General features: G+C 24.2%; 14 protein-coding genes, 3 non-coding genes and 1 further gene across 21 annotated transcripts; 10 read left to right on the forward strand and 8 right to left on the reverse strand.

The window, feature by feature from the left end:
• Positions 1 to 2814: 2814 nt before the first annotated feature.
• Bm9016 (Serine/threonine protein phosphatase PP2A-1 catalytic subunit, putative) lies at positions 2815 to 6626 on the forward strand (the record flags this gene model as incomplete). The annotated part of the gene is made up of 10 exons (XM_043080010.1): positions 2815 to 2931; positions 3193 to 3361; positions 3587 to 3732; positions 3835 to 3922; positions 4328 to 4487; positions 4629 to 4828; positions 5036 to 5365; positions 5660 to 5787; positions 6090 to 6224; positions 6327 to 6626. 10 exons carry the CDS (start codon positions 2815 to 2817, stop codon positions 6624 to 6626), a joined length of 1773 nt encoding a protein of 590 aa, XP_042935944.1.
• Positions 6627 to 7763: 1137 nt separating this feature from the next.
• Positions 7764 to 12591, reverse strand: Bm9015 (Uncharacterized protein; the record flags this gene model as incomplete). The annotated part of the gene is made up of 11 exons (XM_043080011.1): positions 7764 to 7826; positions 8201 to 8350; positions 8689 to 8847; positions 9243 to 9470; positions 9683 to 9747; positions 10035 to 10231; positions 10330 to 10489; positions 10688 to 10772; positions 11100 to 11242; positions 11580 to 11748; positions 12454 to 12591. The coding sequence occupies 11 exons, from the start codon at positions 12589 to 12591 to the stop codon at positions 7764 to 7766; spliced, it is 1557 nt and encodes a 518-aa protein (XP_042935945.1).
• A 2268-nt stretch (positions 12592 to 14859) lies between these two features.
• On the reverse strand, positions 14860 to 15775 carry Bm1193 (Uncharacterized protein; the record flags this gene model as incomplete). The annotated part of the gene is made up of 3 exons (XM_043080012.1): positions 14860 to 14967; positions 15260 to 15335; positions 15759 to 15775. 3 exons carry the CDS (start codon positions 15773 to 15775, stop codon positions 14860 to 14862), a joined length of 201 nt encoding a protein of 66 aa, XP_042935946.1.
• Positions 15776 to 17543: 1768 nt separating this feature from the next.
• Positions 17544 to 18621, reverse strand: Bm9014 (Uncharacterized protein; the record flags this gene model as incomplete). Its single annotated transcript, XM_043080013.1, has 3 exons — positions 17544 to 17735; positions 18070 to 18171; positions 18538 to 18621. 3 exons carry the CDS (start codon positions 18619 to 18621, stop codon positions 17544 to 17546), a joined length of 378 nt encoding a protein of 125 aa, XP_042935947.1.
• Positions 18622 to 20962: 2341 nt separating this feature from the next.
• Positions 20963 to 22404, reverse strand: Bm17634 (Uncharacterized protein; the record flags this gene model as incomplete). The annotated part of the gene is made up of 3 exons (XM_043080014.1): positions 20963 to 21037; positions 21740 to 21895; positions 22390 to 22404. The coding sequence occupies 3 exons, from the start codon at positions 22402 to 22404 to the stop codon at positions 20963 to 20965; spliced, it is 246 nt and encodes an 81-aa protein (XP_042935948.1).
• A 12846-nt stretch (positions 22405 to 35250) lies between these two features.
• Positions 35251 to 35474, forward strand: Bm358 (Uncharacterized protein; the record flags this gene model as incomplete). The annotated part of the gene is made up of 1 exon (XM_043080015.1): positions 35251 to 35474. A coding segment is annotated over one exon (224 nt), but the record flags the coding sequence as incomplete, so codon positions are not given.
• A 3920-nt stretch (positions 35475 to 39394) lies between these two features.
• Positions 39395 to 42506, forward strand: Bm4526 (Uncharacterized protein; the record flags this gene model as incomplete). Its single annotated transcript, XM_043080016.1, has 7 exons — positions 39395 to 39432; positions 39984 to 40174; positions 40432 to 40630; positions 41027 to 41181; positions 41707 to 41820; positions 42083 to 42237; positions 42456 to 42506. The coding sequence occupies 7 exons, from the start codon at positions 39395 to 39397 to the stop codon at positions 42504 to 42506; spliced, it is 903 nt and encodes a 300-aa protein (XP_042935950.1).
• A 2943-nt stretch (positions 42507 to 45449) lies between these two features.
• Bma-mib-1 (Uncharacterized protein) lies at positions 45450 to 51123 on the reverse strand (the record flags this gene model as incomplete). The annotated part of the gene is made up of 13 exons (XM_043080017.1): positions 45450 to 45655; positions 46037 to 46189; positions 46714 to 46877; positions 47345 to 47523; positions 47767 to 47913; positions 48130 to 48255; positions 48452 to 48575; positions 48776 to 48945; positions 49342 to 49504; positions 49787 to 49938; positions 50064 to 50263; positions 50558 to 50693; positions 50857 to 51123. The coding sequence occupies 13 exons, from the start codon at positions 51121 to 51123 to the stop codon at positions 45450 to 45452; spliced, it is 2187 nt and encodes a 728-aa protein (XP_042935951.1).
• A 1281-nt stretch (positions 51124 to 52404) lies between these two features.
• On the forward strand, positions 52405 to 56891 carry Bm9333 (Uncharacterized protein; the record flags this gene model as incomplete). The annotated part of the gene is made up of 11 exons (XM_043080018.1): positions 52405 to 52515; positions 53086 to 53175; positions 53363 to 53552; positions 53733 to 53918; positions 54288 to 54460; positions 55046 to 55112; positions 55342 to 55490; positions 55657 to 55752; positions 55903 to 56055; positions 56180 to 56425; positions 56688 to 56891. 11 exons carry the CDS (start codon positions 52405 to 52407, stop codon positions 56889 to 56891), a joined length of 1665 nt encoding a protein of 554 aa, XP_042935952.1.
• A 5902-nt stretch (positions 56892 to 62793) lies between these two features.
• On the forward strand, positions 62794 to 62931 carry Bm15547. The gene has a single exon (XR_006227936.1). The product of XR_006227936.1 is annotated as a pre-microRNA Bm15547 (primary transcript).
• A 5720-nt stretch (positions 62932 to 68651) lies between these two features.
• On the forward strand, positions 68652 to 70727 carry Bm7434 (Uncharacterized protein; the record flags this gene model as incomplete). Of its 2 annotated transcripts, XM_043080019.1 has the most annotated exons (5): positions 68652 to 68851; positions 69369 to 69506; positions 69730 to 69883; positions 69991 to 70221; positions 70560 to 70727. In XM_043080019.1, the coding sequence occupies 5 exons, from the start codon at positions 68652 to 68654 to the stop codon at positions 70725 to 70727; spliced, it is 891 nt and encodes a 296-aa protein (XP_042935953.1). The 2 variants fall into 2 exon arrangements, with proteins under 2 accessions (XP_042935953.1, XP_001895898.2); XM_001895863.2 differs by lacking the exon at positions 68652 to 68851 and having other exon boundaries at positions 69394 to 69506.
• A 962-nt stretch (positions 70728 to 71689) lies between these two features.
• On the reverse strand, positions 71690 to 74139 carry Bm9332 (LD29807p, putative; the record flags this gene model as incomplete). The annotated part of the gene is made up of 7 exons (XM_043080020.1): positions 71690 to 71717; positions 71924 to 72024; positions 72237 to 72456; positions 72705 to 72892; positions 73019 to 73159; positions 73607 to 73713; positions 73998 to 74139. The coding sequence occupies 7 exons, from the start codon at positions 74137 to 74139 to the stop codon at positions 71690 to 71692; spliced, it is 927 nt and encodes a 308-aa protein (XP_042935954.1).
• Positions 74140 to 77528: 3389 nt separating this feature from the next.
• On the forward strand, positions 77529 to 77647 carry Bm15545. Its single transcript, XR_006227934.1, has one exon. It is a non-coding gene; the product is annotated as a 5S ribosomal RNA (ribosomal RNA).
• Positions 77648 to 77787: 140 nt separating this feature from the next.
• On the forward strand, positions 77788 to 77857 carry Bm16914. The gene has a single exon (XR_006228134.1). It is a non-coding gene; the product is annotated as a small nuclear RNA Bm16914 (small nuclear RNA).
• Positions 77858 to 77901: 44 nt separating this feature from the next.
• On the forward strand, positions 77902 to 77992 carry Bm15546. The gene has a single exon (XR_006227935.1). It is a non-coding gene; the product is annotated as a small nuclear RNA Bm15546 (small nuclear RNA).
• Positions 77993 to 86447: 8455 nt separating this feature from the next.
• Positions 86448 to 94401, reverse strand: Bma-tiam-1.2 (the record flags this gene model as incomplete). 2 transcript variants are annotated; one of them, XM_001895859.2, is made up of 11 exons in its annotated part: positions 86448 to 86523; positions 88297 to 88493; positions 88778 to 88927; positions 89114 to 89247; positions 89632 to 89778; positions 90012 to 90117; positions 90288 to 90437; positions 90813 to 91073; positions 91276 to 91644; positions 93721 to 93879; positions 94255 to 94401. In XM_001895859.2, 11 exons carry the CDS (start codon positions 94399 to 94401, stop codon positions 86448 to 86450), a joined length of 1896 nt encoding a protein of 631 aa, XP_001895894.2. The 2 variants fall into 2 exon arrangements, with proteins under 2 accessions (XP_001895894.2, XP_042935955.1); XM_043080021.1 differs by lacking the exons at positions 93721 to 93879; positions 94255 to 94401 and having other exon boundaries at positions 91276 to 91323.
• A 338-nt stretch (positions 94402 to 94739) lies between these two features.
• Bma-tiam-1.1 (Uncharacterized protein) lies at positions 94740 to 102640 on the reverse strand (the record flags this gene model as incomplete). The annotated part of the gene is made up of 5 exons (XM_043080022.1): positions 94740 to 94850; positions 95100 to 95243; positions 97276 to 97497; positions 100100 to 100434; positions 102445 to 102640. Coding segments are annotated over 5 exons (1008 nt in total), but the record flags the coding sequence as incomplete, so codon positions are not given.
• Positions 102641 to 114411: 11771 nt separating this feature from the next.
• On the forward strand, positions 114412 to 121191 carry Bma-mod-5 (Uncharacterized protein; the record flags this gene model as incomplete). 2 transcript variants are annotated; one of them, XM_043080023.1, is made up of 13 exons in its annotated part: positions 114412 to 114607; positions 114878 to 114991; positions 115271 to 115474; positions 116092 to 116226; positions 116608 to 116705; positions 117169 to 117314; positions 117794 to 117932; positions 118455 to 118693; positions 118971 to 119223; positions 119523 to 119654; positions 119973 to 120170; positions 120422 to 120595; positions 121027 to 121191. In XM_043080023.1, the coding sequence occupies 13 exons, from the start codon at positions 114412 to 114414 to the stop codon at positions 121189 to 121191; spliced, it is 2193 nt and encodes a 730-aa protein (XP_042935957.1). The 2 variants fall into 2 exon arrangements, with proteins under 2 accessions (XP_042935957.1, XP_042935958.1); XM_043080024.1 differs by having other exon boundaries at positions 118971 to 119211.
• Positions 121192 to 121896: the final 705 nt, after the last annotated feature.

Below are 121896 nucleotides of genomic sequence, written 5' to 3' on the forward strand. Positions count from 1 at the left end.
ATTTCAATAAAACCGTCAAACTATCTGTAAATTTATTAAATTTTAATGAGAAAATGATTAATTAGTGGGATGTACCAGTGCATTTAGATTTGTAATGTTCGATTTCTTTTTTTTTGCTTAATAGTTTAATGAATTATTCATTCATGCCTTCCATTATTTTTCTTCAAATTTCAACATTTCCAAAAATTGCTAATGGAATTATTAATAGAAATACTCGCTAATTTATTTAATAATATGATCTTAAAATTTTAGCATTTAAAAAATTTTTAAAACCGTAATAATAATAGCACTCCAATGATTTTATAAATATTTTTTTAATAAAATTTAATAAGCGAACTGACTAAAACATTATTATAAACACATTTAAATGTGCCTAATAAAATAAGCTTTAATTTTTGTATTGAACCAAATTTGTAGTTTTATTGGATTATTCAATAAATACTAAATAATTTCCTAGAAAAAAAATATTTGATCATTAAATTTATATATTATATCCATTTCACCATTTTATATAAATTCATAGATAATATTCTATAATAAATGAGATTAAGAATAGGAGAAAAAGAAAGAAAGAAAAAAATAACATTGCCAATTGTAAATTTATTTCCAATATATTCCAATATATTAGTATTACTATTATATGTTTTGATTAATACTAAAAAACGAGAAGGAATACTATTTGCATCATTTCAATCGATGAAAATTTTGAATCTTTGCAACTTTTATACTTAAAAGCAATATTAGAATAATTATGTTTTAGCATAAATTGAGTGACAAATATTTGAAGTGATGCTTTTGCTCTTGCCATCACCTCTGCTATCTTTTCTGTGACAAAGTTACTTCGACGGAATTTATCAGCTTCTCTTATTTTATCTATCACTCAATTTTAACCACTGGTTTAAAGGAAATAAACATTGCAAAATTTCGATTTATTTGGTATAAATTGCTAAATTATGCAAAACGAATAAAATTAAAAATTGAAATTGATGAAATAAACAAATTGCTAAAAACGCTAAGAAATATTATAAATTAAAAAGAAAATGTTTTTTTTTTTTTCTCATCAATTCTTGCTATTTTACCTTTCATTCAAATTCAATCATTAATTGAAAAAAATGAAAACTAAAAAATTTTAATTTGTTTGCTACAAATTGCTAAAATTGTTAAGACAAATAAAATCAAAAATGAAAATATTTGATGTTTTTTATATTCATTTAAATGAATATAATATAATGCTTAAATGCAAATTAAAAAGATGCACTTATTAATAAATAATTTTGTTTTTGAGTTTTATCAATTTGAGTTTTTTGTATGAGTAAAGTTTATTATTTACATCAAACTTTTTTCAGCAAGCATATTTGCATAAACAATGGCAAATAATAAACAAGATGTTGTTATATTTGTGAAAAATTTAAAAAAAAAAAATTATTTAAACAGTTAAAATGAAATGAACTGAAAGGTAAATAGCTTTCACTTTTAGTAATGATAAAAGTTGAGAAAAGAAGAAAAATATTTTAATGAAAAAACAATTATAATATTTAGAATTTAAAACTAAACAAGCAGTTGCATTATTAAATTAATTACAATTAAAAATTAAAGCAACTAAAAATATTAAATAATGATATTAATACTGTAAAATTTTGTGATATTATATTAGTATATATGAAATAACTAAATAAGTAAACATACTTGTACTGAAATTTTATACAGATGTAACTCATTAATATCTATTACACATTCAAAGTAATAATGTATGATGATATTATGATTAATCAGTAATTAATTACTGAATTGGTCCTTATAATATACATACGTTGACAACTTTAATTATTTCATGAGCAGTTGTTTCTGCATTCCGCGATGCCGCAGCTGCCGAAATGCGGAAAATTTTATAAATGCAAATTTTTGTAATTGTATAAAAGTTGCTATAAAATTACAAATTTTTTATTGCTTTAACAAATTTACTAAATCTTTTTTTAGTCTTGAGCGGTCTGCACCTTCACAAACTTATTTACTGAATGAGGTATGTTTGATAAGATTAATATTGCTAAGTAAGTAATACCATTATACATTAATTAAAATTTAAATTATTTCTTGATCAAATTTGTGAAGAAAAATTCACTGTGAACAGTAATGAATTAAATAAGATTTTTAAAATTTCAATTACTACATTTTGTTAATTTTATAGTTATTCAGTTTTAGATTTGGTATGAAAGTTTATAATTTAGCTAATTAAAAGTTCAATTTTTCATAAAAAAAAAACATCATTTATTAGAGGATATGCATTTATTATCTTCCATAAAAATAGTAACAACTAAACATCGATTAGCTAATGAAATGTTAACTTGTGGATAAATGCAGTTGCTGCAAGAATGCAATCTGCAGTCCATTCAGAATTCCACATCAAATAAAAGTGCAAATTTGCATAATGCATGTTTACAATATGTTTGCTCAAAAGCACACCTTTTTCATCTTCAATTTCATCACAGAAGTTAAAATTATTAGAAAAAATCAAAAATTTAACATGCAATATTCAAAATAACATTTGCTAATAAGTTTCTTTGATTAGAAATTTTCAAGAGAAAATTTAATAAATTATTTATAATAAGAAACTTTTAACTTTGATTAATGTAATAATTTCGAATTCATTTGCCTAAATGAACAGTTTTAAAATTGTTTAATAATTTTTTTTCATTTTTTTAGAAAATATTTCTTTTTTTTTTTTTTGCATGCAATTTCAATTTATCATTTTTAAAAAGTAATTTTTGTTTTCTTTAAAATTCAAAAAAGTGGCAAATAATTTATAGCAAAAAGAAAATGGTATGCTATCATTTAACACAAGAAATTCTTGAAAAATACATGTGCAATTTAATGAAAGTAGTGGAAACTAATAGCGCATTATTTCCAACATTCAGTGATGATGATCTGATAACGGTATGTTAAGACTCTCTGATATAAATTATAGCCAGCAAAAATTTTAGAATTTTTAATAATCATTATTAAATGAACAAAAATTAATTGATTAATTAGTTTGATTAATATGTTAGTCTCAGATTTTTGAATTTAAAAGTAATCATTATGAGATGAATAAATTAATTGATTAATTAATTCTTCAAATATATTATCACGCGTTTTTCTCACTTTTTTTTTTTAATTTGCTGCATTTTTTTTTAAATATTTTTAAAATATTTGTAGATTTTGCACAATGTACAAGATATATATGCTGATGAACCAATAATGCTGCAATTTGATTTGCCTAAAAATGGATTAATTGTTGTTGGTGATTTGCATGGTGATTTATATTGCTTATTAAATATATTACTCAAAAATGGCTTTCCACCAAATACAAAATATTTATTTTTAGGTTTGTTATATTTTCCAATTATTTTTCTTTTTTCTTTTTAAAAGAGAATTTAAATTTTCTTTTTAAAATTTAAATTTTAAAGAGAATTTAAATTTACCAATTTTAATGCAACAAATTTGCTATAAAATATTCTTTAGCATTAACATTTTTTAAATCTTTTACTGGATGTGAAATGAAATCGAATTGAACAATTTTCATTGAACTTTTTACACGTATAAATTTCAGGTGATTATGTTGATCGTGGATTATATCAGGTACAATTAATATTATTTATATTTTTGATGAAATTGCGATGGCCAAATTACATTACAACACTGAAAGGCAATCATGAAGATTATCAGTGTGGTAAAGAATGTGATTTCTATAACGAGGTGAGTGGAATTTTAGCTCAAAATTTTTTTGCTAATTTTTGATATGATCATTTGATTTGATCAGTAAATGATATTTTTGATAATCACTGATGTAATTTACAGTGCTTAAGTATGTTTAAACGAGGCTCTCGATGGTTCACACAAATTAATCATGTTTTCGATCATATGCCTGTTTGTGCAATTATTTCAAGTTAGTATGAATTAGCGATTTTTCAATTAATTTTTTATTAAATCAAAATTCACAAATAGCTTGTCACATTTCTATTTGAATAAGTTTCAAATCTGAAATAATTTAATAAATAATGTAATAGAATTAAGATTTTTTTTTTAAAAAAAAATGAGCTTTAAGCTTTCAATTAAAGTTTTTTGATAACTTATGAATATTGTTATCTGATCGATCAATAATTTGCTTCTATCATTATTGATGCAATTTTTTGTCCACTTAGAAGAATATGAAAAGTTCTCCAATATTTGTTTTATTTTTATTGAAAGTATTCCTAGATTTAAATTTTGTTCACATTCACTTCTATTAGTGATAGAAAACGATCAAAATTTAATAGATCAATCAATAATGCTAATAATACCTCTCACTCAGATCATTTCTTCGTTTGCCATGGTGGAATATCTCAGTGGATGACATGTCGAAGTAATGTGGGAAATATCCCGAAACCAACTTATACCAGTAATATGCATTTTGTTGAAGGTGTCATTCTTGCTGATCTTCTCTGGGCTGATCCTAAACTTGAACAACAAAAGTATGCAATGTGCTAAAACTTTAATACTCTTTCCTTTTTTTTTTTTTTTTTCAAAAACTTACTTTTAATTAATTCTGTTAATGACTAACAAATTGATAGCATTGAATACATATTTAAAAACAATAATAATTAAATTGTCAGATGGTTCGATTTAAGTCGACGAAATTGTGGTTATTCATTTAATCGTGATGCTTTAAATATTGTTCTTCGTGCGCTAAAAGTTAAAACTTTAATTCGTGGTCATGAATATTATCCTGGTGGTACTACTCGAAATTTTGGCGATGATACGTGTTATACAGTGCATAGCACTACTGATCATCAAGAATTGTACGATCCATTTTGTAAGTTTTTAATTGCTAGCCAATAATTAATCACGTGAGCTTTCATTCAAAAAAAAAAATTTAAATAATGCATGAATGAATTGATATATTATTGAAATTTATGTGTTCATTACAATATTATTTTTGAAAAATATCTTACAAAATTTTGAAAGCAATTAGTATATTTTAGCATTACAATGGTTCTTAACGGATAAATTTTCCTTTAAGGTGGAACATTGAAATTGGAAAAAAAAGCCAATAAATTTGAAATAATTGAAAAGAATGAATTAATACCTCGCAATGCAGAAGCGAATCAATTAGCTCATAAAATGCAAATCGAACTGCAGCATTCATTCTTTCCAACAGTTATTACATATGATCGTAGACGTTGTCATTGGTGTGAGCGACCGTATCCACTTTACGTGACACGTCGTAAACGTTGCTTTGCATACGGTGATATATTGGATTATATGATGAAAAATGGAAAACTAGTATTGTTCACTGATAAATTAATCATGAAATTATCTTGGAGAGGAACATTCTGGCGGAGTATTTCAGGTTTGTTTCAGGTTAATAGTTATTTTTTTAGCAGTTATTTATCCTAAAATACTATCAGTTCCATTGCCATCAAAGTACTAATTACGAGTGTCAATAAATTATTAATTACAATGTATCATCATAATATTAATTTTAGTACTGTAACCATTTACGTTGTAAATATTGCAGAATGAATTTCAAATAATTTTTTCATTTCTAATTTTATGCTTTTTTTTAATTAAATATTTAATTATTTTATTAAAGAATACCTTATGTTCAGAAATTTTTTTTTCAAATATAAATTTTAATTTATAGCAATGAAACGAGCAATCGATTTATTCCCTTTAACACATGATATCATCTTTGGACGACCTTCAGATGATGATATTCCAAGAAGTTTCCGTGTTTGTTTACTAGAGGAAGAATTTGAACTAATGAAAAAGGTTAGGTAGTTTTCTTCAAAAATTAATAACAGAATTGCTAATTAATATTCAAATCGTTCATAATATTACTTGAAAAAAGATTGTATTTACAATACAAAAATAAATTTAAAATTATTTAATATTTGGATCAAATTTATACAGACATCGTAAACAACATTTAATCCATAAATATCATTTTATTTAGCATATCATTTTAGCTACATATGTGATAAGTATTTTTCAAATTTCAAGTCAAAAATTAAACTTAAGCAAATTTTAATTAAATCAATGCATGCATATAAATAGATTTTTTTATATTGCAGATATATAAAGTAAGTGGAAAAGACATTGACACTCTAACAAAGCCAAATTTTCGGAATATTTCTGACGTTGAGAAAGAGCTTCAAATGCCTGTGTCACGATTTCAAAAACTCAAAAAGCGATTCAAACTTGCAATGGTATGTAAATATATCTCAGAATGACAATCCATATAAATGACAGAATAATTTCATTGTTTTTTTTTTTTTTTTCTTTCTCTATAATGTCAAAAATAATTTGAGGGATTAGAGCCACACGATTTGGACCTAGAAGATATGATGACAAAGCCTACTGCTTTACCGTCACTTTCATTTGACACGGTTGGCAATGCTGATCAAACGGCGAGGCGTATGCTTAATACTGCAACAGATGAAGGAAGTAATGAAGACGATGAGGTTCAGGAGGAACCGGATGAATTTGCCGGATCAACGCCATCCAATCATTCCAGCCTCTTTTATCAACGTACACGACGATCACCACTTGCTGACACTTCGAAAAGTTTAAATTCCATTCGTACTCATAACCGCTCCAAAAATCAATGATAGCAACAAGAAAAGAAAAATGCTAGAGGATGATGATAATAATGATTTAATTGAAAGAAACTAAAGAATTATACTATTATAAAATTTGAAACGAGGAAATTAAATTTGAATTGGAATTTTAATATTAGTGCAATAAATACTGGAAATTTTCGTTTTTCATCAATTAATGAAATCAGTAGTAATCGTTGCACAAATTTTAATTCATTTTATATCTGCTAGTCTCTAACTGTCAATTTTAAAAGCAATTTTATAAAAGAAATCACTTGCTCACTATCAATAAACATTACATCTCAACTCATTTTCGATATATTAAAACAACTTCAGCTACCTCTTAATTAACCTATATTATAGCTACCATTAATTACTTCAGATTTTTACCTTTGACTTAAAGATAAACTTTAAATTTCATAGTAGAATTGTAATAAAATGTTATAAAATATAATGAAAATGCAATACTACAGCGTAATTATTATTTTTCATTGCGCTATTACTTTTTGCAAAATGATCAAACATACGTTGCACAGTGAATAAGAAAAGTTATTTATCCTTATCATATCATTATCATTGGCTTTGTCAATATATTTAAATGAAATGTTAACTGCATATTCGGTGGAAATTTATGGCATAATATAATACTAAAGTCAATAAATATGAATAATAATAGTAAGAATAGAAATTGTCATCAATTATTACAATTGTTTTCGCAAATTCTAAAAAATAAAAATGGAAAATATTTAGTTATTTAAAGGAATGAAATATTAATTTCTAGAAATTAGAAAGCTTTACTCATTCAACTATTATTATTTCTTTTTTTTTTTTTGTTTTTTGTACTTGATTAAATAAAAATATTCTCTTCATTTCTAATTTATTCTTGAGCTATTAAAAAAATTTGAAATGTTTAACTATTTCAAAACAAATTTTGTTTTTAACTTTGCATAAATGATTTATGGTATAAAATAAATACGATAAGTTTTTTATGAGAAATTAAAAAAGCTAAAAATGAAAAGAATTTATCAAATAATGTTTGAATATGCATACTCAATGGTTTTTTTTTTTTTTGGATTTAATAATTAAATTTTTGGCAACTTTTTTCTAAGACCAATTTTGTAAAAATTATGAATGAACCCAATCAATCAATTACGGTCTTCTTGATATCTCTGACACATCTGTGTCATCCAATGAAGGTAAATCACGAAGACCCTGTAAAAAATTTGCAAAAATCCACGTAATTTTTCGGAAGGTAAATAACTTACAATTATAATTAATAGAAAATTGCTTAGTAAGCAATCTTAATTAAGTAAGTAATCGTTGGTTATATGAAGGTTGCATAACAATTAATAATTAATAATTTTTTCATTTTTAAATTATGAAAAAAAATTACTAAATTACTGGAATTTTTCCTATCTGCTTAATGATGGATATCATTTTGATATTAAATCGATTTCATTGCATCGGTATTTTAATTTAATTAATTAAGTTATCAACTATTATAATTCTTTGTTAATTGAAAGATAACAAAAGACTATCTTTTAGTACTGAAAGAAAGTATTATTTAATTCTAATTTCATACGTACAATAGCGTGTCTCAGCATATTTCTAACATGCCATGACGTACGCCTTAATAAATTAGGCTTTGATCGACGTTGCTGAATTTCCAATAGGCCTGGATCTACGTCATTTGCTAACGTTTCAACCAGTTCAAAATCGGAAGATGTCACAAACAACTGCAGTGACAGTAAAAAATAAGAAGGAACTAAATAATATTTTCAAAATTTTGATTGAGAAAGTAAAACAATACAAAAACGAAGAATTAATTTTCTTATTTTGTAAATTTGATTATAATTCTTTATTGATGAATTGATACAATGTACAAATTAATTAATAATTAAACATAATTTGCTATATTATTAAATGTGTGACGGAAAACTGACGTAACGTAGAAATTAATACGTACATTCTTGCGTGAATTATAACGTAATTTACCAAAGAATATTTCTTAAAGATGAAATTATCAAATAAGTAAAAGAAAAAAAAAGAAATGAACGAAAAGAAATCGGAAAACTTTGCGCAGAAATGCTTTCTCCCATGGAGCTAAGATGACACGAAATGTGGCCGGGGTTGTTGATGAGCCACCTTCAAAGGTAACTGCATCGTACAGCACAGGAAATAACTGATAAGCTCGTGTGTTCATCATCCGATCATTTCGATTTCTCCATGCTTCCTTGATTAGATTGTCAGTTAATTCGTATGATACTTTCAAATTGGTATCACATTATCATATAACACATTTTGATGATAGATTTCATAGACAGATAGATCAGGTAGATAAATTGATTAGTTAGGTATAAAAGATAGATCAGATAAGCAGACTAGGTAGATTAAGTGTTAAATAACAGTTTGTAATAAAATATACAAATATCTGATATTGAAAAAATTGAAAAAAAAAATCTAATCAAAAATATGACCTAAATAACGTGAAATTTTACAAATCAAAATTTTTAATAAATAAAAAAATCCAAAATGCATGTTATTGGTGTAACTTAGATTTCAGATAATTTTTCCTCTAATTTTGCTAAACTTTTTAAATTGCTTTAACTCAAGTAACAGAATTTTTACATGAAATATTTCATCGTATTGTGCATAACGAAAAGCATATCGTGAAATCCACAATGTTATTTCAGCTATACCGGAATTACGTATTCGGCGAGTTATATTTCTGGGATAAGCTTTCCGGCACCATTGACATTTTAATACAATACGATTCAGTCTGCTACGTTGTAGACTTTCACATAGTAATGCGTAAACTGTATCACATAAATTATTCATAGTTTTCTTGGAATTTATCTATAATAAATTTACGTGTAATTACGTGGACTGATACCTTCCGCTTGAATATAAACGCTTATATGATATATGTTATTTAGATTATTTTTATCAACAATACAGCTAAATAATAAGAAGATAAGTGATCTTTTGCGATAAGTTTTGTTCTTATTAACTTATAACTTCGCACTCTTTAATTATATCTACGTGATGTCGTCACGTGTAGGCAATACCTTAGCCATACGTTTTTCCATGACAAATTTTCCATCATCTTTGCGAACAATTTTAATCGTACCAGCTAGAATAAACAACAATGATTGATGCGTTAAAAAAGTAGGGTAAATTTCAAAAGGACTATTTGATCTCTTAATAATAAGTATAAATAAGAAAAGCACAATTATATTTTCTTTGATTTTTACAATTTTCTATTTTTAATTTAATTTAATTTTTTTTTTTTTAAATTAACAAGTCAATCAATAATGCAATCAATTCATTCAGTGCTTTAAAATGTTCCATTTTTAAAAATTTTTTTACTTCAATAATTTTACGTTTAGTTTTGAAACTATTCCGGAATAAAATACTTACATGAATTACAACCAGCACTTTCACGAGTAGCTGTATGAACAGTAATACAACTTCCGTCACCGAAATTATCTAAAATACCTTCCGGAATTATTTGATGTCCACGAATCAATGTGCGAACATTCAATGCTCGAAGTACTGCATGTAATGCTTCTCGATTAAAACTATAGCAACAACCACGTTCACTTAAATCAAATGGTCTGAAATATTATCTATTAATATTATTTATTTAAAATTACTAATTCATATTTTTTCTAAATAATGATAAAGAAGAAAATTTGATAATAAAATTACTAACGATCTTTGATTTGGTTTTGGATCTGACCAAAGTATATCAGTGATAATACATCCCTCCAAAATTTTCATATTATTCAAATCTGTTGGTCGTGGAATATTTGCTATATTAGCTCGACAAGTCATCCATTGTGACACACCCGCATGACAAAAGAAAAAATAATCTAAAATGAAATTCTGAATTCTTATGATATGATGCAAATTAAAGAAATTAATATTTTATTGAAAGCTATTCAAATGGTCAATTCTATAAATTTAGAATTAATTAAAATTGGACAGCATGTAGTGATCAATTAATTATTGAATTTCTTTTGTTGATAAGTTGCTTAGTAGCAGTAAGCATTAAAACAGTAAGCAACTACCCGAAACAATTGCTGCTAGCGGGAGATAATCGAATAATTGATTAATATAGATAAATGTGAACGGATTATTGTAATCTGTTAAACACTAAAAATCATTCCTGTGTCAGTTTTTTTCTGCTTTCCATTTCTCGGGTAGCAATTTGCGAAATTCTGTGATATTTACCCATCTCCCAAGTATAATTAAAATATGAAATATTTAAACGGAAACAGTTCAAAAAAAGAAAATTGTATAAATTACGTAACTTCACAAAAGATAGTAAATTGATGAGAATGAATGGTTAGGTTAGAAAGAAGAAATTATACAAATTATGATTGTAATCAAATATCGGAAAAATGAATAAATAGAAAGTTAACATTTAAATTACGTGACGTAAATTACGTGAATTACACGAAATGGTAATTTGATAAAAACCTGATTTTTGAAATATTGTTCTGTAAGATGATATAATTCATGATTTCCTCGTAATAAATAAACATATTCTGGCCAACGTAATTTCATCAAAAAAACAAATAGCAATATTTCATTTTGCATTGGACCACGATCGAGGATATCACCTGAAAATATATATTTGGAAAATTTTGAAAATATATTCTAGAAATCTTTGAATTTCGATAAATTTCCATGAAATATTTTCCTTTTAATCATTTTATCACTTTCCATTAATGCGATCAATTTATTTGTATAATTTTAAAAATTTTAGGAATTAATGAATTTAAAGATTTTATCAAAATTTAAAATCAATTATTAGTAAAATTTGATTCAATAGATTTTTTTTATTTTTTTTTTTTTTTTTTAGTGAGAGGAAGATAATTAGGTAAAACTTTTAAAGTTTCTTAGTTCAGATTAATGGGAAATATTTTTGATTATTAATGAAAGGGACAGATTGAATACCAAGGAAGAGGTATGTGATATTTGGTGGAAAGCCGTAAAATTCAAATGCTTTCAGTAAGCAGAATGCGTCGCCATGTAAGTCACCAATTATAACGAGACCATTCTCGGGTAGAGGAAATTGTAATAATGTTGGTTCATCAGCAAAAATAGTCAAACATCCATGAATTATCTAAAAAAGATTTTGCTTCCAGAATCAAATTCTAAAAAATAACTAATTAATGTATAGATTTTTTAACCTTTTATTGATTTTATTTATAAACAAAACTATTATTTTGTTATTTGAATTTAACATTGCTTATTTAATTTAATATTAACTACTTTTTTGCTTTCAAAAACATAACGATATTAAGCATTTACGAGAAATGATTTATTAATTAGATAAGTAATATTAGCTGTATGATCATATGTATGTTTTTTTTTTTTTTTTTAACAGAGTCTTATATTATTTGTAAATATTTCATTTGGCCATTTTCTAACAGAAAAATTTGTCAGAAAGATGAAAAATGCAAGTGAAAAACAATTGCAAATAGATATCACTAAAAGTTGTAGAAATTTCGAGTATTATATTTAAAAAAAAAAAAAAAAAAAACGAAAACTATTTCCAATCAATCAAAAAATATATCTGAATGCATCAAATTTAGAAAGCTAAAATTTTTAAATAATTGAATTGTTTGAATTTTGCTGAATTATCTTTCATATTTATTTAGACTTTTTGAAAAATCAAATGATATCATGATGATAACAGTTGAAGCAGTAGACGAATTAAATTAAATTTACTTGATAAAAATTTATAATTCAAGCTAATCAGTTTAAGTGATATCACTTTGATTTGATAAATTTAAGTTATAAATATAAACATAAGCGTAAGAAAGACCTCAATAATTTCATGGTGTTCAAAAGTGGTATGAATTCGATTCGTTCCAGACATTAATTGCATGACACGTGACATATAATGCTCCAACGCTTGCTGCGTACACGGACGTAATGGACAACGCAATGGAGCCATACGCATAGTATTTACGTAATTTTCAGATGATAACGAAAAATCTGTTTGTTGTGACATATTTCTTTTTTTTTTTTGCTTAGCTTATAATGCTTTTTCTTTTATATATCTAAAAAAAAATAAAAAAAAATATTTTGAAAACTTGCATATTTCAATCGGTTTTTCAATGTTTGTTTATAATAAATGTATTTAAAAAAAGAAAAAAAATTAAGGAAGAAATTAATTCATTCTTTTATGCTTAAAGATTTGAAATTTTTTCATAATATTAAGAAGAAAAAAATTTCAATCCACAAAAAATTCAGTATTTTCAGACTTAACAACGTATACTTTCATTTCATTCCCAAATAATAATTTAAATAATTCCTTAATTCGGTGTAATGTAAGATTTAAAATTTTCATATATTTTAAATTTAGTGCTTGGACTGTTTATTATTTCAAAAAAAAAATTCATTTATTTAAAAAATTATTTCTCTTGTTCCTTAATACATTTTATGTTATTTATTTATTTTTTTGTAGAATTATATTTTGCAAAATGTGTACAAAAAGGCTACTTGGTGACTGTTAGATCTAAACATTCAATGCTTTCAAAAGGTAGCAAAACTTATTTTTATTTTTATTTTTTTAATTAATAATAAAATTAATTTCCTAATTTTTGTGTAATATAAGATATAAAATCTTCATAAGTTTTAAATTTGATAATAATTTCTCTAATTACTCATTCTTAATTGCACCACGTGTATGTTACTGAGTGGTGTAAAATTAAATTTTAAAGTTTAATTTATTTATTTTTTTTAAAATATTTGAAATGTTATTAAATGAAAAAAGAATGCAAAGACAAACGTTGCAATATCGGTCAATAAACAAATGTTAATAAGGAAACAATGAACCATTCAGCAAGGTAAAAGTATATCAAAATGATTAAAAATGCTTCAGACTTTTCCATATTTTCATTAAAATGTAAATTTTTTCCTTTTAATATATGAAATTTTATTAGGAAAAATGAAAAATTTTTTTTTTTTTTTGAAGTTTATGTCTTTAAATATAATTTGAATGTAAAAAACAAAAAATTTAGAAATAAAAAAATTTGATGAAATATCATTAAAATTTTCCAATTGAGATTTTTTATCAAATAAAATACAATTTGTTATAAATATTGGAATGAATTTACTTAAATGTAAAAAAGTGTGTTAAACAATAGTTTAATCGATATTTTAATTCACTCATAAACTTTCCATTTTTATACCATTTATCCACTTCAAAAAATTATTGATTAAATTTTTAATCCTTTTACAAGTACTACCAAAAATTTTCATTACATTCTGTAATATGTCACAAAGAATTCACTGTCGTATGATTAGCTCCTTTCTTTTTCTTTCTTTTTTGATTTCTTAATTTTATAGTATTTTAGTTCTTTTTCCTTATAAAATGATTGTTAAAAATTGTGAAAATATTTTAACAAATTTAAGAATTATAAATGAATAGTCATTCCCATTAAAATGTTTCGCGTTTATTTAATTATTAATTAATTTTATCTTTATTAAACTAATTATCCCACAGATTGATTAATTTATTAAGAAAAGTATTTAGCTTTACAGTTTGTTATTATCTAACAAATTATTTCATTGTTTTTTTTTCTTCAGTGTACACAATTTTTTTTAGTATATAATAAAATGATAGCTTTAATTAAAGTTTTCATTTTGGTTTTTGCTAATTTCATTACATTTTTCAAAGTTAACTTTTCCATTCATTGTTTGCATTTTAAGCATTATTCATTTATTAATTTTATCTTTTTATTTAAGAGTAAATTATACATAGATTAATTTGAACTATTTCAAAGTTTTAAAGAAATCAATCTAATCAATTTGATATTTGTTAGAAGTAATTCATATGATCAATATTGTGATGTGATTTTATATTAGGTCAAATTAATTTGATATTAAATTAATGAAACGCTACGTCATTTATCCTTACGTCGATAAAATAACTTTGCGTAGCAAATAATTATTTATGATTGAAATGTTCACAAATTACGCTCGCATTAATTTCTTTCATTTACTATAAATATCATTCATTGCTCAATTCAGATTGTATAATTTTCATATAACTGATAATTAAAGTTCTACGTGAACATATAATCCTACGTTACCATATTACTACACGTGTAATACAACGTTACGTCTATCACGTCTTATTACAAAACTGTTATAATTTTAGAAAGTTTTTTATACAGTTTACAACATTACTTTTCTGTCTTCGATTTTATTCCTGTTGAAAGATTTATTTAATCATTGTTGGACTCAGACGACGGTGCACTACAATGTTACCTCGACCGTCCGTCGGATCTAACCGACCGTTTGCATTTTGCATTAATGACATCGGATGATACTGAAAGTAACAAGAAGGAGCAAAAGTGACAAATGAAAAATGAGAAAGAATTCAAAGACAAATATTTTTTTTGTTTACATAAATTAAAGTGATTTCATTTATGGTACAAAATTAATGATCACAAGATAACACTTAAAAATTAGAAATTTACATTTAATCAAAGTTTCACTATAGGAAATTTAATTCATAAAAGTTTAAACTAACAATAACAAAATGAATCATATGAATCAATAATCAAAAATTTTCGGGAAAATTTCGCCGAGAATAACAAAAAGTGGGTAAACAAACTTACTGGGCCATCGACTATTATAATATTACCATTGAATGAATTTATTGCAAAGATAACAATAGCATTAGTAAATTGTAGACTGAAAATGAATTATAAAACATCATTAAATCGAGTTTGATAGATTGTAAAAATTAAGCAAATCAAAATTAATTCCTAATAAAATATGATTTTTAATTAATGTCATACTTTTTTATAATTTTTAATTTCACAAAATAAACTATAGCAAAAAAAGAAATGGAACATTTGTTTTTTCTTTTTGTGTTAAAAATTATGTTCTGTGATAAATGTATGAAAGATAAGAATAACAAAAAAAAAAGAATACAAAGTTTTATATTCTTGAAAGAAGAAAGATAAAAAAAGAATTTAAAAGGATTTTTCTACTCATTTTTAATTTTTGAAATCCAAAAATTAAAAACGAAGGATTAAAATTTAATTTTTAAATAATATCATTTTTTTTTTTAAAAAAAAAATAAAAAACAAGAATTAAAAGGAATAAACACACAGAAAAAATAATCGCATCTTGGTGTTTCCCAGTTGCTTTCTGAAAGTTTCTGCAAAACCTATAAAATTATTAGAAAATATCAAACTTTTATCAATATTGATTGATCAGTTGATTGATAAATTAACTGATCGATCCGATACAGAAAGATTTTTTGCTATATGGAAAATTAATTTTGATAATAAATTTATGAATTTAATTTGTATATATCATATAAATATTGAAACGATAAAGGAGTAAATAATGGAAAATAACTTTTTATTTATTAAATTGATAATAAAAAGACGAAAAAATAGAGCAAAATGGTTTATTATTTATTATTAAATAGAAGAAAAAAAAGTGAAGTGATTCGTATTTCTTTTTTGTTTATCTTTATTTTGAAGGAAAAATGCGGAAAAATTTCAATTTATCAAATGATATTTAAAATTATTTGAAAATCTTTTTCGAAATTTTACAAAATCAACAAACAATGAAAATTGGACAAAATTCACCTCATGCGGGGTATTTAAATGTTATTGAAAAAAATTATTCTTTCATCGTTATGATTTTAAATTTAAACAAATTTCTCGATGTGTTTCTTTCATTCTTTTGTATTTCTTTCGTTAAGTAATGAATAATGTGACCAATAAAAATTCCGGTTTTAAAATTTGTTAATCATTCCACTTTAAAAAAAAAGAAGAACGAAAACAGAAAAAATGAAAAACCGTTAACAGTGTACTTTTATGTTGGACTATTTTTGTCATTTTTTACTGTAAATTATTTATTGATTGCTCACCGTTTATTAATTTATAAAAAATTTCAATCACACAAATTTTTTAATAAAAATTATATCAGTGATATGTTAATAAAAACAATGAATACATAATGGTATGTTTACGATAATGTGTGAATGTATCATTGTGATACATGTTGAATAATATAATGAAAGTATCGAAAGTACAGATATGATATGAGAAATAAAATGAAAAAAAAATTCCAATGATATGATATGATAATTTTAAGACATGATATGATAACTGAAGCATCAAATCAAGTCTTGTCATAATAACTTATGAAAATGCAGTGAGATATGTCTGTGACATATTAAGTAGTATTAAGGAACTGATAAAAATATTTGATCAAATTATCACTTTAACATCAATCATTGACAGTGATATAATGAAACGATAAAAAAAGTAAAGAAAATGTTGCAATGAACTTTGTATCAAATGTAAAAAATTACAAAGATATACGGAAAGCGCTAATAGTTAATTTGAAGCCTATTTCCTTTCTTTAATTATATTATAATTGATTTCAAATTTAACATTTCATAGAACATGAAAGGACTGAAATAAAATACAAAATGAAATATGAAAAAGAAACAAAGAAGACAATTGCAAACAATTTGTATTAGAAAATAGACAAAATCCTTTACTTCTACTGCTTTTTTTTCTTTTTTTTTAATATAACTTTTGATAACAAAGAATATTTGTAAAATTTTTGTAGAAAATTTGTTCTTCAAAAATTCGTAATAATTTTATTATCGAATGGCTAAATCGTTCGCTGAATTCAACTGTGAAATTTCAAGAAATCAATTAAACTTCATGATTTTTTTCTAATCGACATTAATTTCAATCACTGATGAAATTAATGTCGATTAGAAAAAGAGAAAAATCATCAAAATCAAATTGAATTTTTAAAGAACTTCCACATACTGATAAAAATTATTAAATTTTCCTTTTTTTTTTTTAAACTGACATTTTACTGAAAATTAAAATAGAATTTTGACAGAAATATTTTTACCAAATTTTATTCACAAATTAGTTTTTGTGCATGTACCTTTGATCCTCGTACTCTGATATAATGATGATAAACAACTCTATGAATACATTTAGTAAGCAAAAAAAGCAATGATATAATTACAACAATTCCTGCAGCAATCAAAAAGACGATTATCGTTATCAGTGAGGGTAGACTTTCACATTTTTGATAAGCTGTAGCCTAAATGAAATTATTTCCATCTTTGGCAGAGCAAAACTTTTCTAAAGAATTAAGCATAATATGAATTGAAAATTTGAAAAATCAACAAGTTGTTTTAAAAAAAAGTGTAATATCATTGATTTTACAATTTTTTTTCTCGTTTAACCTTCGACCTCAAAAATTAGTGTGTTCCTCATAATGGAACAAGTTTAATCAGAAACATTAAGTAATTATGAATCTTACTTTTAATTTGTTTCTTCACCATCAGTGCTCGTCACGAATAGCAGAAAAGATTTATCGGTAATTGCTTTCGAAATTTTTCGTTAATGAATTTTAATTTAATAATAAAACTTACTGCTGCTGCATTCAAATTTTCACTTCCTTTTGAAAAACGATCTTCGAATGATCCAAAAGTTTTTTCACCTTGCACAGCAAGTTTACTTACATGATCTTTTACCTAAAGCATAAAAAGTTACTTATTTTACTGCGATAATTATTTCCACTTATTACCATAATTAAATGATCAGAAAATACCGGAATTTTCATGTAATTTAGAGAAGAGAAAAGAAATTTCATGTTTAATGATGACTGAAATTAAAAATAAGATAGCGAAATAAATTTGCAAGCAAAATTTTTCCGTCCTACTAGTCTTTATGAAAATGTAGAATTTTCATCACATCATTAATAACAATTAAAAATGGTCGATTTTTTTTTTTTTGGAGAATTAAAATTTTGAATTTAACATTTATCCATTTAAAATAATTAATTAAAATATGTGCAAAGTATACTTATTGATAAATATGATAATATCAAATACACTTACAGAAACGATAAAATCACCAATTATACGTTCGATCCATTCCACCTGATCGATAACTGTATTGAGCGTAGCATTATTTGAAGACATTGAATAGATAATTTAGCTTATGATGACGGCAGCTATTACAAGAACACTTGAAGATTAAATTAAGTAAATAATAATAACCTAAAATATACAGAAATTACTATACATCACAAAGTAGATAATTATTAGCAAATTAACAAGCTGAATAAAATTATTAACATTTAGTATGTTTGGTAGTAGAATGAAGAAATTAACTGCTAACATTGTCTTCAAATTAAATATTAAAAAAAGCTTTAAATGCATCGGTATAAAAGCTAATTTAAATTAATAATTTCAGCTAAACCATCTAAATAATCGAATTATAGGAAAATAATAAATAAAAGGGAAATGAAAAATCAAAAAAAATTACATAAATATTTAAAATATCAAATAAAATTTGAAATTTTAAGTGGAAAACAATATCTAACTTCTCTAAACATTCTTGTCATCAAATCTAAGCAATTATTGTCATCAAATCTAAGCAATTATTGTCATCAAATCTAAAACACACACGTACACATACATATGCAATGGATTACAGTGATATTTCAGGAGTGAACAATACTGATTTCCGGAAAAAGTATAACCAAATTGATAAATGCACAAATGCAGCTGGGCAGCAATTAATCAGAAAATAACGTTTGAAACATAATTTTGTATAATTAATTACATTTTTCAATTGAAAAAAAGAAGATTGGAAGAGATTGGAAAGGAAGGAATAATTTGAAATGTGGAAAATGAATAATATTATGCTGACAAACAATTAATATGCTACTTTTTTTCTCTTTTTTTGTTGAACAAAGAAGAAAGGGGAGAGAGAGAGAAAAAGAAATAAGAAAAGAAAGAAAGAAAAAGAGAGTGAAGTAAGAGAAGTATTATTTAAATTAATTTAAAATTAAATTTTGAAAAATACCGTTTGTTAGCAAAAATTTTTAACAATAATTTATGATGATTTCTTAAGCAATTCAAAAGTGGCAATATATTACAATTGCATTGAAGTAAAACACGGATGCTAATACTAACGCTAAAGGCTAACAAATTGATGACAGTAATGGTGATGATGATGATGATGACAAATCAATGATCGAAGATCGATGATGATAGATGGCAATGATGATGAAAATAATAACATTGATGATAATCGTGATGATGATGATGACTAAGTAATGCATTTTTGCCGTGCACCAATCAATTTTGTAGAATTGACAAGCACGAATTGTATCGTATATATGTGTGTATATGTGTATGTATGTATGTACATATGTATGTGTATATGTATGTAAACATTTAAATTTGTAATGAGAGAATCAAAAATTAAAATCGATCAATAAATCATTCATCAGAAGTGATAAAAACAAGAAGTATTTTACATCAAATTTAACTTACCTTATTGTGATTTAAAATAAGAAAAAAGCAAAAATAAAAATAATTATGTAACAATCTATAATTTATGCAAAAAAAGAAGAAAAATCATTTGTCAGAAGTGATAGAAATAAAAAAATTTACGCTAAATTTCACGTCACTTAATTTAATTTAGAATAAGAAAATACAAAGTTAAAAATTAAAATAATTACGTAACGATTATATTTATTAAATTAATGATCGGATGAATTTTGTGTTTTGTTTTTTACTTTTTTGCGTGTTTTTTTATTTTATTTAAAAAAAAAAAAATCAGATTTTCAAAAGTAAGAGAAAAGATTAATTTTATGAAAAAGTTTGATTTTAAAAGAAATAAATTTAGTTATTCAAAATGATAAATGAATAAAAACTTATTCGATATTTAACAAAATGATTTTTAATGTCATTTTTTAAAAGAAAATTTTTGAATTTTATGTTTCATAAATCTTTGAAAGTACAACAGACTACTCAAATGATTGTATCATTTTACTACATTGATATGAAACATTTTCTTATCAGTACAATAAACAAAAGAAAAAATTAAACATATTATCAAGATTTTAGGTAAACAATAATTTATAATAATGCAAAAAACCAAAATTAGCAAAGAAAAAAAAAGGAAAAAAATAATATAAGCAACAAAATAACTATGAAAATTTTTTCTATAGCAATGAACAAGTACTAATATAGTTAAACAATAATAAATTAATAAAATAATTTTTTAATTTTAAAAAAAATTTAAAATTTTTGGGCAAAATTTTTTGACATTGCTATTGTTTGTTAGTGTTGAGTTGTCTTTCGCAATGATTTAAAAAGTTACAAAATATTTAAATGATAGAATTAATTTAGGTTACGAAAAGAAAAGAAAAAAAAAATTCTCACTCAACATTGATAAATATTTGTATGAATGATTGCAGTTGAGAAATTGTGGCGCTTTTTTTTCACTTTTGCGCATTTTTTTTTTCTGTCAAACAGCAAGATAAATCTTTTCATCGTTTCTACTCGATTCTTCTGCTTCTCTCAGTTTATTAACATTTTTAATCTGAAAAATTTTGTTAAAATTGAACAATTTTAACAAAAAAATTACATTTGGTAAATTATTTCATTTGTTGCTTTTCTTTTGTCTTTAAAAAAATGTTTTTATCAAAGTAGCATTTTATTTTTTCGATGTTTAAAATTATTTATCAAATTAAATGAAATCATAAATCATTATTATCAAGAAAAAATAATCTTCTCTTGTGTCATTGTTGAATTAGTAAGCACTTAAATGATCTTTCAATAACTCTTTAATTATAGTAATTAATTTAATATTAATTATACTAATTAATTCAGTATGCTATTATTTGTGAATTTATTTTATGCGAAGAAATAATTTTCTAGTAGCTATTTAATATACTTTTTGACGAATAGCATTTTATCAATGATAAAATTTCTGTTGCTTCTATGGCCTTTTTTTTATTTTGATTTTTTCATCTTTTTTTTTTTTTTTTTCATTTTTGTAATCATTAAAATAAACAGAAAAAGGTGTCAATTTAAACTGTACTTCTAATTTGAAAGTGATCAAGCTTTTTAGACTTCTTTTTTTAAATGATAAGATTAATTTTCCACTGATAATTTTCATTTTTTTTTTTCGCAATGTTTACACAACAATTAGAGAATAAATTTCAAAAAGAGCAATATTAATTGTGTAATTTTATTAAATTATAAATTAATTTAAAATATTTATGAAAGATTAAATGCTTACCTCATAACATTTAACATAAAAACAAAGTATTGTTAAAGCAATAACCATCAGACAGAATGTGATAATAAAGAGAAGAATTGCCCAACGAAACAATGTTAACAGTTCATTAACATTGCTACTTACACTGTTTAACATCAAATTCACATTTTCAACTGTCTAAAAAAGAAAAAAAAAAGTTTATTTAAATAAATTAAATAAAAAAAATTCTTTTGAATATGGAATTAAATTTATTTTTATTTATATATTATTATTATTATTATTATTTATATTCTTCTTTTATTGTGTCGTATAGATATTTTCGTTTTTTTTTTTTTTTTTGAAATGCTTAATTTTCTTGAACTCTTCATTTAGTTGGTAAGCTTATCACAAATTATAATTTTTTTTTTTGATTTTATATATTTTGTATAGGACAAAGACATAATCGGAGAGAGTAGAAGATAAGAAAGAAAAGGGTTTAGAGAGAGGGCAAAAGAAAAAAGGGATAGTAACATTAAAATATTCTAAACAAATTTATAAATATAAATAATAAATATTATTGTATAAATTTTACAACTCTTATACATTACTATTTTTTCTCTCCGATTTAGTTTCATTTAAATTTGACTATTACATTTTGTGAAAGAAATTAAAATTATTCAGTTTTGACTTACCTTATCCAAAGACATAACTGAGATTTTCCCTTTTCTTCAGGAAATTTTCATTAATTAAATTGATGCAAATTTCAATCTAAAATGATTTCTTTATTTATGACTCTTCGAAAATTTTTTTGCACCTTTTTTAACATTCTTTTTTTACAAAAAAATTTATAATAATTTTATAATTAGGCAAAAATAATGGATGTTATAGAAATATAATAAAAAATTCGTTTGTAATGATAAATACATCTGCTAATATGAATATACGTTACAAATTTTAAAAAGATTTAATATTTCAAGACTTAGAAAAATTTTCGTACAAAAATTTAGCAGTCAAATCATTTTCCTTTTTTTATAAAAATCTTAATGAATTTAAAATTTACAAATTTTTCTACAAGATAAAAAGCTTAAAAAAGTGAGCAAACAAATATTTTACAATATTATTAAAAAAAAAGTTATTCATTTTTATAAAATAAATAGTCCCAAATATTATCATATTATTATTATTATCATATTATATCAACAAATCTTTTATCAGAAAAAATATTACTGAAAAAAGAAGAAAACATTTGAAAATGAAAACAAAATTTTAGAGATTTAAAATTTAAAAAAATGAGAAGAGTTAATAATAAATAAACTGTTATCAGTATCGAATCGTTGATTGATAGAATTTGTGAATCATTTCATTTACTTTCCTTCAATTTCTTCTTCTTCCTTTTTCTTTTCATCACCAGTTTTATAGCAACGGATATGAAACGTGTTGTTCATTTTATCGTTTTACAAAAACAAAAACTATCATTTGCAGTTTTTTTTTTTTTTTTTTAAAAACATTTTTCTTCTTTCTTTTTTTGTCATCACAGAACGATTTGTTGCATTGATAACATCAAATATCATTTTGCAGATACCATTGTGAAAATTATTGTTGTGATAAGAAAAAAAAAAAAAAAAACGAGATTGAATTTTAAAGTTACTTAAATTATATATTTTACATGTTATTTGGTATTGTTTAATTTTATTTTATATATCTATGATAATAATTAGTGTAACAAAAAATATTAATATTTATTCAATTATATATCTTCGTACTACACTTTTTCCCATTATTATACTACATTTTTTCGTACTACACTTTTTCCCACTGATATATTATTATTATTATTATTTAATTCAGAAAAATAATTGGCATTTTTAAAAATTTTTTAAATATCTGTTTTAGATTTTTACATTTTTATATTTTCTTAGATTAGTCAAAGCAAAAGATTAATTTTTAAAATGCATTTTAACAGCATCTAAATTATATCAATGTTTATCATTTAATTTAATATTATTTGCAAGTGTAATGTAAAAAAAATCACTATAAATTCTTCAATTATTTATTTAAATTAATTATATAGTATGAACCTAAGAAAGTAAGTAGCATAATAAAAAGTATTGAATAAAGCATCACCTAAATTATATGTCAAGCACATTAATACTTATTAATTACTTAAATAATTATATATTATATGTAATAATAAGTATAATAAAAGAGATTGAGTAGTAGTATATTCAAACCTAGTTTATTTCATTTTCTATAAGACAACTGATAAGATCAGTGTAATTAATAAATTTCAAACGTCGCTTCGTTTTAATTCATTATCAAAATCTAACTTATACTAACTAAAATAGAAACGGAGTTTTTTCAAATAAAATTGCGGTAAATAATTTGATGCATTTATTTCGATTTAAATTTGTGACTTAAATTTATTAAATTTTTCAATGGTTTATTTCAAATTTTTAAATTAGCAAATATTTACAACAAATCATTTCCAAATATTTGGTTATTAATTGATAAAAAAGCATAAAAGATATAAAAATTTATCAATTGATTGATTTAAAGGACTATTTAATGGTATTATTACCTTTCAATTTTCCTTAATCTTTTTACTTTGACAACGAATCTTCGAACTTTTCATTATTTACATAATGATCTTTAAATTGGTTTTAATGATATTTTAGATAAATTCATTTATTATCTTTATATTTTAACACAGACACACACACACACACACACACACACACACACACACACACACATACACACATACATACATACATGCATGTAAGATCTTAGCAAAATTTTTCTCATTTCTAATTTTCAAATTCTGAAATTTCTTGTTGTTATTCTTAATTATATTTATAATACTATGAGCATATTTATTACAACAGAAGAAAAATGAAGCATTTATGAAAAAGAAAGTTGAATGAAAAATTTTTTATTTTATTTATTTGTAATAAATTCATTTACAAATGAAAATATTCATTTTAGCTTCCTAAAATAACAGATATCAATTTTAGCTCTTCTAAAAATAAATCATATATAAATTTAAATAATTATATTAATAATATTTTTGAAAAGCAAAGATAAAAACGATTATTTTCACCGTTTACTTACATTTTTTTCTTTTTTGTTATATGTTAATAAAATTAATCAAATTTAAAACTTATTGTATTTGAAAAAAATAGGAAATAATATTTGTGATATTATTCAAAAAAATTTACAGAAATAATTTCCGGATGTTAAATTATGATAGTACAATTTATAATTGTAACAATATTAAATATGGTAAAATAGTTATATAGAATAATTATAATTTAATAATTGTTGTATTTTAGAATAAGAAGTTGCATATGAATAATCGAAATATATGAATAAATAGTAATTAAGATAAATAAGTATAGTGATTTTACGAATTAATCATCTATCTTGCAATTATGATTTAAACTTTTTTTTTCCTTTTTAAGCAATATGAGTAGCCGAATAGTTACATTTTTATATTTCTGAATGATTATAAAATCATACCGATTTGATCAATCAAATTGATTGATAGAATTTTGAAAATGAGGTGATTGCATTTTGTTTACTTCATTCGTACTAATTACTAACTTTTTTTTTTTTTAAAGCTAGGTCTTATCAGTCAATAAAAATGTAACAGTGCCTGTTTCAACTGTGATTTTAAAATAATTTCAGCAATTCAAACGCATATGCGCCTGCAAATAAATATGAAATAAATTGAATTAATTCTCAAATAAACAAACAAAAAAAAAAATAAATAAAAAAAATAAAACACACCAACATGTAAATAAAGAAATTCATTTTATCGAAAGATCAAAAAGAAGATCGAAAACACATTAATATTTTATTTGTTATCATTTTTAATACATACGTTTTTTCATTTTAATTAGAAAAAAGATTTCAATCATTTTGAATTTGTTTTATATAAAATGAAAAGAACTACATTGCATGAGGAGATTTTATCAATTGTACTGAACAGCAAAATGTTAAGAGTTGCGCAATTGTCCAAATAGAGCCATTATTCATTTCATTCTATTATTATAACATTTTTTCAATATCAGAGGAGTTAAAATATTTGTGCTAAATAAAGCTGTGAATTTTAAAAGTTTATAAATTGATTATTTTATTTCATTTATTTCAACATTTAAATCTTTTTTTTTCAATTTTTCAATAATTGATAACTCTTATTTATATAATGTAGAAAAAATTATAAGTTTTTCGTTCTTTTTTATTATTTTTTCAATTGATTGTTTTGTTTTTTTCCTTAATGTGAACACTTATTCTTTCTTTTTATGCTGTAAAGTATTTACTATTTCAAAATCAAATTAATTGATATATTATTCAATAAAATATTTACCTAACAATAACATTGTTTGTCTATATTTTTATTTTGACCAAGCAAACTGAATATGTGGAAGTCAATTAACCAATCAATCGATCAATCAATCAATCAATTATCAATTGATCGCTATTATGTTGATAAATCAATTCTAGTAGACAAATTAATCAATTAATGCTGATAATTTTTGGTTTTATAATAAATATTCTTTGTTTTGTAAAAATTATTTCTTGTTACTGTTTTTGATCAATTAATTTGTTTATAGAAAAAAGAAATATTCTTTTCTTGTTTGTTTCCAATTTGCTTTGTTTTTTTTTTTTTTTTTTTTTTTTTTAAAGAAAAAGAAAACTTTTGTTTCATTTATTTCTAACTTATTCGTTTTTTTTCCACTTCATTAAAATTCAAAATTTATTCTTTACTTACGAAAAAAAAGAAAGGAAAAAATGGCAAAAAAGAAGAGAGAATAATTTTTCGTTTCTAATAACAGAATGAAATTTTCACTATTCAATGAAATGATTCTAAAAAATTTCATGAAGAAAAGAATATTTCTTTTTTCCCATAATTCTTTGTAATAATTCATATTGATGATTTCTATATATGTTTCTTCGTTTGTTATTTTTTCTTATTTTAAGCAAACTTTTAAAAATTTTAACCCTGTACAATTCTTTAGTAGTTAATGATAATGGCAGATAAAACAATGAAATAATACGATAAGTACAATTTAAATTTATTTGGAATTATTCCTTAACAACTTCACTTATTTGTCTTTTTTCTGTTTTAAATTTACTTCCATAAATGCTTCAAATAAAAATTCATTGTGAAAGTTATCAGTTACAAACAGTTATGAATTTAAAATGATATGAAGCAAAACCGACTTCCAATTAAAAAATTGCACCAAATGCTGAAAGAAAGGTATGTTTGACAATGTAGTTGCTATTTGATTTAATAAAAGCAAAAAATAAAACTTTTTAAGAAAAACAAAACTTAAATAAAATTTTATCTCATGTTTTTGAATCATTAAATTGAAAAACTGAAATATTTTTTTTTAAAAAAATTAAGAAATCAAGTAATGATCTTTTAAATTTTCAAGTCAATAACTTTTAAAATCAATTATGAAATTTAATTTTAACTTCGAAAAGTTTTTAAACCATTCAAAGTCTGCAATATTAGAAGAAATACAGGAACAAATTTCGATTTACTGTTGAAATTACAATTAAAGCAGGATAATATTTGAAATATAATCGTCCTTTCCATTCAAATATCTTTAAAATTTGAATAAATTGGATAAATATCATCCAGTAAAATATACTTTTGCCGGAATAATTAGTACATGCAAATCTGATTTTAAAATTTTAACAATGTTAAAATATTTTTGCGCTTTCACGTCAAACTCAACAAAATTATTCACAAGAATATATTAACACAGACCGAGTCACATAAACCAAAAATAACTTAATCACATCATTAATTAATTATCAAAAATATCGAAATAATTTTGTAGCATAAGAACTACTGAAAGCACTTAAACGAATTTAAGTGAAATCCGTTATGAAATTTAAAAAAACTTTTAAAATTTTGTTTTAAAATTCGCCTTTTTTTTTAAAAATTGTTTTCATAGCAAATGATTCGATAGATTAATGAAAAATTCCCTTCCTTCAATTTCAACAGAAAATACTACGAGTTGATAACGAAGTGATATACGGGAATGCAATCAATACTTTATTTTGGTCTAATTTTATCGATCTTTTTATGATTGCTCTTTTCATTCTCTCATACAACGTAAGCAAATGATCAGAAAATGATAAGATATTATCAATCATAATAACATATAGCTATTGCTAATGATATTATCAGTTACTTATTTATAACTCTTTTATCTCTAAAGTATTATTTTTCATTAAAAAAAAAAATTATTCAAACATTTGTATGAACTTAGATGAATATTTGCTCTAAAATTGATTTTTAAAAGAAATTATATTCTGTTGTATATTTTCCAAAAAATATATTTAATAGTATGTAACGGTGTAATAATCGGAATGCTTTTCTCAATACTTTAATTTGATCTTTTATAGCATTTTGTAATTATGCAAAAATTATTTGACCAATTACAAAATCAATTCAAATAATTTCTTCTATTAAACTTGTTCACATCTTACCTTAAATTACTTTGTTATTCATTTTATGGCTAAAATCCTAACAAATACACTTATTTTTCCGATTTACTTATTTGGAAACGATAGAGACACTTTGGTGAAATTATTATCATCTATAATTCAAAACATGAATAAATATAACTGTAACTTGAGTTCAAATTTTCAATTTAATGTATTAAATTTGTTCGTAAAACAATGATGGATAATCATCATCATCATCGTTATCTTTACTATTAAAGTATTTTGTCAACGCTTTAAGAATACGGTAAAAGTTTAAAAAATAATTTAAAAAATGCTCTGATTATTTTATTTTTATGAATTTGTCATTTCTTTCAATTAGTGTTCATCTTTTTTTTTTTTAATACGTTATCAATAAAGATTATTTTTCAGTTAAATTTAAGCAAAACTGAATATCTCTTTTTTAATATTAATATTTTTGGTGTAAAATTAGAAAGAAACATATTAATCACTAAAATGTCTTTGTAAGCAAAAGTTTAGATTAATGGGAGAAAAATATTAGATCTTAAATCTGAATTCTTTTTTTTTTTTTAGACAAATAAAAGAAATAGAAATATCAGAATTCTGTTAATAAATTTTTTGTTTATAATGAGATGCTCAAATTCTTTTTCCTGCAATAAATAAATTTGAAATTTCAAAATTTATTATAGTATTCAAATATTTTGGGTTTCAAGTAATCATGTGAAAAACAAAATTAACTTAAATTTAATAGACATAATTATATTTGAGTGTAGAGAAACACTCAATTGACAAGTTGGAAAACAATTTTTCAGGTTGAATGCACATTATATATTCATTGTTATATATAACTTTCATGAAGTATAAATCAGTAATTTGAATTTCTAAAAAAGCATTAATCACCATGGATTCATGATTCTGAATCTCTGTATATTATTCGCCATGGATTCATGATTCTGAATCTTTGTATATTATTCACTATGGATCCATGATTCTGAATCTTTGTATATTATTCACTATGGATTCATGATTCTGAATCTTTGTATATTATTCGCCATGGATTCATGATTCTGAATCTTTGTATATTATTCGCTATGGATTCATGATTCTGAATCTTTGTATATTATTCACTATGGATCCATGATTCTGAATCTTTGTATATTATTCGCCATGGACTCATGATTCTGAATCTCTGTATATTATTCGCCATGGATTCATGATTCTGAATCTTTGTATATTATTCGCCATGGACTCATGATTCTGAATCTCTGTATATTATTCGCCATGGATTCATGATTCTGAATCTTTGTATATTATTCACTATGGATTCATGATTCTGAATCTTTGTATATTATTCACTATGGATTCATGATTCTGAATCTTTGTATATTATTCGCCATGGATTCATGATTCTGAATCTTTGTATATTATTCGCTATACATTCATGGTTCAGAATCTTTACATATTTTATTTACATTTAATATTTCAATTCTATAAGCTTTAAGAAAGAAAAAGCACTTTGTTTACTGTATTATGATAATACAATGATTATAATAGTGATATGATACTGATGATTGGAACTAATCATTCGAGATCAACTAGTTTCATTTTCTTATCAATTTGCTTATAATGATATAAATAATATTATGAGACTTTAGATTATCGTAGTAACCTAATATTTTTTCATTTTTTTCAAATTTGCGATACTTTCAAAATTAATAAATAATATAATTAAACTATAAATATATATGGTTAAAAAACGAAAAAAAAAAACAAAAAATATATAAGCAAAATTGCAAATAAAAATTATTTTTAAATTTACATTCTACTCTTTCTTAAAATTAATCAAATTCAGTGTGACAATTCATTTATTTTTTTTGGTGAGAATTTCTAAATATGCTGCATTCACTAATTGCATTATTTTATTAGCCTTTTTATTACCGAAATAAATTAATTCTTTCTTCTATTCTTCAACTTTATTATTACCTTATCATAATATTACATTATTTACTATTGTTAAAAGGAAATTTTATAACAAATATTATAGCAAATAATAACAAATGATAATAACACTATGAGTAATAGTCGTATGATCAATTAATTACTATTAACATTGACTTATATAAGTTTTTAATAAACAATAATGTCATTGATAATTAAAAACTAATGTGATGTGTGTTGTCTGCTAAAGTTTTATTATCATACTTTAAAATGATGCAATATGCATTTTATTTCATTTAGAGTAATGCATGCTTCAAAGCGTATATAATAGCATTCAAATAAGCTTAATAAGCTTTATAACAGCTATTCCGCCTTTTACTTTCTTCTCTTTCTCTCATTTCTCTCTCCCTCTCTCTCTCTCTATTTTTTCTCTTTATATAAAAATTATTTTATTTTTATTCTACAAATTATTTACATTTTGTTCTTCTATATTTCATTATTTCAAACAGTGATCAATGCATTCTGTATGGTGATAATTGAATTTTAATATTGATTTAATCAAGCGTACAAATTATATAAATGATATCACTGCAATAATTTAATCTAATTTTTATATACCAATTTATTTATGTAATTTAATTGCTATATTCAGTTTGAATTGAAACCTTTAATAAGTTTATTTTAAAGCTAAAATATTTATTATTTGTAATTTTATTTTATGTGCAAAAATGCAAATTATATTGAAATAAATGAATGCAATAAATGAAAATTTTTACATTTAATATACGAATATATTTTCCTCTAAATGTTTTCTTTTAATTAGTACTTTTGATTTATTTCTTTTGAGTGTTAAAATTTTTTATTTTACAAAAGTTTTTTTTTTTTTTTTTTTTTTTTTTTTTTTATGCAAAAATGGATTTTACAATTAAATTGTAGTGTTGCACAATCAAATTTTATTTAAACAGATACTTCATTTTAATTGATATTTTCGATTATTTATTATTTCTATTTTTTCTAAGTAAAAGTTTATTATTACGAAAATTTTTTTTTCTCAAAAAATATAGTTTATAAAAAAGTAGTCGCAATAAAATAAAAAGAAATGCGATTAAAATATACTTTAATTATCATTTTTAAATGCAAAAAAATCATTCGTAATATAATTCAAATTTTACAATAATTTTATAAAATTTCCCACTCATTAGTAGTAACAATTTGCTTCCTTTTAATAATTTTAATAATCATAATAAATTGATGATATCACTTTTTTAATGACAAATATTTTTTGATTTAATGACAATAATCTTTCTCATCTTCTTCATTTTTTTTTTTTTTTTTTTAAGAAGCTTTAACAACGAATGAATATATTTTGCTATTTGTCATTTTTTAAAATGTTTGAATTTTGTTGTTCCTTAATAATTCATTTATCGCTTTTATTTTATCTCCAAACATCTTTTCAACTTTATTTTGTCATATAATTTCAAATGCAAATTTTAAATTAAATAAATTTAAAAACTTTTTTTCTAAATATTATAATTATAACACTTTCAATGTGTTTAAAAATAACACAATGCTTCATTATTATATCATTCTTATAATTCCATTTTTTTTTTGTGTTTTATTTCTTTTCAATTTGTTCGCCAATTTTTTCTTTTTTTTAATATTTAATTTTAGTTTTTATTTTTTTTTAACACAGAAATATACAAATTTTTCTATAATTGAATATATAATATATCGATGAAATTTTTGAATTTAATTAATTGCATTACATTGAAGTAAAGAAGTTTGCCACTTTTATAGACTATTAATTTTTTTTTTCTTCCTTCGATACTTTTATTAAATTACCAATTGAAGTTTTCCTTTATTGATCATTTAAAATAGATTTTACATATTTGAGCAATGCTTCCAAAAAAATTTTGCAAGAAATTGTTAATGTAGCAGAATAATGAGAAAATATTACTTTAGTGCTGATTTAAAATAAAAAGTAAATTTGACCAAAATTTTTGACCATACACTTGCAAATAGGATTAGAATAAAAATTTCATCAGAAACCTGTTCGTTCATTTATATATTTTTCTAAAATTTATTAACGATTTTAAAAAGAAAAAAATATAAATTAACAGGTTTCTTAAATTTGCTAATTTATACATTAAAAAAAATTATTTTTTCTCATTTCCCTGCTTATTCCATTCTTTTCATTTCGTTTATTCATCGAATGCTAAATTTCCTTATTAGTTCATTTTCTTTTTTCTTTTTTCAAAATATGGAGTAACATTTTTTTTTTTTTAAATTGCTGCGTGGTAATTATAGAATTACTTTTAATTAAAAGCATATCAGTGCTAATTTAATTAATAAATTATCACAAGAAAAAAAAGCTTTTGTTTTCTTTTTTTTTTTGATATGAATAAAGAAAATGAACTGTGTAAAATTAATGCAAAAACGAATGAAATAGAAAAAGCATGCAAGAAAGGAAATGGAAAAAGAGTAGTAAATTGAATTTTGACTTCTTCAAAGTTTTTCATGTTACTTAAATTCATTCCCTCACTAATTTTTCATTCTATTCAAATATTTGCCTTTGTAAACATTATGGCTTTGAAATTTAATGAATTTTGTTTCACAAATTTATTTTCAAAAAAAAAGCAAAAATTTCTTTCTTTATAGAGTTTTATTTAATAATAAGGCAAAAAAGAGATAAATGATAAAAAAATAGAAAAAAAAAATGATTTAAATATAATTATTAGCAACAGATATGAGAAATAATTGCAAAATTTGCAATAAAAAAATTTTTTTAAATTTAAAAATTTTGAAAATTTATAAAATTTGTGGTAAAACTGTGGTTGTTAAAACTAGAGAATAAATTTATAATAACTTGAATTTATGATGAAACAATTTTTTTACAACAACAAATTAAAGATTAGGAAAGGAAAGTGGATAAATTTATTAATTCAAATTAACCAATGTTTGTTAACATTCATTATTTGATTTACAGTAAGTTTGTAACCTTGTTAATTTTTCTTTCTCTCTCACTCTCTTTCTCTTTCCCTTTCTCTTTCTCTCTCTTTCTATTTCATTCTATTCAATTTTTATATTTTTACACTACAAAATTAACAAAATTCATACAATTCAATGAGAAATGAAAGTAACAGCAATGTAAAATTAAATCGTTTAAATTTATTAAATTTTGTTGCTTAGTCCGAACAAATTCAAAAAAAAGTTCAAATTTTGTTGCTTAGTCGGAGCAAATTCAAAAAGAAAAAACGTCAAAAAAAAAAAAAAAAAAAATGAAAAATTCATTAAATTATAATATTTGAAGTGAATAGTTAGATCAGAAATTTTTCAGCATCTAATGATTATATTCGAAAATTTTTCGGTATTAAATTATCAAATTAAAAATTTTTCAGGAAAAAATTTATGAAAAGAAATTTATCAATTTATTGATTTTTTGAAAAAAAAAGAAAAAAGTTTATTAAAAATATTTCATCAAATATGTCAATCTTTGCTAAAAGTGAACTTTTTTTTATTCATTTTATTCTATTTCTTTTCTTTTTATATTTTTTCATTTTTCATTTTTTTTCATTTTTTTTTTGGAAAAAATATTGAAAAAGCATGAATTAAGTGTAAATTGAAGCTTTAAAGCTTAGAATTTTTTTTTAGGTTTTTTCTTTTTCTTCCTTTTTCTTTCTTTCTTCTTTTCTTTTTTTTTTTTTTCAAATAACTGAAACAAAATGAATGTTACGCTTGATTGCTGACAATTTCAACTTCGCTTCTTTTCATTTTAAAAACCAAAAGTTTTCGTTTCATCTTCATCTTTTATCTTTTTCCTCCAATAAAATGTTTTTTTAGTGAATTAACGAGAAAATATTAATAATCATTATCATATGAAATAAAAATAAAAAATATTTTATTCAATTTTTAAAAAATTTACGAACACATTTCTATTAATTTTAATCAAACAATAATAACAACAATAATAGTAATAATTGTAATAAATTAAAAAGAAAAAAATAAATTTTTTTTAAAGAAATATTTGAAAAAGATTTTTTGCGCTTTTTTTTTCTCCAATTTTGGTTGGTTTAATTTAAAAATGCCAATTAACAGAGAAGCAAATTAACCAAATAATTGAAAAGCATCATTTGTTGAAAATTTCAACAATTTTTTTTTTCCTTTTTTGTTTGAACTTTTATGTAAAATAGGAAAATTTTTGCATTTGCGTGTGCATTAGCGCATAAAAATGAAATGATTTAATTTATATTTTTATTTGTATTTTTAACTCAAAGAGAAAAGAAAAAAAAAAAAAAAAACTCTAATAGCGTAAAAGTATTAATGATTTGAATTGGTCTCAGAAGAATTTTCAAACATTTCACATAACCAACTAATTTTCTAACAATTTTATATGTTTTTTTTTTTTTTTTTCGCTCAGCTTTTGTTTACTTATTATTTGTTGCAAACTTTTCTGTTTATTAATTTTAATGTTAACAATTCTCAGTTATAAAGTTCAATTAATATATTCTAAATTTGAGAAAAATACTATTATTTGCTTCAATTTCCAATTCATTTCCAATATATTTGTAGGAAAGAAAGGAAAAAGGGAAGAAAACGTATCCATAAAAGTTTTCAAAATATTTGTTAACTTTTAATTTATTTTTTGATAATGATTAGTGTTATAATAACAATAGTTAAAATAATAATTTACCGCAAACTTTTGCTTTCCCTTTTTTTTACTACGATAATTGTTTGTTGTAAAATGCTAATCAAAAAAGTTGCAATGTTATATAGTTGTATTTAATATATTACTAATAATAATTCCAGTTTTTTTATTTTGAAATAAAAAATTTTGAATTCTATGAAAGTTACAGTGCATTATTACATACAATGAATTTAACATGAATTTATAATTATATTTGATAAATGTTAATGTGAAACTAAAATAATTAGTTATATCAAAAAATTCTAAATTCATTTCGTTAATTTTCGTGCACAATTTCGTAGTTTCAATCTTTCAAATTAAATCTAAACAAATTATCATTTCTTTTTTATTTTCATTTCAAATTTTTATGGAATTTATTCTTTTTTTAAATCTTATTATTGTTTTTTTTTTTTCTTTTTTAGTTCCTTTTTTTATATATTTTTTTTCTATAGTTTTTTCTTATAAATTTGTTGATTTTGGCAAATTAAGTTCTTATGAGTGTGGTTTTGATTTATCTTTGAGGGTTCGGGATAGTTTTAGTGTTGTTTTTTTTTTAATTGTTTTGATTTTTGTTGTTTTTGAATTGGAGGTTATTATTTTTATTATTTTAATTCAGGGTGATTTTTATGGTATTTTTTCTTTTTTTTTGTTTTTTCTTTATGTTGTTTTTAGTTTTTATATGGAATGGTATTTTGGGAAGTTATTGTGATGTTGCGTCAGTCATCAAAAGTTAGTCATAATGATCATATCAAACAAAAATTAACTTATGCTATTTATTATTTTTTTTTGTCATCATAAACTTGTAGCTACTTTTCATTATCATTATTATCACTATATCTTTTACAATTGACTTATCTCATATTTTTTATCAATAGAAAATGCTAAATTTAGTTACTTATTGATTTATGAAGTAAAGTAAGTATGTCTACGGTTATTTCATACTAACTTGTCAAATCTTATATTCATTGTAAACTATTGAAATATCAAATTTTGAAAGCTTTAACTTTCTTAGCTTTTCATTTTTCTCGTTTTTTCTCATATCATTTGATTCAACTGCGTGTGATTTTTCTTTGTTCTTTTCTTTTTTGAATCTTTCAATGTTCTAAAAATTCTTCCAACAAATGATAAATTTCAGAAATTGCATTAGTAATTAGTTTTGTTTACGAAAGAAAAAAAAAATTTTTATTCATAAATTTTTCAATTATTTCATTGAATTATTTGTTCAAATTAATAATTATTAAAAATTTCTCTATAAAATAAAAAAGAAATTTGCTCAAAAATACTCAACAGATGCACAGATGCATTAAATTGACATTGAATTCATTGAAAATGTTAGATTCATCCAGGATGTCTTGAAGATACCAGATGCACTGGTGATATCAGATTCATCCAGGATGTCTTGAAGATACCAGATGCACTGGTGATATCAGATTCATCCAGGATGTCTTGAATCATTTGAAGCATATCTTTTTGAAAACTTTAATTCAAAATTGAAAAAAAAAACAAAACTAAAAGCAATTATTTTTGGTGCATGTTTTTATAAATCGATGATTTTTAATTAAGATTTATGTTTTTGTCATAATTTCAATATAAAAAAAAATCAAAAACAAAAGGAAAAATTTTGATGGATAATAGCAATTCTTTTTTCATTTTTTTTAGACATTTTATCAATTTTTTTTATTTTGCAAATGAAATAATAATAAATTTATGGAAGAATGCGATAGAATGTGAACTGTAAGTAAATATTTTGTATACATTTAATTTAAATTAGATGCACACAGTAATTATCATTTTGAAATTCGGTTTCAAAAATATTTCAAAAAAAGTATTTATGGTTAATTACATATTTATAACCGAATTATATTCTAGGTACCGTTCTGTCATAATTATTACTGTAATATTATTTTATATTATTAATATACACACTATTCAGTCAGTTATCAAATTTATTTGTATATCAATTTCACCAAAAATTATCATTTTAAAATACTGGCCTTAAAAATAGTTAAAAAATTATATATTTTAAGATTTTACCGTTCTGTCATAATTATTATTGTAATATTATTTTATATTATTAATATACCAAAAATTATTTGATCGCTTCTTATCGTTGATATATAATATAATTATTTTATTCACTTATTTATTTTAATTACTCACTTCTAATTAATTTATTAAGCCAAGCAGTGAACTAATTTATTTCATATATCATCGCTTCTTATCATTATTTTCTATTATCATCTCTATCACTAAATAATTTCTATTCACATTTCAATGAATCAAGTAATTAATTGGTTATCATTCGATTGCTTATGACTGATGCTTGATTATTTTTATCTTTAAACTATTATTTTATTTGAAACTGATGTATTTTTAACAATTTTACACGATCATTTGATAAAATTTTGATCGCTTTTATTTCATTCTTATCACATTAGAGAAATGAAATAATTTATCTTTTTTTACATCACATTTTATTTAAAAAAAAAACTGAATTTTGTAACACTTTGATGTCTGATAATCATAATGAATTTGAATTAATTAATGAAATATTTCATTATGTAATTCTTCAAATATTATTTAGTCAATTTTTAATTTTGCACCTTAATTTGACAGATTTTTTTTGCCTTTTTTAAAACGAAAGTAACTTTCAAAAATGTTCATTTAACACGAATTGCCATAAAAAATTCATAAATTGAAAAAAAAAAAGAGGAAATCATATATGAGAAATCAATATTCCAACAAAATTTGCTTCATTGCTTGCAAATGCAAAAATTCATTTTGAAATATGATAAAAGGAAAAAAGTCAAACTGATATTAAAAAAAAGCGTATTCAATTACCATCTATTTATCATTTCTCTATTCCATCAACAATATGTGAGTTAATTATAATTAAACTTTCAAATTTTCCTTTCAAATTTAATCGTTTATTTCCATTTTCTTTATTTCCAAAAAAATTTCCATTTCTTTCCACTTTTTTTTTTGTTTATTCATTTTTATTTTTTCACATTTTATAACAAAGAAGTGAAAAAAAAAAGTAAAAAAAAAGCAATGAAAGAGTAAAATTGATAGTAAATTTGTTAGTGTGAGAATTTGTTAAAATAAATTATACAAACAAATAGAATTTTTTATATTTGACAAAAAAAAAAAAACAATTCATATTTTTTTATATTGAAGAAGAAAAAAGAAATTGAATGGAAAGAAAATAAATAAGAAAAAACTAGTTTTGATTTCAATTTAATTCACTTAACTTATATAATTGGCTCTTTTTTTCTTCACTTAGTTTATCCTTTTTTTTTTAGAAAAAATTCCACAATTTTGTGTTATTTGAAAAATAAAAATATGGAAAATGTCACATTGAAAAAAATAAAAAATTTTCTTTCCTTTTATTTATTCAAAAAACAAAAAAACTAAATTTACTTCAATTTTGAAATATTTTATTCTTAATTTATACTTATCTTACCTTACTTATAACTTAACTTAATATAAAAAACTTTTACAAATTGTATGATTCTTATAAAAATCAATATTTAAATTTGAAATAAAAATTAATTTTAATTGTAAAAATGAATTAAAATCATGACTAATTAATTGCTTCATTTTTCTTTCTATCGTTGTAAAAATTGTGTTATTAAATAATTTTTTTTATTAATCCATCCTTTTTTTTGTTGTATTTTTGTGTTGGCAAAAATTAATTACCAATTTTTGCTTATATTTTTGCTCTAATCTACCGTTTTTTTTCTTTTTTTTTTTTGAATATTTTTTTTTTAAAAAATGTCGCATTGAAGATGTCAAGAAAATAATTATTTCTATGAAAATTGATGCAATGCATTTGCACTTTTCTCATATTTGTCTTAAAATTTAATAATTTCATATTTTTAAGCTTTTTAAAAAATTCAAAAAACTTTCAAACTTATCAAATGAATTCAATGCAATTCACATAGACATTGACTTTTTGTTTGAACTTTGACATTTTATTTAAAATATATAATTTATTCTTTTTTTGTGCCATTTTTTGACAATTGTTAATTATTATTATTATTTTATTTAGTTTCAATATGTAATTTAAGTTATAGTTCACATTTTTCATTTTTTTTTTTTTCTGAAATATCTTTCTTTTTGCAAATTAATTTGAAGATGTCACTTTTGTTGTAGCATTCATTTCTCAACATTTTTCTCTTCAATCTATTAGCTTTTTTTTTTTTTTTTTTTGTAAAATATTTTTTATAAGCAAAATCTTTTTCAAACTTTACGGTCAAATTTTTATTTATTGTAAAATACTGAACCAGTTCATGATTTTTTTTTTTAAAATTTAGGCCTCAAGCTGATTATTTTGCCATCTTCTGCAATACTGAATTTTTTAACAAATTATTCATTTCTTAAATAATAAATTTTATATTATTATCATGTCAAGACTAAATATATTATGTTTAACACTTTGCAAACAAATTAAAAAATTAATAAGAAATAAATAAAATTTTCTTGTTTGCTTTAAAGAATTTTATACGTTATTTCAGAGCTTTATGAATTTTTTGAAACTTCCATGAAAGTGAAATGAAAATCGCTTGAACTTTTCATTCTAAACATTGTCAATGCATTTTTCGAACGATTCAATTCTATCTGCAAATAAGTATGAAATTTTATCAATTATTTCTTTTCTTTTTTTGTTTTTAATAAATTTCGAAATATTAAAATACTGAAACCGTGATTAAATCAATCAAAATTTGTTTTAAAATATTCATTCTTTCATCGTTTTTTTCTTTTTAATCTAATAATAACAATAAAAAAGTAACGTTAACAATAAAAGGAGTGATAATAATAATAGTAATAGTAATAATAATGATAATAATAATAATAGTAATAATTATAATAATAAATAGTAACAACAATAAAAATGCTATTGTTAAGAACAATAATAATGGTAATTCGATGTAATTTCTAGAGATTTCATATGAATTGCATTTTATTCTAAATAATTTTATTTTACAAAAAAGAAAAAAAACGGAAAAATTCTCAAATAATACCATTGTTTTTATAGATTTCAAAGTTTAATTATATTCCTATGACTTATTTTACTAATTTCTCTTCTTTTATAGTTATCATTTTACATATTTCTTTCGAAAATTATTATTTAGCATTAGTTTAAATTGATTAATTTGAACTAATCGCAAATACTTTCAGATCACCGTCATCATGGATGCCTCCAACACAAAGTGCGCATATTTTTGGTGCAATATTTATTGGATGTGGTGTAGCAGCGCTAATTTTCAATGCTGCCATCATGATAACACTTTGTCATTTAAGGAGAAATATACTGTCACGTGTTTTCTATTTACTTATCTTTAATTTTGCTATCATTGACCTTCTTAAAAGTATGTCATAAATGAAATAATTATATTTTAATAAGTATTAATCAATATGGTGAAGAAAAAAATAATTGGAGAAATCAAAATAAAAAAAATCAAAAATTTTTAATATTACAAAAAAATTAGTTGCAAATTAAATTCTGTGCAATAAATATGGAATAAATTAATTAATTCATTGCAAATTAATTTTATAAAAGGGTAGCACCAAATTTTATCAGATCAGTTACCATGTTATATTATTGGTGCATGAATTTTTTTTACAGGTACATGCTCAATAATATGGGCATTAAAAATGTTACCCGCGGGTATTAGTACTTCCATGTATTTTATGAAGGCTGATCAATTTGCGTTGATGATTTTACGTTTCGCAAATTTGGCAACAATTTTGAATTTGTTAATACTTACACTTAATGAATATGTTTATATTATTTATCCATTTCATTATCGCCGTCTTGTTACTAAGTCAGCAATTAATTATTTTATCATTAATTTGACTCACCCTACAGTACCACCATCTACAGTAAATTGAGCATACGGTAATCGGACATTGTCTTACTGTATATGCACATTTTCTTTTTATTTCAAAAATAATATATTTAACTGAAAAAAAAAAATTGCAAAAGATTTCAAATATTGTCAAAAAAACAGAAATATTAAAAATGAGAGGAAAAAAGACTCAAATTTGTTAATGTAAAGCATAAAAAAAATGAAAAAGTTATCTCAGCATTTTAAGCTGTATAACATTAAATATTGATAAATGTGTTAATTTTAAATTTTCATATTACTTTAGTTAATATATTGTTACAGTTATAGTGTTATAATCATTAAATTTTGCATTTGCAAGAATTAAATTTATAGTACAAGAGTTACACTATTAATTGTAACTTGTTGGATAATAGCATGGGGATTAACATTATCCATTTTATTTTTTGGTTCACGAAAGCAATCGATTTATGTTAAACCGGATTGCTTAATGAAACGAAAACATTTCAGTCAGCATGTAAATAACGAAGGTAAGTGATATTTTGAAAATTTGTTTAAAAAAATGCAAAAATTCAAATTTAAATCCAACAATTTAGAGTATGTTATAAATAAATTTAAAGTATTGTAATTTAATTACATATAATATTTCAAAAATTTGCCAAATACACATAGTGAAAAAGTTTTAATTTATATCTGACAGCTGAATAGATATTAAATATAAAATACTGTGACTAAATTATATGTAAAAGGAGATTTTAAATAAGAATGGTATAAGTGATTTTAGAAGCAATAAATTTCTATTGGATGCATTTATTAGTAATTCTAAAAATTACTCATGGGAAATAATTTAGCTCTATTTTTAGTTAACATTTTATAAAATGGTAACCTATTTATGTTCAATTAATCAGCCTAAAAAGAAATGAGAAAAGATGACAACGACGGAAAAAGAATTAATTTTTTTTATTTATACTATATTGTAATTATCCAACATATTCCGCTCTTATTTAATTTAATCAAACCAAGCAATTTTTTTTTTTTTTTTTTTTGCTTTTCAGCAATTACAACTACAATAACAACTATAGCAATAACAACAACAATAACAACAACAACAAAAGCAACAACAACAGCAGTAACAGACAATATTTCGTATTCACTACGTTTACCATCCTGTAAGTTCGTAGTTATTAATTTATTCATTTTTTTTCTTTCATTGCTCAGATAATAGAACTGTAAAATAGATCAAACAAGGAATTGAGAAGAAAGAAAGCGAATTAATAAGCAAATAGACAAATAAATAAAACAAATAAACAGGAAATGTTATTCAGGAAAACAGAAATTGAAATAAATAAACAATTAAATATTCAGAAGATTTTTTATTCTTTTATATGAAAAAAAGTTTTTGAACTAAAATTTTCACCTTTTAATTTACAGCTTGCTTTATACGCAATAGTCAGATATCAAATAATACCGAATTTGTTTATAATATCGTTGTTATTGTATTTTGTTTTGTATGTCTAGTTATATCAGTTGCATGCTATGGTGGATTAATTCGTGTCATTTCAAAAATTGTCAAAAATGATACATCGGTATGCTGTTTGCATTAATTTTAAATTTGCAAATTAAATGATTTTAATAAAAGTCAAAGAGAATTTATAAAATTTTGATTCCAATCATTTTTTTTAGCATAGTTATTTTTGAAATTATTTCTAATAAATTTTTTAAATATGATAATTTAAAATTATTCCATACATAATTTTATCGAATATTAATATGACTTTTTAAGAAAAAGTTTCATTATTTATAGATAGCGATTGACAATGATTGTCAAGCTAATGATAGTTTAAATGGTAAGTAAATTAAAGTGTTATTAATTGAAAGTTTTATTAACTATGTTCATTTAAAATAAAAGTTATAAACAATAAAAACCACATTTGATAACTGATAAAAATGCAATGATTAAAAATTTATTGATTACAGAAAAAATTGATTCTATTTTCTATTTGAATTATTTTATTAGATAAATATTTTGTGTTCTAATAATGCATTACCTATTTTTGATATTTCGATATAGCACAAAATATTGTCTAAATATTACGGAAAAGATTGAATTTATATCTATCATCATTTGTTCAAGAAAGATAACTAATAAGCTTGGAGTGACAGCTGTAAAAAGTATAATTCAAAAATTTTTGCTATTTAATTTAATTTCAGGTGAATTTAATCGAACAAGAAAGCGTTTATTAAAAAGGAACAAATATGTAATCGTAATTGGCAGTGTATTGGCTATATATACTGTTTATCTTATTTCATATTCAGCTATTAAATTTCTATTTGTTAGTAGACTAAAAAGGTTTTAATTTAAATTTCTATCATTTTAAAATTACTTGAAATGTAATATTTGAAATTAATAAGTGGATGAATGTTATTTTTAGAGAAAAATTGGAATTATTGCATAAATTAGAATGTAAAATGAAGTTTTTAACAAATATTATTCATTCTAAATAGGTTTATTAATTTAAATTATTAAATTATTTCATTAATATTGATTAAAACTTTGTTTTATTCGCTGCTAACATTTTAAGTTCACGTTTGGGCATTTCATTCACTGCTATGTATTACGTACGATGGGGTTTTCAAACGTTAATGTGTATAAATACGCTCTTGCAACCACTTTGTTATTTTAGGATGCAAGAATTTCGAAGCACTTTCAAAACGTAATTTGTGTTACTATCTATTTATGTTTTATTAAATTTTTTTTTAATTTGAATCTTCAAAAAAATTAAATTTTTTTTAATTGAATCTTCAAAAAAAATTTAAAAAAATAAGTATGAAATTTTAACAGTCATAAAAAGTTGACTATGAAGGACTGAATTCAAATTTTTAATTTCGTCGACAATATAATTGGAATATAAATTTAACATTTGAAAAAAAAAGAAAAAAAAAATATTTCTTTCAGCGTCATATTTCGTCGTAAACAAAGCAAATCACTGATAGCTGAAACGACCTATTTATCCACTACAGAAAGTCGACGACGAATCGTTTTCGGAAACAATAATAGAAATGATAAAAATGAAAGAGAACAAATAACTTAGATTTAATGCCACAAATTTTCATTTGTTCATTAGCTCATTAGTCTTCTTGAAATATCTTTTGATGTTGTACCTTTCAGGTAATATCTAAGAGAAAATCTTCAGTTTGTTTACTATTATAAGTTTTATAAATACTAAAAGAAGAATAAAAATTATGGAAAACAAAAAATGAAAATAGAAATTCTTACCAATTTGAAGTTTTGTTGATTAATTAATTATTTTATTTTTCCTTTTTTGAAAGGAAGAATAAAATTTGCTTAAGGTGCTTCATCATATAATTCGCATCATTGTATATTTTTTAGACCAAATATTGTTAAAGTGTAAATGAAAATTTTTTTTCTAAAGAATTATTTTGAACTAAATTGAATTAAATTAAATTATAAATGTAAAACTTTTAATTTTTAAATAACTCAATTTTGTCAATAATTTAAATTTTTAAATGTTTTTAATCCATTATCTTTGTCATTTTTAAACAGTTGTTCACTCGTTCACATACAATATTTTCAATTATTAATTGTTATTTAAAGTTTTATTCATAGATTGAATTAAATATTAATTTCCTGATAATACATACCGTAATTAGCATTAGTCATAACATTTCATCTTTCACTTTCTCACCAATTATCATTATACGTTTATTTGTTAGCAGTGCATATGAATGTTATCTACCGTATATCAATTCATTTGCTATTAAATAAATATTCAAAAAAATGTTATTATTTCAATAATTTAAATTTCTAATACCTTTCCTTTTCTATTGATTTATTGATTTAACAATTATTTCAAACTCTTTTCATCATGTTCAAATCAAAAATTTTTACATATATGTATTGTTAAAGTGTAATGAAAATTTTTTTTCTAAAGAATTATTTTGAACTAAATTGAATTAAATTAAATTATAAATGTAAAACTTTGTATGTGTGTGCACGTGTGCGTACGTGTGCGTTATACGTGTGCATGTCCGTATGTGTGGATACATGCGTGTATGGCAGTTTAAAAAAAAATGATGAATAGAATATTGAAATAGATGACGAAATGATGTTGAACAGTATGCATTATGTATCCATTTTTTTTTGTGATAAACTGATCAAAATTAATTGACAATATATTAAACACATTAAAATCAAAGTTCAGAGAATGTCAAAGTTCAAGCAGAGGTCATTTATAGAGTATATATTCATCAAGTGCTTCTCCCTTTTTATTTCTTTATTACTTTCTTTCTTGTTTTATAGTTAGATCATATAATAATTGCTATTACATTGAAATTTAAGGCTAAAATACTGGTTGACATGCTAAACAATTTTTTGCTTCATCTTTTCTTAGATTAAATAAGCACATTAATGTTCAATATTAATTATAATTTTCATTAGAAACACAGTAAGATCCAACAGATAATTCAAGAATGGAATAACTTTAACTTAATCATTTATCATTACAATAACAAAATCCGACATTTTATGTGATTCACTTATAGTTGTTTCGTTTTTGTGATTAAGGTTAATCGGTAACCAATTAAAATTTAATTTTATTTATTTCGATTCAATGTTTTGAAGTTAAAATTTTAACAAGGCATAATAAACTATGGTAAAATTGAATTCAAGCAAATTATATCAACCATAATAGATTCTATTTAAGTAATTAATAATTCGATTAGCAATTTTGTCTCTTTAAAATTTCAAAATTTTTTCTTTTGTATGCTAATCTTCCATTTACGTATAGATTGTCGTACGTCGTTTGATAATTTGTCGACAAATATGACACAGTTTCAATTTTGATGGATTGCTGCATTCCACGCATGCTGTATGTCCACATTGAAATACAATGCTGCAACGTTGATCCATGCATATTGCACACGTAACTTCGAGCTCCAGTTGTTCCAACTTATCACGCAATTCACGCACTATTTCATTTTTCTCTACAAGAAAAAAACGGAAGTAAAAGAAAAAAGAACACAAATGCATAATAAGGATACAAATATTAGCAGTGTTAACGTGAAACAATGACGCAAATGACGTTAGATATTTTATTTACTCGTTGTGTTATTGCATATCTTTTATATGCATATTATTTATTATTATTTCTTTAAGTCAACTCATATTTCGCACATTTGTATTTTAAAAGATTACAAAAATTTTCAGTTTAATTTTGTACAACGCTTTAGTCTAGCACTACTTATGTAAGCTAAGTTCAAATTAAATATGGTTTATCAATACAATTAGCTTACGTACGATTATCCATAACACGTTAAAAAAAAAAAAAAAAAAACACAAATAAAACGAAAAAAAAAGTTATTTACCTTCTTCAGCTGCTTTCTTGGCACGTTCAACAGCTTCTTGCGCAATTTTTTCAATTTCAACTTTATCTACTACTCTGATATTTTCGCCCAATTCAGCATCACTATATTTTCTATATCGTATAATATTACCACCAATTTCAACCATTTCTCCATCTAATGTATTATAATTATTGTTTCTTCTTCTTCTTATTATTATTATAACTATTATTATTGTTATTATCATTTTATCATTATTATTGAAATCAACCTGTCATATATAAGTACCAAAATGTGTCAGCAAAATCTATTTGGCACTTCTGTTTTCATTTATTTTACAATTTGCTTGGTTATTTTACTAACAAACATACAAAGCATAATGAGTAAGCAAAGTCAAAGTAATGTGTGTAACAATTAAAATAAATAGTAAGCAGCAATAACAAATTAACATTTGAATGAAAATTAGTACCAAAATAATTTGCAAATTTAAATAGTTTAATAACAATAGCAATGATTTAGTTGTAACTTTCCTTCTTGTTATCATAATTATCACACATAATTATTCTTTCTACTTTTCTTTTTTAAATCAATAATAGCATAACATTATAATTTTAAGATTAAAAAAAAAAAAAAAAAAAACTTCCAATAAACAATCATACATGAATTTTTTGCCGTAATAATTTGCTGATAACATAACGGACAACGTCTCAGTAAAGTGTTACCGGCACAGGTAGCACAAACTACTCGATGACCGCATGGAATGAAAACAATATCTGCTCTATTGTCATCACAGTTAAATGTACACATTGTCACCTCGGTAGTATCAAAGCTTCGTGCTATCGTACGGCTCATTGGAATGCATGATCTGAAATTTGTGAAATAGCTAATTTTTGTAAGCAAAAAGCAATATAATTAATTAAAATAATTTTTGAATAGTATTTGATTAAAAATGGATAAAATAAATTTAATATTTTATGAAAACAGCAATCAGATTAGACCAAATAAATCATTTTGGTTTATTTTCTTAACATTATTTTTTGTAGTTACTTTACTAAGAAATGGAAGAGCTTTGATTTAATAATAAATTCGTAAAATCTAAATTCGTTAATCATAGATATCGTATTTTAAAACAACAATAGTTGAATAATGAAAGCAGAAAACTCCTTAATAATTAAAATGATTATTCAGTTCCTATTTATTTCAATATAGTTTGCTAAAACTTCAATAATATAAATTGAAAAATATCTTACATAATATCATTATTGACGTTAATTAGTAAGATCATTTTGAGTATTACTGATTATCACTATCACTATTATCATTGTAATTAACCTTGGTCTGCAAGTAACATATTGTTCAAACAACGATTTCAGAGTTGGTTCGGTAACTAATTCAAATGGAACAGATCCGGAACGATCACGAATTTGCGGATCTGCTCCTTGCGCAATTAGGAAACACATTACCGCAACAGGCCAGTGCGGACGAAATGTCGATGCAAGTTCCTCCAAACGCTGAAGCAAAATAACTTTTTTGCTTATTTTAGTTTCAAAAAATGAAAGATGACTTAAAAAATTCATTGAAAAAAAATCTAATACCAAAATACTTATTAATTAAATAAACTAAATTTAGCTTCTTTTCTCATTTATATTAACTGTTCAAAAAAAATAAATCACTTAATAAGAATCCGTTTTCTTTTTCTTGTTCAATTAATTAATAATTATTTTTAATAGCATGATAAATAATAAATAAACTACCATATTTGATTTTTTCATTTGTAATACAATTTGTATTTTATCATTGCTTATTGCAGCTTCTCCTTGAGTTGCTTGGGCTGCTAAATGTAGTGCCGTCATTCCGTCACAATCACGTTTATTTAAAGGTACACCCGAAGATACGAGTAACTGGAAATGAAATATTTGAAATGATTACAAAAAAGAAAAACTTTTCTGAAAATCTAAACCTTAACTCAGTTTTAAATTGGACACTTAAAAACTATAAATTTTAAGTTATTCATGAATTTGAATATTTTGTATAATTAATATGCAGCATCTCACTGCTATATTTTATCAAATTACTTAATGAGTGATTAATTAAATACAACATCGGAAATGAATTACTTGAATACAAGAAAGGCGTTGCATATCTTTATCAGCTTTACCATCCCAACGTTCCACTGCAAAATGCAATGCTGTTCGATTAGCTTTCGTTGTTTTCTTTGCATCAGAAGAATGCTCAAAATAAAACTAATAATAAAATTTAGAAAAAAAAAAGAAAAATTATGAGCAATATTTGATTCTTTTCTTATTTTATCCTTTTTCGCTTCTTTTTTTTTGAATTAAAAATCATAAATAATTAAAATAAAAAAAGGAGGAGAAAAAAAAAATTAATTAAAATTGAAATTCTGAAAAAAATTCTGAAAGTTTTTTTTTTAATTTTTACTTTAAGAATAATTCCCAATACGTTAATATGACCATATGCAGCAGCAAGATGTAATGGTAACAATGAATATGAACCATCCGATGAAAGAAGTGATGGTCTCATGTGAATCATTGATTCCACAATGCTAAATGTTAAAATTCAAATTCAAAATTCAAATTAATTTAAATGTACGATGAATTTGTTTTATCTTAATTAAATTTTAATGAAATATGATAAGGACTAGTAAGTTTAATTATCAATTTTTTTTAAAAATCATTTTTTAATAGTTTAATTATCAATTTTTTAACTTCTAATCATTTTTTTAATAAAATTCTCAAATTATACCTATGTTGATTAGCGATAATTGCAAGTTGTAATGCAGTTAATCCATCATTATTCACTATCAGTTGATTAATCTTAACACTTGATAACAAACGATGAAGCATTGCATCACGAGTTGGTGGCATTTCTTCCATTGTTGATAATATATGAAGTGATGTATTCCCATCATTATCCTTAATCATTTCATTTCTTCTTTATCTTTATTATCATTTTTTTTTCTTTGCCATCCAAATATAGGGAATCTTTTTTTTTTTACTAAAATTATATAATACTTAAATATTAAAATATGTATTATATTGCAGTTATGAAAAAAAGTTTTTTATTGAGAAATATAATGAAAAAAGAAACAAATTAATTTTTCACAAAAATTTGTTAAAGAATTTTTGAAAAGAAAAATTAAATCTGCAAAAAAAAAAAATGTTAGAACAAGAATTATTTTACATAATTTTCAAATTTCATGTTAAAAGTTTATTGATCAATTCTACTAAATAAAATAAATAAACAAAAATGTTTTACTTGTGATTAAAATTAAAATTTAATTTGTTTGATACTGGAATACCTGTTGTTACCTGTATATTTGGATCAATTGTAGGTGCATTTAAAAGTTGATCAATGCAAGATAAATGACCATTCAAAACGGAACAGTGCAGAGCAGTTTCACCTTTGAAATTTTGCCAGTTGATTTCATCAGGGAAAAATAACATTAAACCTTCGATAATTTGTTTATGACCTCTGTAAAGTACTGATAATAAATTCATTCCAAAAAGAAAAAATCCAAATTTCCGAGAAAAAAATTTACTTTAATGTTGCCGAAAAATGAATCAGTATTGCCTAATTTTATTTTGTTTTATTTTTCCTAATAATATTTTCAATAATTTCAATCAACATTTTTTCTTTTTTTTTTTTGTAGAGAAATAACTAAATTTAATTAGTAGATGTAGATACATTATTAAATTATAATTCCATTAATTAAATATTGTTTTAATTAACCAGTAATGGATAAAATTTACTTACTTTTTGGCAGCTATATGATATAGACTATTACCTTCCGCATCAGTAATATTTTTTTCGGCACCAATACAAAGTAATAGAACTACAGCTGACCAAAGGCCTAAGTCAACAGCTAACATCAAAACTGTTTGTCCATCAATAGTAGTAGCATTTTTCTTCAAAAATACCATAATGATAATAAATAATAAATATGAATAAATAATACTAGAGAAAAAAAGAGTGAAGAATCAAAAATAACAGAAAAAAAAAGAAAATTTAAAAGGTTAAAAATTTTATTAACCAATTCTGGATGATAATAAAGTATTAGCCGGAATTGTTTTTCATCACCGGTTTCAGCCCAATAACGTAATGCTTCCATAATATCAGTTACATTTGGTATCACTGATATGACACCAAATACGACGCGTTCCGATGTTCGATTTATATTTGCCAAATGTATTGGAAGATTTCGATCGTGCATTAATGTTGATAAATTACGACCTAATAATTATTAAAGAACAAAAAATGATATAATTTTAATGTTTCGTACTGAATATACACTTTTATTTTTGGATAAAAATTAATTATTCATTTCATGTTTATAAAATATATCATTAAAAAAAAAAAAAAAAAAAAAAGGAAAAAGAAACGAAAAACACACAAAAAAAGCAGTAATTAAAATTAAAAATTCATTGAAATAGAAATGACTAAACAAATTATTAACAAAGTTCATTATAATTAATTAATTATTCAAAAGAAGTTTTATTATGATTATTTATTTTGGTTTATTATTACCTGAATATATAGGTAAAATTACATCATTTAAATTCTCTGATTTTTTCCAAATAAATGATTCAGCATGAGGTAATCGTAATGCAAATGTTTCGTTATCCAAAATACGAATTGATACCATTATTGCATTTTTTAAGTCCTAAAAATTATTATTTTATTTGAAAGAAAACAAAAATAAAAAGGCAAAAAATGCTATAATACAAATAGTATTAATTCTATATTTAATACAACTAATATTATATTATACATTTAAAGTGCTATGATCAAAATTCAACAAAATTAATTTTATTATAAGACAAAACCTTATTTCGAATCATAATTGCTCGATCACCATCTAACATACAAATATTTTGTGCTAACAGAATACTTTTTGGATGCCATGAATATGTCGCTTCAACAACCGTATTTCGTCCTATTTCTGGTTGATTATTTGATGTAATTATTGTTGTTGTTGCAGGTATTGCTGCTATTGTAGTTGTTGTTGTTGCAGTTGTTGCTGTTGTTGTTGTTGTTGTTGTTATACCTTCTGTTACTCCCCAACTAAAAATTGTTACTTGGACGGATTCCATTGTTACATCTTTTACAATACCAACTTTACCAATATACTGAAATTATACAATTATTATTCAAATTAAATTATTGAAATTTTAATTTTTTTCTCCTTTTTTCATTATTTTTTAATGAAAAAAGGAGAAAACCCTTTTCCAATGTTAATTTTTAATATTAAAATCTCACGGTAGCCATACGTGAACTCCATGCTAATTGATTGTAACTATGTAAACGTTCATAAAATGAGAAATCATGATATGCAATACGAACTCGATCACCTTGTTGCATTTTAAATACGAATAGATGATTGAAATTATAAAATATTAAGTTCTAAAAAAAATTGAAAAATAAATATAATAAAATTATCAACAGATATACCATTTACTACCAATTATTAATTTACCAAAAGTAAAATTAAATCAGTAAAATAAAAATTTCAATGTTTATTCAAAATTGTTATTCATTCTTTTTTACATTTCATTGGAGCTTAATTAATGTTGAGTGGATCAAATTTTGAATTAATTAGTTTTTTATCCCACAGAATTGCATTAATTATTTTTTTGCTCAACTGATACCATCAAGTAATCAATTAAGTAACTTTAATTAGTGAAAAAAAAGTTTTGTATTTTAATAGATATTAATAAGCTAAGTATAGTAAAATTCCACTATAAAATACAAAAAAATTTTCGAATTAATTTTTTGAATTTAAAACTTTAGATAAAAAATTTTTTGATAACATTTGTTTCAAATTAAAACAATAATTTATTAATAGATAAAATTTTTACTAGCAAATTGTAACATTTTCTAGCAGTCAAGAAAAAAAAAGACTCTTCCGGCTTTTCCGGTAATCTCTTTTTGTGCAACTTCTCATAATGTTTTTATGCAATACAATTAGTTGTCTAAAATAACTGACCGATGAAATAAAAAATTTTACAATGAAATAATTTCATATTTAACCAATAATTCTATGAGAGAAGCAAAATATTAGATTGAATAAAAAATTTGCATAAAAAAAAATTCAGAATTGAAAGTACGGAAATATTCAAAATTTGCATAAAAATGAAAAAATTTGTTAAAATCAATAAAAAATATTTTCAGTGTCAGTGTATTTCGGTATGTTTAGCGGTTGTTTCTCTTCCGTTTGTTTATTATATTTCAGTTTTTGTTTCAAAGTTTTGTAAAATTATTTATCCAATTTAAAAAAGTTTAAATTTCATCCAGTTTCTTGTATTTTAATTTTGATTAAAAAAATAATCTAACATCTTCAAATTTTTATTACTATTATTTAAAAAGTTCGAAAAATGGAAGCACATAAACAAAGTGTCAATACACAATCGGAAAACGACGAAATAATTGATGAGATGACCAATACATCGGACAGTGATGAGTTAGCAATGCAGGAAGTTTCTCAAGTTTGATTGTTTATTTTACCTTTATAATTAATTAAACTAATTTTTAATTAGAATTTAAATTGAAAAGCTTTTCCAAAATTTTGTTTTTATTGCTAACTTACAGTTAGATAAAAACTGAAGTATATGGAATCCTTGAAAATATGTATATATTAATGAAATATATGCAAGTTGAAATATGTTCAATTAAGATCCTAAAATTTATTATTTATGCTTGTTTAACCACCAAAAAATAGTTTGAGTTTTACAAATTTAATACCACAATTGATTAACTCAATATCATAACTAATTAATCCAATAACATAATTGATTAAAATATAATTAATTAGCTAAATTTCTATTCATCTGATATTTTCTTGTCATAGAAATTTTTTGTAAGTTTTTTATAACTAAAAAATTGTTAATTTAAATAAAAATTTTGCAAATTCCATGAAAATTTGTTGCGTAAATTTTTCTGAAATTTTAATATTTTTTAAACTTTTTTTTGAACTTTTAATTTTGATTGAAAGAACTTTTTTTTTTTGTTAAAATCTTATCTAATCTCTTCATTTATTTATTTTTCCAACAACTCAGGATCATTCAGTAACAACAGCAACTCGTCCAAATTTTGAATCGAATACTTCATTATCAAACCATCCGCTACCATACCATAACCCTATTCATGTAAATTATCATTGATTATTTTATTTTAATTTCCTAAATTTCATCTATTAGCCATTTATTAGCCATTTATGTGTAAAAATATATTATTTTATCTGTGAAAATTTTTAAATTTTCTTTTGTAAGCAAAAATTAAAAAAAAAGCATTTTATTCGTTTTGCAAAAACAAAACAAAAAGAAGAATTTTAAGTTAGCAATACAGCAACCATTAAACGGATTGAATCTTTATCCGGTTTCTTTCACCGATTCTCAATCCGCTTCACTCATCACTGATAATCGTAACGCAGCTAATTATGAAGAAATTTCAACAAATTCTCCACCACCTATAACAATTTCCTTATATTCCGATATACAACGTTCAGCAGCAGCAATTCATGGTGGTTTGTATTATTTATCATTAATTCAGATAAATTTATTGCATCAAAGTGATAGTATTATCAATTAATGTTTGTTTATTTTTTTTTTTTTTTTTAAAAATAAAATCTATTAATTTCAAAGATTAATTTTTACATTTATTTACATTCTTCCAATGTATAAAGTGATGTTAATTTAAATTCCAGATCCTCAAGCTCTTCCATTATCAGTTATACCGTTAACTGATTATCCCGAGAATGAATATATGCCTCCGCCGTTTAGAGCACCCGTATTATCAGTTCCAACTTCAAATACTACAAACAATAATTCTTCTGAACCAATGAATTCATCGTTACAACAAACAATTACAAACATTCAAACAGCTGCAAAAGGTAATAATAATAATAATTATTAGTAGTAGTAACAGTGATAAAACACTCAAAATTCTATCATAATCTATTTCGGATACTATTGTAAAATGATTCAGACAATTTAATCTATTTGTTAAAGCTTCAAAAAACATTACCTAAGAAGATTAGCTGAAAAAAAAAGCAATCCGACTTAGCAGTTGCAATGATATTTTTGCAATATGGCAGTCAATTAAAGATATTAGGAAAAAATTTTTACTAATTAAGTTTGAAATTTTTGGTATCTCTTCTCATTTCATTGTTTCGTTTCATTGAATTATATTATAATTGAATTTACTAAGAAATTATACTTTTAATTAAAGTATGTATATGTGTTTTCCATTTTTTTAACAGGTGAATCAATGCAGACAGTTAAAAAAGGAGGTCGTAGACGTTTAAATGAAAATGCATGTGGAAATTTGGCGAATAATACGCCTGAAACTTTGGCACCAAAAAAACGTGGAAGAAAACGTAAAGATGGCAGTAATGATATTATTGGTGGAAAAACGAAAGATACTTTACAGAAGGTAATAAAATAAAAAATTTTATAAAAAAAGAATTTTCAACTTAGATAAATAAAAAGTAAAAATATGTAAGAAAAATAAAAAGATGGGAAGATAATATTAAACAAAATTATGTAAAATTAATTCATAAAAAATATGCAAAAAATAATTATTGCATTTTATGAAATATAAACAATATTTTAAGCCATATAAATGTTAGAAAAATATTTCATATTTTAATTTGAATTTTCGTTACTAATCAATATATGTTATTACCATGTTTTCAAGATCAGTAACTAACAAAATCCATGTTGATTTCATTTTTAGAACATATTCATTGATTATAATTAACAAATTGAAAAAATATTAGCCAAGTTTAAGTATGTCCCACTCACAATAGCAAACAAATATTCTGCTACTAACTTATTGATGCATATTTTAAAATTTTTCACAAAATAATTCATAATTTTGGCTAATAGAATTAAAAAAAAATAAGAATAAAACCAATAATTCATACTTTTTATCATCACAGTGAAAAATTTGCTTATGGCAAGTCAATATTGTGTTTTTTTTAAACTTTAATTACTTCATGATAACATAATATTTAAGGCCTCTCGTCAATCGATCAATGCTAGTAAATTGGAAAATAGTGAAATGAATATTGACAAAGCTCCGAGTAATGAAATTTTATTAATTTCAAGTTTTTTTTTTTTTTTTATTTCTAATATCTACACTAACATCATAGTTAAAGAGCTTAAATCATAAAATAAAATGTATCACTTCAAATATTTATATGCCATGCTTGTTGACATATTAATTAAACCACCTAATTATGATTATAACATTTCAGTTAACATTATTTCACAATAATTATTTGGCAAAAAAAAATGTAACGAACTTTGCAGAGCGAAATTCTGAAATTTCAAATCAATCACTAAATGCAGTTGCGGAATTAGAAAATGTTAATGCGGAAGAAAAAAAGAAGAAAAGACGTCCTCGTAAGAAAATCGATGAAAAATCTGATGAAACGATTGATGATACGACAAATGATACGGTCATTTATGAAATTCAGAATCAAAATTTAATGATTTATATTTTATTATTGTTTAATGTTATAAAGTAATAAATTTGCAATAAGTAAGAAAAAAAATTCTTCTCCATTTTTATTTAAACATAAAATTATGCAAATTTCTTAATTTTCAGAAAAATTTTAATTTTAGAAGAAACACGGTTCAATAACCAAGAAATCATCAGCTGCAAAGAAAGAAAGCATGGAAGAATTGCTGTGTAAACAAAAAAGTCGTATGGCATTTCCAGTATGAAATTTTAAAATTATGATAGTTATTGAAATTTGTCAAATGTGTATGTTCTCAAATCAAATATGTTCTTTTTTAGTTTACTTAATTTGAGAGTAATTATTATTTCATAAGTCTTTTCCGGAAATAATATTGTAAATGTTATTTTAGAAAGGTACTTTTCTAATTCGATACTGCGATTTGGAAACATTGGACTGTGATCAAATTTGGTGTGTAGACAATCATCATATGCTGCTCAAATATCGCCTTTCTTCACATATTGAAGGAAAACGTCGTCTGTATTTGAAATCTCAACCTGAACGAGTAAATTTCGAATGGTTGAATGAAATTATTAAAATGAGAACAAAAATTTATGTATACTAAATTTTAGCTAAAATATTTATGTTGTGTAGCATTCAGTTCATGATAATTAATATTATATTTTTAGTTCATTGGTTGGAAATGTGAGGAACCGTGGCATTTTTATGAATTGACGATTCTTGAACGTGATCGTGACGGTAGCAAAGTATTGGTACTGTATCCGGAAGCCAAAGAATTAGCGGAATGTCGTGAAAAAGCAAGACGTCAGAAGCAAATTGCGGAAGAAATGAAACGAGGTTTGGGGACGTCACGTAATTACGGTGATATCAAAGAAGATTTCGATGTAACAGAAGAAAATCTAGTAAAACAAACGGTCAATTTTTTTTTAACATTCTTTTACCTAAGAGTATTTCTTTCAATTACTTAATTACTAATTAACGTCAGAATAAAAACAGTAATGTAATGCAATATTAGTAATAATAATAATAATAATATTAAACAAATAAATAGTTAGAAGTAATAGAGATTTATATTACTTTTTTTAAGAATTATTATTTTTTTTCTTCGAGAGAGATATGAATGTAAAGAAAATAAAAAAGCAAGATAATAAAGAATTAAATTTTCAAAATTTTTAGGATATTAAAGATCGACTTTTGCATAAAGAGGAGAATATGGAAGTTGAAATGGTTGATGAAGCAGAAAAAGCAGTTGAGCGTTTCATTCTGATTCCGGATAGTGAATACACTGAAACAAATGATGAACATTCTGGAGAGGAATTTAGTATCGAAAATCCTATGGAAGAAGAGATTATCGTTACAGAAGACGAAGAAGATGAATAATAATATTAATTTTTTGTTTCATAATTATCTGCAATAAAATTTTTTTTTTATTTACTTCTCTTCTTCAATTATTCTAATTAGTAATTGTATTTAAATGAATTATTACATTTAAAATGCAGATGTTTACATGTAAAATATATATTATAAGGTAGTAATAAGGACGAATTATAAATATATGCTATATTTCTTTTAAAAAAAGATTAGTTCTTATCATTAAATATATTTTGATTAACAAAAATCAAAATTTTTTCTGTTCTTAAAAGTAATTTAAATTTAGGGAATGAAACAAAAAGAAAAAACGCCGCTTGTTTAAATACTTTCTTATTTCTTTAATTTCTTCCGCCTTACAATGATGCGATAAGTTTAAGTAACAAAGTGCTGCAAATACAATTCACCAAAAATTTAATTCTTTATTATCGTACAGAAGTTTAAATTATGAATGATTTATTTCAAATAAAAATTTTTGTTGGTATCAGAATAATCACATGTAATGAAGTGATTCGAGTAATATATTAAATATAAGATAACAACTTTTCTTTTTCTAATTAGAATAGATTAAATTATCAGTTTTTTTCATGTTAATAATCCATGAAGGACTTGGATTAAGTGATGGAATTTACCATATTTTGAAAAAAGAATGATTTACTGATATACGCATAGCACATGGATAATTTGATATGAGTAAGATAAGATGTAAAATAAAAGTTTAAACTTTTAAGGCTTTTTTTCTAGATTAGATTAGACCGAATCAATAATGCATTTTCATAACAATACTGAATCAATAGTACATCCTTACATTTATCAATACTTTCCGGTTTTCTTAATCTTATCATCCTATCTGTCAGAAAGAAAACAAAAGAAATTAGTGGCAAAGTGGGAAAATGAGTAGCTAACTCTTTTTAAGGGTACTAATGGGATGATATTAGATAAAACACTAATATTTAGACTAACCAGATAGACTACTTCTATCACTAATTTATCATTTCAAAATCTGATTTCTGAGGATTTTTTTCTAGATTAGATTAAACCAGATCAATAATACATTCTGATTTTTTTTTTTCAATATGGTTCCAAAAACTTTTTTAACTATCATATTAGTCAACAATTATTAATCTAAGGAATATACTAATGAAATATAATGCAATACAGTACACTATGATACAGTACGAAATGATACAGTATAATACCGTATGATATGAGAAGATATGATATAATATCATGCGGTATAATTAAATTGATAAAGTTTATTACTGCTTTCAATAGTGTGAAAATCACTAATATACGAAGTGCGACTTAAAAAGGATTACTACTTTTATGCCGCGAAGATTATTTTATTAAATTTTATGGTGGGGAAATTTTTTTATTGTATTATACGGCGAGGATTATTTTATTTTATTATATGACAGGGATTATTTTTTTTATTATTGTTTGAATAGAAATTATGCATATAAATAGAATGTACGTTTGTTCAAAGTTGCTAGAAAATATTTAACTTTGATTTATATAACTAATTTTTTTATAAATAAATATTAATCACTATATGGTAAACCATTAATTATAACAGTTTTGTAAAGGTTTTTTTTTTTTTTTTTTAAAAAAAAAGACGCTCTAGATTTATCAGATTTAATTTTTTCCTTCTTTTCATTAACTATACAAAACTTGGTTGCTAATTAAATAATCAAATTGCAAAAATTTTAGTGAATTCTTCCAGAAAAAAAAAACTAAAGAATTTTTGGCTAATAAAATTTTATTATCGCTATGCTTTTATTTCATTTTTTGCGAACAAGAAAATAGAAATACAAATTCAGTAAGAAGCATATCAATCAAAATTTTTATTTTCTTTCCTTTTGTGATTATTCAGATTCTTTCATTCATTTTAAATCCATTTCTGTTTCTTTTTTTTTTTTCAAATTTAGTTCTTTTTTCTTGAAATCCAACTGCTTTTTGTTTTTTCTTTTTTCAGGATTATGTGGTCGTTTTCTTTCCTAGTATATTCAATTTTTACATTCATAACATTGATGATGTTAAGAGGTAAGATAATTTTACTCTTTCTTTCTCGTTTTAAATAATATATATAATTAATGCTTCATGTTAAAATGATTTTATTTTATGATGAAGAAATAATAAAAAAAAGCTTTTAATATTATTATCATAAAAAAATTAAAAATATTATCACTTCCGATCATCATAAAAATTATCATTAAAAAATTACTTCCTACTATTTAAAATGTTTTTTCTTTTTAATTTAAAAGATTTTTATTTAAATTGGTAATTACCATTAAACATTTGATGCATATCTTTAGAGAGAAAAAAAATTGAAGGAAAATTAGTAGAAGGTGATTATTTATCAGTAATATGAAAAATATCAATAATTACATTATCAGTGTAAAATATCGATAGCTATGTTATCAGTGATGATAACTTTATCAATCGTTAACATTTTTAACAATGACCTTCAAAACATTGTGACAGATCTTTGTTACTATTTAGCTGCCAATATCATAGATATGAATGCAATAAACTGAAAATTTGGGTAAATAATTTCTTTCGTTCATTTTTTTGATTCATTCATTTTCGTTTTCATTCGTCTCAATAAAAATTTCTATTTGAAGAAAATTTCGATTCCATCGAAGAATTTACATCAGATATTTCTCCAACCACTACTATATGGGTATGTCATATTTTTAATTACAGATGTTTATAAATTTTTTTTTTTTTTATAAATATTACTCATTTTGATCAAAACCATATGAAGCATAATGTTTTTAAATCATTGAAATAATTTCAAATTTGATAGGTGCAATATTTTTTAATGAGTCATATAATACTTTTAATAAAAATAAACTTTATATAATAGTTCAGAAGCAAAAAAGAAATGAATGAATAACTACAGAAAGATAATGGAAATGGAATAAAGTTATTGTATAATAAAGAAATTGGAATTTTTAATGATAATTGCAACAAAGGAATGAATATGGAAGGTATTCTGAAACCTGTGGAAAATACACTTTTCGAATTTGTGCGCTTTAAAATTGCAATTATTTTCATTATTACTTTTTTTTTTCCCGTTTATTTATTTGCATTCGATTATTGCATCTGACAGAAATGATTTATCGAGGAAAAAAAAGAGAAAGAAAATAGTTTATTTAAGAATACAAGAAAAAAAATTAGCTAGGAGGATGGAAAATTTATGGAAAAAATGAGATATGATTTTTTTTTTTTTTTTTGCACCATAAATTTTTATTTTTTATTAAACAGACTGAAAGTTATGGAATTGGATTGAATTAATTAGGCTAGTCGATTGAAAGTTAGATAAATATATATATATATATGAATTTTTGTGTGTAAAAAAAAGTTCTACTTGTTTCTACTCGTTAAATCAATTTTCAGTTTCAACATCGTTATGTGTCTTCGGGTGAGATCGATCGATTTTTAGTTGAAATGAAAATTATCAATGGATTTAGCTAAGTTTTATGGTCAGGAAAGCACAAAAAAAAGTAAGAAATTAATGTGATCATTCCAGTTATTTTATAATTAAAAATATAATATTTTACAATAACAGGAAGAAAGGTATGCCATAAATATGAAATAATTCAAATCAAAAAAAAAAAAATTCCGATTTTGGATTTTAACCTGTTTTAAATAAAGTGAACGTCAAAATACTGCATTATTTTGCAGTGCAAAATTGAATATAACTGAAGAAATTTTTAATAATTTACGATTGAAAAAAAAAGCAACGAAACTTTTCCTTCATGAATTTGGATATTAAATTCTTTGTTATATTTTCTAAATTTCAGTAATACACATAAAGGACACTTAAGAATGATCGAAACAGTTATCGAATGGATGAAATAACTTATACTAATGTTAAATTAATTAATGAATTACTGAAAACATATGTTTATTATTTGCTTATCAGAAGTTTTGTAGCTAAATAACTTTTATTTTAATTAATTATTTTAGAGGAAAATACTAATTAATTGCATGCTGTTTTCTTCGTTTTTTTCTTCTTGAATGAATAAATTAGTTCTTTTTTAGAATAAATAAAGTAAATAGTAATAAATTTTTAAACAATTTGCAAAAACACTCAAAAAACTGAATATTTTTTCTCTCTTTTTTCAACGTTATATTTAAATTAATAGTGAAAATGCGATATATTGCTTGCAAATTTCTTTATGAAATTATCAGATAAAAGTTATCAAAAAGAAAGCAAAAAAAGGAGCTTTGTGATGAAAAATTATATTAGCAAAATGTAAATATGAAGTGATTTTAACTGCAATTTTTTTTTTTTTTTTTTTTTTTTTTCATTATTGCAAAAATGACTGAAATTAGAAAGTACAGAAAAAAAGAGAGAGAAGAAAACTGAGAATGAAAATGCAAATAAAATAGCAGTTTTGATGGTATTTTTGTTTGGTTTAATTGGATGAAATGGATGAATTAGATTTACTTTTCTTAAATGTTAAATGTGATTGAAGTAATAGAAGAAAGAAAGAAAGAAAGAAAGAAAGAGAGAAAGAAGGAAGGAATAGAACTTTTTCTTATATCATTTTTGGATTTTGTTAAAGGCGAATATAAGGATGAGACGAGAAAAAAAAAATAATTTGAATGTTTCAGTTTCTTTTAGCTTTCATTTCTTATTTTTTAGAAGTTTTATTCTTTCAATTAATAGCAATTTTAATTTTATATTGCGAATAAAAGTGCGAATAAAATTATTGTGAAGGAATAAATCTGTAATAAAATGGAAATGGAAAATTTACATTTAGAGCATATATGTATGAATTAATCTTTCATTTTTATTTATGGTTAATGTTTAATTTGAACGGATGTGGAACTTTGCATTTTGATTCGATTTGTGATATTTGAATTATTATTTCATAAATGTTGGAAGTAATTATCGCTCGTACTTAAAACCATTAATCGATAATTAATAATATTTGCAATTAACAATCATTAATCATAAAATCGCTGGGAATGATAATTTGAGTTTTTTTTTTTTTTTTTTTTTCATTTAAAATAAGCAATTTCATTTCTTGTTTTTAGCATACCTTTAACTGTTATTATCACATGTTTAACTGATAAAAGTACTGTTAAAACTTATCAATATGACTGATCAAAAAAAAAACAAGGTAACACATATAAGCATTTTACTATTTCTTTACTAATTTTAAAAATTCATTTCTCCTTACTTAAACAGTTATTCCATTATTCCATCATTTTATTTTATACCTTTACTGATTTGCTACAAATTAAAAATTATTTCAAACTTATCAAACTGTCATTGCTTTTTGAAGTTGTAAATAAAAAGGAGAAAATTGAAATGTTTCTATCTATTTAATTATTAAATGACAAATCAAATTAATTTCTTTCCATCATTTTCTTCTCTTATAATTAATCTATTAAGATTTTCTCTAATTAAAATCTTCATTATGAGTTTTTCCTTCACTGCTCTGCTCCTCATCTAATTAATTCTCTCTCTCTCACTTCCTCTAATTAACTTTTTTATTATGATTTAACCTAATTCTCCTGCAATCATTTTGCAAATTATCCCTAATTCATTAATTTAAATGTGAAATAATTAAGATTTAATGAAAACAATTGAACTATAAATGTAAATATGCATTTGAAAAAAGAAAAAAACGATATAAAAACAGACAAAAAAAAATGTGGGCGGTAAGAGGTCGAGAAGAGGAGAAAGACATGGTGTATATATATGGGGCGGTAAGAGGTCGAGAAGAGGAGAAAGACATGGTGTATATATATGGGGCGGTAAGAGGTCGAGAAGAGGAAAAGGAAAGAAAAGGAGAGGAAAGGGAAGGAAAAAAAGGAAATACGAAGAGTCCCAGTTTTTCTATTTCTTCAATAAATTGGGATTGAGTGGTGGAGGAGAAAGTATTATTGGATTGCATAAAAGGATGGATGGATGAGAAGGAAGAGGAAAAGAGGAAGGAATTAGAGTTTGTGATGTGAATGAAAAAGAAGGCTTTTCCTCCTCCTTCCTTCCTCCTTCCTTCTTCCTTCTTCCTTCTTCCTTCTTCCTCCTTCCTTCTTCCTTCTTCCTTCTTCCTTCTTCCTCCTTCCTTCTTCCTTCTTCCTTCTTCCTTCTTCCTTCTTCTTTCCTTCCTTCTCCATTTTCATTTTCTTCTTCATCCACTGAAATCTATCGCTGCCGTCGTTCTTTCTGTTTGTACAAACTGAATTAAATTAATGATTAAAATAAACGAGGAAATTAATTACTCGTTTATTGTTCCATTTTTTTAATTTTGTTGTCGTATTTCATTTGTTAGCATATATTGGAATTTTGATAGTGCAAGTTTAATTAATTAATTATTTCATAGACTAATTATTTCAAAAGACTTCTTATTTTGTATTATAAATGTTTTAAATATTTGAATAAATTATTGGTAGACTGTGTGCATGTCTGGTCTGTCTGTCTGTCTGTCTATGTATGTGGAATAAATCGATATAAAATTTTTGACTGAATGAATAAGTTTTGGCCCAAAATATTTAGGCTTAGATATCAAAAATAAATCATTTATTGTGTTATATGTGCTGCAAAAAGAAAACGTGACACTGCTTCACTTGTCACACACACACACACACACACACACACACACACACACACACACACACACACACACACACACACACACACACACACACACACACACACCCACACACACACACACACACACACACACACACACACACACACACACACACACACACACACACACCACACACACACACACACACACACACACACACACACACACACACACACACACACACACACACACACACACACACACACACACACACACACACACACACACACACACACACACACACACACACACACACACGCAACTGTGAAAATATCATCTGGTGGTGTCGTAAGTGAATTATATTGTGTCACGTGTACCACGTCATTATTATACATTGTTATTATCCTTAGATAAAATAGTCAGCCTTGAGAATATGTGAAATCTTTGAGTTTATTAATAAATCATTAAGGTATCCATCGAGTTACTGAAGTGAAAACAATACGTAAGGCTATAATATATAATATACGTTACGTGTAAAGGTGAGTCAAAATGATGAGAGAATGTGAAAGAGATAAGGTGGGATATGCTTTGAATTGAATGATAGCAATTAAATAGCTGTAATAAGCCGTATGTTAAGTTTGTGAAAGACAGAGCTGGCATCTCATCTTTACATTTATTTCTTCTGTTTGCTTGAATTATTCATTATTACATTTGACATTACGATTATTTGTATGATATTATAACCACTGTCGTTATTATTATTATTAGTATTATTATTTATTATTATTACTATTAATTTACTGTAATTAATGTTTAGTAATATGACGATAGTAATTTGATAATAACAAATTACTAATGCATTATTTGTTCTTCAAATAATTTAATTTAATATTGCATTATTTGTTGCAGATAAAGATTAATAAGAAGGAAAGAAAAAAATTAAAACGTTTGTTTGGATGTTTCAAAAATTTGACTCTAACACGGCAGTATTTACCTAGTTAAGGATTTAGTACGAAAGCACCTTAGATTAATTAAGGGTCTAACATTAACATTTTAGCATTAGAGGAAGGAGGAAAGATTTTTAAAAATTTCATCATAAAGAGGAAGATTTTTAAACTTATCTTTTGAATAACTCTGATGAGTCATTTACTATTTTGACCAGAAAAAAATTAATTGATATTACTACGACTGCTGAGAAATTTCAAAATGATTAATTAGAAAGACTTGATAAATTACTCTCTTCTTTCTTTCTTTTTCTTTTGCCGAGATTATTATATTAATTATATAGATATATATAATATAACAGTAGACTATATGTAATTATTTATTAGAAATATTAGTCTTATAAATATTTAAACAGTTAAATTTTTAATAAATTAATTCGTCTTCTTTCCTCTGCTGTATTTCTCTTTTTCCCTTAATTTTCACTATTATTTCGTATTTATTTTGTATACTTTGCAGAACAAATTTTTTTTTTTTCATTTTCAAATGTATTCTCTCTATATTTTAGCTAATAAAATTCACTCATTTTGTTACCAAAATAGGATTTGTTGTTTACTGGAGTGAATTATTCAGCGTATTCATTTCTATTTACTCAAATCTTTTAATCAACTATTAACATCTTCTCTCTCTCTCTCTCTCTCTTTTCTTCCTTCCTTTCTTCATTTTATTTTCTCTCTCATCTCATCTTTTAGCTTCTCATCTTTTTTTTTTCATTTTTTAAAAAACTTTTTATGTTATATTTGAACTGGTTGTAGTAGTATTCCGTTAATACGTGTAATATTCGTCAATTGCACGCATTACGCGTGTCTCCGTGTAATGCGTGCAATGCATTAGTAACAATACTGAAATCAAAATTTAATAAATTCACATTTCAAAACAGTATTTGTTCATTTTATTCATTTTTCACCCAAACATTCCTTCTGCTACTATGTCACATGGCATGGAAAATATCATAGAAAAAGACAAGAGGTCAAATGACATTGCTATTATTTGAAGAGAAACGTTTTATTATTGTTATTACTATTATTATTACTATATTATTATTTATTTATTTATTATTGATATTATTTTCACTATCATTATGCTTATTATTATTATTATTATTATTACTGTTATCATTAAATTATTATTATTTAATATCAGTTATATTTATAATTCTAAAATAATATTTAATCTATTGTTTACCTTCATTTTCCATTTTATTAATTAATTAATTAATTAATCAACATGCTACTACATATCAATTAATGGTTATAAATCACTGTCCCAATGTATGAATTAATTTAACAATTAATCAATGTTTTCTGGTATATCAATTAATCAATATATTCCAATGCGAATTGAATATGAAACAAAATGAATAAAACAAATAATTATCGTTTAGGCTTTTTTTAATTGCGCGTAATATCAGTACAGAGATTTATTAACAAATATATAGAAGTTAATCACTTTTGACTTTATTCTTATTTTTTGAATTTACTTTTCATCTTTTTTTATTGTTTTACATTCATCTGAATTATCTTTATATGATGGAAAGTTAGTTATATATTTGTAAATTCTTAATAATTTGTGAAGTATTGGTGAATTGTCATTCAAAAATTGCTCCAAATATTTCTAACAATTACTTACTCACTCACTCGATCAATCAATCAATCAATCAATCAGTCAGTCAGTCAATCGATCAATCAGTCAATCGGTCAGTTAAATGAAATGATGAAATTTGAGTGTGTGAAGTTACTGTCATCTTTGAATTTTGTTTGCAATTCATCAAAGCGATCACTTCACCAATCATTTTGAACTTTATAAATTTCTTAAAAACTTTTTTTTTTCAATAAGAAAAAAAATGGAAGACGAAAAAAAAAAGACATCTGCTAATTCATTATCATCGAAGCAGAAATAAAAAATTGAACTGGCATCTATTATCATCTACTGGAATAATTAGTATGATTTTCTTGTCTTGTCTTTTTCTTTTGTTTGAGAAAAGAAAATGAAATTAAATTCATTTTTGAAGATTATTACGAAAAAATGATTATTTTTTTTTTAAAAAAAAGCACGCAGAATTTAGATATAATATTTGCAGTAAGAAACAAATTTATTAACAAGATTCTATTAGAAAAAAAATTTTAGTATTTTAAAAAAAATAAAATAAGCTTTGATTTTTTTTTTTTGTAAAAAAAATATTACATTCTTAATTTCTCATATATTTCAAAATTGAAAACATAAATGTGCAATACTAATGAATTACACACTATGTTTGGTCATTATTCAAGTTATTAATTTTCTGTTTAATATACCTCTTTCTAATGAATATTTTTCTCTTTTTGTCCCACTCTCTTGTACCATTCATAATTTATTGATTGAAAGTAATATGAAATATTATTTGATTTTATAAATTGCAAAAAAATAAAATTAAATTTTGAAATTAATTGATTTCATTTTATGTTTTATTTCACGATTTTTTTCCTTTTTTTTTACATCACACAACTATTTCATATTATCGTTATCATTAATTTAATTTAATTGACAGTAATACTTTTATTCGTTCTCTTCAGAAAATCTTTGAACTCCTCTCTCTCTCTCTCTCTCCCTCTCTCTCTCTTTCTCTTTCTCTCCCCATCCTTGTTAAGAAATGATGGCAAGGAAGATATTCAAATTCCACTCGCTTTTTTATGTAACCTTGAGGATGATGTAAACATTATTGCCCCTGTCCCCTTATCGTCGCTCTACTTTTCTTCCTCGTCCTTCCCTTTCACCACGCTTCTCCGCGTCTCTTCATCCCGTGTCTGTCTCTCCCACGCGTCTCTTCCTCCCGTGTCTCTTTCACGCGTCTCTTCCTCCCGTGTCTCTTTCACGCGTCTCTTCCTCCCGTGTCTCTTTCACGCGTCTCTTCCTCCCGTGTCTCTTTCACGCGTCTCTTCCCCCCGTGTCTCTTTCACGCGTCTCTTCACATTCCCATCCGTTTCTCATCTTTCATTTTCTTGTCCAACACCAATTATGGCTGTAATCCAATGTCTTTCTATCGTAGCATTACGCATTAGAATTATATCAGCCGAAATAGGCCATTTTAATTTACTTTTTACAATTAAAAAAAAAAAAAGAAGTTGGGAAAGTTTCTCATTTCTTTTTCTTTTAATTAAATTTAACAAATATATATTAATAGTTATCTTTGCATCAGTAGTCATTATATACAAACTTATTATTTTTTTGGTTAATAGAAATGTTAATTATACGCTAAGAAAATATTTATTTTTCGTCTTTTATTTCTTAGCAAAATATTGTTTCAATAATTTTATCTTTTCTAATCGTGAAAGATCTTTTTTTTTTTTTTTTGTTTACAATTAGATTTATTATATAAATTATAAAATTTTTAAAAAATATTTTGCAAAAAATTTACCACGGTTTTTTTTTTTTATTTTTTAAATATTAATGTTAGTAATAAAAACATAAATGAAATTGATCGTTCTTTTTTAAAGTAGAAATTTTTTTATTAGAGAATTACTGAATGTTTTCTTTTTTCCCTATTTCTCATTTATAACTTTTATATTTTTATTTACTGATCAGTTTTTTGTAATTTATGAAGTTGGAGAAAATATCTGAAATTGAAAATATCAATAATAATTTTGAAATGGTTCAAAAAGTAGTACCACTCGATGAATGTTCAGTTGTTTTCCTCCATTTAATTACTCATTGTTTGTTTAATACTTTTTTTTAAAGAAAAAAAAATCGTTGCGTCCACTGTGAAAATTTCTTTTATTAGTTCTGTTGTGAAAATTAATTGCTAAATTAAACAGCTTCAATTTTTCAACTTTAATTTTAACATAGATCTTATTTTATTGTCAAATTCTTTCAAAAAAGTAAAAAAAAATGAGCTAATAATTAAAATTATGGACTCATTAACTGATAATTGATATCTATGTTACGATTAAATCAAAATAGTTATGAATTAATTTATACAAATTTCTTTTTTCTTTCTTTATCAGCATTTTACAAAATTATATTTTCAAATTTTGAAAAATCATAGAAATATTGGAAATGGTAAAATATATTCCTTTTTTCCGACTTGTAAAATCGTTTAATTAATTTATGTTCCATAACTGTTCGATTATTCTGAGTAATATAATTACTTAAAGTCCCAAAATTTCACTAATTCTGGATTATTTCATAGTTTTAATATTAATAAGATTTTGATATTTTAGATTACTTCTAAATTGGAATGCTAAGAGTATTTGAAACAGGTAACGAACTAAAGGAAGCCGAACTGTTAACCAGTGATTCAGTCTTTCTCCTACCAATACATTATTCCATTCGACATGAACGTTTGGGCGTTTTTCCGGAAGCAAAGTGTACAATACTAGGATATCCGGAAAAATCGCCATTCATATGGATGGTGATACGACGCAACAAGTTTACAAGGTTATTTGCAGGGAGAAAGTATAATTCAATTTTTAAATTTATGAGACATTTTCCAGATATTTTTGTACAACTTAGTTTATAATGTTTTATGAAATTCTTTCTTTTTGTTTTTTCTCCCATATTTTGATAAATGAAAACATTTGCACATTTTCATTTTCATTATTTTCATATTATGCATACATGTATATCTTTTTTTTTTTCCTCTGGTATTATTGTCTTTATTGGTTTTTTGGGGGTTTTTTTATTTTATTTTATTTTTATTTTCTTTTAGATAGAATAAAACTACGTAAGGTTTTCAAAAGTTATGTTTGATCGAATAGGCATTTGATTTTAGTGAAGAAAATGGGAACAGCGGAAAAAGGAAAAGAAATCAAAGGAGAAAAAGGAGGAGTGTATAATTGACGTGAATTCGTGAAAATAATGGATGATGAATATAGGAGCAGGAAGGAGAGATGAGGGGAAAAAGGTGATCGAAGAGGAAAAAGGAGATGGATGTATACAGGTGAGCTTACTTTAGGGCGCACGTGTTCGTATGCAGTCGTATGCAACATTTTATCGATATCGACGATATCGACGCATTCTTCATTCATACAATTCCACATCTACTCAAATTAGATCAATTTTCTGCCCGAATTCTTGGCATACATTTGAGCAGGTTTTTTTTTCAATTTTTTTATTGAAATTTTTTATTGTATTTATTATCTTTTAATTTATTATTTCATAGTTATTTTATTGAATAAAATGTTTTAAATTTAAAAAAAGATATAAAGAAATTTTAGTTACATTTAAAAATTTATTTTTATTTCTAAGGTTTAAAAATCCTTGAAAGAATTTATAATTAATTTGCTTTTTCTTTTAATTTATTCATATAATTTTAGTCGAATGACTGAACTACTTTCAACTCATTTTGATTTCTCAGCTCCAAGCTATCTCTCCAGTTATTTCATCATAGATAAACATAAGCAAAGGCAGATTATCGATATGGATATTAAACTTGCTGAAGGTTATTCATTTATGGAACTCGATCCAAAGGTTTGTTTATTATTAATTAATTATATTAATAAAGTATTAAATTCATACCAAATAACAGTATAGTTTTTTTTTTTCTGTTACAACCATTAAAAAATTCTTCATTATAGCGTCATGCTGATACGATAACAAACTGTTGGAAATTTTCAACACATGGTGAACGTGATCAATTTGAAGCAAAGATTCGTCGTTTACCATCAGTTGGTGTTCAAAGTCATGATGGAACATTGGTATCATTTACCGTTCTAGACGCTTCCGGATTTTTCAATAATCAGTTTACATTTGTGGAACATCGTCAACGTGGGTTAGCTGATCGAAGTGAACTGAAATTATGCCAAAAAGTTTGTTTTTTCTTCTTTTGTATTGAGTTTAAAAAAAAAAAAAAAAAAAAACATGCACTGATGCATATTTTATTGCCTATAATGTAACTTAATTAATTTTTTTTATTGGTAGGTTTATTTTGCATGAAATTCATCTCAAACTATATGAAAGAATGTAATTGGATTTTATGATAACTTTCATTTTCCAATCGATGAATAATCTAATGGGAAAGAATTTAGATGCATTGAAAAATATCCAATTTCATTCATTTTTATTTTCTATTTCATTTGCTCTATTTATCAATAAAAGTTAGTGGTAGTGTGATAGAAATTGTATATTATTTTTTTTCCAACTGCAGGTAATATCATTTGGATTGCATCCGATGAAATTTGTTGAGCATGAAAATACGGCAGTTCTTGATCGTTCATGCCGATCACAGTGGTGGAGTACTGTCAATGATGAAACTGGCATTCCGGTTATTAACGATCATCGCGTTGTCTATCGACGAATATCATCACACTTATAAAACTAGCTTGATTTTGTGAAAATTTTAGTATATTAAGCTATGGGATGTATGAAAATTTTAACTTAATGATGAATTTCAATTTTTTTTAACTTTAAAATTAAATTTATGTGGGATACTTGCAATTAAATTACACATGATTGTCATCGTCATCATCATTTCATTCAGTTTTTATGATGGTATTTTGAGTTTTGAACTGTGTGGTATATTTTGCATAAAAATTTGTAAAAAAAAAAAAAAAACTATGCCATTTTATCATAAATAGCTTTGAATAATTATGCATATCATTTTGAATCGAATATTTTTGCTTCTTCCATTCATACATTCGTGAAATATTTTCATTGTTTTACTGTTTTTTTTTTTATAATTATTGATTACATTTCAAAAAAATAAAAATAACATCAAATTTGATGTAAAAATTATCCCCAAAAGCTTACTGTAATTTAATGCTAATGTCACATGCAATATGTTGATGTTATCATTATTTATTTAATTTAATCATTTCAATCATTCAAATATTTGTTTGCATCCAAAAGCTAACATATTTTTGTTTTTTCTTTACACACTGTCAATTTTCTTTTTTTCTTTAAAAAAGAATTTTTACAGAGAGCTTAGTAATACGCCATTGTTTGTTATGGATGCAAATTATAACAGAATGGTTTATTCTTTTCCGAAAGTATGTAAAGTTTAAAGATGGCGTTATTGATTGATTGCTTTTTTTCACTTTTTATTCAATATATATATATATAAATGTGTATATTCCTTTTTGATAATATGGTATTTGCTGCTTTTTTCCTTTTTATTTGTTGAAACTGTTTAATAAAATTCGTTATCAGTTATTGATTGGTAAAATTAATCTTTGCAATTTTACATAGTGTAATTTTGTTGGAAAGTTTTACTTACAATGTTTTGCAACAATCAAATAATTGGCTCTTTTTATTGTTAAATAGCAATAGAATTCTCTCTTAAGTAGAAGTAGAATGATTAGTATTGCTGTATCATAAGAAATGTGAAATTGGGTTAGTATAATAATTTAGTTCTCTTATGTGATATAGAATTTTAGTCTTCTAAATTTGTAAATATTGTTAGTAATTAATGAAGTATATAAATTGGATATAATTTTTTCAGATTTTTGCCGAAGTATTTCAATGAAATTAAAATTAGTATATTTATATTTTAAACATTTAATTTCGCGTAACTTTTTGTGGAATTTGCGTAAGCCATCAGCGCTAGGAAATGATGATGCTGCGACAAGCTTTGATCGACCATATTCATCACATTCCCATTGATCTGGTAAACTCTGGAAAAAAAGAAAATTTTTAATTTCTTACGGAGGAATCTTTCTTGTAACTATTTTTACGTTGAGAACAAAATAAATTTCGAATAGTTCTTTCATATAATATCAGAATATTTTAGGAAATCGTTCCAGTATTTTTTATTCAGATCTGGCAAGTTTGAAATAACTTCAATTTTTCATTTCAAAATGATGAATTGCTGTAGAATCCTTTTAACCTGAACGTTATCTGCGGAATACATGAAATCGATATTAACACGTTTAACATCCGCAATTTCCGCAACAATTCCTGTGTAAAAAATATCTTCCAATTTTAACCATATAACTGTCGGTAATGTCCGCCATATTTTTTGGAATGCTCCGAATGGTATAATATACATCATACCAGGCGCAAATGGTGGATAAAAGTTTCGTAAATAACATTCATAAGGCATGTAACTAAAACATCAAATATTTAATTAATTTAATATTGTAATATTTAAATTCTATTACAACAAAATAAAAAAAAAAAAAAACATTTAGTAAAAAAAATTCTTTTTTCTCATATTTTTTTTGATAAAAAAATAAAAAAAAACGACAAAATTACTAAACCTTAAATATATTCATTGTGATAATTTTTATAAAGTTTTGCCAAAATTAAAATACAAACCCACACAGAAACACAAAAAAAGAGAAAAATGTCGCACTATTTATCCATACGTCGCCTAATGACGGGATCCTTGTAACGTATAGCTCCATAAATATGAGCTAAATTTGAAAATGAATTAACTTGCTGATTAAGACGATCCAGATCAAGCACGACATCATCATCTACTTTGATATAATACATTACATGTTCACAGTATATATGCTTGAAATACATCGCTGTGTAAACCTAATAAATTTCATTTTTAAAAATTCAAAAAAAAAAAAAAAATTGCTTGCAGAAATTTAAAAAAAAAGAATAATAAATAAGAAATAATAAACTTAATTAACTCAACCTTAAATTATGTAATATAACCTTAAGTGTTAGAGTGTTATAATTATCCGTAATTGATGTGACAATTAAATCATTGTATTTCTTGCTTTCCTCAATAATTTTCATCATCACCGTAATGTCATGCTGTATGCCTACGAGAAAATATGCAACAACAAATCCATTCTATAAAAATGGATGAATAAAATTTGAAATTGATGTTCAATAAAAAGAAGTCAATAGAGCAATATTTTCTATATTTTTCGAATTTCTTATTATCTTATAAAAAACATTATGAAATTAATGGATAATAACGAATTGCAACACTCATAATACTATTACATAAATATTTTAAGTAAATTTAAATAATTAACCATATATCAACATATTCATTAAAATTATTAACACAGCCTTTTTTGCTTCATTAAAGTTGTGAGATACTTCAAAAGTTATAAAAATATTGAAAGAATCTTTAAAATTAAAAAAATAAAAAAAAAGAAACAAACATATAATTTTATGCATTGTTTAGAGAATTAAAAATTATTTTTCCTTCTGATGTCTTCACTTATCCTTTCTTGATAAAATATTTTCCTGTTTTTGAATGTTTTTTTTTTTTTTTTAGAAATTATATACTTTCAAACTATTTGAATTACTAGCATTAAGCCACGTATCTCGTATTGCATTACGAACATTTAGCGATTCTGTCCTTGAAATGATTATTATCAGATATTTTGGTCTTTCTAAACAAAAAAGAAATTTTAGCATTGATAATAACAACAATTAGAACATAAACATTTGCTTGACTTCATATATTCTTGCTTGCTTGTTATTTAAGTCTTATAACTTAAATACTTAATAGTATAAACACAGTTATTTTCAACTTGTAAATTAGAAAAGAAATGAAAAAATTTTTAAAAACTGTCAATTAGAATAAAATTAGTAAATGAGTAATTCTTTTTTTCCTTTCAAAATTATATCACTGAGAATTGAATTGGTGGTTTAAGCATATATGCAAAGTACAAACGTTTGCATGCTTCTACGTTAGGAAGTATTAGAAGCGACGATTTGATCGATTCATCTTTAAATTCCATAGTGAAATTTTTGCTTATATTAACGTTAGCCCAAAATTCACTTAAGTCACGCAAGTGATCGTTTTTGCTAGACATCTGATGAAGCAAAACAATAAACAACACTAAAATTGAATTTAAGGAAACCTTTGAAACATCAAATTTTATATGAAACTGATAAAGTTCTTATTGTAAAGTTATTAACTTTATCATTCATTTAAATTTTCCAGTAATTAAAAAAGTTCTAAATATTCATCATTTGCGTAAAATTATAGGAGACCTACCGATCAAAATAATTATATTGTTTCATTTTCCCGTGATGAATTATTGCAACAGTTATACTATTAAAGTACATTATTAAAACGCCTTGTTTTTCCTCGAAGTTTTTATTATGTTCAGTTTAGAATTTAGTTAAATTTTGAAAATTTTAAAATTTTTTTTAAAAAAAATAAAAAATTTGAGACTAATTTTTTTTTTACTTTATCAAAGTTTAAACTAGCATAAATAAAGTGGTTATTCATCAGTGGACTTAAAATAAGTTTTTAAATTAAATTAGCTTGAGTTTATGACAAGATCAATTTAAGCCTATTAATTTTCAAAATCTCCTTTTTCAAAATATGAAATTCTTAATGCAAAGTTTCCTTACAAAAATTTTAAAATTTCGAATTATGACCTGCGATAATGAAGGCATTGAAAATATTTATTTTCTTCCTGAATCGTCTTCGACAATAAAACATTCCACTTTGCAAGCAAAATCAGTCACTCCAATCATCCAAACCTGTAAAACAATGAAATCAAAGTATATTCTTTTACAGTGCGATGTATGCATAAATATATTCATTAACTTGCTGCTTGCATTATTAACTTTTTATGCATAAATTACTATCTTGCTATGCATGCATTATTAAATCGTACTGGTTGCTATGCAATACATATGCATGCTTATTTTTGCATAATCTATTAACAAAGTCTAACATTGCTTTCAATCATTCCCACTTAGCGTCTGCTGCTGCAACCAATTTGCAATCAATCATCCAACGCATCTTGCATTGCATTCATAAAATTGCTATTTCCCATTCAAATTCATTTCACTATTATCGTATAACTAGCTAACTCTATTTTGCTGCATTCCAATTTCAATAGCTAATAAATGTTGTCTGTATTCATTAATTTGTTATTGCTTATCACCGTATTCATAAATCACTTTTTTTTTGAGTTGGTTATTTTTTAGAAATTATCTTTTTTTTTTTTGGATTGTGAAAGTTTAATATGTTTGAAAATAATAACTTAATGAATAATAAATAAATAATGATGTTCCCACATTAATAAATATAAAAGTTTCAGTAAAAATAAAAAAAAAAAAACATAAATTTTAATGTAATAATTAAAAGTTTTACTAGCAAATGTTGATCATTTCTCCTCATTACTAATTAATTCATTATTTTTGCAAACTTTCTTGACAATTTGATAATATACTTTGCTTATCATTTTAAAATTTTCTGATAGGATTTTTCGTAGTAATGATGAAACGTCGAAAATTATTGGATGATCAATTCTATGAAAATGTCATTTTTATAGTGTCACCTGAAATTAAATTAACCTTTGAACAAAGCAAAGCAAATGAAGTTATTACAACACATGATTAGTTTGTTCACAACTATCTGTAATAATTTTTTTTTTCAAAATTGAGGAATATTTATGTTTGAAAATTTCGAATTATTTAAGTTGTTTAAAAGATTATCATATCTTACTGAATCCCTTACGTCAAACCTCATTTTTTTTCCAACTCATTGTCATTAATATATGTTTTTTTCTGCAAAAACTATTTTTGATAGATAGAATTTGTCTAAAGACAAATTCTATCAAAAATAGCTTCTCATAAACATTGAAAACTAATAATTTGCTACGAAGTTATAAATGTTTTATTGGATTTCATGAATTTTTTATTTACAAAATCAAAAAATTAGTTTTGCATGCATGCTTTTCAAAAAAATTTTGAAAACATTCAAAATATTAAATTCGATATAAACTGAAGAAATGGATTTTTGCTAAAACATTTTCTAAAAAAATGCCATTAAAATTGATGAATTGAAAATTTATTGAAATAATGCAGAAGTTCCATATTTTCACACACTTTCATACGTTCAGTATACTCAAAATATGAACTATTGTTTTCACAACAATAACGAAAGATGTCCGTAAAGTGAAATTTTAATATTTCGAAATAAATTTGTATTAAATCTATAACATTAAATATATTTGAATATTAAACAAATGTGAATTACCTCAAACCAGAATTCAATATATCCAAGTATTAACCAAGATTTTAAACCTTATATGTGGGCAATAGCTTGCAACAAACGCATCTTTACAGTGAAAGCTGACAAACAAACGAAGTTTATTGAAGTTTATTGAAGAAAGAGCTGACAATAAACAAGGAAGACTAACTGAACTGAGTTTACCTTCCTTTTAAACAACAGAATCCTAATTTGCCTATCCGGTTTACTGGTCTCGGGGAGATTCATTGGATCTAGATATCAATAGGAGTAACCAGAAATATAATAATTCCTTTATCAGCAGAAGCAATAGTAGAATAAACTTGATAGAGAAAAATTGAAATGCAAGTAACGAAAATCCCTTTTGTGGTTGAATTTTTCTGGTTCTTGGTAAAAACACTCCCTCTATTAAACATGAATGACCTCCTTATATAACAAGCAATATGCATAAACAAAGTGCATGATTTACAATAAGAAGCTGACCTATCGGAAGAGTAATCAATCTAACAAAGAGTCTGTTGACCTTTCCTGTGGTTTACAAGCAAATCTAATTACTAGTTGAAAGCCGCAAAGGATGTTAGTTAAGCAGAAGTTGTTAACCACGCAGATTCAAACATAATTTACAGTTAATGAAGACACAACCATGAGGTCAACTAAATGAGGAACTGATACTGTGTAAACAATATATGAACAGTTTACAGAGTTTATGTGTTATTGATGCGTTTGAGAAGGGAATTTTTTGTTTTATGTTTGTTGAAAAACCTTTGTCCCTCAATCATCTGATTAATGTTGAACAAACGGCAATTATATGAGAATTATACAGGTGAAATCGTCCATTTAATTACTCGGGTTTAAGGTCAGCTTCTATGAATTCGAGAAAATTGTCGGGACATCCTGAAATTTTGTGTGACAAGAAATGTGCTAGTAAAAATGGAATACTTTCATGTTTCATCATGTCTATATACACACCAATATATATATACTTTGATTTTCTATTTGCAAATCTTTCAATAATATATTTGAATGTTAGTATTTAATGGATGGTAATGATGATTGTGTGGAAATGATAATGTAAATTTAGCAATTGAAATATTGTTGAATAATAAATTTGGGCGCAAATGTTGCTTGAAGTGAAGTAAAAATCATCGCTACAATAAATGTGTGCTATTATCGATTGGATGTGATTTATGCTTCAACATATTTGTAACAATAGTCTACGACCATACCACGTTGAAAGCACGACATCTCGTCCGATCTGTCAAGTTAAGCAACGTTGGGCCTGGTTAGTACTTGGATCGGAGACGGCCTGGGAATCCCAGGTGTTGTAGACATATCTTTGGTGTTTTTTAGCCATGCATTAAATGCAATAATACAGTGATGAAAAATGGTTCATAGCACTTTTTGACAAAAAATGATCTGATGAATATTAAATACACAACAACTATATGGGAATGATGCAGGTAGAGTCGTCCGTTTAATTACCCAAATTGGAGGTAATTGAATGTTTCAAAATATGCATCTGTATATAGACATGATGAAACATGAAAGTATTCCATTTTTACTAGCACATTTCTTGTCACACAAAATTTCAGGATGTCCCGACAATTTTCTCCAATTCATAGAAGCTGAAACTCTGGCCGATACATTCAATTACCTTAAACTTGAGTAATTAAATTAACGATTTCACCTGCATAATTCTCACATAATTGTTCAACATTATTCAGATGATTGAGAGACAAAGGTTTTTCAGCAAACAGATGAAACAAAAATCATTCAATGTGATATGTTCGAAAATGATATTTCATTGCTCAAACGCCTCGATAATGCACAAACTTGAGATTCCTAGACTTTAAGTACTAACTAGATCAACGATCCAACCTTGGCAGATGAGACGAAATATTGTGCTTTCAACGTGGTATGGTTGTAGACATTTTCAAATATACAAATGAAATTCACCAATCTTTGCTATATGCAAGACTGAATATTTCTTTTTCTTTTGCAAGTGGCTTTTTATCATCACGTATTTCACATTCTTCCAAATGTATATTGACACAATCTCATATAGTTATTAACATTTTTCTATCCTACACACTAACTTTTGGGTTCATTAGCTTTCAATATTTATTGCCAAAGTAAAAAATGTGTCCTATTTTGGGTTAAGTTCATGTGTTTGAACATTTTTATGTAAGTTTTGCATATCAAATTATATAAATACAGTACGCTTTCATAATTTACTTTGCAATTCTTCATCAGAAATTCTCTGGCTCTCATAACATCATAACGTGGCCTTAACTTTATCATTGAATTTCAATCAATTGCCAGTTCCTCATTGCTGGACCAAAAAGCATGTCTTCTTTACGTTTACCCCTTATACGTGAAATATCCTTACTGTACTGTCATGACGTTATGATTCCCAACAAAGACACAAAGAAATAATTCAACGACGTTTAGAAACCATTTACAATAAATTTAGTATTTTAGCGTTTAGCATTTTATACCTCTAAAAGCCTAATAGAATGTATTTATTCTTTTTGCACATAAATAACCAATCAATGTAATTTCATGAATCAAGTTAAGTTAAGTTAATCTCTTATGGAATATCATATGAGTAATGGCTATCATATCTTCATATTCTCTCGGTTGAATACCTACTCGGGTTTTGGGGAGACGAACAATCAATTCCAACAGATTATACAGAAATGTCCAGAAAACTATATCGTAAAGTCAGAAAAATAAATGTAAATTAATCAAACTCCTTTATACAGTTATTATTGTCAACTAACTGTATGACAGCATACAACATGACACTGACATAGTTAAAACATAGTAAAAAACCAATTAAAAAAAAAATGAATTAATAGAAAAACCTATTGATCTTTTTTCCACTTTCAAAAATTCCGCTTCTGTTCATTCATTTTTCTCATTTCGTAGAAATATTTTTATCAATATGCAATCTTTCACAGTGCGCTACTAATAAATTGCATTAAAATTTTAATGATGCAAACTATCAAAATCGATTTCCAGAAATAAATTATGAAAAAATTATTTTTGATAACCGATTTTTCTCACACTGCATTCATTCCCTTTAATAAGAATTTAAGTGAATATCAGCATTGAAATTTTTCTCACACAAAGTATATCACACCTAAGTATATCAACGATATTATTTATTTGTCTATTTTTCATTAGTTATCTCACGGTGATTTTCAAAAATTTACTCTTTCAAAAAACTTCACTTTATTAATACAGTAAGATTGTCAGATCATATGTCTTTTCAAAATCAGTGCTTAGATTCAATCACAACCATAAATCATCGCGAGTTAATAAGTGGTGATTTGCAGCAAACATATAAGTACGAATCTAATTTATCATTTATCACTTCTTGTTTTGAAATTAGAATTCACAATAATTTAAAGTGTTTGCATTTTGGACATTTAAAATATTAGTTGAAGCCAAAGCTCTTTCTAGTAATTTCCGAATTCAAAACAACGAGAAAGATTATTCACTGATAATATGATTGTTCGTTATTACTGTATTGCATTATTTCTAATATCACCTTTAAACTGCCATGAAGGAAATGCGACAAATGTAATTGACATAAGAGACGAGCAGCACATAACTATAAAATATACAGTAGTTGTGGCGCTTTCTTTCTTCTTGCTATACGGTACTATTAGCAATATTCTGATGGTTACTGTATGCTACAGTCGAGACAATCATTACAGTCGCCCATTCATCCTTATCGTATCCCAAATTATTACTTCTAATTTCATAAGCTTCATTCCATATGTAATTGTCCTGTTGCCTGGACTATTACTGAGTAAAAAATATGGTAAATTATATAAAATAATTCTATAATTATTATAGATAAGGTGAAGAACATCACAGATGAATAAAAGTGATGCATCTAATTGATGAATGAAAGAGATTTCTGTCATTTTAGAATTTTGATTTGCATTCAACATTTTAAAATGTATTCTAATAAACTGTTTCCTTTTGTGTTTTAGCCTACAAAACGTGGATGAACTTCGCATTCTGTACAGTCCGTATATTTTCAACTTTTGCTACGATACACTTTTCATTTGTGTTGTCGCTGAATCGCTTTGTAGCTGTAGTTTTACCGAAATTCAATGCACTTTTCGAATCAGGAAAGCTGTACTTCTTATTCCTCTTCGTATGGTTGACAGCTTTCGGTATGACATTTAACTTTTGCGCAATGTCCTAAATTATTTCATTCTTAAACAGACATGGAGATTGATAACTTTGTTATTTTGACATTTTCGGGAATAACGTTTTAATTTGATAACCTGCTTCTATTTTACAATTGCAGCAATTGCATATGCGGACTTTTGTTATTCCACAAGAAGTCTTCAAATTTCGATCTTATACTGCTCAGAAAATTCCAGAACACATTTTTTTTAGTTAGATTTAAGCACTGTTTTAATTTTTTAAGATTTTAAAATCCATTTTAATTTGACAAAGTATTAAAGCTTCATACAGTATCAAGTAATATAATGATAATTCTAATTCTCTCTTTTGATTCAGCTGTAACAAATATAAAAAAAGTTAAAAAGCATTGTCTTTTCTTCTTGGTGGTGAAAATTCATTAATATCTCCAGTCAGTTTTCAGTTTTGTCGAAATTTGGGCTCTATTTCTATCTATTACAATGCTTCTAATGTATTCAGCAATTATTTGTAATATACGTAACCGTTTTATAACAGTCAACAACGAAACACGAAGTTAGTGATAATAAATCATTTTTTTTCATACTCAAAACGATACTTTTAACTTTTGTATTTCGAATTACATTTGAAACAATTTTTGGCTATTTTAAATTTACTCTAAAGTTATCCAAGAATTTTTTTTTTCTTCTGTGTCTTACTTTATTGCTTATTTCGAATAAAATATGAAATTTTAGAGACTTTTACGATTAAAACAGAAGATAAAACAAAAGCGTTGAGAACTGCCAAGTATGAAAGATCAATGTTTATTCAAGCTGCCATGACTTGTGGTGGTTTAATACTTGGATCATTATTAATCTTCATTCTACCAATGATTTTGATAAAGATTTTCAGCCAAAAAATCTTAATTCCAATGAACATTTTTCATTGCTTATATTTCATTTTTTATCGTTGTATATTGCCAACAGCTTTTTTCTTAACCAGCGAGTATGCTCGTAGAGATCTATACTTAGCTTTGAAAATTAATGTAATAAAACCTATTCTACTTCTAACATCTCGCATAAAAAAGATTAGAACCTTAATTTATTAACCATCTGTCTCTTAATATCTTTGGGATACCATTGATAGCATTTTACAAAATAAATGCATGACTCTTTTAAATATCAGTTCTATTTGTTAGCTGTATGTTTAGGATAATCTTTATAACCATTATCAGTAGTAAGAGTTATGTTTTATCATAGAGATATTTGTGTAAAATGTTAGAAACGATTTCAGGTTATATTCGTTTGCGTTCAATGCTTCTCGAAATGAACCTTCACTTAAGTCTTTAAAATTTCAGAGTTGATTTTTGGATTTCTTATTTGAATTTTATGAATTTAAATTTTATTGCTTTTATTTCGACTTTAACTTATCAATTTGACAAGCTCAGTAATGCAGAGAAGCAATTATTAAAGAGTACAAACTGATAATATAGTCATTTTCCTTTACTGTATTATTAACATGCATAATATGTTCATTTTTTTTTTTCTGTTCACTATTATATCACGTACTTTAATAGAGAAAGATGAAAAAAGAATTTCTAACTCAAAATGATACATTGTAAAATATTTTAGTTTCTTAACTATTTGAAGTTTTTGCTAATTTCATGCACATTTTAAAAATGTTTACTATTTATTATTAGCTTTTTGGTTGTTGTTTAACTTCAGTTGAAGTATAATTTTCGGTATATATTTTTACTATTTTGTCTATTTTATGTCCTTTTCAAAAGTATGTTCATTGCATGCATTTTTTGCTAATTTATGTATGCAAATTTTTGGTTACTTACTGTTATTCTTATCAATTTTCCCATTTCTGGGTTTCTTCTTTTACTTACTGCATGATTTTTTCCACTTTGTTTGGTCATTTCAGATGATATTTTCTCTTTATAAAATGCTTTTTCCTTTTGGTTACATTTATGTTTTCGTTCTTATATTTCTGTCTTGCTACTTAGTATCTGTTGATGCATGCACTTTACTAGCTGCATGCTTTGCCTATGTTAGCTGTTTGTGCATATTATATGTAAGTTTTAGTTATTTTATTGACAAGAAAAGGTCATAAAGTATTTTACTCAAGAAGTCGGAATGTATTATCAGACTTTCCACTTTTCTCAACACAGTTTTAAATTAGTTTAGGAGCTTTTCAGATGGTGGAATTCCTCTGTTTGTTTGAAGTCACAAATTATTTTGAACCTGTCATGTGCTAGATTTCGACTTGCATTTTTTGAACTCCCTGTGTCTCTGAATTTCAATTAATATCTTTTGAGCTTTTGAATTTCTAAAAATTTGTTTGAAATCGTTTCTATTTCATCATATCCAGATTTTTCTCCAAATTCATCTTTGCGCATGATATTATTTCTGATCTTGTAAGCTATGGTTTTTCAATGACTGTAATCATAGGTTTTTTTGTTATCCGAACCCACTAAATAAACTGGATCTTTTGCTTTGACAATTTTTTGATATAGCAACTTCGATTCACCAATATGTCAATAATAGACTTTTACATAATTTAATACTTTCTTTATTAAGCTTTTTTTTTTTTCCTTCTATTTTATAAGTGTTATATTGTAAAAGAGTAATAAAGTTATTGTCGACGTGTGGTAGTTGCGATAGTACAAAAACACATACTATTAAAAAGGTCTAATATCTACTTCAACCTGTTATAGATGAAAAATAAGATTCAAACCTAAAATGATTATAATTTTATAAAAAGGTATGATATTGATGCTGCAGTAGAAATATTATGAGATGGTTCATTGAATGAAGAAAATAGTAGTTACAAAAAGTATCTATTTTAAGTTTCGTCATTGTAATTTCTGATAAAATTTATTGTAATGATAAGACAATAACAATTATAGTTGACTGGTTCCATAGCAGTTTCATTTTTTGACACCGCGTGAAATTAAACCTTTGCTATTTGCATATAAATAGGTGTGAAATATTACTATCACAACTATTTGTTAAAATATTTTTCTTTTCAAATTATAAATATGAAAATAAAATATCTCGAAAGAAATCCTAAGTATCTAAAATATCTTCTGAATAAATTGATTATTTAAAATTTTTTAACCTTCTTATATATGTTTTTTTTAAAAAGACTTAAATATAACGTTTTCATTTTCCTTTTTGTTATCATTTATTATGCTACAACTTACAAATTTCATTATCTACTGCAAGAGATATGATAAGTTGAAACTGAAATAAGTGATAAGATGAAGATCTTGTAATGTTTCTATAAGAATTAATTTAATTTTATATTTTTTAAAAACTTCAAGGAATAGAACAATCCATTTTGAATCAAACCCATTTAAAACTTTTATTAGGTCAAATGCTTTCTGTACAACAACAATGCATAATATAGCATAGGAAGAAAGTAATTCAATCTAGTAAATGAAGAATTTCTTTCTTATTCTCTCTCCAACACGCATCAAATTTATCAATTTATACAACCGGAAAAGTGGAAAATACTTGTATTTTTAGACAGTATTAGTACTATCGTCTTCCCTTTTCTCCTTTTTACTTGAAATTTCACGTAGTTAAAGGTTTGCTGCAAGGTAAGAAGTATCTCAAAGTAGGCTTCAGAAATTTTACTGCAAACTCAAAATCAGCGCTATCTCCTTCGAACAGATCAACAAGGGAATGAAGCAATAACAGATCAAGCGATCATGGATATTTATTTATTGTCCGAAGGATGATAGGACTACGGATGATGTTAGATGTTGGGAATGTCACTTCTTGAGAGTATTAGTTTTTATAGAGTTGTCAAATGTCAGTTAAGTTCAAAAATATTTTTTTTTTGATGAATTGCAATTTTAAAATCATATTGGCAATTAGACAAAATCTAACATAATTTAAATTCATTTCTCTGTTTAAATTATTGAAACTGAAAAAAACCATAAAATTTTCATAGTGATCCATATTTAAATTCGTAATTAAAATTAATTTCAATATAAAAAATGAATTGAAGCCGTTACTGATTGCAATTTTTTTTGAAAATTTCAGCAATGCAGATTAATTGTTATACATTCACATTAGACACATAGAAATTATTCATAGGTTAAAAATTTTTAGCAAATAAGATCACCGCACATTCAAAATAAAGTGATATTATGATCATAGTAGACATGATGAAACCTAGAAAGTATACAATCATGAAGCAAAGTAACCGAAGCATTCATTCACCTCAAACTTGGATCATTCTTACATAATCTTCGTGCATTCAACATTTATCAGTTCATTGAAGGACAAAGTTTTTCTGATCAAACAAAATTTTCGGTCTTTTTCAAAATTAATCTAACATCTGATACAAGTAATTTTACTTAAATTCATTTTGAATCACCTTTCATCATTTCTAGATAAACAACTTATACATTTTGTCTTTGGCTTTCGGTCACGGTTGCATAAAATTTGTCGGAAATTTCTTTCTGATCGTCAAAAGGACTAAGATAGTTAATTCTATTTTGCCGACTCTGTTCTTTCCCAATTTCTAAAAACTCAAACTAATTCAATCTTCAAATGTTTAAAGTTAATACAACGAACTCAACAATTAGGAGATAACTTAAAGACTATCATTTTTCCAAAGTTTTCTTTTACTTTTGTTGTGGATGCTGTTTCTATACGATTTGTTGTGTGCGGGTCTTTTTTGTGCTGGTTTTTTTTTTCTTTTTAAAAAAAAATGAAAAAGGAGACTCTTAATATTCTAACTAATAGTAATAAAAGCAGGAATTAAATATTGGTAATGATAACAACCTTACTGTTTTAATTGAAATTATAATTATCAAGAGAAACATTCATTTGAATGATTATTTCAAATTTAAAACTCCGCGACAAATTACTGCTAAATTATTCATAGCATTCGAATAACCCAAATGGAATTACTTATTTTGCATTTTGAAATTTAACTCAGCAGTATATTAATGTTATCACATCATCGTACGCAACTCCTCTTTCAACTTTTACTATTCCCTAAAAATTATAAATGATACATGCCTACCCGTTATGCAACATATGAAATGAATTTGTAGTGTTACTTCAATCCGAAAAATATGACAAATCACAAATTCAGTTCTGATCAGTCAACAGAAGAATATGCTTTAGTTAACAAAAAAGTGATGTATTTTAGAATAATAAACAAATTTGGTAACTTTTTAAGAAAATTCAATTGTTAAAAAGATCATTTTTAATAATTGAAAATTTAGTAGCAGTCAATTACTGATTGCAATAGAAGATCAGAAACAAAATGAATTATATGAATTCTATATTTCTTCTTGGAAGCTTGTCACGGAGTAACAAATATGAAGTTAACAGATCAAGTTACTTAAAAATTACCACTGTTATTTACTTCATTCATTGCTCATTTCGAATTATAATTCACTTCTTGTTGTCTTTTATGGTCGTCTATATCTGCAGGAAAACAACAACAGCAGCAGACATATTTGTTGAGATTATCTTCAAACAAGATTTACTATATATGTCTGTGTTCCTTCATTTTATTCCCACTACACTTGTATTTTTCATCATAATTTGACAACTCAAATTTGTGGCACTCAGATTAGATTATTATCACTTATCAAATACCATCATTGTATTAAATGCATGAAAATATCATAAAAAATGATAAAATATTCGGCACATTAGCGTAAATTTGAAGTAAGCGACGAATGATACCATCAAAAATTTGACAAAATAGCTGAATGTCCATCATTGCATTCATAAGACCAACACCATTTCTTCTTTCCTCATGAATCATTTAAAATATTTTTCTAATATTTGATTGAAAATTAAAAATGATTCTGTAGAAAGATTTCACAACGATTTCAGTTGTTGTCGATCATATTCTCATCCTCTGTTCTTTCTTTTTTGGATGCCATTCGAAATATGCCAATCATAAATGCAAAATCACTGTAATCATCCACTACGGTATATGGCGTTCACTACTATAGCCACCATCTGATTGACTGCTACCACTAATCGGACGACGTTGCTCTTTCCTTGAAAATAAAATAAATTCTTCATATACTATTTATTTTAAAATTATTACTTACAAATATTTAAAAAAATTGTAATGTCTCATTTTTTTTTTTCAAAGAATGAAACTCATTCAGTTAATCAATTTAACCAATATACTTTATTTGTGGCAAGAAAGTTAGTTTAAAAATTGACTAATATTCTAGTAGAAGTACAGATAATTCTACCTTAAAATTATTATCACTATTGACAATTCATACTAAGCATTTTAAATTTCGCATCATTAGCAGCAAATGAAGCGAATTTCCACTTTTTTTTTCCAAATATTTGCAAGAAATAATTCGGATAAAAGGATAAATAAATTTAAATTTCATATTTCAGAATTCTGAAGATTTCAGAATTTTCATATAGTACTGCCCCCAAAAATCTTTTCCAAAAAAACTGCATTGCAATAAAGAAATTAGGAAGAAAAGTATAATTATAAAAGCAATCAAAGATATTACACCGCACATAAATAGTTGAAATGATATTCCTTAGGGTATTCACCCCGACAAATCCATCTAAAAATAAGCCTTTTAATATAACTCCATCGGAAAATCTCGTTTTTCTTGAAATAACATTAGTACTATGAAAAGGAATTGTTGAAAATTTAAATGTTTTTTACAGATTAATATATCTAGGTGGTAAACTCTCTCTCTCTCTCTCTCTCTCTTTCTCTTCTGTGATACCTTAGATGTACATTATAAATAAATTGATATAGTGGTATTTTTATATTGACAAAGTGATGTGTTATTACTGATTCCATTTTTATTTTTAATTTTTTCCAGTAAGCAAAATTCATTTTTATGTGAGTTATTAAGCATAAATACAAGCAAGGTTAGGATAAAAACGTTTTATTGAATATTTCGAAAAATATATTTCATTTTCATAAGATCCAAAATTTATAAGAAATTAATAGATATATAGATTATGATTATGTGATTCTGTTGTTGAACTTTTGCTTCGTGCAAAGATTTTCGTTGCTAGTACTTGAATTTAGGAATTTTCAATTTCAATTAAATTTGTGTGCAAAATTTAAATTAAGAATTAAATTTAGAAATGTCACGCAGAAATGATTTCCAGTGTTGGAATTAGCACTGCACAGATTAGATGCACTGTCATTTATACAAACACAAAAACATAGATGACACACACACAGGTGAGAACTGAACTCTCAAACTAATATTGGCATTTTTCCTACCCGGGATAACAAGTTTACCTTGAAAAAATTAGAGTGTTTAATACAGGTTAATTATATTTGTGCATGGAATGAAATATGATCATTGTTCTATTTCATTGCTTTTCTGATCTGAGATAATTAAAGTTCACAAATCTGAACACAATACTTTTTCCAGAACCTTTTTTTTCTATTTATCAGCAATGGAACGCTGTTCTTGTTTATGATCAGAATTAGAATGGCATCTCATGTTATTAATGAAATCATTCTAGCAAAAGCGTATCACCAAGGGGTAAAGTTAAAGCCTTAATTTGCTTCGAGGTGACAAAAATTCATCTAGTTCGAACTCCGTGAGGATTGGTAGATTGAGGATTCTTTCATAATTCGATGGTTGGTGATACATGGATCTTCTCAATTGGTGAAGTAGTTGTTAAATAATTTTTTGCAGATAATTTCTTAGATTAGCAGTGTTTAGCCGTACGTATAACATATGTTTGAAATTGATTTAAATTTGAACGAATTTTCATTTAAATGAGCAAAAGTTAAAATTTAATGAAAGAAAATTAGGGCGAGAACTTACGCGAGAGTGGAAGCAGCTTTACGAACAGATTTAATGAAATGATTTTTAATTTCTGCTTGGCAGCAACACAAATGGTAGACGGATTCACGTGATGAACCGATATGTGTGATTATGAAGACATATTGTGACTGAGATGATTGAATATTGCTTTCGTTTACTTCTACTTCAACAATTGGTAAAATTCGATAAACTTTCGTCTGCAAATAGACTGATTTAAAAACTGTGAATGAGGTAAAGAAAAGACTGGATTGAAATGAAATTAAATGAAATATAAATATAACAGGAAAATAGTAAAGGAGAAGTTAAAGAAGGTATAATTGAGATTGTTATAATAAAGATAGATAAAGAAAGAAATTCATAGCAAAACAAAAAAATATATAGATAATTTTTTTAAAAGAGATTAATTAGTACTCGTTTCAAGATAAAATGGATTGATAGAAGTAAACTTAAGGAAAATTAGGGCATTAAATAAAAATAAAACCTTGTTTTTGGAAAGTGTTGGACAGAAAATCACAATTAGGCTGGTAAAAACAAATGCCACGCAAGCAACCGGACGTGAACGATTTTCCGGACAATTTAACCAATTAATGTGAGCAAACATTAGTAATTGACTGAAATTCATACGTGATGCCTGGAAAGAAAAGAGAAATCTTACAATCTTGTAGCATAATTTTAGGCATTAATTTTAGATTTGAAAAGATTCCAATACTATAACTGAAATGAATTATTGAATATTAAAGTATTAAGGCTTAAAAATTCATATTTACGACTACTCAGATATTTTTAGGAGCGATTAAAATTAAAAGAATTAATTTACTGCTCCGTTTTTTAACGAAATTTCTTCAATATTCCGTCCATATTGTTCTGTTAATCGTTGCATTTCATTCACATATTCTGCTAAAGCTTGCATTCTTGTTAGAGCTTGCTCACCTTGTTGCCTTTCCACAGATCCTTCAATAAAAGAGATGTTAAATTCTAAGTAAACTCAACTACAAATCAATTTTACTCTAAATCAATATAGGTAATCATTGATAGGTAATGAAATTTATAAAAATCAATAAATAAATAAAAACATTACTGTGAAATTATGAACATTCAGGAATTTATTTCTAAAAATTTGTCTGCATGGAATATGTATATGGCTGTACATGTGAGTGACTGATGAATTATACTTTTTTAATTCGAAATAAGCAAATTAAATGAATAGGGAATAAACTTTAAAATTAGAATTAAAAATAGGAATAGTAAAGTTTAACAGTGAAATGTTTGTGATTTTTCAACTATAAAATGTGAAATACAATTTTTTATGTACTAGAAAATGAAGAAAAAGTGAACCTTTAAAACAATTATCTCTAATTTGTTGTAAAAAAAGAGGATATTTGAGAACCCGCTGGATTGGTTTGATTAGTAGGGATTGAGCACTTTCACTTTGCTCACCACTAATGTTTAATTTATCCAATCGTGTCACAATGTCATTTAGTTCTAAAATGAAACCATCTTTGATTTTTTTTTTAAATTAAAGAAAAAGAATTGAATTAATCAAGATATTAATAATAATATAAATGATATCTAACAATGAGTAAGAATTACACGAATGTATCTGATACTTAAAATTGTATTGTATTATCATTTAAAAAAAAAAGGAAAATAAATCGAACAAGTTTGCAGATAACTTAATAGAACTTTTTATGTTGAAATCACATCAATGAGTTAACCCTTTTTATTTTGTTGAAATCGTAAATATGCAGCTGAATAATCGCTATAAATTTTGAATTTACTACATTTGTTGACAAATAAAGCCGAAATACGAATCAATGAATCCTGAAATGAAGTTCCAGTGAAATGAAGTTTTCCGAGTTGTCTGGATTTAAATCCACAGGTGTTCATCATTTAGGAAAGTATTTTTGTGATGATTCATTACATCCATTCAATTCATAAATTAAAAATCAAAGCAATTAGCTAAAAATGGATTGGTTCTAACTTGATCTTACCCGCAATTGTTGTTGTGAGACTGTAAATGAACGAGCAACATCTCCGGCTGCATCCAGAAGTGATAACAGGAATGAAGTTTGAATCCGTAATAAGCGATCAGCTGTTTCCAATAATGGTAAATTTGTCGGTTTTAAATATTGATTCACCAGCTATTACAAACTTTTCCCATTTGAATTTATTTTTCTTTTAAATTTAAATTGTGTGAAAAATTTTCAAAAAGTTTCGCGACATCTCAGAATGTATTAGTTTTTTCCGATTAAAAAAATATAGAAGTTAGCAAAAATTCTAGAAAAAAATCATCTAAACATGTCTTATGAAAATTGAAATTTTATTTTATCTATCAGTATATTTTGAAGTTAGTAAAAACAAAAAAAAAAAGGAAGATTATATCATATCGTCATTTCTTTATTTCTTTTCTCTATGGTTTTATCCGTAATTTATTATCACCAAACTTAAAATTGATAAACTTATTTGTCTTAAACTTTTTCAATTACTCGATATCTTTAAAAAGAGAAGATTAAAACCTTCTGAACATCACGCACAAAATTTTCTTCCGTTGATACAAGTTCACTGATTGTTTTCAAAAGTTGATCTTCCGCTCCTTCACTAAAATGTGATACGGAGATGGCACCAATAGGAGTTGTATGTCGATATTCCGCACGCCTTGATGGCTTCTCATAAGCGGAACGAGACATTTGACGAAATAAATGACTGTTTGATGATGACTGACAGTTTTGATGAATACTTCGAGTAGGTGATGATCTAGCTGATTCACTTTCTTGATCCTATAAATGATACAGAATGAAAAAAAAAAAAAAAAAAAAGAAAAAAAAAAGAGAACATTCTTAACATTCGGTTAATCGATTATCATCAATATTTGTCACCAAATCACCCTATTTTAAAACTTAACTATCAATGTAATAAACCGAGCAAACGGTAAGCTTTTGAAGTTTAAAAGTTTCCATAATTTCAATAAAATTTGTTTACTTTTCGAGTTGTATTCGTATATGACGTAATATCGGATATCCGATCCATACTATGGGAACGATTTCTTGTGAAAGATTGTGGTGGTGGTGGCGGTGGTGGTGCAAAACTATTGAAAATTGTTGTAGCAGTAGTAGTAGTAGTAGCAGTACTACTACTACTACCACTAGTCTCAGTAGATAACGGTATTGATCTGACGTACTGCGAGACGATAGCGTCACGTTTGCGTAGAACAAGATTTGTGCCGTGACGTAACAAAATTTGCACCTCTTCAGCACTTCTCAACGAACTAATCAATCGGTTATCAACGCTTATCACCAAATCACCCACTTCAACACAGGTCGTTTTATCACGAATTGCACGAACTTCAGCCTAAAAATTAAAAATTTTCATAGCCAATTATTTGTAAACATTTGATTGAATTTATTATTCAATCAAAACTATCCAAACATCTATTCAAAACTAAAAATGTTCAAAAATGAGTTTTTGCGATATGATTGTCATTTATCTTAACAAGCTGTAAAATGAACTAGTTTTTAGTTTAAAGTAGATTACAAGATAGCAAATATCTACTTATCATTTGACTTACAACAGGCAAAAATTATTTTATATCTAAATTTATTTGTATATTTAAGAAACCTTTCTATTCGATGAAAAAAAAATCGCATGTTTAATAATTTGGTTCAATATTTCTATTTTTTGTAAATTTAAGGAGTTCAAATCAAATTCAAAAAAAAGTATAATTGATTCAGTATGAAACAACTTTTATTGCAATGATTTCCGAAGAAAAGCAAAAAAAAAAAAAAGAAAAAGGTCGACTAAAATAAAATGTGAAAATTTAAAAAAAAAAACAGGTGTTAGTTAATTATTTTAAATTATTGCAAAGAAATGTTTAATATGATTGATAATGAATTAGACAGCAAATCGTTTGCTAAAAATGTAATAACCAATGATTAAAGAAGATATTGTGAATTATTGAAATTAAAATGTGAAGAAGAGAGAGGGAGGAAAAGACGAGCAGAGAAAGAGATAAAAAAAAAGGAAATAAGTGGTAGTGTAATTTTAAGAGTGGAAAATGTAATAACAAAATCAATTGTATAAATTTTTGGTTGAGGTTGCAGATCAGTTAAATTTTGGAAAGAAAACATAAATTAATTATCTATTTATTTATTTCATACCTGTAATTAACGGTTGTTCTGAGATGAGAGCCGCACGAAATGATATCAAAATTTTGAAATGCATTTATTTAAAAATGAAAGAAATTGTAGTGAAATTTAACGCTGAAAGAATTACACTTGAATTGTTTCATCAATTTTAAAGTTTCAGTTTGTTAAAAAAGAATATTATTTATCAAGATGAAAGGATTTTCCAACACTAAGTGCTAATTTTTGTAACAAATAATAAATGTATATGCGAATTTGAGTTTTTAAATTATATTAAATATTTATTTAATTACGATTTTAAATCATTTTAATGTTTTGTAGAAAGATGATATTTTGTTAACAATTTTGAATGATTTTTGATCAATTAAAATATTATAAAATTTGCATAGATTAATAGATTTACTAATTGCAAAGGAATATATAAATTTTTCAAAATGGTTAATCGATATTTGTTTAAGTATTTATTAAGTACAAGTAAAATCCTATGTATTGCTAATTTCTCAGTGATTCTGTCCAATCTGTTGTCTTTTAAGCTTTTTTTTTTATCAAAAATCGCTCACAAAAGAACATAAAACGTAAATTAATTCAATTAAATATCAATTTTAAAAGAATCAATTCATATTTTCAGAAAGATCTCAAATAACAAACTTGAAATAAGTAAGGATATTACAATCACTATCACTAAGTAATGAGCTCGTTGTAAGTCAATATCTTTAAGTAAGTAAACCTATTGTCCTATCATTCATATAGCAACAAAAGAAAGAAAAAAGTAGAAAAGAAAAAGTGGTTAGTTGCTGAAATTAGCTCCTCATTTTGAGAGTTGAATGAACAACTTTAAGAAAAGGATGAAAATTGCAGACTAAAAAGAAAAGAAAAAAAGAAATTACAAATTTATTATCAAACTAAATTTTGAAAATTATTTTCAACTTGAAACATTTTGTCGATAGTAAAAATACAAATCAATTTTATAGATATATTAATTTTGAGCATCAAATAGGAAAAAATATTTTACTATTAAGGTATCATTTTTTTTTTTTAAAGTTATGAAGTTAATACTGTTATCTAGTATTATTCAGTCCTTTTAATTTTGATTTCAACATTTTATTCATTTCATTTTTTAAATTATATTATTTTCTTACATAAAGTAATTTTTGCTTTTTCCTTTCATTATCATTTTTTTTGATATGCTTTCCATTTTGATATGTTTTATATAGTTTGTATATAAGAAACAATAATACATTTAACCTTTAACCTCTGTACTGAATGGCTTTATAATATAATTTACCTTGATTCCACCATCATTACACATTTTAGCTGATATTGTTAAACCAAGACTTCGCTCTTTCTTTTGCAATCGATAATCTCGTTCTTGTAATCGAACTCGATCATATCCCTCTCTCACAATGTAATATTTTTCCGGATCAAGTTTCAGCTCATCACAAACCTGACACAAAGACAAATTTCAAAATCAAAAGCTAGCAAACTAAGATTGATAGAATATGCTATGATAATTTGATTAGGACAAGATAAAATCTAGAAAAAAAACAAGGAAACAAATAACTACCATCTGATTTTAATGTTTGTTAATAGATGTGTATTAATAATAGTTCAATGTTTGTTAATAATAATTTGTTTAACTTAAGTACAAACAAATATTGAAATCATTTTCCAATCTGAATTTAAATTTAAATCTTGAATATGATTTTCAATCGCAAAAAAAAGAAAGAAAAGAATTTACAAAGAATAAATTACAATATTGTTAAGTTTAACGATGAAATTAGGTCGTTTCATTTTTATAAAAAAAGAAAAAGTTGTTCACCTTGCATAAAATTTCTCTCACATTATCTACGGTTGTTTGCTGAAGAGTTATAATGGAACCGGAAGGAAGTAATACATTTATGGTACCATTATTACTATGTAAAGGATAATCATCGAAAAGTGTATGAAGTCGAGAAACATTCAACATTAATTCTTCTTGATGATTCCATAATCTTTTACTGCTGAAATAGTATAAAGAATGAAAAGTTAAAATAAAAAATTAAAAATCTCTCATCTTTTTTTAATAGTAAAAGATTCTTTTAATTTTTAGTTTATTGTTTAAAAATGCTAAATGAAATTTCAATTAATTTGATAAGTGTTAATCATCATAATTTATTTTTTTCTTTTTGTTAAAATAATAAATTGAAAGAAGACAATTAAAAAATTCTTGGGAACAATTCTTTTTTTTTTTTTTTCAGATAAAAAATTTTACAATCAAACTGATAAAAAAGAATTTTATGCTATTATTAATTAGTTAAAAGCTAACATTTGAAACTGTGATTTACATAAGAAGTATAAATGTAGTGAACATATGGCAGAACCGCCAAATGAACTTAGATGACGTAATGTACGCAATGAAATTTTACTTAATAATTCCTGAAATACAAAGAAGGGACAATTTTGTAATGAAATTGATAAAATATTACTAGGAAATATTGTACTGAGATTTTCTTTTCTCTAAAAAAAAAAAGAATTATCACTGAAAATAAAACTTTAAAATTAAAGGGGAAATATAATAAGCTGAAATTATTTTATCCATTAAATTACATAGCTAAAAAATTTATTGAACTAAAAAATTAATTTAAAAAAAAAAGTGTGATAGTACAATAATAATACTGATAATACCGATGGTGTTGGAAAATTAATATCGGAAATGGCAGCTAAACGATATTTTAATGTAAACAATTGCAATTGGCTCATTTCTAGTTCATCGTTTAAATCATGAGCTAATTCACAGTCTGGTTGTAATGATCCAAGTGAACGTACAAGCTTAAAGAAAAAAAAAAAATGATAAAATAAAACTTTTTCACTTTCTTTTTAATAAAAAAATATTTAATTGAAATGTTTTTTTCCAAAATTTATACTACTTGAAATCAAAATTCGAAAATTTTAAATACAAATTAATAAATCAAAAAATAATTGTCAGAAAATTTGCATTATTTAAGCATTAAATTTTTAAATGTAAAATTTTTTTCAAATTATCATATTATATAATGTTTATTCTTTTTTTTTTTTAATTTGTTGGATAAATGTGAAAAAAAAAAAAAAAAAAAAAAACGAAAAGTCCATATCGGAAGAAATTTTTAATTTCCTAAAAAAGTACTTAGATACCAAAAGAAATTCTTTTAATGATTAAATCGAATTCTTTTAGAAATTAAATTTAAACAACTTTTTCTTTTTTCATGTATAAAAATGTATATTGTAAACAAACATTTTTATTCTTGTTTAAATTTATCGTCCCTTTCTTTCTTGCTTCCTTTTTTTTTTGAAGAAAAATTGTAAGACAAAAAGATATATTAATTTTTTTTTTTCTTTTGAAATTGAAATAGTTTTTGGTTTCTCTTTCATACAATGATTAATGTTTTACATCGCATCCTTCATGATATCAATTCCTCTTTCCCTTCTTTTTCTCTTTTTTTTCCTTTCCAACAAATTTCTTTTCTTTTCTTTTCTTTTTTACTGAACCTTTAATTGTGACTTATTTATTTGTTTGTTTATTTTGTTTATTACTTTTTAAAGCAATAACAAAAACAAAAGAGAAAAGAGAGGAAAATTCAACTAAACAATGATATTCATAAAGAAAAAAACAAATGAATGATTTTTTCTTAGAAAAAAAGGAAAATTATTCTTTCTTTTAGTTTTAAATTATATTAAAAAGTTTGAAATTAAATAAAACACAAAAGTTGATGTAATTTAATAATGACTGCTCAAAAAATAAGTTATAAGGATGATCACAATAATAACGAATAGTTAAAAGTTAGCAATAAAGTCATATTAAAATTAAGATTAACAATATGCAAAAGAAAAGAAATGGATTCATAAGATTTGAATTATATTAAAAAGTTTAAATTGAATGTTAAAAAATGATAACTAACAAATTTTAGGCAATAAATAGAATAAATTAGTCAAATATTGCCACGAAAAAAGTTACTTTTGCTATAATAAATTTCAAAATTTCAATTTATTTTGAAATATGATTGAGAGAGAATATATAGTAATTATTGCTTTTTAAAAAATAAATTCAACCTTATTAATAAAATAAAAATAGGCGGAAATTCCTTCAAATCTTCTTTTTTCTTCACAAATTCAAGGAATTATTGCCCCACTCCATTAATCTATCCAGGAAATTTGATATGAGAAATTATCTGCGTAGAAATGGAATAAAGTAAACAAATAGAAAAGATATCGAACTAAATTTAAAGTTAAAAGATCACAACGCCTAATATAATATAGTGGTTTGTCAACATTGAAATAAAGTCTAATGCTAAGTGATATGAGTGATATCAGCAAATACACTGATATCAGTAGCATTTATATCTTTCATTATTATTATTTTTATAACTATACTGCATAATATGCTGTATATATATATGTGCTATAAATAAGTAATTACTTCAATTTGCTGCTTTCGATAGTATCGTTATTTAAATTGTAATTATAGCAATAATTGTAAATTAATTATTAATTATATATCATCAATCAACAAATGTTACAAGTAAGGTCTTTGATATGATAAGCTTAATATTATTGCTAAAGAGTAAATGATTATTAATAAATAATAAAAAAGACCAAAAAAAAGTGTGTATAATGAATAATAGTTTGATAATAAATTAAAGTAAAAAAATTATTGATAAGCATACAATATAATGCATGTTAACAAACTGATAAATATGGAAAATGATATTTGTTTAATTCTACTGAATATTATAATTAGTGATATTTGATAACTTTAATCGATTAAATAATTATCAGAATAATTATTAGAATAAAAGATTGTAAAGTAATAAAGAGTGAAATATACCGAATTAATAGTTTCGTTTACTCTCGCAATTTCTTTTTGTAAATGATAAGTAGCACTGGAAATATTAGTGGTAGTAGATTGTAGGAAAGATGAAATTGTCAAAAGTTTAATTAATAGAAAGCGCAAAGTTCGCGAATTGGAACATTCGATAGCAAAGGCACCAGTTGGCTCAGATATATACAAGCGCTCTTTTATTTCACCGACAACCATAACACTTTCTAACTGAAATTATCATTAGGAAAAAAAATTTTATATGTGCAAAATATTTTTGCATAAACATTTATTGTAATTAGCAAATTTTTAATTAGTATTTAGAGTAAATTATAAAAATTTTGACCAACAGTTTATATTTTAATTATTCATAAGTTAACTGTAAAATAATAAATATCCAATATAATATTGCAACATTTGCAACTGCAAAATAATAAATTAATATAATTAATACTTTAAATTATTTATGAAATGGATAATTTTTCATACCAAACATTTGCTCATTAGCTGTTTCTATTATATGCAAATTCATTCTTTCTTTTTTTTTTTTCGATTTTCTTCTAAATGAAACGATTATTGGAGGAAATGATAATAGGAAGTGATGATATATGAATATATTAACCAGTTGTGATCATTAATTGACCAACAAATATGAGAATAAATATAGATGGAAAAAAAGATATGTAAATTAGAAGAAAGAATTATGAATATACTAATGCTATACAATATTAAATATGCTGATGTTTAATCTTTTCCTCTGAAAATTCAACTTAAAAAAAAAAAATAAATAAATAAAATTGAAATTAGTTTCATTAGAAACTTTACTGAATATTTTGACAAAATTGGAATTATTCGAAGAGATATGTGAAATAATTTATGGAATGATTTTTATGCAAAGTTTAAGAAATTTGATATTATTAAGCATCATCATTTGACAGTAATTGTTAGTTTATGTCAACAGAATTTGTAAAATTTACTAAAATTTTGCTGAAATATCTCAATTCTAATAATTTTACTTTCATAAATAAACCATTTGTGATAACATTTACGTTTGATGTGAATAAATTTCATTTCTTCCTAATTATATTACCTAATCAGTATGAATGTTTTACTGTAATGTTGTCATATATTCATGAAATATATAATTACCAAATTACCAACACAGTAATGAAATTCCTTCTCTAATTGGACGAAAATTTAATTAACTTCTAAAATTACTTATTAAAACAGTGTTGACATTGATCATAGCAGTAATACTTTTACATCACTGTCGTAAAATAATAGTAATGATAGCATCGTCATCCATTAAAAATGATAAATGATAATTGTAAGCAGCAATAATAATGATTATATAATAATTTAAACGCTATGCTATATTTCACACAATTATTTCAATCAAATTTTGCAAAAAAAATTCATTCAAACTTTAAAAAATGTTTAAAATATTTTATGTATTTTACAGAAAACTTTGCATAATACTTTAATTTAGCTTTATAATTTAACTATGACAAAAATATTTACATCTATGTTTGATCGATATTTATTATGCATCATTGAAAGAGCTTCTAATTAATAAGAATGCTATTTTAATTAGTGATGCAAGATAATAATTGCATCAATAAAACGCTGAAATGGTAGGTAATCAAGAAGCTATTGAATAAAATTTCATTGAGAATAAAGGTTTTAGAAAATTGCTTGCAACATTTAAGAAAATAAATATGAATGAGAAGAAATTCTGAACAACTATCATTCAATCATATAAAATTTCATTCGAAATCCTGCGATTAAATTTTTACTTTGATACATTTTAATTTCAAAAAATTCGCATTATTAAATTTGCATTGTGTAGACTTAGTTTTTTCACATTATATATTAAGACTTAGTCTTTTTTAAAAGAAGGAAAAAAAATTTTTTTAAATTAAAGAGATAAAGCAAGAAAAAACAAATTCGAAAATAAAACAAATTTTGTTATTCTCATAATAATGAAAATAAAAAAGTGAAGAATGTGAATTCTCATCAAATATTTCGTTTTGCATTTTTCTTTTCCCATTAATCAATTCAATTTCAAACAAAATGTATTAAACGTTAAAATTAATAAATGTTGGAAATATTGCGTCAAATTCTTATTGGAAATACAATTTTGAATGCTTTATAAAGCAATAAAAATAAGCCAATTTAGTTCATGAAAGAAGAAAAATCTTTTTTAGAGAAAAAAAAGATATAAAAGATTAATTTCCGGCAATAACAAAAATGAAAATTTTAACATTATTTTCTGAAAAATTCTCATTTCTTCGACTGTCATTAACTTTAAATTAAAAAAAGAAATAGTAATGTTGTATTATTATATCGTTATGTAATACTTAAGTGAAAAATTAATTTCGACTGTTTACTGCATATTAAAGTGGAAAAAGTAAGGAATAATATTAAATTGGAAAGTTTCATAAATTTAAAATAGAATTTCATAAATTCAAAATGTACTATGCATGGATAGCATGGAATTAAACTTTACAAATTTTAAGAAGTAAATTAAATTTCATAAGTTTCAAAAAGCATGCACCATGTATGTATAACGTAAAACTATTCCATAAAGTAATAAAGTAATTTATTAAAGATATCAATTATTGATATTATGCCTAAATGAATATTGTAAATTTGAAAGTATTGTTGCACAAGATAGTCTTTTTAGATCTACAAAAATATGAAATATATTTAACAGAAGAAGATTTCACTTTTATTTCCAGAAAAAAAAACTTGTAAAATTATTTTAAGAAAATTTCTTTTCCTAATTTATTGAAAGAATTATCTGAAATTTTGAAAAAAAAATAAAACATACCAAATTAAGAGAGAAATCTTTGCCCTTAAAGCGAATTAAAGCACCGTTTTGAGTAAGTTTAATTATGCATTCCGTAAATGATCCATTACGATTTTTGACGACACCTTCGTTTACTTCAAAAATTTGCGTTATAAACGCTGGAATGATGGTTGATTGCATAGATGATGACGTAGGGGTAGGGTCACGTGTAGTGATGCACCTTGACATCTCATAACTACCTTTGACCATCCTATAGAATCGATCACAGTCATCAACCGAGACTACATTAATACCGTATGTTTCACCACGATAATGCCAATAAGCAAAACAAGATGATACACGAGTGATACGACTTGCTGCAACGTATTTAAACAATTTTAAAAATAGTAATAGTATTAATAGTACTAGCAATAATACTAACAGTAATAATAAAATCATAAAAATAATTTTTCGTTTTAAACGAAAAATTTTAACCCAACCACATTCCGATTGCATTTTTGAGTATCTTTTTCAGTTACCTTATTTCTAAATTATCAAAATGCAAATTATTACTATATAACTAATCGGAATAAAATCGCTATTGCTTTATTTTAAATGAAATATTTTCTTTTCTAATTTAAATTTTTGTCAAATTCAAGTGGGCAAGTTAAAGACATACTCAAAATATTTTATTATTACTATTACTACTGTTATTTATCTACTTATTTATTACTAATAATTGTTATTAATTGTGATTCAATATTATTATTATTGTCATTGTTGTCATTATTATTATTATTGTTATTACTATTAATTATTATTATTGGCAACAGTAATAAACATAAGAGAAGCATCGCTAATTTTTCTTATGCTTTTAAAGCCATAAATACCTTTTTATATTGCATGCATGCATAAGCAAATTTATATTTTCAGGATTTGGAAATATTTGAAAAGTACTGCAAGTAAATAGTAAGTATGTACTTAAGCATATGTACAGTTTATTTTATCATTTTAAATCGATTAAGTGTACTCACATATTTAGCACCTTTCCAGCTTAGGAAAATTGTATGGTTGAAAGATCAAAAGAAGAAAATTAACTTTAAAAATGAAATAGTTTAACATTAGACCTTTTTAAGAGTTATCTCGTCATATATGAAAAATTTTAATAAAGATAAATAAGTAAACACACACAAAGTAATTGCATAAAAAGAGATTAAAGTAAAGGAAAAGCAAAATTAGACTCCTATAATTTTGAAAAACATACTTAAATTATCAATAATTCCATCTTCTATTTAATCGATCAATTTTGTTAATTTTTTTCAAAAGATAAAAGAAAAATCGTTTTCTAAACAAGTTTATACATTTATTTATTTTTTTTTTTGATAATATATTTATATACGAATTATTAAATTACCGAATATTAAATTTAAACTCGCCCAAAAAATAAAAACAAAAAAAAAGAAAAAAGAAATAAATGGAAAGTTTATTTGAGAAATAACAATTTTATGACTATCTCATTAAAAATGCATTTAACCATTCCTTTTTTATTCGTTTTATTTTTGCTTTTTACATATTTCATTTTTCTGTTATTTACTCTCAATTTTATTCATCATTTATATTTGTAAAATAAAAAACTTTCAAAAAAAAACTCTGAATTTTATAAGTTATGAGTGAGTGATATAAAACTGTCACTGCAATATATTTTATTGAAATATTTCAAACTACAAATCAATTTTCCTCAAATAACGATTTGCCATCACTCTTAATGAAATGGGAAACATAAGATGAATGAATTTCATTTTGCTTCCATAAATTATCCCTTCATTAATTAGTTAAACTTTCCTCTATCAAATTAGTTATTAACAGATGGGATGTGTAAACAAATGTATTCAAATATATTACTGCAAATTACGCACTATCATATTTTCAAAAATGTTTCAACCTGACCCAATAATAGATATTAAAGAATGTTTTCTCATAAAAACAAAGAAAATGGCATTTGAAATTGTTTGAAAATTACTTCATAAATAACAAATAATTACAAAATAATGAATCAGCTAATTCGATAAAAAATGATTATATGCTTCAAAATCTTTTAAAATTCTCTCTTAGGAAAATTACATATTTGTTATTCATTTAAAACTATCAATTCATTTTGTGGTGTGATTTTAATAAGTTTAAATGCATATTCGAGCAATATTTTCAGCAGTTTGCATTGAAATTAATTGGCTAATTTTAATCAAATAAGTTTTTTATTAATTAAATCTTTATTCTTTAAGTCTTAATTAGTTATACAATTAATTATTTTTGATGTTATTCTTTTTCAATGCAAAATCGATAAAAATTATATTTATTTGAATTATAAAAATTAAACTTTTAACACTTACATGGATCAAGAATTTGCTCATCAACAATTCCGGATTCATTTTTGATAAGCAATCGAATAGCTTTACAATTGACATCATGTTTTCGGGATGGCATTTCAATAACCGTAATGGATAGCAATGATGGATACAACATATTCCATTGGGTACGATCCGATGAAAGCCGGAATAATTCAGCCCAAAATCTATCAATAATCATTTGGTTCGAAATATGCGAAAGCAGTAACAAAAATTTGAATTTATGGAAAACCTGGAATATTCCAGAGAAAAAAAAAAAGCAATTTCAGTTAATAGGAAAAAACAAAAAAACAAAAAAAACAAAAACGGTTCGAGTCGAAAAGAAATTACCTAAATATTTTTTTCCCAAAAAACTTTTGAAATAACCTTCGAAGATTTTCAAAATATCAAAATGAATCAAAAAAAGAGAAAAAAAAAAAGAGAGAGAGAGAGATGCATTGGATAAAGTATATTTAACAATAACAAACAATTATGTATAACGACTAAAACGTTTACCAATTCCTAATTAAATTGAAAATGTATCATTTAAGAATTACTTCAACGTACCCATCTTTCTTCCTTATCTTTACCTTACTTCTATTTCTCTCCTCCCTCTCTCTCTCTCTCTCTCTCCCAATTTCTTTCTCTTTACCACTACGACAATCAGTTTTTCTTTTTCTTTATCTAAAAATTTAAATTTGAAATCAAAAATAACAAATAGAACTTATTGTTGCTGCAAAGAGAAATAAATGAACTGGAAAAGCTTTTTTTTTTTTTTTAGAGGGAGCTATAAGCTTAGTAAATACGTACACGCACGTGCACATACACGTACATACACACGCATACACATGTAGATACCCACATATACATACGTGCACATACACATGCACACGCACATATAAAGTACATAAGATAACATACACCTACACTTATATATATACACATACACAGGCATAATTCACGAATGCATACACACATGCACTCACAGACACACATACACAGATAGTTACGACGTAAACAGACACTTGCAGATAGCAATAACATCAACTGTCAGCCCAGCGAAATGAGTCTACTGGGAAAGGAAGGTTTCAGGATGGAAAGTAGGCGGCGGAGAAGGGAAGACGGAATGAGGCAAAGGACGTCGAACTGCTGCTGGAACACATTTTAGCAATTCGTTCTCATTCTAAGCTTATTCATCTCTTCTCATCACATTATGTCCTCTCTCTCCTTCCTTTCCCTCTTTTCCCTTTTTCAATTTCAATAGACAGAAGAATATTATATTTAAAATATTAAAGAGTAGATCAGATGGAATTTAAAATATTAAAGAGTAGATCAGATGGAATTTAAAATATTAAAGAGTAGATCAGATGGAATTTAAAATATTAAAGAGTAGATCAGATGGAATTTAAAATATTAAAGAGTAGATCAGATGGAATTTAAAATATTAAAGAGTAGATCAGATGGAATTTAAAATATTAAAGAGTAGATCAGATGGAATTTAAAATAAAAAAATTTTTCTTCTTTATCAATTCTGAACGTTTATTTATTATATTCTAAGACTTTACATATAATTATGCACTACTACAAAGATGGCGGAAAGATGAAAAGATAAGATCAGGATTTTATATAAATATATCAAATTTAGTATGCATATTAAGTGATATGACGTGTGATAATGATAAGCACCAATAAGCTTAATTGATGAAAAGGTTACTTCTGTGATGCATGCATGAGAAATGATAATTTTTGAAAGGGATGTAGTATGAAATTCTTATTTGATAGCAAAGTTAATTAAATTAGAACAGATTGTTACGGACGTTATTTCAATTTCAATTCTAACATACTGTTGGTTTTCAGTAAAATCTCGGTGCAAAGGAAAATAATGAAGTTAATCAAGTTTGATTGCTAAAATGTTGAAAGGATGATCATTGGATGTGAAATTGTGACATCAACTAATATGATATGACAAATATATTATTTATTTATTTATTTTCTATTATTATTATTAGCATTATTATTTTGCTTATGTTTATCTAATTACTTTATTGACTATTTATTATTTTTACTGATAGTTTTTGGCCAATATGTCAAAATTGTTTTTCTTTAATTGAAGCAAAGTAAAAATTTTTAAATTAAAACTTTCCAAAAATTGTAAATTTCAGTTGCAATTAAAACAAAAAGAGTAATAAAAAAATTAAGGAAAGAAAAAATAATTTAATTGCTAATAAAGCTAACAAAAAATTTACCTACTGCTGGAAAAATGTCGAAAAAACAAACAAACAAAAAAAAAATCCATTTGCAATGTCGCATTTAAAACGGTTTTATAATAGAAAGACGAATGAAATCAACCATAAAATGTAGTGATGATAAATGGGGCAGAAAAAAAAAAGTTTAAAGGGAAAGTATAAGTGACAGGTATGATGTCCTTTCAAACAATCAACCAATCAATTTGGATGAATTTTTTGTGTTGTCACTAAGGTGACGAGTGTGACAATGAGACATGACAGAAATGTCGAAAATTTTTCAAAATAAATAAATGCTATTCTCAAGCAGCACAAAAAATGCATTTCTTTACCTAATAATTTGAAAGTTAAAGGTTAGTTCTTTTCTTTTCTTATAAATTTATTTCTCATTTGATAAAATGTAATACTTGAATGATACATACATATTGTGTTATGATAATATATCATAAATACCATTTATATACGATGAGAATGTCACAAATATCTATCATATATCATGATAATATCATAATTATTTTTTTGTACTACGATAAGATCACGAATATCTATTGTATACTATGATAATATCATTAATATTTATCATGTCATATCATGACAGTGCCATAAATATGATAATATCAATATCATAAATATCTATCATACACTACGATAACTTTATAAATATTTATCATATCGTGATACTACCATATACTTGAAAATAAATTATTGTAAGTGCAATTTGATATGAGAACAATAATGCGTGCAAGAATGATAAGAGTACAGTGATTTATGAAATGTCAACTGCCACCTTTTTTGAACAAGTTAAATTAGTACAAATGATGTGACATTCAAATTTATTTCACTTTCAAATTTTTATTTATTTTGAAGAAAATTTTCAGAAGAAAAACGAAAAAAAATCCATTTGTTGCTAAGAAAAAAAAAGAAAAGTGTTAAAAAAGAAATCAAACTGTTGGGAAGAAAATTTTCAAATTCAATTAACTTAAATAATATATAATAATGAAATACACGAATGCATGCATGCATAAATGAATGCATTCATGCACGCATACACATATATCACAAATTAAATACAAAATGTGAAAGAAAGGAAAAAAAAACAATTGAAAGACCAACCTGAATTGTGTTATTGTTTGATGTTCAGCAGCTATTGTTGTTGCTGCTATGATATGATTAGGCTCTATCATATTATCAGTAAAGCAATAATGACGTATTTCACAGGGACATGATAACGAACTTCCCATATTCCTGAATAGTAATTGTGGCGCTTCTTGTTTTCCCTTTTCAATAGGATTGTAGCGCTTCTTATTTTCCTTCTTCCCTCTTTTTTCTTTGTCTTTTTTTTTCGAAAAAAGAAAGAGCTTAGGGAAGATAAATGTGAAAAAAAAAAGAGAAAAAAAGAGGATATAAGGCTAAATAATAACAAAACAATCTCAAACCTTAAACTTCTGGCAAAAGAGACAAGAGTAGAAAGCCTAAGTATAGATGGAATGAGTGTGTTATAATGCTAAGCTTTTCATATCTATTTTGTCATCATTGATTCTTAGGCTTTTTCTTCTTCCTTCTTATTTGTCTTATCAAACTAATGAAACATGGATTTTGAGTAACAGTAAAATATTTGTTGTAAAATATATTATCAGCTAAGTGTATTTGTTTTATATAAAAATAGCCAAAATAGCTTATATAAAAAGAGCCAAGTTAATTAGGATCAAGATAGATTGATAATTTAGTTGAGGTCAAGATGGATTGATAGTTTAGTTAGATCAAGATATTAGTTAGAATCAAGATAAATTGATAATTTACTTAGATCAAGATGGATTGATAGTTTAGCTAGGATCAAGATAGATTGATAATTTAGTAAAGAGTGATAGAAAAAAGATTATAAAAATGAAAAGCAGAAGAAGCTATAATAATAGTAATAGTAGTAGTAGTAGTGCTGGTAGGATTTAGTAGAAATGGTAGGCCAACCCAAAATTCATATGTTGCGTCCAATGAGAGAGATGAAATGAAATGAAATATGAAATGAATGAATATGCCAACACCGACTTAAGTCTTTACAAACTCTGTCTCATTCATATAAGCCTTTAGTTTCAGGCTTCATACTTCATCTCATATGCATTAAGCACAATATATAGACTATTGATACTTAAAAAATTAATAAATAAAAAAAATCCGAGAATATTCGTTGCGGAAACATAAAAGATTTTACTTAAACAATTAAAATGAATGAGCAACGAATTAGACTATATAATGGATTCTTTCTCAAAAGATATAAACATTTATATTTTCTCTAAAGTATTTCTTATGATACTCGCAACGAAGTAAGCAAAGGGTCAAATAAGAAAATCGATTGGTACTGATCACAGATTCATTCCACACGAAAATATATTCCGAAATGAAAATTATCGAAAAGAACAGGATTGAAAAGGATGAAAAATTATGAAAACTGAAAAATAATATTAATATATATGTATGCTTTATGTAGTATACTTCAAGTAATATCACAGAAGATCAGAAATATAATAAAAATTGATGGTATCAGGACATTCCGGTCTACATTCCAGTCTACATTCCGGTCTATATTCATTTCTTTGTTTGCTTTCTTACTTATTCATAATTTCAAACTGCTAACCTTTGATCTTTCTTTTACAGCGCTAATTTATTGCATAATGTTTAAATTATTCACAAAAAGAAAAAGCTGAATATTGAAAAGTCAATTCGATTAATTAAATGTTAGTGAGAGTGGAAATTTTATAGACTAAAAACTAATATTGATTAGATTAAATAGGAATATTTTATCAGTACAAGTCTGAATATGTAAATGTCTCTGTCATCAAAATTATAACAAAATAACAATAACATCGATTAAATGATTGTAATTATTATTGATAAAGTATTTTTCGATGATAAAATATTAAGAAATAAATTATTGCAATTATTTATCAACGAATAACGAATTTCTTTTTTTATTTCAAAAATTTGGAAAAAAACTGAAAAGCATAAGATTGATTCAAGATTGAACTTATGATAATCTATTTAAGCATTATAATTAGCTTAAAAGGAATAAATTATTTTTTTAAATTATAATCAAGTGCTATAAAAGGTAAAATCAATTTTTTATTTATAAAGAATCAATATTACATATTTCGAAGAAACAATATCATACTTAATTTTTTAAGCTATTGCTATATTTTTTTTTTTCAAATTCTTATAGCTAATTTTAAGATTAATTTGTCCATGTGCAATTAAATTGCTTTGTTAATGGATTTAATGCTAATTCAATATTATTCTTAATTTCTAGTTTCAAATTTTAATTTTAATTTATTGCAATCTGTATCCATCTAACATTCACATTATTTTCTCACGCATATTTGATTCACATTTTCATCCAATATTATTCATTTCCAAATGACAGAGAATAGCTTCCGCTTATATCCATCCTCAAATGTCCAAAAGCAGAAATCGATGAGTGTAAAGAATATAAACAAAGTTTGACTAATCAACATTGTCAACTGATTGTCAAATGGATATGAAAAAGATGATGACAAAGAGATGACATTTGTGAAAAAGAAAAGTGAAAAATTTGTAATTTTTCCTTCTCGAAAGTTTTTTTTTTTTTTTTTGCAAATAAAAAAGAAAACATTTTGACATCAAAAAAATTACAATTTTATAGTAGAAAAAAAAGTTCATCTTGAATTGTTGAAAGCTTTAAAAATTTCAAAAATTGTAAAGTTTATTTTAGATATGTGCTGCAGTAGATAAATATATAAAGAAATAATAATTAGAATAAAATGTAATGTTGAAAAAAAAAAAGTTGCAATTCGAGATATTCTGGAAATTTTAAGAAACGGTGGGTGATACATGCTCAGATCAAATTTCCTTTTATCCCTTTTTCTTCATCCTATTTATCCTTTTTTTTTTCTTTTTTTTCCTCTCATAATTTTTTTTCACATTGTTTTCTGAAAAAGTTAACTGAAGAAATTAACTTAAAAGAATATTATTAAAGTATATAAAACGAAGTCAGATTTTTAGATATTGTTACGAGAGAGTAAAGTTACATTTTCATTTTAATAAATTTTGAAAATTTTACTGTTAGAAAATGTTTAAACTTTTATTTATATGCTAAGCAATTTTTTTTAATTTCAAAAATTAGCAAATTGTTTTTTTTTTTTCCTTGTTGAATTTCTATTAATAAAAAATAAAAAGTGTAGTTTTTAAATTTAGGTGTAGAAATTTTTGAAATATATTTACTATAACAAAGATCATTTTTTTTTTTTTTTGAATTATTTATTAGTACTGTAACAAATATGGGCCATTTTTTTCAAATTATTTCCATTTAATTGCTGCATCTGAAAAGATTTTTTGTCAAAAAATTCAAAAGAATCATTTTCTTAAAATTTTTTCCTTTTTTTTTGTTTCAGATAAATTAATTAAATGAAATAATAAAAAAGGGCGATAACCTTAAGTAAAGCAAAAGGGAAAACTATAGGAATTATTAAATGAATAAGAGAAAAATCTGAAACAATGCAATTTGTTGGAATTAATTTCATTAAGATATTGAACATTGATGAATTTTCAGTGATTTAAAGTTCGTTTAGTACTTTAAGTGCTATTCATTTATCCTTGGTTTAAGCAATGAAAAACATTATTCACTTGAATTTATCATAATTTCTGCATTTATTGAATAAAATAGAAAAAATAATTTAAATTACTATTTGCTGTTTAATATTTAAAGAATACATCGTACTGTATCGATGTTTTCATTTGAAATATGAATTTTTGAAAATCAATAAGTCTCAAATAATTTTGTATGACAGAGACAATAAATTGAATTATAAATGAAAACACTGAATAGATAAATTTACATTAATTTACAATTCTTAAATTCATTAACTAGCAGAATATGCAAATTCTCTGCTGTCAAAATAATGAATTAATTGATGAATATTGATGAGTATTAAGTATACTACAACTTATATTAACCATCAGTAAATAATAAAATTATTTATATTAACTTTGAAAATTAAACATACAGTAATTAATTGATCTGAATTGAAATGAATAAATTAATTTGCATGAATATTGATTGTACAACAAAGAACTGATTTATATTAACTATCAAACACAAAAACAATGAGTCCATTTGCAATGACATTAACATTAAGCATTAAACATAGAATAATGAGTTTATTTTCATTAACATTGAACATTAAACACACAACAAAGAGTTCCTTTGCATTAACATTAAGCATTAAATATAGCATACAATAACGAATTGCACTAACACTAAGAACCACGCATACTATAATGATTCTCACTTGCATTTAGATAAGTACTAAACAGCTATAATTGATGACAATGATAACAATGAAATAATAATTATAAAAGACATAAAATTATGAATTGATTTTATTAAGATTATTCATTAAGCATACAATAAACATTTGATATACATTAACATCAAGCAATCTACAATAATTTAATTTACACTAACATTAATAATTAACCATACAATTGTGAATCCATTTATTTACAATAAACATCAAGCATGAAGCGATAAATTAATTTATACCAACCTATTATTATATTTGTTTATCGTTTATTTTCCATTTTGTTTTTTTTTTTTTCATTTTTTTTTAATCCAAAATTCATTTAATGTTTCATATGTGATACAAACTTATAGACAGGTGTTTATGAATATATCTGCATATTATCATAAAAAGAAACGAAGACGACAAAGTTTTCTTTGGAAAGAATTCGGTATTCGAAATAAATCAAATATGCAAAGTAATCCTGAAACGGCTTAAAAATGAGCTTTTTAAATGAAATATACATGAAAGCTTGGAAAAATGTTTCAGAAGTGGTCTATTTTGGTTGAAATGGAAAGATAACTTCAATATCATCCTGTATTCTATGCTACTCCACTGAACAACAATTTGTGTTTTTGAAATTTTGTTGCAAAATTTATTTTTTCATGATAAGTGATAATTTATGATAGAACATGATAATTTATGATGGAAGATGATAATTTATGATTAAAATATTTCCACTGTTTTTTTTTTTATTTTGGATTTTTTAGGTTTGAAAAATTAAATTCATTTCAGTGATAAAATTTGATAATATGAAGAAACAAAAAATTTTAGGAAAAAAAACTATGAAAATATCCATTCTAATTTTAACGCTTAATGTATTCATTTTACAATCTCTTAAATTAATTAATCAATTAACTAATTAATTAATTAATCGTTTTACATTTATTGTTTTATAGTGTGTATACATATAGAAATTTTCTTTAGAAAGAAAAAAAACTTTAAGGACAACAATTTTAATAAGAAAATTATTTTTAATAGGCTGTCATCTGCTTTCATTAACATTGCAAATGATAATTCATTCTAAGGGACTGATGAAGTGATAAAACATGATACCACTGATTGATAATTGTAATTGTTAACCTTTTAAATCTCGAAATGATAACCTTTAGCATAACAACCGATGATATCAATAATAAAGTTTTTTGTTATAAAATAATGTCTCTACTATGTTTCGCTGTCCGAAATACTTCTAAAAATCATCAGTGATTTAAATAAACTTATACTATGGCTAAAGTTGATAAGAAGATAGTAATTAATTGATTGCATTGGTCGAAGGGAAAATTAAAAAGTAAACAAAAAAAAAAAAAACGAAAAACGAAAACAATTAGTTGTAGGCATTTAATTGTATTACATTTTATTAATTTTTTTTATCGAAGCTAATATTTCTGTTAACTTTTAGATAATTATAAAATTCCATAAAAGTGCCGTAATTTTATACTTTATAATTTTATAAACTTAGCTTTGATTTAGTATATTAAAAAATCAAAAAAAAAAAATCACAAATACTGCACCAATAAAATTAATTAATCAATTGGCTGTTGCGAATAATTTAGTCTCAAATCATGCAGTAATTAGGCTTAAGCATAATTAAGAAATAAGCTTAAATAACTTCAAACAAAGTAATCAAACAGAGTATGTCTCAATTAGTGGATGTATAGAATCAGCTAAAAATTAAAAATTTCAAAATTGAAAAACACAAATTTAAACAAAATATATTATCCATTTAAAAATAGAAGAAAGCTATTTAAAAAACGATTAGTTCAAGTGTGACTTCATTTCATTTTTTGGAAACTTTTTAATTTTTAAAAATTTTCACTCTTTTCTAATTTGCACCTATCCGGCATAACGTAAAATTTAATTATTGGTATAAAAGTTTCATTGGATGAGATTCAAATAATTTCATTTCTTCCTAATTTCTTTGTCGATACTGTAAATAAAATGGATGAAAATAATGAAAGTCAAAAGTAAGAATTATAAAAAACAAGGAATAACAATTTAATTTCATTCTAAATTCTATATTTCTTATCAGTGTATTAATGTCACTTTGATTTTAATCTGTCAAAAATTTTTTTAATTCTAAGTTAATAATTACTGAAGTGTATTCTTCAAAGAAAACTGATTGTTTACAGTAATTTTTTAGCTTAATATTAAATTTGTTTTCTTTTTTTTTTTTTTTTTTTTTTAAATTCATTTGATTTAATTTTATTTAAAAGCAAAACAATCTTTGCATTTTTTTTATTTTGGTAACTCAAATTTTTCGAATATTCTTGATAATAATGTTGGATTTATCTTTGCGATAATTTAACATAATAAAATCGTTTTGTATTTTACAACTGAAATAGAATTAATAAAACCTAAAATTTAAAATAAAAATTTAATTTATAGGAAAAATTTTGTCTTTTTCATTCTTCCCTTTTTTTCTGCTACTACTTTTTACTAATTGCAATATTTTTCATCAATTCTGGCCACCAATCATTTCCAATTTTCCATTATCTCAAAAAAAAAAAAAAGAAAAGAAAAAAGAAAAAAATAAATCAGGAATAGAAGATATAACATCTTTCATTTGCTATAAATTAAATCTCACTACTAAATCAAACACCGCCCGGCTCACTTGTCACTATTTCCCAAGCAAACAAAAAAAAGAAGAAAGAATGAACAAATCATTTTTTCCATTTTTCCGCATGTATTTCTTTCTTTTTTCTAAAATCTCTTTTTTTTGTTATTTCAAAATATTTTTAATTTGTTAAAGGCTAACAAATAAATTGTTGATTTATTTAAAAACTAATAAAATTTGATTGAGTAATTTATTGAATACATTTGATAATATGATGTTGCTATACATTTTTTGAAAAAAAAAAAAAACAATTTAAGATTGATTACAGTAAAATTAATAAATTCGACAAATAAAAATCAAAAAAAAAACGAAAGAAATTTTCGGTGAACTCTTATAAAATACATGTTTATTTCATTTTTGGATAGCAAATCAAATAATTTATGAACAAATTTTGGTTTTTTAATTTGCCAATATTTTACAATATTTGTTGTACTTAAAATTTATTACCAAAGTAAAATTAATGTGCTTTTGGATTTTGTATTTAAAAAATAAATTTAATTAGCATAATTAGTCGATTTTTTACACGATCCTTATCAGCTAATCCTTATTTCCTCCATAGAATCCCAAATAATTTTTTTTTTTCCAATTTTAAAATAGACAGTACAAATTGTTTCTTTCAACTTTGTTTATAACTTTACACTTTATTCTTTTTAATTTCTTTTGAAAAAGTTAAACATTCATTTTTCGACCTTGCATATATTGAAGATTTATTCACTCATATATGTTAATCATTTTTTTTTTTTTTGAATTTTTATTTAATCACTGATCATATTTATAAAATAAAATTGTGTTACATTCTAAATTGTACCTTAAACGATTCTATTCAAATCGTTGCTTAATTAGCAAATTATCAGTTTCAATTCAGTGTTTATATTCCAACTTAGAATCGAAGAATGAGATATGATTAGATATCATTAACACATTGGTCAGTTATTATAATTTCCACCAATATTAATCGACAAGAATTGAAACGTTTATGTTCTAGCATATAATAGCATGATATTTCAAATCATTATCATGATTTCTGGAAGAAATTTATTCTTGATATAACTGAAATATACTAACTTACGGTAACTTATAAGAAAGGCAAAAAAAAAGATTAATATATCCATTATTATCCTTCTCATATGCATTGATTGAGATTAAATTACTATTGTCATTTCCTATAAGCTAATCTAATCATTGTAATTATCATTATCACAAACATTCTTCTTGCACCAATGACAATAATAGTAGCATAATTTTACAAAAAAAAAAAAAAAAAAAAATACAGAAGAAAAGATTGAATTTTCCAACTATGTTTGACGATGTAAATGAATGATTTTTCTTCTTTTTTTGGCCTTTAAACAGTTCTTTTATAATAAACTATCACTGAACTTTTTCTTCAACTTTTTAAAATTTAAAACTATTTAAAAAATAAATCGATTATAGCTGTAATACTTGATATTATTACATTAATCAATAAAAAAAAGTAAGTGAAGAAGGAATGAAACGAATTGAAATGATATGTATTTGTTTAGTTGCTTGTTTATTGTTATCATAGAGATTGAAATAAAAACAATTTTTTTGTCCCTTAATTTTTATAAACTTTAAAAGATTATTTAATTAATTATTATTATTATTGTGGTTCTTTACTTTGCAAATCATAAATTATTTGAAAAGTAATATTGATTTTTTTTTGTATCGCATTAAAAATATAACATTAAAAATGTAACAATTTTTAGCAGTCAATTCAAACTTCTAAATTATGATCGAATATGATACAACAACAACAACAACTGCAGCAACAACAACAACAACTGCAACAATAACAACAACGACAACAATAACTACTACTACAACTACAACAACTGCGACACATGCAATACCTCATATTCTTAATATTCATGTTCATTTGGATGATAATGAAACACCAATTAAAGCGGTCTTAGATGAAACAAAATGTGAGAGAAGATTTTTAAAAAATAAGAAAATTAATTAAAAGGCAAATTTGTGAATGAAAAATAATTTATAGTAAATTTATTTTGCAGATAGAAAAATTTTCATATTTATTTTTAACAATTTTTTTTTTGAAATAACTATGGAATAAAAAAAAAGTTCTTTCTCTTTTTTTCAAAAAAAAAAAACAAGATAAAATATTTGGAATTTTCATCTCGAATCGATACGTTTCGAATTGTTTTGCATAATTTTTCATCTTTCTGTTTTTGTTTCAGCAACAAATTTCTTTTCAATCGATCAACAACATCGTTCTGATAGTACTAAAAAAATGACAAAAATATGCATTACACCACTTGGAGATACTCTAGCAATGGATACAATTGATACAGGTTTATAATAAATAATTTTTAATTTCTTTTATAAATTAATGAATTTGTTAAAATTATTTACTTTTTTCTTCTTTTTTTTTTTCATTCGAAAATTATATGTTAATATTTATTAATGATTATCTGTTATTAAATTAATAAATAAATATTATTTTGATAAATTATGCTATTCTTATATACATGTTTATGTAAAAATTACCAAATTGTAATTTGTTAAAATTATATTTTAAAAAAAAATGAAATTGTTTTAACATTTATTAAAATGAGTCATTTAATCTTTAGTATCTTTTTCATCAACAACAATGCAAACTCAAATTTCACCAACAATTTCAACACTTTTACATCAACAGCCTCGATCAGCATCAATATCAATGCTACGTGATAAATGGGCTAGCAAGGTGGAATTTATGCTAGCAGTGATCGGTTATGCGGTTGATCTTGGCAATATATGGCGATTTCCATCAACATGTTATAAATATGGAGGAGGTATTCAAATTATTTTCTTTCTCCTTCTCTCTCTCCCTCTTTCTCTCTCCCTTTCTCTTTCATTCTTTCTTTCATAAGATATAATTTAAAATGAGTAAATTTTAGTATTAATTTTTGCTTTGTTTCAATATTATTTATTAATGTCTAACAAAGAAATGTATTAGAACTTCTTATGTTTTGTAAATAACAGAAAAAAAGATTAAAAAATTTTTTTCTCAAATATGCATAAATTCACGGATAGTTTAACAAAATAAATCTTTTTAAATAATAATTTGCTTAAATTTATTTATTATAAAGTTCAATTGCTAATTTTTATTATTTTTTTCCTTTGTTTTTCATTCGAAAATCAGATAAATTAGAATGATTTGAATGAAGGAAATATGCTATTAAGAAAACTTGAAATAACATAAGAATTTAATCTATTCTAAATATAAGTCATATTCAATATATTTAACAAAAAAAAAAAATTGATAATTATTTAGCATTAAATGAAAGTAAAATAAAAAATAATAACAGTGGAAATACTTCATAAATAAATTTCAATGATAAAGACATATAATTAAACAGTAGATCAATCAGCTAATTAATTAATCAAACAAACAGTAAAACTATTTTAGGTGCATTTTTGATACCATATTTGATTATGCTCTTCATTGGTGGTTTACCGGTATTTTATATGGAATTAGTCCTTGGTCAATTTCATCGTTCTGGTTGCATAAGTATTTGGAAAAAGATTTGTCCAATGTTCAAAGGTAAGATTTATCTCTTTTTTCAACAAAACATTAATTCATTATTAAATTATAAGTTAATTATAATTCTAAAACTAATAAATAACTTCTCAATTATTAAAATGATTTCAATTAATTTAATTTTCGCAGTTTTAAATTAATTAATTTGAACTTACAATTAAGTTTTAGTTATTATCAAAATAATTTCGACTAATTTAATTCATTCTATTTTCAATAAATTAATTTGAAATTAAATCAAACGATTTATGTCTTATAAGTCTTTATTAAATACTTCAAATAAAAAAACAATGAATGCTTTTCTTAATTAGCAAAATAATTTCATTTAATAATTTGTTCTGTTTTAAATGAATTAATTCAAAATTATGAAAAAAGAGTTTATTACAGGTATCGGTTATGGTATATGTTTCATATGTACCTTTATTGCTTGCTTCTATAATGCAATTATTGCGCACGCCTTATACTTCTTGTTTAAATCTTTACAGGTAAAAAAAAAATTCATCAAAATAATTTTCATTACATTTTTAAATTATTGTATAAAATTTTCATCTTAAAAAAGAAATGAAATATAAATCGATTAATTTAAGAATATTCAAGCAATAATACAATTAGTCAAACTATTTTTTCTTAATTAAATTTAACAAAATAAAAATTGAAAATGCTTGCTTCATCTTCTAATGGTGTAATAAGTACAAAGTATTATCAGTAAGTATCATTCGTTGTAATGAAAGAAAAAAAAAAATTCCATTACCAACTTCATTTTTTCGTTACATTTACAATTAATGAATTGAAGTTGCCACACTAAATTTGTATTCTCATTTATTATTATTATTGCCATTATAATTGTAATTATTACTATTATTATTATTATTGTTATTGTTGTCACTGCTATTATTATTAATTATTATTTCTTTTTCTATTACATTTATTATTTTGGTAGCATTTTAGTCGGAAGTACCATGGAAAACATGCAACAATCCATGGAATACACCGTTATGCGCAATTAGTCTAAATGGTTCAAATAGTGCAGTTGCAATCAATGAAAGCAATCAATTGAATGGAAAATTAAGGACACCATCTGAGGAATTCTTCCTGTTCGTTTTAATTAAATTAAAATTTTAGTAATTAGAGTCTCACTTAAAAACTTTATTTTATATTCATTTAGAAACACATTTCATGACTGTTATATTAAAAAATTCATGTCAATTTCAAAATACTTTTTATTCTTTTGTTGTTGTCAAGCATTAAAATGTCTTGCGTTATTTTCATTCAATTTAACTGAATTTAATTCTCATTTTGAATTCTAATTTCACATAGAAATGAAATTGTGCACACTTCGGCATTCATAATGTTTAAATAATTTTTGAGATATAACTTTTTTCTTTTTTGAATTTAATTAAAGTTAAGAGATTGAACAGCTCAAGCTAATATTTGATATGTGACAAATATCATAAATGATTAATCCATGAATTGTGATTTGATTATATAAATTTAAAAATAAAGGAATACTCTATTGATTTCAAAGAACTAAAAAAATGCTTAGATTCTTTTTTTTTTTTTTTTTTTTTTTCAGATTTAATGTATTGGAAGAAAATTATTCCAGTGGTTTTAATGATCTTGGTGGTATTAAGCCATCGTTAGCTTTATGCCTCACTATTGTTTTTATTCTTGTTTATTTTGCTCTCTGGAAAGGACCGCGAAGTAGCGGGAAAGTATGCTTTTCTTTATATGTTCAAAAAGTTTTCATAAAACAATAAAAGATACCCATGAAAGTGATAAATTTTGAATATTACTACATCTAAGAGTAAATAAATGTACTGAACATAGATCAATCTTATCTCTAAGTAATAAGATAATTGATTGTATAAGGTAATTAATTAATGAAAATAATTCACTATAATCAAATATATATTCAATTAATTTCTATTTCTTTTCTTTGAATTTTATAGTCAAATATTAAGAAAAAACTATCGAATGAACTAATAACGTATTCTGCAAAAAAAAAAAAAAAAATGCTTTGAGCTATAGATGGCTTGAAATTGAACGTCCAGTATTCATGAATAGATCAATTATTGATTAAAATAATGAAATAATATGTCTTTTATTAAATATTTAATGTGTACTGTCTAAAAGACATATAATTATTACATATTGATATTTTTCAGTTCAATAATTAACCTTAATTAATTTCAAAAATTTTACAAGATTTAAAATCAATTAAGAAAGAAATTTAGTGTGTATGGATAACAGCCACTGCACCATACATAATTTTATCAGTGTTATTCGTCCGTGGAATCACTTTACCTGGTGCATCAGCTGGAATATATTATTATTTGATGCCAAATTTTAAAATGCTTCTTGATATCGATGTTTGGACAGCAGCTGCCACCCAAATTTTCTTTTCACTTGGCCCTGGATTCGGTGTATTACTTGCATTAAGTAGTTATAATGATTTTCGAAATAATTGTTATCGGTATACTCATTTTTTTCATTTTAAATTATTTTTCATTTTTATTTACAAAAACTATTTAGAAAAAGCATTATGATTTTATTTGAAAAATATATTATGCATAACTTGAATGCATACATATACATATAAAAATATATGCATAATTTGCAACATATATAAATATAACCTGGATATTACTTTAAAATTATTATTAATTGGTATTCTTAATTGCATGTCATATAAATTATAATTATTTCCTTATAAGCTATCATTTGTAAATATTAATTATTAACACATGCAGGGATGCACTGGTAACTTCATTTATTAATTGTGGTACTTCATTTTTTGCTGGTTTTGTAATATTTGCAACTCTTGGCTATATGTCAACCATAACTAATTTACCGGTTAATGAGGTAGTAGGCGATAATGATGCTAATATCATCTTTATTGTCTATCCACAAGCAATTGCTACAATGTCATATGCAAATTGTTGGTCTTTCATATTTTTTGTCATGTTAATTACTCTTGGCATCGATAGTACGGTAAGTATTACTGTAAGTTTTTTTACGTCACTATGGTAGACATTTTCTATGGTATTATCGTAAACTTTTTTTGTGTACTTCACTGGTGCTATTAAGATGTTTAAATATTTAATAATAAAAATTATTGGAAAATTTAAAAATTTTCAGTTTTTTTTTAAGAAAAAATGATGAAAAACACTTAAACATATTATTTTAAGACTTAAAAAAATGCCACATGTATGAAGTGCTTAAGGTTTTTTAATGTTCACCGTCATTTTTTTCATCACAAAATCATTAAAACTTTTTATTTGTAAAAGAAAACTATTTTTTAGTTCAGTGGAATTGAAGCATTGATTACGGGATTCTGTGATGAATATCCGGAAATGCTAATACGGAGACGTGAAATATTCGTGGGTATCGTAATCGTTGCCTATTATTTTGGTAGTCTTCCAACTATTACTTATGTAAGCATTAGCTAATTCCATCTTTTCTACTCTTTCGCTAACTGTTTATTTAATTGAAAGATATAACCAATTTTTTAAATACAACAGCTATAAAAATTGCAATATATATATATATAGTAATGTTTAAATATAGCAATATTGATTAATTTTAGTTGATCCTAAAAATTAATACTTCATAAATTATTTGTCTCTCACATAATTAGTTGCAATGAAATAAGCAGTAATACATAATTACAACAATATTGGTTAATTTTAACTAATTTTAAAAAGTATTTAGTACTCTATTTCATAAATTAAATGAATTAAAATTCATTTAAGGGAGGCAAATATATCATATCATTCCTTGATGAATACGGTGTATCATTATCAGTATTATTTATTGTAATGTGTGAAATGATTGCCGTTTGCTGGTTTTATGGAATACAACAATTTAGCCAAGATATTCAACAAATGCTTGGCTTTTATCCAGGATTATATTGGAGAGTTTGCTGGACATGTTGTCCAGTTGTCATCACTGTAAAATTCTTTCTTTCATTTTTTTTTTCTCACAAACTTAGAAAATCTTTAAATGGTCAGAAGATGGTAATCATTTATAGAGAAGCATTTCAGTATGAGTTATTATTGTTTATTAAAAAAAAAAAAAAGCAATATTCATAATTACAATTTGTAACAGTTAGAAAATTTCAATTAAGAATAATGGTTCTTTAATTTCAAAAAATTAAAATTAAGATAAAATTTAAAATCCTACTTTTTTTTCCGTTTTTTAGACAATATTCTTATTGACCATTTATAAAACATCACTGGAACCGATGACCATTGGGTCGTATACATATCCACAGTGGAGTGCTTATTTTGGATGGTTTCTACGTTTAACATCAATTCTCAGCATTCCATTCTTTGCAATCTATTATTTCTGCATTGCTAAAGGAACCATAAAAGAAGTTAAAATTTGAAATTTTTGCATATTTTTTAGTAAAAATTTTGAGTCACGCTTAAAAAATTAACGTCAAATGGATGCTGATAGACTGTAAGAAATAATGCCAAAATTATGATATAATATATTTTAAAAAGTTAAAGCAAAATAAAATATTGCTTATTAATTAATTAAGTTTATTACTATCTCTTTTTTATTGATTATCCTCCATTTTTTATTTTTTTGAGAGTAACAATTGAAATATTGCGATAAATGACATTTTTATTGATTACAATGAAATTACAAAACTAGAGTCAAATTTTTGAACTTAAACCTTATTATAAAGTATTCATTTAATATTATGTTTAAACAATTGCATTCCAATTCTTTCAACTCAAAATTTTAATTTTATTAAATTTTCAATTTAAAAAAATAATAAACTACTTGGAAAAAATTCAGCGCTGGCAATTTCTGATAAAACCACAACAAAGTATCTATTCTCAGACATCATCAATAGCGCCATCGACACTGCTGCAACGTGATTTGCCAACCACTGATACCAAGGATAGTGCACCTGATAATAATGAGACTCCAATGGCTACCAATAATACCATCCATTTGTAGAAGATAGTCATTTATCTTTAAAATTTAAAAATATATGGAATAATTTTATTCATATCCTTTCTTTCGCAACTTTTTTTTCATTGCATTTTTCTTAATTTCTTTATTTCATTCAATTGATAAAGGAATTGATAAAAAAAAAAAAAAAAAGAAAAAAAAAAAGGAAAAACTGTTTATCTTATCAATGATGTTAAGTTGAAAAGAAAAAGTTGCATATAAGAAATAGTTGAAAGTTATTAGTTGGATTAATTTAAATAAAAAACTCTTAAGTTGTTAATTATATTAATTAATTATATGTTTGTCATTAAGCTTCGATGTGCAGCTTGTTTGGTTCTAATGAAAAAAGATCTCTTTTTTTATTATGATTAATAATCATTATTTTTTTTTCAATTCTGTCTTTATTTTTCGTTTTAATGTTTTATAAAATTAAAAAAAAATGAAATTTGTTCATAGATTTTTGATGGATATAATTGGAATTTATTTTTTTTTCTTTGCAAAGAAAGATATCAAAAAATGTTCACTTTATTTTTATAGTAATTTACATTAATTAATTGAATTATATTATCTGAAAAAAAAAAAAAAAAAACTGTTTCAGAAAAAAATTATCATAATTTTAACTCTCATAATTTCAGCTAGTTTAAATTATGATCTGAAAAAAATTTTCAGTTATTTTTTTCGCTGTTATTGTTTTTTTTTTGTCATTTGTTG

The sequence above is a fragment of the Brugia malayi genome (genome assembly GCF_000002995.4).
Source record: "Brugia malayi strain FR3 genome assembly, contig: Bm_v4_Chr3_scaffold_001, whole genome shotgun sequence".
Classification (NCBI taxonomy): domain Eukaryota; kingdom Metazoa; phylum Nematoda; class Chromadorea; order Rhabditida; family Onchocercidae; genus Brugia; species Brugia malayi.